Below are 140548 nucleotides of genomic sequence, written 5' to 3' on the forward strand. Positions count from 1 at the left end.
TCTCTCAACTGGGTTGTCATTGTAATCCCTACTGATTTAATCTGGAGATGGTAAAAATGTGATTAAAAAAATGTCTATTGCGAACATGACATCTTTTTATCAACACATCTGCAATTTCTTTTTCAAGGGTAAATTGTATTAATTAACAGTATCTCATCGATTTAGCACCATCACTTGGTCAAATTGTTTGGATTTTTTTCAAATATATTGCAGTCTCACACAGTTTTTTGAAAACAATTTGCGCGACATAATATCTTTGTTTCTGCTCTAGGACAACATTTTCTTGTGCGTGTGTAGATGGTCATGAAGATGATTACGTAAAGTATAACAGTCTCAAGGCATTTTGTGAAACTGTTGAAAAAACGAGTGCTTGCCAGGCTGGACAGAGTGCTGTGGTGGTGAAATCAGACACGACTGAAGTGCCAAGTTGTTTGCCCATCCATACATTATTTTGTACACCTAATTTTATTTGAATTCAATTTCAACTTTTTGTATTCACATGCTATTTAGTTTGCTGTTCTGTTTGCTTTAGACATACGAATCTAGGTGGCCAGCATTAAGAAAACACCACGGCTTGTACTACAGTAGATCCTTGCACAACATGCGTGTGCAGTGCAGCACATTTTACTATGACACCATACTGTTTATTATGATCTAACACCTGTTAAACCAAAGGCACCATCCTCCATCCACCATCCAAAATTGCTACACAGAGCCGTAACCGCTTCTTGGCCTTTGCATGAATTCAAAATACTACATTACATTTTATGTTTAAATGTGTGTGAGTGTGTGTGTGTCATCTAAATGAAAGGTAAACTTTTTTTTTTTTCAAATGCTCAGTAAACTTTACCTTTACTTTACACTTCTGGACTGCTTTTATTATCAGTGTGCCAAAGAAAAATACTTAAAATGGATGAACATATTCCCTCAGCTGCCTTTTTAAATGTAGCACGGTCTATGCAATGGAAATGTCCATTTATCTATCCAGGCTGACTTCAAGGACATCCTATGATCTCCGTGGTTTAAATAAAGTAGCTGGCATGGTCAGTTTCATAACTCATGACCTCTAGTGACAGATACACATGTCAGCACTTCCTCAAACAGATCTGCATTATATATTTTTACTACTGTCTTTTCGACTATCTGTCTTTTCTCTCAACAGCTTCTCCTTTATCCTTCTCTCATACCATTCAAAAACTAAAAAGAGCAGGTGAAACATGTCAAATAGATTTTTTTCCCCCCCATTTGGATACTTTATGTGTCACATTTTTTCACATCATACATCTTCTCCTCTCAAATGCAGAATGATCCGTCTATTCTCCAGCCACAGCTGATTAATTGGGGACATAGAGGTGCAGATACAGTGGGACAGATTGGATCCTTGAAACTCTGTCGCATGTCGTAGTACTGGTGTTGTTGAACTGTGGAGGCGAGATAGCCGTTAGGCATGATTTGGATGGAGACCTTTCAAATCCAATCGCATTCACGGTGGTCCCCGTCCCAGCTTGGCTACGCTCTCAGAGCAGATAACGTGCTCCAGTAAAGGTTACGACTCACCATGACATTTCTGTTGAGATCAAGCAAACCCTGATTCCTGTGGACTAATCTTGAATTCATGTAAGTGTATGTTTGTATCAGTGCTTACCTGATGTGTGAGCATGTGCACGGGCTCCACATTCGGTTGTTTATAATAAAAGTTTATGGATTAAAGAGAAACAGCTGGTGAATCAAAACAGTAAGAACAGACAGTTGATTGAGATAGTAAAACAGAAGTGATGAATCCCATTGAATCACATTTCATATATTTTAATGTCAGAAATCATCGAGGGAGCAGCAGAGCACTTTCTGAAGGCGTGAAAGGATTTTGTTTGTGAGCATCTAGAACAGAAAAGTGAAATTATCAATAAAGCTGATACTGACACTGATGAGGTTTTTCCCCGAGAGGCAGAACTGGATGTTTTTGAATGTACGGTGTTTTGATAAAACTAAACTATAATCAGAAAACACAACAAGAAAGATCATAAACAAGAGATAAAGGAATGTTAAGTTAAGTGCATTATTTTTCTAAAAGAGATTCTGTAAACTTGAGATAAACTTCATCAAAGCTAATTCAACTCTAACTGCAAGCCAAAGGAAATATCAAAGCTAAAGTGTTATTTCCTTTGAAGTGTAACCGCTTTGCTATGTTGCATAGCCAAGTTGGTGCCTTCAATTTGAATTGGGTAGTCATCGTTTCTGAGTTTCTAGGTCTTCTAAATACAAATGGCTGCCCTGTGCATAAAAAGTGGAGAAAGCTGTAGTATTCTACTGTTTATTTGCTCTTCTCCATATTTTGTCTCGTAAAATCATACATAATACTGTACAAACTGCATTTGTCCACAGATCGCTATGCTGCTTATTAGCACCAAATGCTTCAAAATGTGGATCAGCTACTATTGCTGATAAACGGACATGGGGCAACTTGGCTGGGACATCATTCTCAGTTCATCTCCAGCTTTCATATTAAATGTAATCCGTTACTACAAAAGGCGTGTGTAGTTTCAGGGAGATCCATGCCCTCAATCATAAATGCAAATGTGAGGCCTCAAAACAGTAGTTCACAAACCAATGGGTGATCCTACAGAGGCTATGACCATTTTTTATTTGCAGTCAATGTATAGGTTCTCAAATTACTTGTTTCTGTGCCTTCTATTAGCTCCCCTTCATTGCTATCAGTATTCAACACTGGGTAGCATTAGCTTAGAAATGGAATCAGCTTTGTCCATATAGGAAAATTATATATCAACTGTTGTCTGTCTTATTAAATCAATCAATCAATTAATGTGAGGGACAGTGAGGAAAGACCAGGATCAACATCAGTAGGGTATTCGATTCATGCAAAACATTAGTCAAACTGTTGCAACACATATAGTTAGACATTGAAGTTTAGCACTAGAAAGCCAAATATGGTCCATATTCTCTAACATAGTTTGTAGTTAAATAGCAATGTAAATAAGTAACCTAAATGCAACTGGATGCTGACTGCAGTTTGCTGTCCAATCCTCAGTCTCTATGCCAAGACATGTTTCCTATAGATGGTACATTTATTTTTCTATTCTGAGGGCGATGAAAGGTTAACGAGTATCACCTAAGAAAAACATTTTAATTAAGTATAACAAATACACTATACAGCCTCTTTGCAACATAAAAATGAAATAGGCAATAATTACAAATTCGGCCACAAAACAACAGTGAGCTTTATGACCCTACTTCTTCCTGCTTGTAAAACTCTGGCTTATTGCTCTTGACATTCAAACTTTGTCCAAAAAAATTACAAATCATTGTGGGTACTCCACATTAGATTGAATCTGGTATCCAATTAGCAGTTTCCTTGCTGACTTGACCAGGGTGACAATTCTTTGTGCCACGGCAGTCTCCACTCTCATAACAAAAGCATTTTTCTTCTGAGATCCACTTCATTACCCAGACTAATATGGAGCAAAATGTTTATTCAAATGAGCCAGGATCAAATCCTTTAAAATGAATGAGAAAATGCTGAAATGAATTATGCTTGAAGGGGGGGAGGAATTTTGAAATAATTAAACACTGAAATGGTATCAAAGTTGCAAAAAATGTTTATTCATTTCAGTTGTTTTCTCTTCATTTTGCTTTTATTGATCATCAATATTCATCCGTGTCCAAAGTCAGCAACGTGTATCCATGAAAAATAGAATAATTGGAAATTATCGGGATCAACATGACAGCAAAAGTCATTGTGAGCAACTGATTGGCTGTTGTTTTGAGGACAATGCACATTGGTGAGGTTTGATTGGAGAAAGACTTTCTTTTAGAGACTGATTAGACTGTGGCATTTTCCACCTGGATGGCTCTCAGGAATGCATAGTTAATGTGTGACTTTCGTAGGAGTCCCATTTGTAAAGGAAGTGTTTGAATGTGATTTTCCTGTTGCTCTTAAATTATGCTCTTTGAGCTCTGATGGGGGTTTGCAGGACGGGGCTGGGGTTGAGCGCAGTGCTGCCCATTGCACGATAAGCCACATGTGACAGTCTGTCAGGTCACCTCGCATCAGGAGGCATAGAGATGAAGAAGCAAATACTAAACAGTGATAATACACACACATGAATATAGGACACATCCAGCCATTAGATGCTCTATCTCGGGATGGGGACTGGTAGTGCTTCAGACAATTGATAAGCAGTGGAGAAGTTTAAGGGCTCCATCTCCAAAAAACAGGATGCTGAGACCTCTCAACTACTTAGCTTTTTTGCTTTTGCATTTCATGTCTCTGACGGTTGTGACTTGACGTACTTAAAAGGAGATGTGATAAGAAGTGATTCCCAGACCACTTTCCATCAGTTTTACCAACTAATCACTGACAATCAGCTGCTTTTACAAAACCAAGTAATTCCCTCTTACAAAAAAAGCTCTAAAAAAGCATTTGCTCTTTTTCTAGTGCATATACAAGATCTTGAGCTACTTTTTTACTTGTTATTACTAAAAGCTGAAATGTTTAACAGCTTTAGATAAAGCAAAAACTAGGGCTGTCAGCTGATTAGAATATTTGATCGGGATTAATCACATGATTGCCCAGAGCTGATTCATGATTAATCGCAAAACCAATTGCACTTTTAACTAAATGCACCGTAAAGGGATATTTTTCAGTACTCTTATCAACATAGGAGCACACAGTTATGGTTGCTTTATGCACACGCATATATTTATTCGTGCAACAATCCCAAACAAATAGTCTCGACTAGTACTGTCCAGTACATTCTTTAGCACTCTCAAACAAAATATCCAAATGTGCACAAATATGAAAGCTTATCATGGCTCTTTGTATTTTTTTCATTTTTTGCACCCCTCTGACATGAAGGAGAAATGATGGTGTTTTTAGAACCAGTCAACACACTTACATGGACAGTTAAGACAGTTATAGTCCCACTTTAGTTGACCCACTGACCTTGTCCCAATGTAAAAACACAGCAAAAGAACAATTTTATTTCCCAAAGTATGTCCCATGTTTGGATAGCTGTATCACATGAATAGTTGACCGGCCACTTGTCCTGGTGACAAACTCACCTTGTATAATCCAGCTGAAATTCATAAACATGTCTGCAGTGAAGCTGGTGACAGTTTATGCTGTGCTAAAGTCATCATGGCACTAACCCTGGCACAAAATGCTGTGCTCAGTTTCATTATGTAACAATTATGAGTGATACTATGTGCTTGTCTCCACTTTGTTTTGTTTTTTGGGCCAGACTTCTTGGTGATGGGGGAACTCTGCACTAAAAGATCCAGTAATTATTTAAAAGCATGTAGCAGAAAGAGTAACAGCTAGCCAGTTGAAAGTGATTTTCACAGAATAATAAAGCATTAAAACATAATTTGCCATTAAAAAGGAAAAAACAGAGAGAGAGGTACAATGCAGTGAAAGTTATTAATCAAAGTATCTCAATTCAATTAAGTCATATAATTAAATGCAGTGATGAAAAAAAGTCCTATGGTTTGATTTTAAAAGACGCAAGAGTTGACGCAGACGGGCAGTTGTCTGGAAGTTTGTTCCACATATATTCTACCTCTGAGGACAGAAAGCAAACCTGTTCCTGATGACCAAGATGTCTTGAAGAAGATACGAGTAGGTCTGAGATGTACTTTGGCCCCAAACCATAAAAGCTTTGTAAAACAAACTGTTGCATTTTAAAATCAACTCTTTGATCCACTTTCCTGTTCTTACTGAGGACTTGAGCAGCAGCGTTCTGAATCAGCTAGAACTGCCTGATCGATTTCCGAGGGAGACCAGTAAATACACTGTTACAGTAATCAAGTCTCCTGAAGATAAATTACTATTCCCTCTTTGATGTGTGAGGCATTAAAGAATCCCAAAGATCCTCAGTTGGCCTGTGGTACATCACGTCATTGTATGGACAATAACAGCATATTGATATATATGAACTTTCCACTGCAAATAGCACTACACCCCAGGATAGGTGTCACTATGCTAACTAGTTAGTATTGAGCATTTTCCGGTTGGACTATCACATCAGAGACCAAAACAATTAACAAACAATGTATTTGACAGCTATTTAGTACCATTTTGATCGGTGAATTGGACAGCATTCCAGTTCTGAACATTTGCTTTGTGCTTTTTACACAGATAAGATGCATGCTATTCCTTGTGGTTTTACTACGTAGCTTGAAATAACTAATAATTTATTAATTTTAACTTGTCAAAACTGAAATATTGATCCCCAAGTGTTTTGACTTTGCAAAAGGATGTTAAAGATATCTCAAATATAGATTCTTTCTTGTTGGCATAATATTAAGATCAGATTTTATTGTCATGCATACACATGAAATTTATCCTCTGCTTTTAACCTATCCAGGTTGGCACCTGGGAATAGAACCTGCCAACCTTCCGGATATTGGACGACCAACTCTAACCACTGAGCCACGGCCACCCTTAGATTCTTGATGTTTGTAACATTATTTTCAGATTACCAAACTCAGCTAATACACTGTAAAACAGCTGAAAAGGGCCCTCCTCTGTTTGACCCTGTGAATGAAAACAGCAGCACACTTAAAACAATATTATTCTTTCTCAATCTACAAGGTCACCAGGGCTCACTAGAGTTCAAGGTAAGAAATTATGTCCTCAAAGTTGAACACGAAGTGATCTACTCAGCCACTTTGGTACATACATGTGATGGAAAAACATCTAAATTGATGCTCAAATTGAGGAGAGGCTGTGTGTAGAGACCTCTAACTACTGATCTACAATTTGACTCAAAGAGACACTGAAGATGATCAAATGCGCAACAATTCATGGAGGGAAATTGCCCACCCAGTTTTGAAAATAAGTAAAAAGTGTCTGTATGTGTGGAAAACATTTTCCCAAAGATTAACATAATAGTATAACTGGAATTGAGGTCTTGTAATTTTGCTGACAGACACATTTTCAAGTCAAATAATGTTCATTTAACAGCCTGATCAAAGCATAACACTGCGGCTTCAATTACTTATTTGATATAAATCATGAAAACAAGTGCGCACCAGATCTTTAAGAAACCTGATCAGAGAGTCAACTCCTCTGAAGGACACAGAGACAGAGCATGACGAAACAGTTATTAAACCCAGAGCGAGCGAGACGATCTCTAGCCCGAGCAGCGGAGAAAAGGGGAGACGTGACCATGGAGGGGGTGACAGAGCGAGACACCAAATGAAGAAATGCAGAGATGAAGGGGCTTGAGAAGTAAAGGCCCTGCCAGAGCTGGCAGAGGCTGGACGGAAAGGAGATGACCATTCAGAGCAGATATACAGATCAAAACACCCTCTGAGACTGAGCACAGGTCATTTTCAAGTTCATGATAACATTTCAAAACTGTGTAAAAGGTGCAAAGCGTTAGGTTCTGAATTTAACTTTGGCGTCAACGTTGTTTGGTATGTATTTTTCATATTATCAATATAACAAATTTGAATAAAACAAGCTTTTCAAAAACAACATTGCATTATTAGGCTATAAAAATCCTCTGAATTTGGATATAAGGAGTGAGTATTAGGTTGAAAGCATGAAGAAAATTGCAATAATGATAAATTGACTGACAAGCAGTGTTGAATGTCCATGAAAGGGAGAGCAATTTTGTGTATTTTTCCTGTCATTATCAAGTAGCTACAGATAAACATTTGTCCCTGGACTCTGAGAATAAGTTGAGCAATTTGTCTTGTTCAGAAAACTGCTGCACAATAACAAATTTTCTTTTTTTTAAAGCGCCAGCTGCAGATGTGCTGCCACTGCTGTGAAAAAAAACTATCCATCTTGTCCTCATTTCCTCACAATTCAGCTGTTTATGATAAAGGGAGAGGTAAGAAACTGTGGGGCCTTGCGGGAGTCTGTTTTTTCAGTGTGCTTTGCCTCTAGGGACACACGAGGTAAATAACTATCGGTGACACAGGTTTGGAGCAGAGGTGGCCATCAGGTAAGACTGCATTGTACACGCTACTTCTAAATCAGTCAAGGTCACCCAGTGCTCCCTTTGGTTCTGTGAAATAGTGAATTCAGTTCATGATGGACACATGGCTGCTGTAAAGATTGGTATGCAAACTTATAATAGTCAGACATAATTAGTTATATGGCTTTTTCTCCACGTTTATTTGACTCCCTTTGTGATAACGAGCACCCAGTGCTGTGACCTTGATGTCTTTCGGCTAGTTAGCTGTCCCACAGCACCACCTACTGCTCATGCAAATACAAACAAGAAATTCAAAATGAAAGCCTCTGCGATGGAAGAGAAACCACAGCTGAACGTTACACACAAAAAAATTCCCAACAAACAAAGAAAGAGATATTAAGATAGCTTTATTTTTCAAAAACAACAACATAAAACATCTAAAAAAGAGATGATATTGATATTGATTGATATTACCAATGTTCTGTGCTCAAGCAAACCAATGTGCGTTTAGTCAATTATTTATGATATATTTTGGTTTTATGTAAATGTTTCTACGTATTGCTGTGAGCATATTGTTGTGCAATCACTGCTGATCTGAGCTGCTGCCTATCTGTGCAAAGACACCCACATAAAAGAGATTTGAGATCAGTACAAATTATCAATCAGCTCAATTTAAATGCCAAAACCTAATAGTGATAACTGGGAATAAGTGAAAACTGCTACTGTTTTAAAAATAAACTAAATTAAATGGTAATGAGTAAATGAATTAAAGTTGGAACTATAATCCCTCCTCTTCCGATTATTAGAACCAGGATCCATAACTATGCAATTATTGTCCAGCTGATAGACTCGAGATCTTCTTGTTTACTAAAATAAACAGTCGAAGGTTTAAAGTTTCCACATTACACTGTCTGAAGTTGCACATTGAGCCATTACATGGCTAGAAATTGCATCATGTGTTAAGCTTAGATTAAAGGAAAGAACAGAGCTGCTTTTCCCTTCAGCAGATCTGATACAAGTTCAACTCAAAGAAACAAACACAACACATGGCTTTAGATGTTAAAGCTGATTTCGAGTTAAATATACCTCAGATATAACACCAAAAATAATCATTTTCAAGTTCCGCATATTTGCTGCACCGAGTGGGAAACAACATGACTGCCTCCAGGTTTGCCTTGTTTTTCTTCCACAAACTTTTCACATTAAAACTTGTCTAATTCTGTGAGCTTCAATAAGGGCAACCTGGCTTCTTTAGTAATACTTTTGTAGGTAAACAACTCCCAAGTGAGAATGACTAAATAGACCAGCACAATGGTGAGTCCGTGACTCACAGGACCTTAAAAACCTGCCAAGTGGGAATGGTCTTTTTAAATTACTTACTAGCCGAAACTCCCCACCCAGTAAGCACTGAATTAGCCTTTGAGATGAGAAGTGAAACTTCTTCAAGAACGATGAAAAAGAAGAAGCCTAGTTGCTCTGATTCAAGCTGTTAGAGTTGCCATGATCTCAGTGACTGAGAATCTACACCTCAAACTCGTGTTGTTCACTTAAATGAAAAAAAATAACAGATGAACTAAAATGATACATAAGTTACATTTCCAAATATTTAATCAGATGATGAATAACAAAAGAAAAAAAAAAACATTCATAGTGTTGAGTTACTTTCTAGAGAATGGCAGTAAAGAAAATCTGAGCTCTTGTGATGTTTCCTCGTCAGAGATCAGTAAGTCCGAATTCCAATTTGCCTTTAATTTGTGCCTCTTTATATTTTGTCCTTTAACATTTAACATTCTTATTATGACACATTTACTGATAGGGCACAAATGAATCTGCAAGCACAACAAACTGATTTATTGGTGATTGGTGATTTATTTTAAAAAAAAATAAACTGCAACATCATGGCACATACTGTACAAATCACAAGAAAACTATAAAACAAACGCACGAATAAAACACATTTGGAAAAGATTTGGAAATTTCCATTCACAGGAGACCGCATGCAGCCATTTTCCCTACTTGCCAGTAAGCCAGTGACCAATTATGTCACAGATATGCCTCATTCAAAAGAAAATAAAGATACATTTATAAAGGAAGAAATTCTCATTTGTGAGTAGGCTTGGAGCAGTTCTCACCAGTCCACCCAGTGTAACACCTGCACCGAAACTCAGACTTCATTGACTGCTCCTGAGATGCCCCCACCTGTCCTACAACCCTGTAGTTCCTCCCGCCTCCTGGCTTCGTCTCGGGCACCACCCTCCATGCAGCAGGGTCCAGGTGGAGGTAGGCCTCGGACTTTAGGTTCCTCCTCTGGCACCGTCCCTGAGAGGAGCACATGATCTGACTGCAGAGAACAGCAGCCGACGTCACATTGACCAGGTAGGGACCCAGAGTCTCATCGATGTAGGATTTGACAGCCTCGCAAGTAGCCTGAAAGTAGGAAAGGAACAAGGAAAAAAAACTAAACAGGAAGAAGACGTGTCAAAGATCAATCAGTAATTAAGGTCCAATGGCATCAGGTGACACTATAACAAGAAAACTTCCCAGCAGGTGGGAGGTCATATGACTTCAGTGGTTTGATCAAAATAAATCTGTGTGTCACTGTTTCCTTTCTCCAGTAGTTGTTAGGGAATAAAACTGATGACAAATTTGCTATTACTGCTCCACAATTCTCCAAAAAACTGCTGAAAACACTATCGCATGACATGATTGATCATCACCATGAGCCCACGCTTTATTTTCACTCAGCCCAAACACACTGTCCTGCTGCCATAAACTCTTAATCTGCATCTGAAAATACCCCCTGACAACTTCCTCTTGTGAAACGTTTGCTTAAAACCACAGTCTGTACCCTGCTATGCAGAATATTACTGCCATTTTTTCCCACTATCAAAACATGCATTTGTGATTGTGGTATTTTTAATCTGCATCAACTAATGGGCTTAAGAGTGTAGGACACAAACACACATTAAAAGACCAGAACATTATGGAATACTTAAGCTCAAGTCTCTGAAATGCAGTAGTTATTCCAAACAAACCTAAAAAACTCTCAACAGCTAACGGTTAAGATAGCTCTCATTTTTTTCGAAGACCATTTTCTCAAAACAGGCAGCCTCCTGAAAAAGCTGAAAGTTATCCAAACACTCGCTTAAATAAAGCCAAAACCATAACACAATCTGAAAAATACATTTTCTGTGATGGTTCTCTGTATACAGACATAAAGGTCTCAACACTGCACACAATTAGACGCTACAGCAATGTTATTATCATACCTGAGATTTGGAATAGGCGTGGTCGCCCCAAAGCACCACCCCTGCAGATCCTAAGGCAGCACTCTCTCCAATAGTGTAGACCAGGTGCTTCTGCAGGACGAAAAGAGGAAAATATTCGCATCACATCAAGACAATCACAAGATGTTTCAGTTTTAAAAAAAATGCTTCTTGCCTGAGAGAGGAAATCCAGCGTGTAGGTGTAGACAATGCGAGCGTAGGGATACACGGGAAGTGCTGACGGGGTCACCTGAGCCGTGGCCCTCATGGCCTCCAGGATGCGGTGGTGAGCATAGAGGAGCACCTCTCTGCCGAGGCCTCGCAGCTCCAGGCTGAGGTAGATGTCAGGATACAGGGCAGAGGAGGCGTTCCACAGCCAGAACAGCTCGTCGTTCCTCATCAGCTCTAAAGCTGGACACTCCCCTGTGTAGTTTGTGCTTTTGACACTGTAGTAGTTGTAGCAGTTGGGGAAACCATAATACCCCCACAAGCCACTTGGTCTCATCTCCTGCCCAAGTGTCAAAGTTTGCTCCATGAATTTCCTTCCAGCTTTCTCAAACTCCACCTGTGCTGCGGCTTCTACCTGTGCAGGGCTCCAGTCTGGGTGCCTGGACCTCACCAGTGCTCTTGACCCTTCCCAGTACACCTGCTTACTGTCCCAGTTTCTCACCCATAAAGGTCTCCAACTCTCCCAATCAACCACAGCCAGGCCCTGGAAATCCCTGTCGGTGATGTACCTGCGGATGTCCTCACGGGCGGCTCTGAGGTGCTCATCGAGGCTGCTGTTCTGTGGCACTCCCCCATTAATAGCCGACCCCTGGACGGAGTACCTTGGATACAGACCAAGCTTGTCAGCATAGAAAATGGTGATATTTTCACCCATAAAGCTTTGGTTCTGGTTCTGGACTAAGCTGAAAGTCCCCAGGTCAATGTCCACGCCATACTGAGAGAGGCAGCTGGCAGTTGGGGCATTCCAGACAGAGAGGAAAGGCACCTGGGAGAAAGATGATGTTGCAATCTGCAGCCCAGAAACAAGGCTGATCAGACTGAGGAGCAGTAACGCCTCAGGGTGAAAGTACCACATCCCTGCATAGGACAGGAAAACAGTTACATCGAAAAACAACTATGTTGTGAAACTTTGAAATAACACTTTTTCTTTTTTTTTTTCCCTCCAATTGTGCATCAAGATCAAATTACAGGTTGATTTAATGACCTGCATTTAGCACCAAGAGTTTGGATTTCTGACCACACCCGTTGCTCTCTTCAACTCTTTCTGCTCTAGGGTTTTCCAGGCAAACACAACTGTCTATGGAGTAGCTCCACTGGACTGAACAGTCACCTATAATTGATATAGTGTGAAATGAACCTAAACAATTCAGAGAAAACTAAGAGCAAAGTCACACAAACACTGACTTACCTGGTTTATAAGTGGAGAGGGATTTTGGTTTTATATTGTTTTTTTTTTAAGGAACCAGAAGTCTCATGACTGAAACATGCAGGGAAAAGGGAAGTAACAAAAACCGAACCAATCCTACGTGTGCACAGCATTTCTAACAACCAATGAGAAGAGACATGTAAATCGTGTGCAGCAGATTTAAAGTCACAGGCAAGTTTAAACATATGCTATCCTCCTGCCTCTGCTGAGCAGTTTCAGATTGGTTCATTATAAACACTTAAACACAGCTCAAAATAAACCGTTTATTGAAATTTGGAGAGGCTACAGAGTTCCTTTCTAAATGACTATCAAGCAAAGCCATAATCAACTCCTCCTCATCCAGATTTGAACATAAGCACTGCTCAAGTTTTAAATGTAGTGAAAAATAACTCTTGGCTAACAACACCCTACAATTACATGGGGAGGGGGTATGAGGCTGCAGCCAGTGTCCTTCCCTGAGAACAGCAGGCTTCGACTCCCCTGACCAAGGGTGAGCCACTGAGGCGTCTCCCTAAAGCTATAATTTTTTTTGGCCGAGGCCAAGAAAAGTATACCTGCATCATACCTAAACAAGATGATTACCTCAGTGCCTTCAGTGATGCTTACAACACATCAAATGAAACAACACGGGCTCAACAAAAGAAGTTTATTTCGTATGACCAGGACAAAAGGTCAAATTTGAGAAGGTCCATGATTAGCTTTTTACATTAAGCTTCTAAAGTCAAGGAGCAACTAGAACATGAGACTGTTGTCTCTGACAGAAAGAGGGAAATGTAGTGTTTTAACGAAAAACTAGTAGTCACGATTTAGACATAAAAATAAGAGATCACATGAAACACCCGAAAATACATTCAAATAAATAGTACACAGCAATTGCCTCCATAGAAACGTCAGAGAGAGGTCATTTTGGAAGGGGGGAAAAAAGTCCTTCAATTATACTGAGCTATTAGCAGATTCAAGTGCATCTTTTCCACTTTCACCACAAAGCAACAATGTTAATTCATCAATTCATGCATCACATTTACCACAGAAGCATCGTCTCTATAAGAAACATGGAATTTGACACTTTGGGGAACAGAAACTGAGAAGGAAACCGAGAGCAAAATGTAAACAGGGTAATTTCCAGCAAGCCCTCCATTGTTTATAAATGATTAAAAGTTATAAACAAACATCAGTTTTCAGTTTCCACAGTGTTTCTTATAAAAAAATTCACTTTTTATGATCCATATATTTTTTTTTTTAACCAAAAAACGTGTCATGTCCTGTGCTCATGTATTTGCAGCTATGTCTACTGTGTGTGTGGTGTATTAAGAGAGGAGCACAAAGACAATAAGAAAGATCACGCAATGCAGTGCAGATGCACCAGCTTGAGGGGCCATCCCTCTTTGGTGTAGGGGGTCTATCTGTTTGCAGCCCTCCCCCTGAAAGCCGCTGTAGCACTGGCACTGAAAGTCTCTGTTAAAACTGGTCTTATCCTCTTCTCCAAGCTCACCGCTGACCATCAGATTGCCACGTTGCCTGGTGATGTTGTAGGTGAGGGGGTTCAGATGCAAGTAAACATCACTGTCTGACTTTTTGCGCAGACACCGGCCGTGAGAACCACACAAGGTCCGGCTGCACAGCTCTGCTGCCGTGGAGACGTTGAGGAGGTATTGACCCAGCGTGCCCCGAAGATACACATCCAGGTCAGAGCAGGTGGTCTGGAGACAAAAAAGAACCAAATTTACTCACTCTATGGTCATTTATCATCAAACCCGTCACCAGTTCTTTGTCCAGTTGGGTCAAGTCGATACAATAATAGTTTAAATATTTAAACTCAAAGAGAGACAAATTTTTGGAATGTTTTTTCATTGATACCAAAGACTTTTTTTTTTAATACTTCAGCACATCTGCCACTATCTAGCTAAAATGTATTCCAATTTTGTTGATCAATTTAAATGTTCCTATTTTTCATGTTATTATCTGTAAGTGAAGTACACACGCATCTCTTAAACGAGGACCACGGTAATAGGAAAAAAATAGGCCTGATGTTCCACACAATTATTGACTGTACCAGCGGCGATTACTCTCTAAAAACAACTTATTTCAGTTTTGAGGATTCAATGTCCCTCCAGTGTTTCCAGATAAAAAAAAAAAAGCTCATGACTCATACTTACTGAAATCACATCCATCAAAAAAAGGACATGTTTACAGATGTAGAGCAATTGAGTTCCACCAACACCGGAGGGAGAAGCAATTTACTGCTCACCCAGAGCTACAGTTTTTATGGGCTGCTGAACCAATAACGGAGCCTTTAAGAGAACAAAAACTGCTACAGATGTGAGACATGAAGAAAGGGAAAACACCAGGATACTGACTCACAGTAAAACATGTCAAATACCAAAATTATCAGCTTCGTCCAGCTACGTCTTTATGGTAAAGCAATTTGACAGTTTTCACCTTATTTTGTAGTCGAATGTGGATAAATAAGAAGGCAGGGGAGTCATTGTGTCTTAGTTAACCACAGTAGCTCACTGACATGTGGAAAACAACACAGAGTGCTAAGATAACTCTTTAATAGTGTATGATCTAATGTTTTCAGAAGCATTTGTTTGGACGTTGTGCAAACCCTTGAGTAAGTGTGGTTTTCATGCCATGATGAATATATTATGTATAGTTTGCCGATCAGCCATTATGCGATGTCACAATCTGCAGGGAAAATCTACATCTTGGCAGTCACATGGATGTTACTTTGACACTTGCCACCTATGAATGACTTTGCAGACCAATCATAACCCCAACATGCAACAGCACTCCCCTGCAGCAGCAGCCTCCCCTGTGGGAAGCAAGACCAATCAACAAAGCACCCCCCCCCCCTCCGCGCTCAGAATCTACTGCGAACGCTCTGGTACCAGACACTCCAGGACATTCTTCAGATGTTCTCTGTCCACGCCCTGACTGGTCAGAGCTCCCTCAGTAGCATGAGAGGGGCCTACTTCAATGAGTGGGTGGGTTTTGTGTTGTTTTAATGTTGCAAAACACTCACAGAACAGTTAAAAAGAAGGAGGACAAAACTTAAAGTGATAACGTCTGTGGTAGAAAAAAAAAGGAAACTTGTGAGTTGTATCTGAGGGAGTTTGTTTCCATAATTAGTTTGTGGCTGCTTACTCTGTTAGTTGCATATGCTACATCTCCCCACAGGATGATTCCGGCTGCTCCCAAAGCCACGCTCTCCCCGATGGTCGACACAAGATCAATCTGTGAAAGATGAATCAGCTCGTTAATTTCACAGATCAAACAAAAGGAAGCAATGCCACTATTAAACTATAAATCAGGGTCAGCGGATGGTCAGCTACTGTATGTGAAGTGCAGCACCACCATCGGTTCGTTCTCTCTTATAAAAACAGTCTTCAGGAGGATTAGCCAGATTTTCATTCTGACCAACACCCATCCTGCTTACTCCACACAAATGAAAGGTATTAGAGAGTTTGACTGCTACCAGGACAGGAAAGGACTGTGGCTGCCGATAAGGAAAAGTAAGGCGCTATAGCTCCATGCAGCATGCACTGATAGGGAGGGACGAGTTGGGGCCACACAGTGATTTGAGAATTGTTTGCTAAAGAACAATTTTGTCTCACATATTATCAACACAAAAGAGTGTATTTGTCAGTTTACACTTCGTCACAGCAGGAAAATCAAAGCAGGAAAAAGTTGCAGGAAGGGTAACCAATTATGGCACTGGACAAGTTTCTAAAGGCTGAGCGTCACCTCTGTCAGCTGCACCAGGGAGTTGATGTAGGTGGGGCGAGTGTACACAAAGACAGGACGTGCCAACCCCTCGCCTGATGAAGCCAAACGCATCCCCTCCTTCACCCGGTTCCGTACAAACTGCCGTCCAAATTCTGAGGAACGCAGCACAGTGCCCATGTAGATGGAGGGGAAGAGGGCGGTGCTCTCAGTCCACAGCCATTTCAGCTGCTCGTTGCGGGTCACCTCCACATCAGGGCAGCGACCAGTGTAGCCGTCCAGTAAGCGCATGTAGTCGTGGTTGTAGCAGTCGGGGAACAGGTAGAACCCCCACAGCTGGTTGGGCCTCAGGTGTTTGGCGTGCCTCAGCGTCTCCAGCATGAACTTCTTGGCAGACATCTCAAATTCCTTCTGGGCCACTTTTTTCACCTGGTCATCACTCCAAGTTGGGTTCTTTTGGCGCACTAAATCCTTAGAATGTTTGCGGTAAATAAGCTTGGAATCCCAGTTTCGTATCCAAATAGGGCGCCACTCCTCCCAGTCAATAACTGCTAAACCTACTGCCCCTGGTTCACGTATATACTTCTGAACCCCTTCCAGCATTTTATCTAGGTGCTGTGTGAGACTGGCCACCTGTGGCAATCCCCCATTCACCGGCGTTTCATCTGGCTCAAAGTGGGGGTACAAACCCAAGCGGTCCTTGTAGAACATGGTCAAGTTCTGTTTAACAAAGCCCTCATTTGGTGACGCCACAATCTGGAACTGGTCCAGATTAAAAGATACGCCATGCCATGGGCCGCATTCCTGAGTCGGGATATTCCAAGCGAAAAGCAAAGGCTTTTGGGAATACAGTGGCCATCTCGTTGGTTTCACTCCAAATGCGCAGAGGCCGTCCCACAGCAGAACAATCAGCAGCAGTGCTCTCCAGTCAGACAAAGTCCAGTACAACATGTCTTCAGATGTGGATTGACAGAAAATACTGTCACTCTCTGCCCTGCAATTCAGAGAGGAGACCGGCATTGAGTTTTTCTGTACATTCATTCAAAGGGTTATCATTTCAAAAAGAAATTAAACACTCTTAGTGTGATGTAGTTCTCTATACACTATTTAAATAAAAGCTTTTGGAACTGTGATGATAAATCATTTCACAATTCTAAGTTGTATTAACAGTTATGTGAGCATGTAATCTAGATCTTCCTCTCTTCTTTTTCTTGGTTATTAATCTAAAAACAACAACAACAACAACATCAAAAATTGATTAAAAACTGAGCGTATCTATTAAGAATAACCTAAACTCAGGATGCAGAAAATCAATGCTTCAAGCAAAGTTTGGAAAAATTTGAGCAGCCATTGACAAAAAGCATCCTCTCATCGTTTTTTCCTCTGCTCACAGCAGGGCATCAACATCCAACTCATATATTTAACAGTACTGTCGTTTCAATTTAATTTAATTAAACTTTGGGGCTGAGTTTAAGAAACGAATGAGCAAAAGTACATTTAAAGGCAAAGCTGGGTCCCTTTAGTCTCCATGCAGATGGATAAACTTACCTTTACTGGCAAACTGAGGAAGCATTCCCAAAAAAACAGAAGCCAGTAACTTCAGCCGCGTTTGAGCGTTTCCTCACAATAAACAATGCTCCGGAGTGAGAACAGGACGACTGCGTAAACTTTTAAACCCTGTTTAAGTATGTCGTGCCGTAAAAGCTCGTCTCTCGGTCTTCCCACGGTCAGTACAGTGGGGAGAAGTGAACTTACCCCCAGCAGTGTTGTCAGTTGCAACTCCGGGTGCCAAACTTTCAGGATGTTCCATTCAGGATGAAAAAAGGGGGGGAGAGTCCGACGACACTCTCCGGACATCCTAAAAACTCTGTCAGCGAGTCCGGTGTCTCACAGCGACGTGTTTCCTCCGTTTAACGCCCACACTCTGCTTCAAGTGTAGGATAAGAGAGACGTGGGTTTGATTATCTCTTTTTTTCATTATTATTCATTAAAAAGTAGGTTAACCGTTGTATCTCGGTTCAGCACTGAATGGACCAGTCCAACAAACTTCCAGCGGCACCACAGTGAAACAGATACACTGTTGGGAGCAAAGTCAAGATCCACACAAGGTCACAGCGGGCCAGTATGCCTCGTCCCCAAAATAAGTTCAAGCCTACTAATGAATTTTCTGCTACATTACAATCTGTTGAAGTTTATGAATGATGGGGTCCTTAGAAAGTAAATGAAAACTCTTAGTTTGAGAGCTGCATTTTCACCTGAAAGGATCTTTTTTTATACTTTCAGACATGATTAGGTTGTTTATTCCCACACACATACATACATATTTATATTTTACAAATTCAAACTACACTTAATGGTCTGAAGGTATTAGTTTTTATGGCTTTATGAAAAACAGTCAAGCCCCCCACAGCCAGTGTATCTGAGCTCTTAAAACACATCACAAGCAATAAAGTTATTACTCAAATAACACTTGGAGTATTTTTGTTCCTCCATTTATCGAGCCGCTTCTCAAACTGTTTGGAGCCCCCTGGGGAGGCCTACACACACAATGAAAACTCCCCTCTTGAAAGGTTCGAATTTTCATGTTGTGGAAATGAATTTTGTTCTGCACCCTCTTACCCACAGCAGGAAGAAAAGAAAAACATAAATGACATCAATTTGTGTCCCGTATAAAATGAAATAACCAACATTGTTATCACTTTTGCCGCCTATATGCTCCCCATATCTCAAAGTCGATTCTTTAAAGGCTTTCAAAGCCTTTAAGCTTCCCAAGAACAATAAAAAGAAATTTAAAAAACCAAAGAAGGAAAATCTCATCATATTCAGATCCTGTTAGAACATTGCTACATAACATCTCATTGGGAAATAGGATACTTTAGAAATAGTACTCACTGCACTTACATAGCTGTAGTCATTTTGCAATTCAAAACATTTGTCCATTTTGCAAGAAAAACCTCAAGGTAATAAATAATACATGAAAAAGTAAGGATACTTCCAGCATGTGAGTTTTGGAGAAAGCTTTTATCTTTAACCAAAGGCGGTAGAAACACCACTCAAACACTTCATCCCAAGTATACTGTAAGGGATTTTTTTACTCTAAAAAACAACCATAAATGCATTATCATCATACTAAAAGTATCAAAAGCACTCCATGTTCAGTAGAGGTCGTATGCTTGAACGTGTAACCTGCCTGAACATGTTTTAATTCATAGGTTTTATTTGCAAAATCAGAGAAATGAAGTGAAGTAAAATACCACAGCGTTTGGCTTTCAAACACACTGAAGCACAAGTATGAGTAACGTTAGGTAAAACCACTCAAGGAAAAGGACCACTTAACCAGACTTGAAGATATAATTACATCTCTGACAACAGTACTATAAATAATGCTTATGCATGCAGCCGGATTAGTCTGACAGAAGAAAATGAGAATGTTTTCGACGGGATATCCGATATATGTATGATTCTTTATTCTAGTTGCTCAGAATAATAAATGAACGTCTTTTGTTCTCAGACTAGCACTAGATGTTGTTGTGTTGCTACTTAAGTGAAGGATTTTAACGTTTATTTTCCACTAAGCACTCTTCAGACAGTGGGCCCTAAAGGCATCTGGTATGCAGATGTCACTGCTGCCTGCAGCCATGTGATGACAGCCACTGGCAATGACTCATTGAAGTAGCCAAGTACCACATGCTGTCATGTTGCAAAATACTGCGTGGAGTGAAGAGAGGAGGGTAGAAACCATGCACTGACACAGGATTTGCCATACAGAACGGCCAAAGTTTTGTTGTCTGGAAAAAGTAGATCTGAGCATGAAAGTTTGTGAGAAGTGACTCCGTCTTCGCTAATAAAACTGTTGTCTGTATGGAAAAGCCCATAAGTGAGATTAGGAAAAAGGTTTTCCCCTAAAAAGTTTCTTCGCACATACATCGGTGCAGAGAAATGTCTGAGCACATGACTGAGATGAGGTGGGGGCCGGGAAGTATGGCGTTTTCCTGTGTCAGAGTCCGTTCCGCTGTTTATCCTCTGAGCTTTGCTGACTCACCTCACCGTGTCATCAGTTTCCTGCTCTTCTTCCCTTTCTTTGAAAAGTGTTTAAGGAAAATCTAGAGCACGATCGACCCATGTGAATGAAGAGGGAGGGAAAGGAACAAGGGAATGGCTTGGCTTCCCTTTGACCTGTACCTCCTAAGTGTTACATCGACAGGAGTCAGGGAACGTCAGGAAGTGAAAACAATGGGAGGGAAACTAGAAACACCCTGCCACTGCTACTTTGTGTCCTAATCACTTTGGGAATCATGATGCCATAGGGGTTATCCTAAGTGCGATCTTGATACCTTTCACTGGACAGTCAGATTTGACCTTAACACATTTAAAGTCATCAAACTCTGCCCAGCTAAACAAGACCCGAACATTTAGTTTTCTTTTTTTTTTTTAAAGACAAAAATGGCTGAGATGAACCTAAATGTGTTACATGCTTTATTGTATGCCCATAAAAGAGTATGTTAACAAGTATACACATTTTACTCTGTCCAGCCTTGTGACTTTATGTTTAAATGAGATAAACAGCCAGTAAAGTTACAGAGAAACATTTGTTTTCTTTCTGTTAGTCACATGTGCTGTATCACTTTTAGCGCCATAAAATGTAACATGATACACATGTGAACTTAAATAATCTTCCGCATAGCAAACCCTATATTTCTTTTCCTCTTTATTATTCAAATCATGTTTTAGTACTTTATCAGGGTTGCTGATAATTCGCAGATGTCTGTCTCTCTTAACCACATTCACATGGACAAGTTTACCCGCTTAAAAGAATTGCATACATCAGGGAACACATTCCAGAGATCAGAATGGTGCCTCACACTGTCACATTCATGAGGTTCATACATTTTCATGGCTCATCCTTTCAATATGGACCAAACTTTCAGCAAAACTTCAAAGAGCAGTGGGGAGGAAACACTTCAAAGTGACTGACCTCTGGTCCAAAAACGCACCCAACCACATTCCACACAATTACAGACCCCAGAAAAGGCCTGTGAAGAAGCCCTACCCGTTTATTGTGGGAACTCACAGTGAGCACTCTGAAATATGTTTTCATTGCCATTAAAGATTGATACTGTGCCAGAAGGCAACAGCAACCTCAGCTAGCATCTAATTTTAGCATCTAATTTTATCGTCTTTGGGCTTTTGGGAAGTTCGACCACACCGAATTAGATTTAGAATTAGGATAAAGCAAAAAAAACATGATGATGAATGCGGCGATAAAACAAACGTCACACAAGATCACTTTATAAACACATTTAATGTTAGGTGAGGTACAGATATCTGCTGCCATCTAGAGGAGGAAACACCTTTCATGTACAAAGTGAAAATAATTTGACTTTCAGAATACTTGCAGAATATCCTGATCAGCCTACCAGAGAGAACAAACATGGAAAAATATTCTTTCAGCTGCACACAGCTGGCCTAGCCTCACAGCTCAGCAAGACAGAAATTCAAGTAAATTATGAAAAGCTAAAACTAACTAAGAATCTGAAGGTGTACTGTAGAAGTGCAAGCAGTGTTTTGCTCTACCGTGTATTCGATTAAATCTGATCTGCACAAGTCAGCTCACTTCAGATGCACATGTAGACAACTGGTTATCAGTTTAAAAGAAAAATTCTTCCTGGATAGTTGAAAACTGGAGCATCATATTCATTGGTCCACCTGAACTCAAACTTCAGTGGCTAATAAGTGTTTAATCACTCCATCCTCCAACTCGACTGAAGTAAAAGTCTGCACCAGAACATCAAAAACTCCTAATTATTTTCCTTACGTAAATCCTATTGAGTTAACCTTTTTTTCTCCAGGTTGTACCGATGATCTCCCACCAACCATACTTGACGGCCTTGGTCCCCAAGGTTACGAAAACCCTGCTTTAGTGAAAGTTTCTCAAGAGATAGGTTTCACATCTGTGAAAATATTGGTAGGCATCTGCAATTTTCAGAAACACTTAGTGTATACACTTTAATTTCCACTTAAAAAGATTAATACCATTCTCACCTGTGTATAATATGAAGCTACAGCCATCAGAGACTCAGAACAGGGAACAAAAACCAGCCTCACTGTCCAGAGATGAGGAATTATTTCACTACTGAAACCCTCAACACAAGACGTTTCCTTCTTCAAAAATCCATTTTCTGGCTCAAGGGTTTTACATAAAACTAATGTAACATGCATGTGGGACCATTGGCTTTCAGACTATTTGAAGTTCTTTGACCACTTATCTCATGTTCTGATTTGCACATCCTCAATTTTCTGTCCCTTCATTCAATATAAACACAAGAAACTTGTGCTAAAGAAAATAAAAAATAAAATAAAATAAAATAAAGGACCAGACTCAGTGAATAAGAGGAGAAGAGGCTTGGACAGACATGAGGGGAGTGGAGGTGAGGTGAGAGGCACATATCATATTCAGATGTCCTTGCTTTAGAGCCATCTCTTCAAATCAACATTAATTAAATATGATGTGCGACACAACTGCACCATCGGACCATTGTTTCATGACAGCATTCAGCTGCATTTTATCATTGCTGACCAATCAGCGTTAAACATATGTGTGACAAAGTGTGTATTTATTCGATTTAATTTACAACATGCTAATAACATTTAGACCCTGTTGATGTCGAAAAGACTTCTGTAAAGATTATGGGTTGTATACCTGATTAAAAATTATCCAGCGCGAGAGGAGAAGAGGGGGCACAAGTTTGATAAATTACTTTTTAAGCTTATCCAATTTGTGCCTCCTCGACTCGACTCTCCTCCGTCCAACTGTCCATGTCCTGGAAATCTTTTTACAGCCAAATATTTCCTGTTTCAATTCCTAAAATTGCTGGTCAAAGGACCTGTAAACAAGGCAACACCAATGTTTCATACCTATGTGGCCCAATAATCCCACACTGTAAAGTGAATTAAAAACAAATATATACATTGTAAAAAACATAATTAATACACACTACAAAGAAACAAAGAATTGCAGCAGTATGCTGCAGCAAAACAATATTCAACAGATGAAGTTGTACCACGTTCCATATGTAAATTGCAGTGTTTCAAATGAGAGCTGTAAAGCGGGAATGTTTAATTTGGTTAAATGCCTCTCACCTCGCCTCCTATCTCCGAGTCTGTGCTCATCTTCTCTGCTCACGCCTCAGGTGAGCGGGACTACGACGGAGGGAGAGGAGAAGAGGGGAGGAATGGAGTGTGTGCAAATTGGGGAATTTGTAACTGTCTTGCTTCTGCATATTTACATGTTTCCTGTTAAATAAAATCTGGGTGGGCAGGCCCCTCCAGAAAAGCTCAGTCTGCTCCGATTGGTCAGCTCCAGTTGACTGATCCAGCACAAACCTCTGATGAAATATGAATAAAAATGACGCTGTATTTCATTGGATGAAGGCTGAGAAACGCCCCTGAGTGCGGAATGAGTCATGGACATTTTTGATACATTTCCAGGAAATAGCTAAATCCAAAAATACCATTAAGAATACCTAAAAAAAAAAATGTTTGCTTTTTTGTCATTGATACCAAATAAAGACTATTAAACATTGAATTTGATTTCATGAGCACTTTAGTCAGTGCCTGCATCTCCATGTTTTAACCTTTGAGATGAGAAAGAAAAAAACTGAATGGAAAACTGCTTGATCTAGTTAAACTGTATAAACATCATTCTGCACTGTGAGGCAACACATCAAGTCAAGTGACAATATGACTAAAAAAATACATTACCATGTGGAGGACTGGGAAGCAACAACCTGATAGCAGCAGAGAATGGTCAAATAAAGAATGTGACTCAGTTCAGCTCAGTTAACTATTTATTCAAGTATTTCCAACTAAGAACTCTGAAGTTATTTACAATACATTATGTTCACTAGTGCAGGTCTGAGCTCCATCAACTGAAACAGACTCAGACGTGACAACACAGAACACAACCATATGTACAATAGATTTCACAGTCCACCAGTCTTACTACCCTGTTGCTTCTCATCTGTCTTTCACACATTCACCCAAATAAAACACATGAACACGGACAAAGAAACATAGAGTCTAACTCTACATCTTACAGAAGGCATGAACCAATAGAGCCTTTTCATTTCAACAAGTTTTTTTCCTGCAAAAATCCCCACAAGAGAAACACAACATATTCTCCAGGACTGCTTACATATCGGCTGGGAGGCCAGAACATAACCTGTACCGTCACTACTTTTGCGAATGTCAAAAACATGGATTTTGGTGAAAAGTGCAATCTCTGACCACAGTGAAATTGAAATGTGTAACATTTCACTCGATATATAGCGTTTTAATTTGACAGTGTGACTTTTCCTTTTTTCTCTTCGGGAGTGTTTTTCCAGCCTCGTTCATAGTCCCTCTTGACTGGAGCAGGAACTTTGCTCAGATATGTACCTGTGGACGCCCGTCATCTTAGATCGGCCCTGCGCAACTTCTCACACCTCACAGAGGATGACGGGGAAGTCAACATGAATACACGGGTGTTCGAGCTTCACAACTCCCTGAAAATTAAGCAGTTTTCCTGTTCAGAGAGTTCTGGCGTGACATCCCACATCAATACCACAGTGTGTCCCCAGCTCACCTGTGGAATCAGATTTTTCTGGATCCTTTTCAACTTGGACCTTTTTCTGCCATTTTTTGTCACCACCGTCTCCTCGTAGAATTCATGGGCAAGGTCGCCATCCTCGTCATAGTACAAAGAACTGCGAAAAGAGCGAGTGAGTGAACATCAAAATCAAACCTGGGTTCCTCTTTTATCTAAAATGACCAGTTTAAACTTTCTCACTTAGCCCGCGGCACATCGAGCCATATGGTTTCTGTTCAATGTGCCAACTAATGCATAATTTTAATAAAACAGGATTGATAAAAGTTAAATATTTCTGCATTTTGCTCTGCTATGCATATTTTGTCCCACAAGAGGTAAATAAAGTTGATTCATTTCAATGATCTGCCTGTAAAACCCAGGTTAACTTCACCTCTCAGAGGTTTGCTGTTTGCTACATCAGTAACACGCCTTGATTTAATGCAAATACAAAGGATTTCTACAGCAAAAGGCCAGAGTAGGGGCAGTGATGAATTATTGAAACAACTGTAAGTGTCCAAGATCCATTTCCACAGCTGGCTATACGGATAACTCTGTGCAGACCTATGACACCGTTTGTCATAAAGTTGGGTGGTTGGCATAACATTTGTATTAAGGGGTTTTATTGACGTAAGAGGCCGACCAGCCCATTGTGGCAAACCACTGAGAGGCGCCGCCTGCCGGTGAGAAGTGGTATTTGCAGTTTGAGAGCAGCCAGCAGCAGGCCATTGAGGAGACGGTCGCTGCTGTCAGAGAGGCCGATCATTGGTTACTTTTAGATTTCAGCGGCTCTCCAAACTAAAGCTTCTAAGCAGCTGATACCACCAAGGACAGAAGTTGTTATTTGGGTGGCAAAACTATAATTTCCAGTCAAGCATTAATTACCTTCTCCTGGTAAACACAAATGGTGTTGCATTTCTAGAAGCTTTCATACGGGCCAAAGACTGCTCGTTTCCATCATTTCCCGAATCGCCTCCACTGCCTGAAAAAGGCCAGACACCTTTGGCTTTGGATCCACTTCCTCCCATTCTCAGAGATCAGTCATAACTTATGTCCAATTAAAGATTCCAATCTGCTTAGTGGTTGGATGCATTCAACAGTTCACCGAGGCCAGGTCCTGAAAGAAAAAGAACATGTTCCCCATCAGATGTTCACCGCCTGGTTAACAACGCTGCCTGCTGTAGAGCACCAGCTGTTTGGTTACTGTTAACCGGCTGGATAAAGGTGTTCGTATTTAAGTCCATATAATACACTGGATTTAAAGATAAGAAACGAGTCAATGTCAATGCATTGAGGAGATACAACTGAAATAAACGCTAACATGACAACAAAGTCCCAGTACAGTGTGTATTACGCTGTGTTATGCTAGCTTTCCCGGAAGCTAACATTCTGGGCCACGCAAAACGTAAGCGATCTGATTTATAACCTCAGTAGCTTAGAAAACTGCAATTGCTTCGTTATTGATATTCAGTTTACATTGCATTACCTCGCCCATTTGACAAGCAGCAATCTACACACGGTCGATAACTTTCTAACTGTACCTTCACATTTAGGTTAGTCTAGTTAGCCTGTTAGCTTCGACCACTGACGCAGGTTAGTTTTACCAGCTAAATGATCGCTCGTTGGACAGTATGTCCATCGACATACAGGAGACTATCGCTGCACAGCCAGAAACCTGGACTATCCCACCTTACTGTGTTATGTTAAATCGACGTGTCCAGTCATAATTTGCATTGCCAGCTTCTTAGCTAGTGCTAGCTGTTTTGGTCCGCACCAGGATGAGGCGATCAGCTGATCTGACCTAGAGCCGGCTATCAAACACTTAAAGAAAAACCGTCTCAACATGCAAGTGACCCCTCATTCTGTGACCTACTTAGAATATTCATCTACTGCAAGCTCCTTTATGCATCTCTAGTGTTATCTTATCTTCGTATTTAAATATGGTCACAAATTATGTTGTTTTATTACTGCTATCAAAATCTGCTGTTTTAGTGCCATATCCAAACACTAACACAACTTTTAACAGCTATGAGTACATATAATAGAAAAAGAACGACCATTTCTGTGACATAATCTATCATAAAAAAGAGAGAAAGGAATCAAGCTATTCTCAGGACGAAAGTACAAATCAAATTGTGACATACACTGTCTGATCTCAGACATGTTGATCTACATATGTCACAAGTGCAAAAATACCTAAAAGGTAAACATTCAACATACTGCCCTAAAATGAATCTTTAATGTTCCTGATATGAAGTTAATCTGGGAAAAAAAAATACAAAAACAAAAAACCTTGACTGGCTTGTAAAATTCTTTACTAAACACAGTGCACATGTGTAACCACATTCTTAAGATTGCTACAACATTTAAATTTGTGCATAGACTGATACAGGATAGGTGTGTTGGAAGAAAAAAAACAGAGTACAAACATTGTGTTTAAGGACAGAAAAACAAAGATATAAGAAATGGGAAGCAGCTTCCAGTTAAACAAGTATGGCAGTTTTCATTCGAGACTCCAGTCAACCATAGTGACTTTTGGCACTGCTCTCTCCGACATTCATAATTGCAACAAATGTCCATACATCAGTCATACCCACATAATGACAGTGAAGTAAAAGAGTTGCACCCATCAGGGGTGTGGAGTGGACATGGCAGACTTCTGAAAATCCAAATACCTTTCAGCAAAATGTAAGACTTTAACTTTCTTTGGTAGTAATTTAGAAGTTGTGTCAAAAGCAGGACTTTTTCTGTTAGGGTGATAAAAAAATCATATTAAAGGGGCCAAAGTGCTTTGTTTGACATGTCATCAATTTTGTTTTCTGGAGAAATAACTGCTCAATTATACCACAGCGCTTGTTTGAGCTCTGGTTTGACAACGGTATAACTGATCTGTTATTACATACATAAACTGATTTGCCAAAACCTTCTTTGACTAATCTTTAAAGCTAAAGTGACACCGCTGAGGTACAGGATAATCAAATGGAACCCATCAGGTAAAGGCATGACCGCCACGACAGGATACGACCATCTGCCAGTCTACACTCATCTCAACTCATTCTCTCAGGCACATCAGACTCTCCAGGTGTAAGGCACTTCATCTCTCGCATCATTTCACACGCACATTCGCGCTAGCTCTTTCTCTCTCATTGTCTTGCGCCCTATCTCACTCTCTCGCTCATCGAAGAGGTGTGTTCAGTTGTATTCTCTAGGATCTCTGCACGCAGCGATGGCTGGTCGCGATGGTCCAGCCAGGAGGTGCGTGTTAAAGCCCGAGTGCAGAGCAGCGTCTCAGCCAGGGGTCGAACCAGCCAGAGCCCCCTGCATCTTAGTGCGAGCCAAAGCGTACCGCTGCACTATCTGCTTGACGTGTTCCTCCTCTTCACGCTGCAGAATGCGCAGGAAGTTCTTCAACTCGGGCATGGAGAAGGCGTGCCACTGGAAATGAGGAGGGCAGAAGAGCCGCATTAGTTCAAAGTTCAAGGGATACAATGCATAATTTGGATCTGGTATGATCAGGATAATGTGGCACTCACGTTGACTTCACCAGTTTCGTTCTCCTTGATCACAAAACTGAGGACTTTCTCGTTGGGCCCAGAAAGCAGACGCAGACGGAGGGGGCGCTCGTCATCAGATAGCTTGCGGACATAAACTGAAGGAGGGGGAGACAAATAATAACACACTTAGTGGGAGGCAATTAAAATAAGAAAAAAGTGCAAAAAAAGGCCAGAGTTAATCTATACACTTCGTACAAAAAAAAATAAATAAAAAAAATAAATAAATAGCCATACCTTGTTCATGGCGCTCGCTGCGCTCGAACAGAGCGAATTTGCCAGGATTGTCCACCACAGTGAACTTTTTCAACAAAGCCTCAATGACCTCACGAGCAGAAGTGCGTGAGCTTATGTGCAAATGCTTGGATGCATCCTTTGGCAGGTAGAAGGAGGTGCGACGTTTCACCCCGCTGGCCTTCCTTCCTGCCGCTTCATGACCTCCTTTCTTCGGATTTGGAACGGACACGGGTCGCGCCAGCTTGAACTGCACCTTGATGAAGCCAGTGTAGGACCCGTCCTTGTTCTGTAAAGAAAGAGAAAAACATTATGCTGAAAAGAATAAAAACTTGGGAAATGTGTGGACGTATTGACGATGACCACTCCTCACCATGTTCATGAACAGATTACTGTTGATCTGAGCGTTGTACTCCTTCACCTTCTGCTGAATATCTGCAGGTGTCAGCTCCGGCTTTCCCCATTCTGTTTGTTCATCCTGCAATGGACAGCAAAGAGTTAAGTGTTGGAGCACCAGGTGTCACTGTACACCACCAAAATGAATATACGGCACCACCAACACAGAATACATGTACACTGAATCAAGAACGGACTCATGGGACTCTTTTAAGATGTACAATCACGTCATAATGAGTTTGCACTACAATGGCTGCGTTGGGGGAATCATGTACCGACTCAGAAGAAAACAGAAGTGCAGACTTTCGAATAGGAACCGTTGCGTGGAGATTGCATGTCGTTAAATTGTTAAGAAGTCTGAATGTTTGTTTTTTTTTGCGCATGAACCACAATAAGTTAGAGGAAGTTATGGAGCTTGACCTTCTTTAACCAGCTTTAAACAAGCTATTTTTGCCAAACATATTGCTTAAGCATTTCAGTAAAGGGGTTATTAACAAACTTGCTGTTTGGCTCCATAATGTCTAACGATGAGCACCAGTTGCATCAGACTCAACTTCCTGACAACGTAGCAAAGGGGAAACACGATGATGTCAGCTCTGTCCAATCCTTTTCAACTAAAGGGAGGGCTAAAGGGGGGAGGGAGAAAGAGGAAGAGAGAGAGAGAGGGGGGGGTTGTCGAACTTGCAGCTGTTTGTAATGACTGACCAACAGCTCTGCATTGCATTCCTCAGCTTGGTATTCATGTAAAAATAGCCATCCCCAGAGACTCTTGCATGTGGGAGAGACAAAGCTATCCCTTGTTTTACAGACACATCCTGTGAAGTCAGCTGCTTTATCAACTGCAGACCCACAGTCAGGTTTCAAACATGTGTATTTGGCCTCAGGCAAGGGGATGACTATTAGGGTGCTTTTCCTGTCTCTAAAATCTAAATCTGAGGCAACACACGTTTATTTTTCTGACTATACACCAGCTACTTACTCTGTTGACCCACAAAATAAATGAAAAGATGGAACAGAGTCGGGCAAATCAATGTTCAGCTAAGGAAGATCAATAGACTTGGTCCTTAGGCAGATTGAATAGCTAAAGAGTAGATGTGCAGATTTGAATGAGTCAATAAATCAATATGCGAGAGTGGAGGGAAGCTTTCCAATATGGTAGGAGAAACAGATGCACTGTGCCTATACACATAAAGGAGTGTCACACAAACACTGTGCGACATAAAATGAGCCGGCACCTGCAAGGAGATGAAGAGTGAACTAGTGTGTTTACAGTAAACTGCATTTGTTTTTCAGTAAAGAAATCCGATACTCCCGTGGGCGTGTGTGACTAAAAGATTAAAAAAAACAACGCATTAGTCATCTGCTCTAGGGAAATTAAATGTCAAAACCTGTGAGACGAGTCAATGAATGGTGGGTGTTGGACTGGAAACTTGATGAGCAAATGAGTGTCACAAACCATGACATCTATGGATGTTTACTAGTTGCTATGTATGTAGTGTACATATATCAACACTGTGGAAATAAATCTATGTTTTTCCCAGTGCTAATATGCACAAAATAAAGACTGCGCAGCTCAAGTTGTTAGTTTCCTCACTCAAAAACTGGATGAACTAGAACTCCACGCCTGAAACTGGGAACTTGCTTGACAAGCAGGCCACCTTCTGGGATGCCCTTGAGTAAAACAAATGATCCCCAATAACATCTACAAACCTGGATGGAAAGGTGCTCGCCCCATGATCCTAAATGTTTGGACAAAACACTCAATCTAAACCAAAAAATGACAGCAAGACAGAAGAAGTGTGAAACAACGCGAGAGTACAGCTTCCTAACCCCCTACACACCTTTCTGGTCTCGCTTCCTTTTTCTGCTAAAGTTACGAGTTTTATCAAGGCGTTGTATAGATATATACATATGTATTTCATTCATTCATTCATTTCTACCCTTCTCACCTTCTTTATGTTATCACTGACGTTAGCTTTCCTGGTTTTGGGAAAGAAAGACGTACGGGCGGTGAAGTACTGCTCGAACTCGTCGGAGTCCTCCTCACTGCAGTAGCCGCTGCTTGTGGAGCTGCCCCAGGTCATCTCGAAGGAGGGAGACTTATCCGATCTGCTAGTGTCGTTTGCCATGTTTCCTATCATTCAAAGTCTAAAATGCTCCAGTCGAGTATCAAAAACTAAACTTTAGACGATCAAATGTATCACTTTTGGATCAGCGTGCGGGTTTAACAACACGAATATAGCCCAGCAGACGAACGGCTGAATAAGGGCAACAAACGATAACGGTCGGTAGCTTCAGTGGTTAAGATAACCTATCTCTCAGACGATAAAATGTCTCTGCGAAATCAAAGGAACGGTCGACGCAATCGCAACTTTTTTTTTCTTTCCCTCTCTCAGAATACCGGCCACGTTTCCACTGTGTGTGAAACAGGATGTGTTTAGGTCCCCGCCCTGCCCGCGGCACTTCCTTCCCCCCGCCGAGGCCCCACCCAAGTCCGTTGAGTTCAGTTTGGAAATACACAAACGCCGAAAGCCGCTCGCGATTGGACGTCGACAGGAAATACCACAGCTTGTACTCCACCCACCCTCTCTTTTTCTGTTGCTGCTGCCTTCTCCTCCTCCTCCTCTCATGGAGGGATGCTGCCGCTCCTCCTCTCCTGAATATCATGTGATTATGGGCCTTATGGCGGTCACACCACACACAGCCATGTGAGTTTTATTTCCCACCATGTGGAGATGCTAAACTCAAAGTATGCGTGTCGAACATAAATCCTGAGTTTTTCTTAAAGCCTGGATAAAAAAAAAAAACACACACCTATATCTTCAAGTGGCACCACTTAAAGCATGAACAGAGCTTCAGATATATGACAAGGGTCCCTTATAAAGTAATTAACAATAAAGTCGACAAATTGACATGCCGGTCGGCGGAAAATTAAAGTGGTTCCCCAGAGGTGACTCACAGAAGATAAAGTAATAAGAAAATGAAATCAAAGCAGTAGAATCTCCGCCTACAACTCCCATGGTGCATCTTAATAGGGTCTAGTACACGCTGTGCTCATACCATGTCTGGCTTATCACAAAATGAGTTCCTGACTTCTTGGGAAGTTTGCGTCCAAGTTGTTCCAGATTTTTCTTACAGCCCGGCAGCTCATATCTTTCTAGAAGTTTAGCCGACAGTTATAGAGAAGTGCCCCACACTAAAAAAAACAGAAAGTTAGCGGCATGTTTGAAAAGGGAAAGCCAGAATTGCTTGTAAAACTCATTGTAAAACTTTTAACTACTGCCTCTCCCAAAGTAAGATTTCTAACTCAGAAATGGAAGTAAACAAAGAAGAAGAACAGTCCCATACTGCATAAATAAAAGATCTCCTAGCTCCAGATACAGGTCAGGATTTAGATAAGAAGTTTATCGCTTTTTAGTCTGTCCGTGCCACACCTACACTAAAGTTTTCACATAAATCTGTCTCTACATTTTGAGAAATCAGTCACATGACCTCTTCAGCAGTGGCAATTATCTTAAACTTCCTTAGAAATCTCCCTTCAAAAGGCACAGAAGACACCACTTTCTTTGTGTTTAAAATGAAATCACGAGAGTTCATGAAGTTTAAAGCAGATTTCCAAATATATTCTTTCACCTGCTTCTTCATTATGAGTATTTTCCTTAATTTTTTTTTTGCTTTTCATCATTCCAAATTCAATATTTCAGTTGTAATATGTTGTAATATGGATACATCACCCTGGTCTCTACAAGCTTGTGAAGGGAACCTTCAGTATTAGACTGAGAAAATACAGTGTTGTTGTACTGACCGGCTGAAACAGATCAAGTGTTGCAAACCATATTGTTGCAAATCCACAAAAATATCTTATCTTTGTCGGTGTTATGCCTCAGCAGTTCCTGGCCTTGTGTTCGAAATTAATGGGGAAAAAAACAGAGCCTTGGTATCAAATCAGTGCTCAAAAAACAAAGTTTAACTTTTACTACAGTGACTAAAGATGAACAGATGCCTCAAAGTTATTTTTTTCAGCACCAAAAATCTATCTACTGAGACATGATGTTTGACACACTTGTTTTCATTTTTTACTTGAAACTGAGCAGCTTCTTTTTTAAAATGACAAACAATCCCGTTTACATCAGTTCATCTGCACATCCCACTTAGATCATAACAGAGATCAAAAACATAAAACCAAGTGTATTTAAACTGCGGAGCATCTCGAAATATCTGGTATTAGAATGGTATTAGCAGATATGTACTGGTATGAAACATGTTGGTGCCTCCTGGTGTGAGCTGATGAGTTATGTAATGTAGGCTGCAACACCCAAAACTCCTCCAAGCCACTCTTACTTGGGACAGGCTTCAAACTCTGGTTGAACTAAGAGTTAAACATGATGCAAACGTGACAGAAGTCGGTCCTACACCGAGTGAAAATGAAAAGTCTGCTGTTGTGTATTGTTATTTATAGGTATTAAATGTTTCTTGAATAGGCAGTGTTTACAAAAAATATTCTGATAAATTGGAGGAAAAATGCAGCTGTGACTAATAACTCCAGTTGTGGCTGCATACTTGTCAGGTGAAGCAACTTATATACTTACTTGCTTACCTACTTGTATACTCCATTTTACTCCAACAGAGCTATCATTAAAGGGATAGTTCGCCTCTTTTGACATGAAGCTGTATGACATCCCATATTAGCAATATCATTTCTGAACATTTTCTTACCCCCTGCTGCGTCCTGTGAGCCGAGTTCCAGCCTCGTTTTGGCGTTGACGAAGGTAGTCCGGCTAGTTGGCTGGGGCCACAAAAATAAAGCATTTTGCTTCTCAAAACAATATGCGTTCAAAAGAGTAATACATTTGCTTCACAAAATCGTTAGCCATAAAAAATCAGACCTCACAATCGCTTGGCGTTATTTTCTCTCTCCCTTCGTATCAATGCGTGCAGCCACCTGCCGATAGCCGCACCTGTTACAGTGTTTCCTGCTCGGAAGCAGGGGACTGCTGGGTCTGCACTTCGGTCTGCACGGCCTACACAGCCCGCAGTGATACGAAGGGAGAGAGAAAATAGCGCCAAGCGATTGTGAGATCTGACTTTTTCCTGCACAACAATTTTGTGAAGCAAATGTATTACTATTTAGAACGCATATTGTTTTGAGAAGCAAAACGCTTTATTTTTTACACCCCAGCCAACTAGCCGGACTACATTCATCAACGCCAAAACGAGGCTGGAACTCGGCTCACAGGACGCAGCGGGGGGTAAGTCAATGTTCATAAATGATATTGCTAATATGGGATGTCATACAGCTTCATGTCAAAAGAGGCGAACTATCCCTTTAATGTCTTCAGTTTTTAGTTCCATCAAACACAAGTCAGGTTTGTGGGTAAAGACCTATGGGATGATTAGAAAATATATAGGCTGACTTGAACTGAACTTTCAAACTGGATGACAGCAACAAAAAAACAAAAAAACGTGTCCAAAGTTTGGACATGCCATAAATCAGCTTAATTAATAAGGGGTCAGTAACATTGTTGTATAAAAAGAGCATACTTCAGAGGTTGAGTCGTTCAGACGTAAAGGTGTTAACTACGTGCTCAACTACTCAAAATGACCATATAATAATAATAATAATAATGATAATAATAATAATAGACATTCCTCTGATGAATTTGACGTGTACTTTTTGTTCTGTTTTGTTATTAAATATACAAATAAAGCGATTTGTGATAAATATCCCATCTTTTTTGGACAGTTCACGCAAGGTTCTTACAGCTTTTTGCCTTGATTGAATAAACTGAACCAGATCTTGCGCAGAGGTCTTACCTGTAACATCTCAATGATAATAAACTTCCTCTTTGAATCCTTTTGTTACTTCCCTTTACAAAGCTGCCGTTGTTAATAATTGTCCGACGTTAAGCTGCAGCGCACGACTGTAAACTCTGACGGAGCCAAAGCAACTTTTTAGGTCTGTCACTGCAGCTTGACTGTAAACGCTGAGGAAACAGTGACCACTACCTCTTCTGATTGTGAGTAGGGTTCCGCGTGCACTGCGGCCACTTCTGCCCGAACACAAAGGTCCTTACCACATTTGTGTCCGTTTCGATGGTGTGCTCCACAACACCAGTTTGGTCTGCCGCAGGGCCTCGCTCCCAGCTGCAGTCCAGCCGAATCAGGGCACGACAGCGGTAGTGGCATGTGAATCTGCAGTCTGTTGATTTTAGAGGGTGACTGAGGTTAGACAGAAACTGTCACACAGAACGAAAGAAAAAGCAGCACGAGTTAGACCTTAAAAGACTAATGTTCTCCGCCTGCCATTAAATGTCACTGAAGTGACTGCAGTCATTCTGCATCTTTATCTTCAAGGTTAATAACAAAGAAACTCAGATAAAAAAAAAAGAAAATAACAAGCATTCATCTTTTGAGTGAAACTGTATAAAAGTTAGTGAAAAATATGACCAATGAACATTGACTTCTAACTAATACAGAACAACACGAGTGACGGGGATCTTAAAATGGATGTCAGCCACGCTCTTTGCAAAGAATATTCACTGTTATCAAACAATGTAAGGTTCTGTCACTGTTTCTGTCACATTATGATTTGAATGTGTTTTCATACTTGCATCACAGTCAAGAAGTTTTGGGGTTTTTTTCAATCCAAGTGCTGTACACAAACCACAGCTGTTTATTTCAGAGGGTTTCAGTTCAACTCACAGGAAGTTCAAGATCACTGCAGCTCTGAGACGCTCAGAGATTGATAAAGGAAATTAAACTGCAGGCGACCCTGAATCTAGATAAAGATCAAACCAGAAAAACCACTGAAACAATTGAAAGACAAAAATTTTCATATAAAATTTATTTTTTTTTAAATGATCTTAGGCTGCTTAATTAGAGTCAGCATATTTCTCTGTTTCGGTAAATTTCTGCCCCTTTTTCACCGTTTAGCTGTGTGATCTGTGATAAAGCACACACACAGAAGCAGTCACACCTGCAGACGCCCCAGAAACATAAATAGCGTACTGATGCAAACTCACTGGCACACCGCAGGCTCTGCTTGTAAAGGCCCCAGATGAAATCTCCACACAGGTCACACCACGTGGGCTGAGCGTGGCTGCAGGGTTGGAAGTTGTGTCCCTCTCCTCTCTCCTCTGGGAGGTGGGGGTCTTGGGTGCTGCTCAGGACTCTGATGATGCCCGCTCGGCTCAGCAGGTCTGGGACCTTCCCGGGGCTGATCCTCAGGGCGTTCGTTCGCTCCAGGCGTGGAGGTGAGCATGGTGAGCGTTTGCCTGTCAGCTCTATCTGTTCTCTGTTGGAAGTCAAGTCACGGAGCTCGATGAACTCCCCCCAAGACATTGTGTTCCTCAGTGTCAGGCCTCCTTCATCATCACTGAAACACACAGAATAAGTCCAGAATAAAACTTTCTTTGAGAGAAAATACACAAGTCTTTGTGGTCTTTTTGAGACAAACATATTAATAATATTATAAACACTTAACCATCAGTGTTGTCAACAATGTTAACAATTGTTAACTATGCAGTGTAATTTACAGATGTATCTAAAGACTAAGCTCTGACACATATCTCTCGTGAGTTTTTGGACATTTTTCTTTACTCTTTTACATTTGCTGAGATGTTGGATCATTTCAGTAAAATCAAACTATGTGTATAGATAGAAACACATCTCATCTGATGTGATGACTCCAACTACACAGATGTATTTGTACATCAGGATGTAAGACACTGGCCTAATCTTTGGTCATGTATTATAATTGAACACTTGTTAGACTGCTCATTGTATCGTGTCCTCCTATTAGAAATAACAGATGCCCAAAGCTTTCAAATGAACGGAGTGAAGCAGACATGCAATGATGAGCTCTTTGGTATGAAATAGCACAAACTGATGTAAGAGGGTCTAAAAAAATGATACATAAGTACATCTGAGTAAATGCACTTAGGTATATGATACAACTGGTATTCACATTGCTTGCTTGAGGAAAAATGTGTCCAGTTATTATAATCTATGGGCACAAACAGTACAAAACAAAAAAGTATGAAACATGTCGTGTCATTGATAAGTATTATGTACTATCAGCTCAAAATGAAAGAAGCCAGAGTGCTTATCATGCAGCATGATGCTCCAATGAGCTTATCGAGTTCCCTATTAGAGGTGTTTTGATCATAATTATATCATAATTATGATGTATAAAAAGCCTTTTTGGTTAAAGCTTTACATAGTGTTTGACAGTTTTTCTCTTAGCAGTAGCCTAAATTATATCTTACAAATTAGGCCTGAGGTTACCAGATAAAGTTAAAAGACCTGAAAGTCTTGTTTAAAGAAATAGTATTTAGGCCACATGTTGTATATAATGGAAATATTTACTTACGGGTACATTTTAAAACTACTAGAGTACAGTGACGGGGTGTCTGCATTGTTTTGGCATCATGTTTTTTTAAATGTGTTTATCAAATCTTTTGCCACAGATATTTTTCTTACACGGCAGATTTGCATTCAGTTTACATTGGTCCACATGTGTCTTTTATCAGAATTAAAGCAGGATATGACAGATAGTTGCATTTATGCAGGCAACTCGACACTTTCCACCAGTGTGAAGACAATATTTGACACATGTATTTTCGGGGCCACTGAGGAGGAATGCAACGTAAAGTCCAAACCAACAACCCTGCTGTATAAACCAAAAACTTTGAGAAAAGCTTAAGAAAATAGTTGATAGAGTGTAACTTACCGAAACGGGGGAGAAAAGCGCCCCGTGGCAGCCGCTTTGTCTCAGAGCTTCTTCCATCCGAGGAGAAAAACTTTCCGCAGAAATGTCTGAAAGTTTCCAAGTAACGGAGGTGTGCAGCCGCAGCTACATCTCTGGAAATAACCGATCATCACCGGATGGTTGCTCAAGACGAAGCGCAAGGCCCGACTGGCGGTAACATCACTCTGACAACGGTACCCAAGACCAAGGCACCAACCATCAGTTTATCTGGGCTGCGTTGGTGAAGGAGGAAGCGGAATATCGTTGAAAAGAGAGCGTGAAAGATGAGACTGAGCTGCACCGACATCCGGAATGTCTTCACGTAGGGGGTGCTTCTGAGTCTGGAGCCCAGCTGAAAGGGCGTGAGAAGCCCCCCTCCTCTCACAGTACTGTGCGGTGGCTCTGCGGTGAAAAGGCGCATATGTGATCCATCTTTCAACTAACTCTGCTCATTTAAAATGTGCTCGAACTTTTCTCTTGTCTCAGCCCCATCTGAGTGCATGGACTCACAGCTTTGACATTGTTCTGCATGCATTTGTTTGTCACAGCACGAGGCAATGAGGCAACGTGGAGGCAGATTTGTAAGCGTTTTTATTTCCTGCTGTGCATAGTGAAGTCATTCGATAGTGATCTCCACTGCGGTGTAAAATCTCTTGAGTCTCTCAAAGCAAACAAAGGAGGAAAATTAGTGGGTTCCCCGCTGAAAAGTTTTACTCTTTCATTCGGGTCAAAGACAAAACAAAACCCCACAACACACATGAACATGTCCTGCATTAAGATAAAGATATGTCCAACTATTGATATGTGTTTTTTCTACACCAAACAGAGGCAGATCTGTTTTTTCTTCTTTTTAATCTTCCTCCAGCCTCGTGGTTAAACCGTCTCCCTCTCAGCTGATGACGCCGATGTCCCTCTGGACTTTCTCCGTAGCCTCGGCCATGTGCTGGCAGGCTTTCTTGTGTTTAGGCCAGTGCTTCACTTGGCATTCTCTGTAAAAAACAAAAGACGAACAAGGTTTCATATCCTCTTTGCATCAGCAGGAAAATAACACTCATCTGTATTCCACCTCTAGCTCTTGTGAGCTCAGGCAATACCTTCAGCATGTATGTTTCCTGCTGTGTTTTTTCAGAAGCTCGTGTGTAGGTGAGAGCTGGAACGTTAACAAACTGGTAAATTTGAGCTTTGCGCAGCTTGACTTCTGTCTACAAGTCTCACCTGTGACAGTACCACTCTCCCTGACATCGAGAGCATCTCTTTGAAGCCTCTTTACCACAGGATCCACACTTTGGCTTCTCAGAGAGTAAACTCTCCATCACATCCAAGTTGTACGTCTGGGCCAACCTGGTTAAAACAAACCGTCACTGTCAATGTGTCAGGGAATGACTCAGTTGTTCTTCTGCATCCTCGCAACTCTCGTAAGCCTCGTACACACTGTGCGATTCTCAGCCGTCCCAGAAGAAGGATGATCAACGCGAAAGAGTCGAGAAATATCTTTGATTGTGGCTCAAAAACGGTAAACTTACACTGGACAGTGAGAGATGTTAAAAAACAGCCTGAGATCAGTTTAGGATGATCATCCTGTTCACAAGTAGAAGCGTGGCATGCAGCGCCGTTCAAAGCAACGCTGGTGAAAACCAACACAAGCCTGAACAGTGCAGGACGAAGCAAAGCAAGATAAACGTAACTTGTGGAATACAGACTAAGAAGCGAATCATGTCGAGTTGTGTTAGCAGAAGTCTTGTCTGTCCTCCGGCCAAGTCTGTAACCGCACCAAGAAAGACGAGGAGGAATAACAACACTTCTAACAAACCTGTGAACATATTAATGCACACAGTAGTAAGAAGTGCAGCCATTTTTCAGACCTTAAGCTCAAAAACTTCATGTCAGTGGGACTCTTAGAGTCTGTGTTACTCTCCATTGTCGTAGCACGCTAGAACACAGCAGCTTTCTCACAGTCTGCACACATCTAACATGATGTCATAGCCAAGATCATCTTCTTCCAGTGAACCTATACGACGGCTAAAATCTCACAGTGTGGCGCTGGCTTTAGTGTTTTCAGTAATACCTCTGGGCCTGTTGTCTCAAGTCACTTTCGGAGGGGCTGAATGTTTCCTTGACTTGATACTTAGCGATTGCCTTCCACTTTCCGGAGTTCTCTTTGACAATGTGGTTCCATATTTCTGGGATCTTAACAGAGAGAAGAACTTAGGACAAATGCACAGAAGTGAGCAGAGATCAATGCACATTTGTGAAAGTGACTGTACCTGCTCAAGGATTAACTCTTTTTTTGGAGGAGGCGGCTCTGTAAGAGCAAGATGAGCCAGGAAACGCTGAAGTTCCGTGAGGTTTGGTAGCTGATCAATCAGCACGTCTGTCAAGAAAGCCCTGAGCTGATGCACACGAACAATACAGCAGCAGGAAAAGCAATGTTACTGTTATCACAATACCACAACTTAGGCAGACTGCCGAGGGAAAAAAAGGGAATAAAAGAGGATGCTCAAGTCCCTCTGGTTAAACAATCGATGCAACAGGAAGAGGATGAGAAGCTCATAATAGGAGGAAACATCTTGGTCAAAACAACCCTTGAAAACTGAATCTGAGCTTTAACAGGGCAGGAGATCAGATATGATGCTAAAGGACAACAGTCTGGCACTCACACCCTTCCTAAACAACATGGGGAGCCGATTGATACAACTTCAAATCAGCTCGGACATTAATTAAAACAACAAAAGAGAACACAACACAAGATACTGGACATAAAGAAAGATTTAAAATAACTCACAGCTGCAAAGAGTCAGCCCACATTTAATTGACTGTATACCTTTAGAAGCTGATTCTTGTTGAAACTGTTGAAGTCATATTTTCTTTGGCAGTCTTCCTTCAGTAACAGGTTGCACAGAGAAAGCCAGACCTGACCATCTAGTTTAGTCATCTTTAAATGGTCCTCAACAGGAATCTTCTGCCAATTGCCATTTATGTACTTTTGTACCTCACCTACAGGGGGAAGGAGATCACACATTGGATGAAAGATTACTTAAACTTTGGTTTTCTTCCAAGCGTATTACCATAAGCAGATGGTGATTTACATGCCCACAGCTGGGAGAGGCCGGCAGGAGCAGTGGCCCACAGGTTAAACAAAGTAAGCAAAATTCATTTTAGCCACCTACAATGTTTTTTTACTGCTTTACTTTCCAAATGGAGAACTAAATGGGTTAAAACTTTGACAAAAATTGTAATTTAACATCACAGAACATAGGAAATCATTGGAGCTGCACTTCCACTGCTGCCTCAGTTGGTTAGTTTGTATTATTCTATGTCTTTGGTGCTCTAACATGTGGGCCTACTGAGCTCTTTACTTAGCCTGTGTGCCAGTAATCCAATCAGCTGACAGTCTTCTGTTGTAGGTAAGACTTTGTCTATGCAAAAGTTCATCTTAACACATCAGTTAAGATGAACTTGATTAAAGAAAGCCAACTATCTTTTTAACAGGCAAAAGTATAATTTTACTTGAGCAATTAAAGTACAAATTTGTTATATACCTTGTATGCAGCGACTCCAAGGGCAGGAGTCAATCAGCTGAACGAGTACACAAGGCAGGTTGTGCGTGCACAGCATACGATTGATGACACTGATACTGTGAAGAAAAAGAAGACCAACTCATTTTATCTCAAATACCAATGCAGTGCTGAGCATTTCAGCTTTTACTCTGAAAATAGCACATTAATCAGTCAAAATAAAACTGTAAATGAATTCCCATATGTAGTACCTGCCAGTGTGATCCGTGATGTAGCGCAGCACAGACATTGCTTTTAAGGAGATGTCAAACTCCAGCGCGGCACTTTGCATCTGCAACTCCTTCATGAAGAGAAACAAAATGGTGTCACTCATCACTCTACATCAAAGGATTAAAAAAAGGGAAAGTCTTACCTTTATAAAGGGTATCACTTTATGTTGGTCACGAGTCGAGCCACATTCCCTGATCGCTCCACTGGCCACCAGAGTGAGTTTACGGTGGCAGTAATCCACTAAGTCAAGAAGAGAATCAGCAGCAGCCTCACATGAATCCTGCAAAAACATATACATGATGGCTAATTTACAGCAAAGTCTGGAAAGAGTGAAGAGCAGACTGGGTGCTTTAAGACATTAATAATATGCTACAAATCATATTTATCATAATTAGGGATATTTGAGTACTTGCTGACCTTATGAAACATTACTGTCTCAAGCAGGTTTATGATTGTGACTTCATGGTGGATCTAAGAAGGACATGAGCAGACATATGAAATATGAATCCCTCCAGCTGATCATCGTCATCTCACATCGCATCTCACACTCACCACCATATAAAGATGAAACGTGTTCTTGGGATTGAAGTCCTGCAGCTGACATAAAATGGGAAACACTTTCTGCTTCCACACCTCCACGAGGATCATCTCATAGATCAGGACGGGTATCTGCAGAGACGAAGACATCACTCGTCACGTAGGACACATTCAGGCCTCGTCCCAGTGTCACTGACATTTAATCATCAGATAAGTAGGGTAGCGGCAGTCACCTTTCCGAATGAGACCAGAAGCTCCTTGACAAACTCATCATGCATGGCAGATGCATTCAGTATTGCTTGCATATTGAGTTTCTCAATATACTCGTGCTGTTTGGACCACCTGTTGCCACACAAAGAGAAGAGCTGTGACAGAGCATAGCACACTTTATGAAAAGCTACATATGAACATTGCAGACCACTAAAGATGTCCCTGGTAGGTCTGTTTTCCAGCCCCTCAATCAAATGTAAGCATGAGGAAACACTGTTTAGTTTCTACACACCAGAAGTTGTAAACTAGTTCCCAGCGTACCTCAGGTCTGCTTTGAATATCAGCTTAGAGATTCTTCATTTCATTTAAATATAAGCTGCCTTAATTTGAGTACGTCAACAACAAAAGTAAACAACATGTAGCACTGGGAACACATCGACAGGCTGAGATTTCTCATCAGTTTAAGGCAAAGGTGACACAAACCTCAAATGTGATTTAGTGGTAATTGGTTGAAAGCTTTCATTTGATCAGATTAAATAGAGTAGATGTCTCGAAATGTAAGCAGTAAAGAGGTGACCCTTACTTCCATCTATCAGGGGGGCATCAAACTGAGTTCATTCTAAAAACAGGTGCCACAGAAAAACTGGAACGTAGCAAACTAGCTGTTAAACAGAGGAGCAGCCCTGTGACACCCACAAAAGGACAACTTATAGGCAGCCCAGCACGTTAAGAAAGCTCAAAATGATGCAGACAAACACTTCCATATAAGAGAGCAGAAGAAGACCCAAAGGCCTGAACCCTGGTGCTCTGACAAGCTTCAGATATAAAAAGGTTGGCAACAACAAAAGGAGAAACAAAACTCAGTGGACAAAACTCATTCGGAAAGAAGAAGGAATAAAAAACAACCTCTATCACCACAAAGAAAACAGGAAGGGGAGAAAAAAGGAAGAACTCATGAGCAAAAGTGTCCCATCTGTCAAATGTGGCGCTTTTCTTATGGTCTTCACTGAAAAGTCCACTGCAGATTAAAGCAACAAGATAAATGCAAGGATTTCTATTCAGCCAGATGCATCAAAAATAATTCTAAACATGTGAGTTTATCGTGGTAAAGAGGTGAAACATCCTCAACTAGTTGGGTTTATCTCCTAATCTCAGTCTGACTGAACTGCTGAAGACCTGATGGATTAAAAGGTCAGCTAATCATTGGCTGGAAAGCATTTTCCACATAAATATGATTTTGTTTTCCTTTGTGCACAGCTGTTACTTAATATTTCCTAAATTCTGGGCACTATGCGTTAAAGGGCTCCCACACTGCTTTTTCTAGATTGATCTAAAACCATTTTAATCTGCCAATTAAAAGACCTTAAAAGATGGAAACATTTAACAGAGAAAGTAGTTTACTCTCTACATGCCTCACACTTAATTCCGGTTTAAATGAAAGTAAATGTAAAAGGCAGTAATGCTAAATACTCTCTTAACTCATTGTTAATAACGCACCAAGCATTTGTTCTGAATGCCTCCTGACTTTGAGGTATCCAAATTTGACTTGAGGTTTGTTTGGTTTCTTTATCTTCCCCACATATTATCGTATCTGCCACACACGCACATCAAGTGTATATTAGCTCAACTCATGCTAACATAATTTTACCTCGATGAGCCCACCTCCTTTAGGGAGAAAGTTTCCAGACTTTGAATAAACCCCTCTGCCTCGAAGGGCAGAATAACCGAAATATCCATTTCGATACACTAAAATACGCCACTCGATATCAGGCAATAAAAAAAAAAACACTGCAGTAAACTTATTTGTGATAGCATCAAACGGAAGAAATGCACGCAGTGGTGGTTGCTAAGGAGACTGTAAACCAATCACAGAGTGCAATGCGCTATTGCCGCCTCGGAGGGGCGGTCGATCTCAATGTAATTGAGCTGAGGGACGTTCTGTTGTGATTGGCTCCTACGTTGTTAAGCAACGGGAATGCTCAGCGCGCCATCAAATTAACCAATCACAGTGGACATGAGGATTCCTTCCGGCTGATCCAATTTACTCACAACAACAGACTTTGAACCTGAAAATGGGATAGCATTCGAAACGATGATGCGACTGTATATTATCTAACTTCATTTTTAGTAAAAGTACTTCTGAGGAAAATTGCTGGGAATAGACATTATTGTAAACTGAGAATTCAGCTTTGCTTTATAGACAGACGGTCAGTCATGTCTTGTATGTAAACTTTAAACATTTTAAGTACTCAAAAGAAAGAGAATGTCACATAAATGTGGTAGTTTAAAACACATTCCTCTGAGAATCCTTAACATGACATAAAACATTTTTTTTATATAGGACATACTGTCCCTTTATAGTTATATTGCACTGAAAGGCCTGCACCTTACTTGTCGTTGTTCTCGTTACAATGACAATAAAGAAAATCTGAATCTGAAATCTGAATAAAACTGCTCTAATGTAAATTCTAAAGTTTGTAAGACTGCCACTCACCTACCAATGGGTCCTTGGTATTTAATAGGTTTGTGCTTTTCTGTCATAAGACTTGTACTTTTTTGTGGTTATTTCTCGAGTCACACCAATAAAGATGGTAAAACAGAGAATGAAACAATAACATTTTTATTTTGTCGTCCACTCATTAAAATGCAGCATGTAAACACATAGATATGCGGTGATACACAATAAATTAAACCCGACTGTCACAATGCGTTATAATCATATGTTTACTCAGACACAACGTTAATAAAAATTCACCTTCATAACTTGATTTAAACAGATGTTGATCACAGCTCTTGATAATAAGTTTGCATTTATAAAAAAAAAAAAAATCCAGAAAACTCTGTCCTCTTGCTAAAGGCATCTTTGGTTGAGGCATCTCTGTATCTTTCAGGCTGACGGTTTCACTCAACATCACTTCCAGCAGATGACAATGTTGGGATCATTTTCCAAACGTTCGTCCAGCTCCTGGTAACTGATCCCTGTAAAATTAGCACAATGGAGGCAAACTTGTTTTCTATCCGCAGTTATTAGTTATATCAAGCAAACAAAGCATCAACACCTGCCTGTTTTGCAGCAGATCTCATCATAACTATGACAACCAGTATAAAGTCGAGGTGGCCTGCTTCTTTCGTCACGGATCACCTTCACAGGATACTTTTGCAGCCGCCGTATCAGAGACTTCATCAGTCCAAATTGGATCAACCTCCTGAACAGAAAAACACAACATGACATACTATACTTGTAAGTCCGTCTCACTCTGACCTGACTTTTCCAAGAGTATAAAGCTATTTTCAGAAACTGATAAGGTGAGTGTTCAACGACCTCTCATCAACCCTTTGAAGCTGCTGCGAGTAACGGGAGCAAAGGTCTCGCACTGTAGTGCCTGGACTCAGACCACAGTACAGCTGGAACACATCTCTCAGGTTGGCACGTTTCTGACCTGAAAGTGACCAGAAAAGAACTGTGGTGAATGCCAAAAAAACCCCCCCAAAAAACAATTCTCTTTTAATCCTGTCCTTTGCTTACCCTGCTTAGTGACATAGTTGAGGCATTCCTCCTGTATGGACTTGTCATCAATGAGGCTCTGGACTTTCGGGGTTGTGCAGTACACGTTAGAGTACTAGAGAAAAAAAGAAGGCATGAGACAACTATCAAAATAAATCAACCCTCAAGCAGTTAGTATAAACAAAACTATATATATGGGAGACTTGAGCACAAATATATGTAAATAACAGGGTTTTAAAACTTATACTGGTGCGCCGATTCTCATTTCATAAACAATTCCAACACATCATATATCCTCAGCTTTAGCTGGATAAAAGGTTCAAATTGTTGTGTAATGTAAGCTCAGTTTGGTACCTGGAATATGGACACCAAAGTCACAACTCCATAATATCTGTGAGGGAGAAGTAGATTTAAGTTTTAGAACAATGACGAGCAAAAAAAAAGCAGCGACATCGTGAAAAACATTTTATCAAGTCAGCAAATGTGCTGTAAAAAAAAAAAAATGCCGCTTTCTGAAGAGGTGATGCCAATCGTAGAAAATAGATAACAACCAGCGTTGGTAATTCTGACAAACAAATATGGTCGTCACACACCGTGATGTGTGGGCAAGCAGTTCTTTAACAAATGAAATATACTTACAGGAGATTCTGCACTGCAATGCGAACAAGATTGAGTTCTACATCTGCCTCAGCTGAGATTTTTTGGATGTGCCTAAAACCATCAATGTAGGGCAGAATCTGCAGAAAACAACATATAGTGGAAGGTTAAAAGGTACTACTAAGCTCTGTGACCTAAACTACAGCGTGTACACTTTATTACACACAATAAATTGTTTATTATAGCGATAACACTGCACTGGATAAATCAATAGCATCTTGTGAACAGGAGCCCCGTTTCCACACATATCACTTTAAGCGGACTAGTGTCCTTTTATCCGCAGATCTCACGGTTGCTACTTCTTGGAATTGCGGCACATATCTTATCACAATGTCTCTAAATGCAGCTCCATGCGGCTGATTATGAGATCCTACCTGTTGAGTGGTGAGATCCCACTGAGATTTGATAAAGTGTTCTTTGCACTGAACAAAGACCGGCACATCGTACTCCTGAACGACCGGGGGGTCCTTTCGAAGCTGGATCAGCTTTAGGTGGATGGTGTTCGATTCGTCTTGAACAGTTTAAAAACAAAGAAGAGTCAGGGAAAAGGGAAAACGTTATCAGAAGCCAGTAACATTAAAATGTTTTTTTTGGGGAAAAAAAGTTTCGAGAGGGATGGGCTTGGCTTAAAGTCTTTAGTGGAGTCTTAGACAGCAAACTACACAATTAATCTGGAAAAGTCTGAATTAAACCCTAAATTAAAAGAAGTGTGAATATATGTGAATACATAGTCAAAAAAAGCATGAACATCTTCTTTTGGTTCAAAATTTGACTTATTAGGATGTAATGAACTATATATATAAAGATATACTAGGACATAAAATTTGGTAAAAACAATCTTAGATGAGCAACAACAAATGTCATTAGTTTATCTTTCTCTTTGTCCCTCCTCTTTACGGTGTGGCTTCAGTTCATTGAGGTTTGCGAGAAAACAAGAGTCTCACAAGAGCATTTCAATCAAGTTGGGGTCTGGACTTTGACTGCGCCATCACAGCACAGCTTGATTCACGTCTCCACTTTGTTCTTTTGTCTGGTTTGTTCACATTAAGCTTTGCTAATCTAAGCCATGCTGCCATGTTCTTTTTAGAGAGGAGCGGCTTTCTCCCGCAACATTTCAAAACAAAGCCAGACTTGTTCACTCTTTTCCCAATTTTACTGTCATGAACTTTTACATTTAACATGTTAACTGAGGCCTGTGGAGTCTGAGATGTTGCAGTTTCTCTGCGCATTACAAAGTCCGGCCTTGGGGAGGATCAACAACTGTCTTAAACGTTTTTCACTTGTGAGAAACCTTTCTCTCTGTAGAACGATGGACTCCAAATTGTGTGGAAATAGCCTTGCAACCCTTCACACATGGATGGGCAGCAACAATATCTTCTCTAAGATGATTGCAGATGTCTTTCCTCCTTGGCATTGTGTGAAAACACACACGAATGCTGCAAACCAGTAAGCAGTTCAAATTGATATTCTTATCCTATAAATTCAAATGGGAGCAGTTAGGGTGTACTTAGTTTTCACACACTTTGCCTTAGTTTTTGCCAAAGAAATAATGACACAGTATAATATGTGATGATGTTCATCTAAGGTTGTATTTACCTTTTTAAGACCTTTTAATGGTCATACATTTCTTTTAATTAGTAGTAACATGAAAATCTATAAAAATTCAAACAGGGTGTAGTGTCTTTTTCACATTCCTGTATGTAATGAAGCCAAACAGTCACCAAACTTCAGGCTGTGGCCCCTATTGATCGCCACCTTTCAAAGCTGCATAAGTTTCTTTGAAACTGTTTGCAACAAAAATGAAAAAGTGAATGTGTTTTCAAGACTTTTACAGTCTCAGAATCAAACTATCAGTAAGGCACAAGTATAAACCTCTGGTTATAATAACAGATTCAAGTGGAAAAATTCCAAAGAGAATCTAAGTGAATTTGGCTTATTTCAGACACATAAGGAACAATTTAGATACTGAGGCCTTAAAGTTGTACATCGGTGTTTGGGAATTCATCAAAGATGTACGAAAGTCTTATCAGCTAGACACAGACAAACAGGACAGCACATTACAGTCATTATAAAAACTTAATAATGCTGGATAAAAAAATATAAGTAAATAGAATTTATTAAACTGGGAGTGCAAGGTCAATTTGCAGATATTCTACTTGAGTAAAGGACAGTATGCGGTCTTGTTCTCCGCTCCACTGAATTAGTTAATTAAAGAAAACAGTTAATCCACTGCGCGTCTTACTACAGACAGCTAGAAAATATCACAATATATATATATATATATATATATATATATATATATATATATATATATATATATGGTAATGTTGTTGTGCCTAGAGAAGGGGCATACACTTCTAATTTATACCCCCAACTTTATTTTGAGCAGCTCCCCGGCAAAGGAAAAACCCTTTGTGTTAGAAACAGTAACACATAAGGCCCAACAGTATTTGCACATTGTCACAGATACTGTGACATACTTCTTCTTTCACTCCAGGGAGTAAGGATCAGTATGAAATTGGTGCCTCAACCTAAAAACCCATGTAATAGAGGCGACTACAATTTACCAGTTAAAGGAAGAGGAGAGCATTGTCTTTGCCTTCCTATGAAAAGTAAAATCTGACTTACAACACACTATAATACGTGATGCACATCCGAGGGGATTTTGAAGTGGGTTTCCTCTAAGGAATATGAACAAAATAACATGAAACTAAAATCAGGTCTGTTTAGTGAAATACACAATACACAAATTAAAAGAAACCAAGAGTGAGGACAGGGTTGCATGTGACAGATAAAACTGGGATTCACAAAGTGAAATACAAAATAATACCTATAGGTAATGTGCAAGCTCCCGTGGCATTAAGTTCCTCTAGCAAGGTCAACATGATAGGTAGAAGTTTCTGCTTGCTCTCCTCATTGGATATAAAGCCACTCTCCAGCTGCAACCCAACCAGGAAGATAAAACACAGTTCAGATCACCTCTAAGATGTCTTCCTTAACGACATGAAAGCAATCACCCGTAATATGAATGGAAAATGCATTGCTCATTACCTCCAGAGTTGTCAGGTACCCCGACAGCTTCTTTACAATCGGCTCAAGAGCACATGTGTTCGTCTGAGCATCGCATACAAGACCAAGATTAAAAAGGAGGGCATTTCTACTGTACTTTTTGTGCTCGATACACACAGGACAGCCGATTAACTTTTTCCCCATGGCAGTACTACAAAAAAAATAAATGAAGAAATTACGGTTAACAGACAAGAAGGAGCATACTATTACTTAAAAAAACATGAACAAATCAAGAATTTAGAAGAGGGAAAAGCTGTCCAAAAAAAGCTGAGGTAAAGACACAGAAGGGTAGTTCTGGTATACATACACTGTAATTAATTTGTTTTGTAGTTCTGGCTTGGTGATGATATAAACTTGAACTGTGTCGAATAATTCCCTTGAAATGTATTCCTCTGGGACCTGTCAGGAAAAGGTGAGGGGACAATGCGTATCCTATTAAGCAGGTGACATGGTACATGTCAACACTTAAGTAATGTGAGGGTTTAAAGCCTGTTTATATCTAATAGGAATATCAAGGTTAATTGTTCTGCAAATATACACAAAAACAAATGACGAAGACGACAAAAATCAAACCGGAAGTGGCTGTGAATACAAATATTACAGGTGAGGTTGATTTTGTTACTCCTGTTAAAGACAAAGATGAGCCATGATGCTGATCCCAACTTTAAAAAACTCGCTAACTCACCTGATATGTTATTTTTGGGCCCAGGGTTGGATGAAACTCGCTGAAAAATATACACTCAATTCGAGTGGTCATGGCTATTCACTGACTTTTCATCCAGAGATTTGAGACCTTATTAGCTCAACTATGAGCACAAACTATGTCAAAAAAAAAGAAGCAGATAAACGTCTCATGTGTGTCTTCCCTATTTAGCCCACACAAGCTAGCTTCCGGCTTTAACCTTCAAAAACAAGCCAGTGACTTAATTTGAAACCCGTATAAACAGCTCTAAAGTTGGACAGTGTCCTATCAATTATGTTATTATTGTGTTTAGGGAAACTGTTGTCGCTCTACTGTTAAACCATTTAATAACGCGACACATGTAAACTCCAGACGATACACACTGGAAAACAATACTGTTGCCTTTAAGGTTTACCGGAATTTAGCGTTGAGCATAAACATCGCGAACATCACTGATTAGTAATCAGTGATTACGTTTGACAGGGAAACTGGGGCGTGTATAGTATACATAACTTAAGAACCTTTTTTATTAAAAAAAAAAAAGAATGACAAATTATAAGTCAAATGAACTTGACGAAGTGCAAAGCTACAACGGAAAAAGGTGCAGATTAAATACGTAATGTAGTTAATATTAGTGTCGACCATCACACGATTAGCAAAATACTTCAAGAGCTTAGCTAAAATATATCATCAGTCCCACACTACTGTTTGGCGTTTCACTTTGTGCACGATGCTGTAAAATGTTATATTTTCTACAGTCTGTAAAGCTAACACCATTTACCAGAGTCTGTGCCAACTGCGCCGCACGCGTTGACGTTTTACGTCTTACGTCACATGAACGTTTGAAAGGTTTCCTGCGCCATGTGGAACACCAGCAACAGTCAAGGAGAGTGCTTTTTCATTTCTGAAAACATTTACATTTAATTTATAGGCATGTATAAGGGGGCTTGAATGTGTAAATCACAGGATTGTTGTCAGTTATTGTGCTGCTGCCACGAGGAAGCGAGAACAGCTTGATATCCGAAGAGCTGAACACTAAATGAGTAGTGATGTAGAGACCGTGTTTATGTAAACCATGTGGAGAATGTCTTTGAGTACAAGCTGCAGAGCTTGTTTGAGATGCAGGAGCAGTGGATCAAAGGTAATTGTTTTCTTTTTGAAGTGTAAACTGCGCACATGAAGCTTCATATTTTAAACACTTGAGGACAAATGGAAAGTTTTCGCTGTTAACGCGACATTTATGTCACTACTGCTGTCTTTTGTTAATTTTTTGTATAACTGTAGTTGTTAAACAAAGCATACTACAAACTGATGCATGCATGCATAAAATCCCATCATGTCCCACTGATTTATTGAGCCATGTATCTGTTTATAGCGCTTCACTATTTCAGAAATGAAATGAATTACATAAAGCCATAACTATACAGAAGAGGTAGATCCTGGATCAAATCTTTGAAGATGACTCAATCATCAAAATAAATAAAAAATGTCAAGGCCTAATAAATAATCACGAGAGAAAGGAGGAATATGTGTTTATAGGTGTGAAACAGAGTGATGTGATATTAAATAAAAAATATCTGACCTCAACTCAGTCAAAATATCTTGAACACTTGACAGTGGAATTTTTTATTATTTACCCTTATTTATGTTTTTCAAATTACCCCCAACACAAACAAAGAATTACAAATGAATAATGAAGGTTTGGATGAAAATGTTCGAGAACACACTTGTTACTGTGCGTGGCAGATTGACTGCAAGACACAGTACAGAGTCACATTTATCTTATTACTGTCTGCGCTTAAAGTTGTTTGCTGAATGTTTGAGGACATGACTGTTTTTCCAACCTCCAGCTACATCTTTCAGCCAGCCTCAGCCAATGTTAGGCCAAGGTTGAGGATATATCCACAACTGTAGCTCTTATTTAAATGTCAATGTGTTACTGCTGCTCCTTCGTTTCTTGTGATCTCAAGTGAACCGATGTGCACGTAGGTCCACAGATGACATTAACATGCATGGATGTGATTGGATGTCACTTTCTCACTCTAAATGCAAACGCACATGATCAAATCAAATCAAACTTTATTGTCATATATTTGTCATATAGCACCTTTCATACTAAAAAAGCAGCACTAAGTGCTTTACATAATAAAATCAATAATCAAATCAATTCATGCATAAACTCACACACAACATCACACCGACAACCACGCTGCACACATACTATCCCCCCACCACCCCCCAACATGAGCAACATCAATATCAACAACAATCAACATTAAAACATGGTCAGCTGTGATGAGCAACACACGGGCTTTGTCATAAATCAGATGTACAATGAGAGAAGCAAAAGAAGCATGAAGTGATGATACATTTGTGATGCTGCAGAGCTCTGTGTGAGCGCACATCTGCTGACTGAGGACACACAAACTTAAGCTTTTGGACTTTGTGAACTTCTCACATTGAAGCAGTCGCACCAACCGAAACTAGAAAAACTTAACTTCTCGGATCTAAAGCTTTGGTGCAACTGTTTAATTCACTTTCACTGCACATATTAACACAAACAACAAAACTAATGATGATGTGGTGAAACATTTGGATTAACACGAGGTTCTGTATGATGCAGGAAACATCAGACAGTTGTAATGAATGTATAAAAGTGCCAAGACATCTGTATTTTGTTTAAAAAATAAAATTTAATAAGTCTGAGAATTTTAGTTCTGATCTGAGACATTTAGGTGAGGAAAAATTCCATAGCTGATGGGTTCAAAACTCTTCATCTATCCAAAAATGCATCTTCAATGATGTTGTTAAAACCTATTTGGTGGATTTTTTTCACAAAGTTTCTGACTGCTTGACCATTTTCAGTATGACAAGTTTCATATGTGATAATGAGGCTGATTAACTGTCAAAAGCTAACGTGGATTCAGGTTTACCCTCTTGTCGTTTAGTGTGTGGTACATGAGGAACTGATTAGAAACCCCTCTCTTGTACTGCTTTGGATTGGGCTTTGTTGGTGTCAAATCATTTAGCAGAACCTAGAGTCTAGATGGAAAAAAAGTATGCTTACACACTAACTAAGCATACATTTTTTTCCTGCACATAAACTGCTATTTACAAAAGAAGAATGTTCAGTGAGAATGCGCACCTCACTCACTTTGAAAAAAAAAAGGTGAGAGAAATAAACATAAAACAAAGCAGACGAAGGTTCGTCAATGTGTGAAAGAGTGATGAAGTTTACGGTTTTGTTTGAAAATGTTGCATGAGTCTTAAAAGCGTAAGACTTTTTTTAATTTTTCCCAGTGCATCTGTACATTTTAAGAGCAGCTTAATTTGTGTCCGTCTATTACATTAAATACTTTATTTATTATTTTTCTTAGCTATGAGGAGGAATATGTATGTATGCAGATCAACCAAAATAAGTTGGAAAATCATTGTCAGATTCCAACATTGTGAATTCTTTGAAACTCCAGCTATAAGTTACAGGGAGTTTTAATTTAGAGTTTAATTTAGAACTCTTTAAATGGATTCCTTTTAGAGGACTTGGAGCTTTCATGCTGCGAGCGCATGCAGCGCTCCGGCCTTACCCGCTGGCCGGATCACAACGCTTCAGGCGGTGGACTTTTGGAGAAGGCACTTTGAGGAAAGAGGTGTGCCGGAGCCTGAGCACTCTAGCCAGTACATCATTGCTCATTTACTCGGAGCTAAAACGGTTAGTTGCAATTTGCTGAGTTCATTCATCCTAATTCATTTCCTGATGTAGTGATTCCAGAGCTGCAACATGTGTACCTGATCTTTACCCCAGATAGAGAGTCTTGATCAAGAGAGGTTGACGGAGTTTCTCAGCCAAGAAAAAATGAAACAGGTGTGGCAGCTCTGCTCTAAACGTCTCTCCAGGTAAGTTTCTTCATACTGTATGCCTCTGCGTAACTGTGTTTGATGCCTTTTCCTAAGAATACTAAGAATACACACTGCTGTGCAGAATGCCTGTGCAGTATGTCATCGAGGAGTGGGACTTCAGAGACCTGACACTGAAGATGAGACCTCCTGTGTTCATACCAAGACCTGAAACCGAGGTTGGAGATGACGAAAAAAACAGTCCACACATGTCGCGCAGTCCCAGTGATGAATCACACATAACCAGTATTGTCTTCTTCTTCTCTCTCTTTTTTTTTTTTTATTATTTCTCTTTGATGATGCAGGAGTTGGTTGAACTTGTGCTCACAGATCTGCAGGGGATTTCTGGACCTGAAGTTGATGCAGATTCTCAGCAGACATGCTTGGAAGTGGGATGTGGTTCTGGTGCAGTTTCTCTTAGTCTGCTAAAAAGTCTGCCCCAGGTGAGGTTTGTGTATATTGTAAGGAATAGATGTTGGGTCGTGCTTCATAGCTGCCACCTCGATTCAGGTTGAAATACTGCATGTCGACAGGCAGCGGGGGGATTACCTGGAAATACACAGACCTTTGTGATCCCCAGAGGTTGAGGTCTATGACTTATTTACGGTTTCTCGAGCAGCAGTAGGAGGTAGAAGTATTCACATATCCATTGAAATAACTTTACATCCAACAGATGGACTGTCAGAATGGATATTTATTATGCGCAGGCTACAAGACCCTGATGTTCCCCTCAGGAAGAGTTGTTTCATAGAACCATCTGGGAAGCCTAGTTATTTTCAACCCCAGAGCCCCCGGTATCGGGGGCGGGAGTGGAACATCCGGTTTGATCAGGCTCCGAAGAGGTCTCACAAGCATTAGCTTTATTTTGATACCAAGATGGCACACAGTTTGTAATTGCAGAGGAATACTCAAATTATTCTTGGCATGTCATTTTCGAGCAGGAACCCCAGAAAGGCTCCTGGTGCTGAACAGGTTAAAGATAGAATAAAACGTGTTGTTACGACAGTCCATTTGAGTGCAAAATACTTTAAAAATATATGTATATATATATTTGAAAAAAATGTTGACAGTTTCTACTTATCCATCTGCAAATCAAAAGCATGTTTTCAGTGGAAGTTTGATCTTTGCTGCCACAGTGCTGTTGTTAAAGGGTATGCCAGTCAGTCATAACATTATGACCACGAGTGTGATTTTGAGCAGGCTCTCTTCGTGCCACCAAAAGGTCCTGGAAATAGAACATCTGGGGTTGTCCTGGTGGGTCTGGAGCCTGGATGTTAGCAGTAGATCCGCATGGAGTGAGCTTTCTTCACACAAATGCCATCAGATTGGTATCTGGGGAGTTTGCAGGCCAGGCCTCAGACTCCCTGTCGTGTTGTTTTTGAGCCCCTACTGAGCAGTTGTTGTCGTACTTAATGCTGTCCTGCTGGAGGAGCTGCTATTGTAGGGGAGTCCTGTTGCCACATGGGAGGTGTGACTGGTCAGAAGAGAAGTTTTAGGTTTCAAATGTCGTAAAAGCATCCATGTGAATGCCACGATGGAGGTTTTCCCAGAAGAACATTGCAGTCTAAAAAGAAGAGCAGTGATACTCATTTGAGCTGTCAGTGTTTTTGGCTGATCAGCATATATATGTTGTTGTTTTTTTGTTTTTTTTTAATTCTCCTCCTTCCACTTTCTTGTTAAAACGTGCCAGTCGACTTGGGTGTGTTTGGGTTGGTTATGCAAGTAGTGGCTAATGTAACCTTAAGCCTCAGGCAGGGATTAGGAGTCTGAAGATATCTGGTAACTCACGCCTCTGGTCTCAACACCTTAATTGCTGATTTTAGTTTTTCGGTTCCAACTAATGACATGTTTATCACTCAGTTCTTTTTCAACACTTAACATTACTGTCGACATTGTAGTCGTTTCTTTGTTTGGTTTGCTGAAGGGTAGAGAGTGAATTCAGTTGCGTCTGGTCACAGTTTCAAAAATGTGAATAACTTTTTTTAGTTTCATATTATGAAGTACTTTGTTTTATTCTTAAGTGGAGAGATGCAACACAATTTGATTACTTGTGATGGCTGTGTCGGAGTTTTACTTTCAAGACTAAATAAGGAATATGATAGAATGTTGGAAAAAATCAGTAAATGAAAAAATTATTTAAAAAAACTGCATTTCAGTGATACTAATTGTCGTGTTGTGTCTCTTTGATGAACACATATAGGCGTAAGTATCTATATTTTCTACACGCAATTACGTACATGAAAACAGACCAAAAGAAATCCCCCTTGAGAGGAGAAGTTTTTAATCACTGTGCTTGTTTTTTTTTCCACCAGCTGAAAGCTTTTGCCTTGGATCGAAGCCTGGACGCAGTGGATTTGACCAGAGAGAATGCGTTGAGGTAATTGTACCACAGCGCACAAAAAACCAAGCCGTAAATGTCCGTGACTATTGATTTACTCTTTCTATGCTTAATGTTTTTGTAAAACCGTGTTGTGCAACATTACACAAAGGCTACAAATGAATTTTCCTCCTCAGGTTGGGGCTTTTGGACAGATTAAAGATTTATCACGTAGATGTGATGAAAGGTACGTGGAAACGGTGCACACGCTTTCTTTATGAATAACACACCCAAACACACTGCTGAGTAAAAGAGGTTTGCTTTTTTGTTGCTTTGTTTTTGTGTTTTTCAGGCCCAGAAACTGTGTTGAGCCTCTGTAGATCATTTTCAGCTTTGGTCAGTAACCCTCCATACCTGTTTTCAGAGGATATGATGTCACTTCAGCCGGAAATTCTTAGGTGACTGTAATACATTCAGCTGTTCAGAGTTATTTTTTGTTTGTTTGTTTGTTTGTTTGTTTGTTTTTTTGTGAAAAATGGTAAAACATACATACAAATCTCGACATGATCCAGTAAAACCGTTATTTATTTCCCATGGAGTTCACAGGTGGATTCATGAATTTGTAAATATGTAATTACAGTTTATCATGGAGCTTTCAGTTTTGATTCCAGTTATGGGGCTTATATGAAAAACGCATTAAGATGGATTTGTAGCTTTAGACCACAAGACTTTGAACTGAGCTCAGGAAACCTGTCTGGGAATAAATCAAATCAAAATCAAAATCAAATTTATTTGTATAGCACATTTCACGTACAAACAGTTCAAAGTGCTTTACATAAAATAAAAGCATTGCAGCAGGGAGGGAATACAAGAGATAAGCGAGCGGAATGTGGTGTTTAATCCCTCAATTTACCATTTGTCCAAAAATAGCTTAAAATGAACGCAACAAAACCTAATTAAAGTAACAGTTAGTACGTGTGATTTATAAGGAGCTTCATCACCCTGAATTATTAATTTAATCATTGTAAGAGCTGAATTGGCAGTTGGTGCTGCTATTCTAATCTAGGTTTCGTTATTTTGTGGGTACAAATATAACCAATAATAATGTGGTAATTCTGTGCTTTTGTGGAATCTAGACATTACATATGATGGAAAGGAAGTCACAGAGGAGACTCTTATAATCTCTTAAATGTATAAATAGTTGCTAGTTACTATGCATGTCTATGTTTGTGTAATGATGTCATATAAAGCATTTTATTTTCAATGTTGTCATTATGGAAGTTGAGTTTTTTTTTAGGTTCTTGAGATAAAAAATAAACTGTGGCCTACAAACTAAATTAGATGCTTGTTTCGAAGTAACCAAAAGTCGAACCTTTAGACATTAGATTTTTTTCTTTTTTAAATCTGTGACCTTCTGTGGATGCAGACAAGTGATGGTCTGTTTTACTGCTCCCAGATTTGAAGACCACGCTGCTTTAGATGGAGGAGCAGACGGCCTGAATGTGATCAAGCACATTTTAACTCTGGCTCCACACATTCTGTCAAATCACGGGTGAGGAACGCCACTTCCCGACACAAACACACAGATACATACACACACACACACACGCACACACCTGGGTTTAATTCCTATGGTTGGTCGTGAACAGCACATTCTGAAAAACAAACGTATCGTGTTGCCTGAGTTAAGCTTTCCGGTGACTTCCAGTGAGTACAATTCTAAGCATATGCCACTGTCCTGACCGCAGGGCTACTTCTTATAATGCTGCCTGCTGTTAATTGAATTTTAATCGTTTTTGTGTCGTAATTTCCGTGATAAACAGTCGTGTTTACTTGGAAGTGGACCCCAGACACCCCCCGCTTATTCGAGAGTGGGTGGATGTGAATGTGGAAGAGCTGCAGTATGTGGAAACACGGAACGACATCAGTGGCAGGTCTGTTTTTAAACATCTGTCACCTGACCGTCATTAAACAATTTTAATAGAGTTAAATGTGCTGCCACTTCATGTTGAATTTGTGTAGTTTTTTTTTTATTGAAAGTGAAAGGCTGCTTTTATTTTATTTTCAATTTTCCACAAGTTGATATTCAGCATCTCCAACACCTTTTTTGTTTCTTAGACCTCGGTTCTGCATCCTTCAGAAAGAGAAGTCAAACAAGGACTACGAGCTGGAATCGGGATTGAGAAACTGAGATCCTATTATGCTGGCTTTGGCTCAGGTTGCCACAGCCTTGGCTTCCCCACCCCCAAGCCACCAAGCAGGCCCTCAAGCTGATCTGATCCCCTCAAAATTCACAATCTCAAATAATGTTCATGTCACTGTATCAGCTTTAATCGGGTAACGGCTGCAGTCGCACCCTGCCTCGCAATGAAAAATGTGTGCGCCTTGGCACAAAAGCAGGCTCAAAGCTGAAGGTAATTACTGAAGCTTTTCTTAGAACCCTCCCTCTCAGAATCTCCCCCCTCCTCCTCCCAGGAAGCATTCAGGAGTTCTGTGAATCCGCTGATGAACAGTCCTCCCCTTTGCTTGTCCACCCGCTGACTCAGATGCAGGCGGTACGCATTGTTGAGCAAAAGCACACACAATGTGGCCTTTACTTCCTCACACAATCTGCTTTTCACATTCTTAAAGCTCAAAGGCCACAAAGTCTTTGTGTTTCAAAGGTGATTTATGGTGAAAATATTTCGTAACAAGTGTCATGAGAGCAGTCATCATGTGATGGTTAATAATGATGACAGCATGTCTCTCTATCCTGTGAATAATACTTGTATTTCAAGCGATACAGATGAATTAGAAAAAAAAGGCATAAACAAGGAAAAACTTCTATTGCAGTTGGTTATTTTAATAGAAAAAAATTACACATGTAAAAGGTACAAAAGAAAGCTTTGCTGAGAAAAATAAAATGGCATAAAAGACGTCTCAGTGGAATCAGTGTATTTCGTAGGAACAGTATATACATCCATAACCAGTGAGGTAAAAAAAAAGAAAAAAAAGGACAATGTCCACATCCATCTTAAAGTATGTTGGGTTACAGTACTGCATTTTTCTCACAACTCGTTCTTTTTTCTGGGGTGCTTCTAAACCCAGTCCTTTCAGTCAGTCAATCTCAGTCTGAAACCAGACTTGGACTGAATTTTGTCAGCAATATGTGACTGGCCTCCGCAGGCCCAAAGAAACTGTTTGACAGTTATTCTTTCTTTAAATAAGCCGAGTTTCGGCCATTGGGACTGATTTGACAGACCCCTCATACCTTGAAGGGATAATCCTGTACGTAACGCAGCAGAGGCCTCGGGAGTGGTAGCTGGTCAGGGCAGTCGGTGTGTCTGTTAATGATGAGGCGTGTGAGGTGCTGCAAAGTGGGGAGGTTCTGGGGCTTGTACACTGCCCGCTTCAGTTTCAGTACCACCGACGTCTCCTGAACAGTGTGTTGAGATGGTTTCAACGGAGCCTGAGCCTCCTCCTCCTCCACCTTCCCCTTCCCCTTTTCTGCTTTCTTCTCGAGTCCCATGTAGTGCTGCACCAAAATGAGCACGTTGGGGAAGGAGGACAGGCTGGGCCGGGCAGGGGAGCTAGAGTCCAGCAGAAACTGGGCACCGCTGTACTGGATCCTTATACTTGTGGGTCCGCGAGCAGTCCTGACTGACAGGGTCAGCATGTACAGAGGGTGGCTGCTGTCTCGTACCAAAAATGCTCCCTCTGATGCTTCTTGAAGTGCAGCGTGGGCCTGAGCCACTGTTACAGCTCCCCAGTACCATCCTGCACACACACACACACACACACACACACACACACACACATTCCCAAATATTAGTCCTCGTGAACAGACAGCTGTGCTTTTTTTACTTTTTTTTTTTACAACCTGTATCTTACTTGTTTATTTATTCCCAAAACAATTTAACAAAGTCTTAGGGTAGAAAGATGCTTATTTTCTTATCTGTGACTTTTTTTTTTACATTCAAATTTTTAGAAATATAGTTTTTAAATGTATATATATCTATATATATATAGATATATATATATGATTTTGTGTAGTGTTTTTTTTTTTTTCCTTGCAAGGAGTAGTCGTCCTCCTAAATCTGTTGTACTGCAAATACAATGACATCTAAGGCTTTCTTTACCATTCTGCTTCATTTAGAATTAGTGGCTGCAAATGTAAAACACTTGTTATACCATACCTGAATTTTCTAGATGGCAGAAGTTGCTGGCAATTGCCCTTAGGTCCTTCGTGGGGTCCCATATTGGAGGGCTGCTTTGAAGGCAAGGGGTAGGAGGTGCAATTCCTGCCCGCATGCCCCGCCGGGCCTCAGTGGATGGAGCAGCAGGCAGAAGGGCTCTGGGACTGGAAATAAGATGGAAGATCAGGTTTAACTGGCATAAATAAACACAGCGGCAAAGATCTATCCTGCAATTAGGTTTTATTCAAGAACCAGGACATTCTTTGTGGTCCTGTGTGTAAATGTCTATCTTTAGGATTCATTTACGATGACGTTTTTGTTTGATTTCAGTTTTGTGTGGTGCTCTCTCTGACTGTTAAAGCTGTTTCAACCAGACTTTTCTGGTTAAAAAAAAAACAAAAAAACACTGCATCCATAATATCATATCAGCTGGCTATTAATAAACTACCAGAAGTTATTATTTTACTGCGGATTACAAGGTTCTGCTGCTCAAGGCATTTTGTATTTGAGAAGGAGACTTTTTTTTTTCTTGGAAAGGAGGAGAAGTTGGCGTTAAGGATATGTCTTTGTAATCGTTCCTCTTGATATAGTTAAATGCTATCTACCACTAACAAAGAACACCTGACTTCCACAAATAGACTAGATTTCATTTTTTATATGTGCCAACTGTGATATGTAAAGTGAAAAAGGAAACAAAGAAAAGTCCACTCACCTGGGTACACAAAGAATCATGCTATTAGCCTAAATCCTCTGGGATAAAATCCGATTAGATTTCCTCTTCAGAAAATAACAACATAAAGAGAAGCTGTGCCTCAAAAAAAAACAAAAAAACGGCACATTTACTAAACAAACAAACAGCCTTGTACCATTGGTTTGATATGAAAAGGCAGGCTGAAAGCGACACAAAGACACGAAGAGTTCCGCGTATAGGATCCGCTCCTGTCCTTGAAATAAAATAATCTACGGCTTTTATTCAACGAGCAGACGGTAAAAATCAAAAAGTCGATGTAAATAAAATAAAAATAAAAAGCCGTCCTGGTTCTCTTCAGCAGCGGCTTCAGGGAGTGTGTTGTCGCCAGAATGAGAACCAAATGTGTGAAGGGCAGAGAGAAAGGGCTTGGCTTTTAAAATTTACCGTTTCCTAGAAGTCTATTCTGAGAACTCTCCACAGCACCGGCGGCTCTGACGTCACGGCAGCCGCTCCAGCTCCCAGTCCGCATCAACCGCCGCCGGTTGTTTCGCCTCCTGGACGGTCAGAGGCTTCGCTATCGGCTACTTTCGGTGAAGCGGGTCGGTTTGTCTGCACGGTGAGGTCTCCGTGTAACCGCGGCGAGTCTTGACATTATTTCTAGTTACGTTGAGTGGTGCATCCCATCCTGGCTTTCACGCGGCATCTGCTGCCTTCGCTGAAGCGTCGCGCGCTCGCTCCCAGGAACCGCGCGGCAGCTTCTCGCTATTCGCTTTCCAGGAATAATTGCCGGGGTTGACTCCGCCCCACCGGGCGGCCCTGACAGAGCCTTCATTCTGGGAATTCACCGCCTCGACATTAAAGATAATAGGAATGCACACCGGCTGTTTCCAGTAATATAGATTTCCCTCGGTCCTGTTTGGAAAAACACGGCGAGAGGTTTTCTTGGAGGGTTAGAGAGGGATTATGCGAGAGAAAACATGTTGTTTTTGTAACGATAAACTAAGAAAATGGCTCAACTTTAGTCAGGCCTTAGACATTTTTATTTTTCCTATGTCGAAGGACACTTTTCAACCCTCTCTTTTATATTGGATAATGGTTTGTTAAGCCACATGTTGATAGTTTAGTCCAGATCTGGGAATGTGTTAGTGCCACTTGCAGTAGACTAACACTTTGCTCATTTTGATCCCTCCTGACATTTCCTTCCTTGGTATTCTATCACGAAGATCCCTGCTTTGACCTTCCTCTTTAACAATCTTGCATCTACACATCAACTACATTTACTAACTTTAAATAAGCTCAGAATGATCAGTTGAAGCTGGTTTTCCTCTGTGTTGTTGTTGTAAATCTAAGAGACATCCTGTTCAAGGCAAAGAATTTGAAAATATCCTTTTTAAGCCATAGTGTAAGACATCTCTCGCATGTGCAGATGTAGCCCTGTGTTTTGGGAACAATGTCATATCTAAATCATGCTGCACCACAATCGTAGCCATAATTCACAAAAGCCTGTTGATCCCAAACAGCAGAATCTCATCCTTTTCCTTGGAATCCTGGAATGAGCTTTTCTTCTAAGAAGTCTTGGACATTATCTATCCCTGCTGGATGCTGTTGAACAAATATGTTTTCCTGGCTCACAAAGGGAAAAGAACACCGCAGTTTGTGAAATGGCATTGTATTATGCACCCTGTAACCCTGAAAGCTTTGAATGTGGACAGTAAATTTACTGCATTTAAATCGGAGTTGCTACAACAAAGGCCGCTGTGTCTCAGTAATATTTAGTTTTAATCACAGCTGTGCTTGATTTAATATTTTTGAGTGACTAAGTTTATTAAAAAGATGATTGGACTCAACAAAATGCTCGAGAGATGGACACAGGAAGGGTCTTTGCTTTAGGGCCGAGTCATATGTGTGGGGCTCCCTGCATGTGCTGTGCTGTTATTAGGGATCGAGCAGTGAAACTGCAAGGACCCTATTGTATCTGTAAGGTTTATTAGGGACCGAGCAGTGAAACTGCAAGGACCCTATTGTATCTGTAAGGATTATTATTATTTTTCTATATTCTTATTCTTTGCAAAAGGTATGCGAAAACTCAGGAAATTTTGCGAGCGCCACCTGCCAGTCGACGACATGAAAGAATCTAAACTTTATATTTTTGGGAGTGGCTCATTGACTCTGTAGCGCCCCCTACAATGCTTAAAAATGGTGCCCGCAATAGGATTAGTTTCGCGTAGGACGATGAAATTCGGTACACTCATTCATCATGCCAAGACGCACAAAAAAGTCTCATGCCGCCATGGTCCCATGTCCACAGGAAGGCAGCCATTTTGGATGGAAAGTGCGTTTTCGTGCCATTTTTGACCGATTCCACGCCTTGCATAAGATCGAACTTGTCCAACAGATTTAATGATACAGACTTCAAACTTGGCCAGGTTACTCTTAAGACATGGGGGGAAAAATTCATGGAGAAACTTTTTCAAAACTTAAAGGGCGTGGCCGTGGCGACGCCTCAAAGTTTGATGACTCGCCATCACTCGCCACAAAAAATTAAGTCGCTTATAACTCCCACATACATTATCCAATCTGTCCGAAACTCCATACGGTGAATGCTGGAACCAGCCTGAATGCGTACATATTATCATAGTGGCATCCACCTATAGCGCCACCTGCTGGTGGTTGGAAAAGTCTTTTTTTTCCCACACCTCGCATTTGATCAAACTCCTCCTACAGATTTAATGCTACAAGCTTCAAACTTGGCCAGGTTACTCTTAAGACATGGGGGCAAAACTTCATGGAGAAACCTTTCCAAACTCTGAACGGTATGGGCGTGGCCAGGCGGTGAAAGTCGTGTGATGGCGTTTATGATTTGAAAGCCTTATCATCATCGTAAGGTCATGAAACTTGGCACACACGTCCACCCTGACGACCTCGTACGTATGTAAAGGGTATCGTGTGTGGGCGGATCAAAATGGCTCAGTGGCGCCCCCTAGAAATTTTCAAAAACCCCTCCGCATTGGGGTTATTATGTGCTTGTACGTACGCTGAGGGTATCGTGCGTGTGGGCAGAGCTGCGCGTCTACGGCGTCCAGCGCATGCCCAACGTGCGCACATCCAACGTACGCACATCCAACGTGCGCACACTCGGTCCCGCATACAGCTGCTTGCAGCTTTCTAGTTATTCTTCCGTCTTCCGTCTTATTCTTTGCAAAAGGTATGCGAAAACTCAGGAAATTTTGCGAGCGCCACCTGCCAGTCGACGACATGAAAGAATCTAAACTTTATATTTTTGGGAGTCGCTCATTGACTCTGTGGCGCCCCCTATAATGCTTAAAAATGGTCCCCTTAATAGGATTAGTTTTGCGTGGGACAACGAAATTCGGTACACTCATTCATCATGCCCAGACGCACAAAAAAGTCTAGGGTCGCCATGGTCCCACGACCACAGGAAGGCGGCCATTTTGGATGGAAAGTGCATTTTCGTGCCATTTTTGACCGATTCCACGCCTTGCATATGATTGAACTTGTCCTACAGATTTTATGTTACAGACTTCAAACTTGGCCAGGTTACTCTTAAAGGCGGGGTAGGGGATCTTTTTCTGGAACATTTTTTTACATATTGCTTGAAATACTCTTCACACCCCCATTGGAACCAATTAATTAAAAGTTTTGACACAAATATGAAAAGTTTTAGTGGCCTCTAGAACGTACAATCTAGGAAAAACAGTATCCAATCATTGTGAACGGACCGTTCACAATGATTGGATACTGATGTCGTCTATCAAACTGCAATCTGCTCCCCCTCCCCCTCCTTCTCCCTGTGCGCGCACCCTGCTCCGTGAACGTCCAGAAGCTTGGCAGGAAGCTAAACTAGAGCCAGCTTGGCTAGCACCTAGCATTATTAAACGTATAGTTAGCATAAACTAAATACTAAATACTAAATACGGCAACGATCGATGCTTGCTGTCAGAACAGCGCTCGTGCACCTTCGTGCTCGTGCGCGTTCATGTACTCTAGAGGCGTGCCTTCGGGGGAAAAGTGAAGAAAAGGGTTGGGACTTTTTACCGGTGTATTTTCAAAATGCAGCTTCGCTGGACTCAAAATCCAGGATCTCCTACCCTACCTTTAAGACATGGGGGGAAAGATTCATGGGGAAACTTTTTCAAACCTCAAAGGGCGTGGCCGTGGCGACGCTTCAAAGTTTGATGACTCGCCATCACTAGCCTCAAAAAATTAAGTCGCTTATAACTCCCACATACATTATCCAATCTGTCCCAAACTTCATACGGTGAATGCTGGACCCAACTTGAACGCGCACATATTATCATAGTGACATCCACCTATAGCGCCACCTGCTGGTGGTTGGAAATGTCTTTTTTTATCCACACCTCACATTTGATCGAACTCGTCCTACAGATTTAATGCTACAGACTTCAAACTTGGCCAGGTTACTCTTAAGACATGGGGGGAAAGAATCATGGAGAAACTTTTTCAAACCTCAAAGGGCGTGGCCGTGGCAACGCCTCAAATTTATGACTCGCCATGAAAAATTAAGTCGCTTATAACTTCCACATACATTATCCAATCTGTCCCAAACTTCATACGGTGAATGCTGGACCCAGCCTGAACGCGCACATATAAAATAGTGATATCCACCTACAGCGCCACCTGCTGGTGGTCGGAAACATCTTTTTTTTCCACACCTCAAACTCCTGCTACAGATTTAATGCTACAATCTTCAAACTTGGCCAGGTTACTCTTAAGACATGGGGGCAAAAATTCATGGAGAAACTTTTCCAAACTCTGAACGGTGTGGGCGTGGCCAGGTGGTGAAAATCTTGTGATGGCGTTTGTGATTTCAAAGCCTTCTCATCATCTCAAGGTCATGAAACTTGGCACACACGTCCACCCTGAAGACCTCGTACGTATGTAAAGGGTATCGTGTGTGGGCGGATCAAAATGGCTCAGTGGCGCCCCCTAGAAATTTTCAAAAACCCCTCCGCATTGGGGTTATTATGTGCTCGTACGTACGCAGAGGGTATCGTGCGTGTGGGCAGAGCTGCGCGTCTACGGCGTCCAGCGCATGCCCAACGTGCAATTTTGCGAGCGCCACCTGCCAGTCGACGACATGAAAGAATCTAAACTTTATATTTTTGGAAGTCGCTCATTGACTCTGTAGCGCCCCCTATAATGCTTAAAAATGGTCTCCTTAATAGGATTAGTTTCGCGTGGGACAACGAAATTCGGTACACTCATTTATCATGCCAAGACGCACAAAAAAGTCTCTTGCCGCCAATGTGCCACGTCCACAGGAAGGCGGCCATTTTGGATGGAAAGTGCGTTTTCGTGACATTTTTGACCGATTCCACGCCTTGCATAAGATTGAACTTGTCCTACAGATTTAATGCTACAGACTTCAAACTTGGCCAGGTTACTCTTAAGACATGGGGGGAAAGATTCATGGGGAAACTTTTTCAAAACTTAAAGGGCGTGGGCGTGGCGACGCTTCAAAGTTTGATGACTCGCCATCACTCGCCTCAAAAAATTAAGTCGCTTATAACTTCAACATACATTATCCAATCTGTCCCAAACTTCATACAGTGATTGCTGGACCCAGCTTGAACGCGTACATATTATCATAGTGACATCCTCCTATAGCGCCACCTGCTGGTCGTTGGAAACGTCTCTTTTTTTCCACAACTCGCATTTTATCAAACTCCTCCTACATATTGAATGCTACAAGCTTCAAACTTGGCCAGGTTACTCCTAAGACATGGAGGAAACGAATCATGGAGAAACTTTTTCAAACTCTGAACGGTGTGGGCGTGGTCAAGCGTTGAAAATCGTGTGATGGCATTTGTGATTTGAAAGCCTTATCATGATTGCAAAGTCATGAAACTTGCCCCACACGTCCACACTGACCACTTCACACGTATAAAAAGGGTATCGTGTGTGGGCGGATTAAAATAGCTCAGTGGCGACCCCTACAATATTTAAAAATGGTCCCCGCAATAGGGTTATTTTGACGTGGGACGACAAAATTCGGTACACTCATTCATCATGCCCAGACGCACAAAAAAGTCTCTTGCCGACATGGTCCCACATCCACAGGAAGGCGGCCATTTTGGATGGAAAGTGCATTTCGGTGCCATTTTTGACCGATTCCACGCCTTGCATAAGATCGAACTTGTCCTACAGATTTAATGCTACAAGCTTCAGACTTGGCCAGGTTACTCTTAAGACATGGGGGGAAAAATTCAAGGAGAAACCTTTTCAAACTTCAAAGGGCGTGGCCGTGGCAAGGCGGTGAAAATCGTGTGATGGCGTTTGTGATTTGAAAGCCTTATCATCATCGCAAGGTCATGAAACTTGGCACACACGTCCACCCTGATGACCTCGTACGTATGTAAAGGGTATCGTGTGTGGGTGGAGCAAAATGGCTCAGTGGCGCCCCCTAGAAATTTTCCAAAACCCCTCCGCATTGGGGTTATTATGTGCTCGTACGTACGCAGAGGGTATCGTGCGTGTGGGCAGAGCTGCGGCTCCAGCGTCCAGCACATGCCCAACGTACGCACATCCCAACGTACGCACACCTCGGTCCCGCATACAGCTGCTTGCAGCTTTCTAGTTTTCACTGTTTTTGTCAAGACTTCATATTGTGTAAACTTACAACTTAAATGGTTTTCTTCAAGCGACCATCTTCACCTCACATGTGTTCGTTTTTGCTTTCTAGGAAAACTATAAATGTATCTGGTTTCGATTCTTAAATGTCAGTATCTGCGGGCTTATTTTTCTCTTGACCTAATTGATGTCAGAGGAGCATTGGCTAATAGTTAATGACTAATCATTTCCATGCCGGTTTAGACTTGGGAACTACAGTTGTGAACTTTATCTCTTGTGTATGAAAAGGCTTTGCTGTGTTTTCAGTAATGTTAGTCTCTCCTTGTGTCAAACATTTTGTCCTCACAAAGGTCTTGTGATTGTAAATGGAAAAACGCACAGTTAACCCAAGCGTGCAGGGTGTTGAATGTTCTGAGATGACAAAATCGCAATTCTTTCATGTATTTATTTGATTTAATATCCTGTATGTGTCAGATTGCATTGGCGCGGACAGTACTGACTTGAACAAGTTCAGGTCATGATTAGTCCATATCCAAAAAATGAAACGCTAAAGGGCTTTACACCATTTTATCCACTTTGTCTTGTACTTCTCTGAAAAACCCATGTAAATTCAGCTGATAGTTCTCTTCTTTGTAATCGATATAATAAGATTATGTATTTGTTGTTAGCTTTCTCCTCAAGTCACTACACATTCCATACAGACTCGGCACAGATCCCCTCCCAGTATGGTCACTATTTTGCAATTTTGACCATCTACTTTTAAATATACAACACTATATTCTTCATATCCTTCATATTTTTATTCCATACCTACTATTGTAAGATATTATTCTAAGTCTCATAGCAAACATCATTCATACTGCAAATTTGGAGCAATACTGCCTATTAGATGGTATAATCTTGAAAGTATTTGCTCTTTTAGGTTTTTGTTTCATCATTGCAACATTTTCTCACCAGTTCATGTGAGAACTGTAACATGTTTCTGTTACTTCTTAACTGTGATTAACAACTCTAGTTGTTGGCCACTTCCTTAGAAATCAAAGCCACACACTGACCACATTTGCTTGTTGATAACTTGAACATATCTAACTTCTCGTGTGTCTGCACGCTGTATACCCAGAACTTAGTAAAAACTGGTGATATCTGGGACACAGAAAAGCTGATATCCTTCTTCAGCGTTGAGGGGGGAGAAAAAAAAACAGGGAGCATTTGAAGGTTATTCTGAGAAATTCTGTCATTGCCTGGAATCACAACATAAATGAATCCTTTGTGAGTTAGCAGAGAAAACCTAGTTCATCTGCAGGGCTTTGGTCATGGAGGACAGGCCTGGATTGACCTGCTAAGTAGAGCTGAAGAAGGTGTTTGTTGATGATCTCAAATAACTGATTGGTTAATTAAATTCACAAAACATGTTAAATGGTTTCTGTGTGTTTCTGTGTGTTTTTTTTGCTGATAAATGTGGTCGTGTAGAGGAATACAGTGTTGAGGTTCTTGAATACTAAAGCATACGTGTGAAAAGTTTGCTGTAGGGTTCTAAAAAAAATGTTAGTGGCAGCAGTGTGTGGGACAGTGAGTCCCACAGGATTAAATATCAGTTCAGCTGCTGTTTTTTTTTTTTTCCTTCAGTGCCACGACACGTTGATGTTTGTGATTTTGAACATTTATTGTAATTTATGTTCTTGGTTGCCAAACCGCTGTATCTTACTGTGCTTACTTTCCCTTTTGCACGATAAACACGTTATTATTTTACTTTCTGCGGCCTTTAAAATTAATAACTTTCCCCTCTGCTGGTGACAAAAAGAAGCCTTACATAATGATCATGGTAAACATAATGCTTCGTCATGGTGAGTGTGATAGCATATCGATGTACAAAACTGTCTTCAGGAATGTTCCTGAGTGAGGAAGTAAATTGAAAAAAGAAATTAAATGACACTGAGATGTTTGCTTGGTATGCATTTTCAGCTGCTCTACAGTTTGATGCCTCCTTTGACATATATTTCTTTTCTTATAATGCTTCACATGTTCTCATTGGGTGGAAGGTTTGGACTGATTGTAGTGCAGCTGTTCTACATAAAGAATGTGTTTTTTTGTTGTCTTGCTGAAATATGCAACGCTTTGCTGCAAAACCTGAATGTTACTCAGCAGTAATGGTGCCTGCAAAGATATGCAAGTTACGACTCGAACTAGGACATACATTGGTATTGATTTGTGTGCTGTTAGCAGCTCAGAGGAAAGGAATCGATGAATTCCACGAAGACTTTCATTAAATTTTGATTTGATAAACCACGAGGGTGTTTTTCCACAGTGGTTTCCACAAGTGTCCCTGTTCGACTCCTGCAGTAATTTCCCCTACAAATTCACGACTGTTTTTATTGCCATCTGAGGGCCTGAACACCATGACTTTTTAATACTGGGTTTCATCGCTGTCCCAGCTTGCGGATATCTCGAGCTTCTAAGAATCTTTTAATTATGCAATATAGAGTAGATGATGATGAGTTCTTGGCCAACTGTTTGTCTTTCACAGAACGAAACCCCTCCCCAACTTCTGAAAAACTCTCTGGGATGATCTTTTTTTTTCTTTTTACACCCAATCATGTTGCTCATCTGCTGCCAATTAGCTTAATTTGTTGCTTGTAAGCTCTGCAAAAATGTTCCAGTTTTTTCCACTAATAGTTATAAACTAGTTTGTAGTATCAAATGGAAAAAAATACAGAAAAGGAAAAAGTCAAAGACATCGTATTATTTACATTTGAATCATCATTCTAACTTTTTGGGAAATGGTATGTGACATTTAGCTTAAAACTGTGGTTGACTTCACAGAACTTATAGCCTGACTCAAGATCAGTTATTTTGTTTGTTTATAACCAATCATCTTCCACGAGAGGACAATAAATCTGCTTCTCAGTGTGCACTTTTTAGACAGCAAAGACCAAATAACAAATGAATTTAGAGAAAAGTACCAATCTATTTAACACTAACACACCCAAGGAAGTGATCACCCATGATAATTAATGTTAATCTTGAACCCTAATTCAAAAAGTATCGGAAGACTGTCAACAAAAACAAAATCTGATGGTTTGCAAATTATATTGTATTCACAACAAAACACAGAAAATATTTTAAATGCTGAAAGTGAGACATTTTACTATTTCATGAAGAATACCGACTCATCTCGAATTTGATGGCAGGTCCGCAAAAGTGGTGCTAAAAACAGAGATCAGCAACTTCTGAGATTAACTGGCAACAGCTCTGTAACATGACTGGGTATAAATAGAGAAGCATAGAGAGCTGGAGTCTGTCAGAAGTAGAGGTGGGCAGTGGTTCAGCAATCTGAAAACATACCTGTCTACAAACTGTCGAGCAGTTTCAAAATAATGTGTCTCAACATAATATTGTGAAGACTTTGAACATTCCATCTATAGATTCAGGGAATCTGGAGACATCTCTGTGAAAGGGACACAGCTGAAAATCAGTATTGGATCCCTGTGATCTTCAGGCCCTCAGGCAGCACTGCATTAAAAACAGACATGATTCTGTCCTAGAAATCACTACACGGGCTCAGGAATACCTGCAGAAATCATCGTCTGTGAACACATGCCATCCACAAATGCAGGTTAAGGCTCTATCATGCAGAGAGATGATCACATGTGAACATGTCCTACAGACTGGAAAGGGCGGTATCAACAGGTTTTAGAGCAAAAGATGCTCCCATCAAGATGATGTTTTTTTCAGGGAAGGCCTTGCATATTTTCAAGACAATGCTGAACCCCACATCCTGTCTAATACAACAACATGGCCTCATAATAGAAGAGTCCGGGTTCTGAACTGACCTGCCTGTAGTCCAGTTAAAAGAAGAGGGGATGCACAGTGGTAAACATGTCTGTTTTTATTAACATTTTACACAGCGTCCTTACTTTTGGAACTGAGGTTGTAATCCATGTGCTTTGTTGAAGCATGTGGAAGACTCAGGATGATGTTTTTTCAAGCTAATCCTAGAGCCCAGGTAGCTGCAGATTTGCAGACTCCAGTTGTCCTGTATTAAAAAGAGCAGGTAGTTGTTAAGGAAACCAGTGAGAATCTTTATGTCATGCTGTAGTTGCTTATTTCACACTCAGCACCCACGCAATGCAGATCCCAGAGCTTCAGCTGAAATCATTTTTATGTGATCAGTTTAATCCAGCAAATTTTTTTCAAATGCTGGGACTTCACAGTTTTTGATTAATTTCTATCGTTAATTACTGTAGATGTGTGACTGTACAGCAGCTTGTCCTCCTCAATGAGACATGTAATTATCCCATCTCTTTTCAGGCCAGTAAATAAACAAGTTGGATATTTCCAGACACTCAAATACATTAAGTCTGTGCCAAGAAGATCAAACACAACAGTATAAACAAAATTTTATTGGGAATTTCCTGTCATGTTGTTAACGTCATACAAACATTGTTGATACAAAACTTGTATTTAAGGCTGGACTGAAACACTTTGTACTGTGCATTTACAAGTCAGTATATTTTGAATCATTTTGTGTAACTGCAGATCATAAATACAGCAGACAGGATTATCTTATTAGAGCAATAAGGCAATCTGTGTGCACTTCAGTCCGAGCCTTTTCTAAATGTCTCTACATGTATTTCACTAAATTATCAGTGAATCATTATTACAAACTTACCAAGAGAGACTGATTTATATATCAGCACATACCAACCAAAAATGCATTTGTTATATATCACAATTGTTTCAGTGCAGGAACATCAGATGAAAGGCATCGCGGTGCTTGTTCATAACGAACACATAACGAGCTGTGAGTAGAGAAATGGGGAGGAAAGCCATGAAGTGCAGACACTAGTGTTGGAGATTTTTTTGATCTGCCTCTAGCTGTTCTGTATGGCCTCTCCGGTCCCCTTAATAAGACGCTTATGTCCCCTTTTTCCTGCAGGGCCCCGGGGCTTTGCGAAGGCCTGTTTGTGGGCGTACTGCTTGGGATGGACCTCATCGTACAGAAATTCCTCTGTCATTTCATCTCCATTGTCGATCTCCAACTGCACATAGATGGAAAAATAAAAACAGTCAAGGCAAGTGGACACAAAATTTAGCATTCAGAATGCAGGTTTTTCTGTTCAAACCTATAAATAACTCTGACATTTATTAGTCAGCTTGCCGTTGCGCAAGTTTCACAGAGGATTTAAGTGGCATTGAGTTCAAGTCCGCTCCACGCAGTCGCCACATGTTTCAGCTGTTTGGATTTTTCTTTATTTGATATCGGATTAGTTACAGTCTCTGGGAGTCATACTGGCTTAAGCTTCTCCATGCAGCCTGAATTTTTTAAATTCTGGAAAAAATCAAGAATCCTGCACAGATTTATTTTTTTTCCGGCAATTTTAAAAAGCAGCCTGATGTGAATGTACTGCTTTTAGAATCTCTCAAATATTCACCATGTGTGAAAAAACACACACCATCACCCCAATGTATCCAGCTCCTATTTTGAAAGTAATTGTGTTTACTAATATTCTATCCCATCCCCCCTTCTATCCATCTGTTACCTTTTTAGCTATTTCCAAATGGTAATCTTTCTCCACTTCCTCCAGAAGTCGACTCTTGCAGCTGGAGTACAGCATCCGCTCCTTAATGCTGCAGCTGTATCCTGGCATGGAGTATATGAACACTGCAGACAGGAAAGCATTATAAGAATTTTAAATATATATTTTTAGAAGAACCAAGATCGTTTTAAGTTGTTTCAGTGATTTAAAGGGTTTAAGAAAAAAAATATTCTGTTGCATAATGTTTTTCTTCACCTTGTCTCTACATCTTTTGCTTACAAATGAAAATGAAATGAGAAGAGAAGGAAAATCAATAAGTGGTGGACTTGCTCACAGTCCCTGTACACAGGGCAGCCGTTTTCTGTGATGACACACGACAAAAACATTGCGTAATAAGTGGGGTTCCAACAGTTTGCTATGAAAATACAGCAGAGATGCATTTCTGTACAATCCCATTTCAAAAGAAAACTGATATGCTGAGCAGTGATTTGCAAATCATGTAAACGCTACGTGTAACATGTGTTTTCATGATGAATTTAAGTAGCAAACAAAATGTTGGGACGGAGCTAAAAAGAAGAAGGTTGTGTCATAAGTAAAAAAACAAAACAAAAAAACCCCCAGTATATTCGAACAACTTTTTCATCACGGGTCTATAATAAAATGTAAAGATTTACAGAATCCCGAGAAATCTCTTTCCTAAAGGGACAAAACTGAAACCGATACTGAATTCTTTGGCCTCTTGACCCTGCACCACACTGAGAACAGACATGCTTCTGCAGAGGAAAATCACTGCACGAGTTCAGGAACACTTTTGAAAACCGCTGTCACAGTTTGTCACTGGGTCCACAAATGATATGAGGGTGCATTTGTGTACACTTTGTCAGGAAATGGGTAAATCAGTGAAGGCAAAGTTAATGTTGAAAGATATAGACAGGTTTTGGAGCAGCATTAGCTGTCATTCGATTTCTTTTTCAGGGAAAGCCTTGCTTGTTTCAGAAAAAACAATGCAAACCCACATTCATTGCATTTTGCAACAGCATAACTATGTAGTAAGAGTCTGATCAACATGCCTATTCAATAAATGTCACCAAAGAAAATATTTGTCACATTATATTCATCCATTGATCCATTTTTTTATACCGGCTTAAACCAATTCAGGGTCACGGAGGTGCTGAAGCCTGTCCCAGCTGCCATTGGGCAAGAGGCTGAGTACACCCTGGACAGGTCGCCTGTCACATTATATGATATTTAAAAAGGGGCTCCAAACTGCTGAGTAGCTGAAAATCCGACAAACAAGGGGAAATATTTCACTTTCAACATTGCAGCAAGTAGTCTCCTCAGTTCCCAAATACCACGTGAGTGTTGATGCAATGCATGTGGCAAACAAGCTGTTTTACAATGAGGCAAAACCTCTTTTTGAACGTTTCTTTTCAGATGGATTAAGGATTTGCATTGCATTGTAGCTGCTCTGAGATTATCTCTAAGTGCTGTGTTCCAGGAGTGCAGATAGACTCGTAGACCTTGTCCAACTATAAAAACAGGACCATGACCATACAAGGATCCGTATCATACCGACAGATTCCAGGTAGTCTCCTTCATGGGAGTGCTTGTAAAGGAAGAAGTGGTATCTGGGAGTGTCTTTGGGAACCCTGCAAGGTAAATCTCTGGTTTCTGTTGGGTTTGCGTGGACCAGCTCAATTGTCTCCTTTTCTACATCCAGCCTCTGCAACACACACAAAAAAAAGTCGACTACATCAATACTTAAGTTGCTAAACTGCTCCTGATGTTGGTTTTATTGGAGCTGAAAGCCTGAGGCTGGAACATCAGGGCCTCTCTTAGGTTTTTGAGCAACTCTAATTTGTATCAAGCTCACCAGTTGCACATAGTTGACTCGTTTTTGGGAAAGTTGCTGTAAGGCTCTTTTGGCTGTCTCCTGCAGGGGAAATGCAAGGCCCTGAAGTGTCTGGTGCTTACTCTCCACACTGATCTCTGTCTTCACCTGCAGGGGGCAGCAAGCAGACACATTCTATCGTCAGTCACCTTAAACCTCTAAAGGAAAATCCATTGTGAGTTTATTGGGATCATAAAGCTTTATATTCTCCATACATAATAGGTGTTCTCCCTCTGTTTCTACATTGAATACACAAATGAAGCAATCATCAACATACCTGTTTAACTTGGCCCTGCAAAGGCGAGCGCAAAAAAAAAAAAAAAAAAAAAAAGGAACCAGCTCACATACAAAGCTATGTGCAGCGATGACGCCACCGCTGAGGGCATGCTGACCTCTCACCTCTGTGATTTTGATCCGCCGGAGCTCCTGCTCAGCTAATGTGAGCGGGGCCGGACCCGAGCAGGATGACACATGATGCTGGTAGCCCTGCAAGCAGATGTCCTCCTGGGGTTGCAAGCAGAACAAGAGGTTTTTTACAAGCGCCACTAAAACATGTCATCACAGCTGATAAGACAGTTTGTCATTATAGCGAGTGGTGAATTTAAAGGGTTTTGACCTCTGCTGTGCCAAACATCTCATATTTCACGTGGCCACCACCAAACTCTTTCTTCACTGTGGCACGGGTGGCGGCGTACAACATCTTCTGTTTCACCTGCAGACATCACAGAGGACAGTGTCTGAACTGGTCAATTTACATTTTTTTTTAAATAATTTGATTTACAGTTTCATATCATTGGTTGCAGGCTCTCGTCGTGTTTCGTCTGAAACTCTGTATAAGCATCTGTCTCTTTAATGTCCTACAACATTATACATATGTGTTACTACATGTTGATATAACTGATTTAAGGAAGAAAATCTGAACTACAAATGTCTTTTCAGGCCTCAAGGAGCAGTGTCTTCTGTTGGAAATAAGTGCCCTCTTTTGTATGGATTCCCTAACTTTGCAGGCCTTTAACACAAATCTATAAGATTTTCAGTCATCCAGCTCATGGTAATCCCTGGTTTCAAGAACCAACAAAAAGAAGTCCAGCTGTTCTTATTCAAGCTCATAGGACGCGCTATAAGAGCAACTATTTATTTTTTCCCAAATCCTCATATATTCACAGTTGATCAGGAGCCTTTTCCATCCATTTTTAATGCTCAGAGAACTGCTCTACAGCCACATCTTGCTTATCTGTGCTTATGTCCATATCTGACAGGGGACACTGAAACGTAATTCTACAGTGTTCGCTCATTAACAAGTGACACAGTCGTAAGGAGGTTGTCTTGAAGCGGGAGACTTGAGTTGGAGACCACCTGTGGGACTGCTGTTTTCCCACTTTCATCTCAGGTCACCCTACTGTTTTTCCAGCTGATTTTTCAGACTGGGAAATGGGAATGAGAGATTTCTACTCCCCTACAATAGAAATCAACATCATGCTGCTTCCAGTCCATTCACAATAGCTGCGTTTAAGTCTCGTTGGAAATATCACTTTCTCAGTTATAGATAAACAGTTATCATTATCCAGGTTGATTTTTGTTTTTTTAAATTTAGTGTGTCATGATTTTTTTGTTCTCGTAAATTATCAGGTGGAGTGAAAGTCAGGAAAGCAACGCAATGCTCAGGAGTGTTGCATTTTTAATGTCTTGATTAAATGTTTTAATTTGCCACATCCATCTACTGAAACAAATTCGTCTATTTAGTTTGTGGTTTAATCAAAAGTGCTATGTCTTACCGGAGACTGATCAGGAGACCACGAAATGAAGATCCACTCGTAGCCCAGTGCATTCTGGGAGTCGAGGCGGTACAGAACGTAGCAGGGCTCCTGGTCGTCCAGCAGAGGAAGCAGGAAGTGATCATAATCCTGGTCCCAGCTGTGTTTCGGCTCTCTGTAGGCCCCCAGCACCAACTGCTCTGAAAATCAAACCATTTCTCATCACATACCTCAGCACCACACACACACATATATACACATACACATATGTATGTGTGTGTGTGTGTGTGTGTGTGTGTGTGTGTGTGTGTGTGTGTGTGTATATATATATAGCATGCTGTTTATGTATATTATTCAAATACATAATACTTTAGTCTGCACTCTTGATCAGGCAACAATGATAACCACGTAGGAGAAAAACTGTAATCCGATTTGAAAAATCTTGTCAAATTTGCTCTTATTGTTTTTTATTCAATTTCCTTCAGATGAAATGAAATTTTCTTTGGTCTTTATGTAATTACAGAAACAATTTAACATGGCAGAAAAACACAAACATTAAAATGCACAAAACATTGTAGCAGAAAATAGTGAAACACAGCAAATAATATTTTTCTTAATATATACAAAGTAACATTAGACTAAATGTATACTTACTCTAGTTTTCTAAATGACTCATTTCCAGGTTCTTACTACAAATGCCTCATAGATTAACTAATTTAATGGAATAATGGAACAATTATTTCCACTCTCTCTTCTTCACCATAAACATTGTTTCTTAAAATCATTTCCTCTCATATCATCATTGTTGACACTTTAGATTAGTAATTAAATTTGTCATTTGCTTATGAAATGATCCGCTCATCATTTTGATAGTTTATTACACAAACAGTTTCCATTCTTCAAACTTCATTACAACTTGATTTGTTGTATTCTCTCTGGACGCCTCTTCCTATATAGTCACCAAAGTAAAAAAGGCTAACTTCTTACTCGAAAAAATAGTTCTATAATATCTATTATGTATATGAAACTCTCCTCCTTTCAGACGGCATCTCTTGATGCATTGAGAGAAGCATGGCAGGCTGATCTAAACCTACAAATCACAGATACTGAATGGTCAGATATATTCTTAAGGATACGCCCCTCATCAATTTGTGCCAGACAGTAGCACACAGACTGCACTTGTCAAAAGCCAGAATCGCAAAGATGTATCCAACAATTGATGATTCATGTAATAGATGCAATTTTTCACCTGCAACCTTGGCTCATATGTTCTGGTCTTGTCCGAGGCCTATCGGGTTATTGGTCCTCTATATTTGATACCCTATCCAAAGTATTTAAAAGAACAATAAACCCAAATCCTCTCACAGCCATTTTTGGTATTCAATGTGAGGATGACCATCTTCCTAGGGCACAATCTGATGGCACTGCTTTTGTCACCCTCATAGCGAGAAGAATAATTTTACTTAATTGGAAGCAGGCTGCTCCACCCTCCTACAAACATTGGGTTAGAGATACGCTACAACTCTTGAAGCTAGAAAAGATTATAATAATAATAATAATAATAATAATGAATTTTATTTATAACGCACTTTACATTTACAATAAAATCTCAAAGTGCTACAGTGGGATAAAAGACAAATATTAGGGGTGGTGGGGTAGGGGGTGGGGGTGTTCTTATATTTCTGTATTGCTGTATGTCTTATGTATCATTTTAAATTGTAAAAAACCAATAAATAAAGTGGAAAAAAAAAATAGTTCTGAATTATTTTCTGACTCCATCAAATCTCTTAGTGGTGCTGGGAAACTCCCAGAAAACAAATAAACCTAAAGCATGATGCCCTTGTGGGGTGCAGGGGTTTTTCCCCGTCTCTTTGGGCATGTTGCTATTCTGAGCCACAACACATTCCAGCTCTGCACGCGCATACTTTCCATTAGCCATTCTCTCCTGTCTTTATAGGCCTCTACTAGTATGAAACTGCAAGCTAACCATCCGCCTTAAGTGCTGTGTGCTGTCGTTTCTCCTTCAACAAAATTGTGAAATCAGGAGACGTGACCTCCTGGAAACAGTTGGGTGAACGCAATCCGAGTGGCATACCGATGGGCCGGTGATGAAATCGGCTTCAATGATCTTGTTTCTCTCCTGTCTGGGCAGCAGCCTGTAACATGTTGGTTAAAATAGCTGAGTGATGGCTGCAGAGATTAAAGAGCATGGCGGGTAGATTTGGGTAAGGATGTCACAGTGCAGTGCTGGAGAGCCGCTCCAGCCAGGATTCTGTCAAACTAGAACAATCCCATTGTCTGAACCCCATCAGGGGTCAGCGAGTGTCTCTGTGCCCCGTAAAGTTTGATGTTTAACTCATTTTCCAATTCAGAGGTACATGTGTCCTTTTATTTTTTTTGTTTTATTATTTTCAGAAAGTCTTTGGGTTGTGTTGCTTCAGTCAGTCAATCAGTCATTGGGAAGCTATTACCCCTTTTCATTATCTTAGTGTGAGACTATTCAAATTTAATACAGAATGGTGTCTAAAACTCACATAATGTTTAGAAGTTCATGAACATACATACACAAACTCACCCAAGTTAAAACTAATCCTATAACCCTCACACTGTCTATTGTGTCTCAGTCCCAAATACATGAGACCAAACATTTCATGCGATAGCCGCGGATCATGAAGATAGCCCCAAAAGAAGTCCCAGAATGCATCTGTCATTATTCATATTACAGCCTAGGGTTGTTCAGACACCAAAACAAGATGTAAACACCTCATGAACATTTCAGTCCACCTCCACAGTCTGTTACCTAGAGAGCGATTGCCTCACTGAGCATTTTACACAAGCTGCTCAGCTGTCTGTGGGTCAGCTTTCTTTGCCTATACATGAGACAAACACTCCAAAAAGTTTTTTTGTTGATCTTGTCACTGCTGAGAACAACAGTTAGCTCAGATCTCCACAACTCAAACTCTGTAGCTCGAAGGAAGTGATCAACCGAACTCGAGGGTTTTAGGCCTTTTATATGCTGCCATTATATTTAAGGCACCGAAAGAAGTACCTGCTTTTCTGGATTTTTGAAAATTATAAATGGAATGTAAAACAGTTTTTAGACTATCAAACAGACAAGAGGTTTTAAGATTTTAGACCTTTTGGGAACTTCTCACAAGGCACAGATGACTTGGCATTTTGTAATAATAAAAAAAAAAAAACACTCTCAACAAGTCACTGAGTCAACTTTCAGAGCATTTATCCCGCCAATTTAAATCAAGTGCACAGCACAAGCCCCCCCCTGTTGACCGGCTTGTGATTTTTGAGAGCTCTCTTCTCTGCCATTCTGGGTCACTCACCGTCTTTGATGCACACCTTGATGAGGCGCACTGCTCCACCTCTTGCTCTGGCCAGAAACTGCCTCAGCTCTGGCGTCACCACCAGTGCGAGAAACATGGCAGGTCAACAGTGTCTTCCTCCCGCCGGGGTCTTCAGCAGGGGTGTCCGCGGACAAAGATGAAGAAGTGGACAGAACTGGAGCTCCAAAAGGGCCAAAATATCCAGTGTCAAGTCAAGAGATGATTAAAGTACAACCTAAAAGTGTCCTTTACTTGACGGTAATGACCACGGGTGCCGTACTGACTGCTGAGGAGGAGGTTTGCTGAGTGGGTCTGGATTCGGTGAGAGTGTGTGACGGTTTGAGAAGGGACATTGCTCAAGTAACATGGACAGTATCATGTGCACACAGACAGGGAACCTGATCACCACTCGCCCAAATTTAGCTCTCTGTAACTGCTCTCTGTAACCGGGGTGGTGGCCTGTGAAGAGCCCATCAAACAGCAGGAGAGCATGACCTGCAGAACCCTTTATACCAACGCGTGACTTCTTAAGGACTTGTAATTACAAAAGGAATTTAAAACTGTTGCCCCGCTGCAAGCAAACCACTGGTTGGATTTGACATTTCATGTAAAATGCAGCTCTGTATTATTGAAATGAACAGCATTCGCCCTCCACCTGGGACCCTTTTGATAAGTCGACCGATCTGACTTATAAATCACTTTAAGTGGGATGTTGAGGGGGGGGTGTTTTGATAGTTATTGCACTGGAAACTTTCACCCAACGTATTCAACCCTGAACTTCATGTGACAACTATGATGGTCAACAGATCGTGTAAGATGTTTTTGTGCACATAAAAACACCTGGTCATACTGACAGGATTTACCCAATCTCGGCGAAGGAAATTGAAAAAATGGAGAGCTGGGGTTAAAAATAACTCTAGCTTCGAATTAGAGGTATTTGCGAAGTTTATAATGCTGAAGGTCAGTGTCACCAAGCCAAACTGATACAAAAAGTAAACTCGTATATACACACACGATACCTTGTATTACTCTGCAAACCTTGATAATGCTACACATGAAGAAAATTCACTGTCTTCTTTGTGTGTTTGCCCGATTTAAAAATGAGCTCAGCTAAAAAAAATCTGAGTGAATTATAGACTATTTTATCCTGTGGTTAAAAAAAAAACTATCCGACTGGAGTTATAGGCTCAAAATAACAATGATGGGTCCAAACCGGCTTCTTACAAAGAAAAATTTAATGTTAAATAGAAATATAAAAAAACACAATAGACAAGTGATCCATTCCTGTAAACTCCTTATTTACAATTTTATCTCGACTTTCCACTCGGCCTGCGACGTCCACACGCAGCCGACTGAGCTGACCCCTTCTGGTCCGTTGCTCCAACAGACTCCGCTGCTTCACTTTCCCGTCATCAGTCATCGATGGTGGGCAGCCAGAATGCCTGAGAGATGAAAAACATGACAACTTTGGGTCACATTAAAGCCTCATTTAGTTGTTAAACAATTCACAAAACTGAGTCATAAGTCCATGTCACAGTATTCATTGTAATTTTCATTCAAGTTTTTGTTATATTTTTTGTTACATCGAATAATTTAATTTGAAAGTAACACTAGAGAATTTGGAGGGGAAAAAAATAAAATAAAATCTGCTCTTTGGCTCCCCCTACAGGTGTGGGATGTAACATCTGCACATAAAAACAAATCTGAGTGTGAGCTCTGCAAATGTGCGGCCATTCACATGAATTTGTTGTAGTTTCAATGTGTTTAAAAAAGTCAGCGTACTTCAAAATGAGTCAGAAGCGCATAGTTTTACCCTTCTCTAGAGTCGTTTTACCTCTGTTATATTGGAAACACAGCCACTATTGTTAAACTGCTGTTTAAAAAAAGGTCTTATGAATGAATTCCTTACTAAAAATCCACTGAGACAAAGATGGACAGTTACTTAGGAAAGAGCTTCCTCCGCTCACAGTCGCTCTCACTCACCATGTTGGAGCAGGCGCTGGCAAACGTCATGAATTTGGGGTTGAACTGCAGACAGGTAATGGGGCCTGTGTGCTTCCCGTCTAATAAAGCCACCTTCATGCCACTCTCTGCGTTCCATACATGAATCTTTCCATCCTCAGAGCCTGAAATACATCAAACATTTAATGAAAACATCAGCACGACGCATATATTTTCAAATGGCTTATTTCGTCAAAAGAAGGATGTCTCGGACAAGCTGGGCAGCCTTCGGTCAACAGTGAGCACAGAATCCTCGTCTTAATCTGCCAAATGTTTGGCATGAAATATGACAAAAACCAACAGATTTGTGGAATTCCCAACATCTACCTGCGGCTGTCATGACTTCATTTAAAGCGATACTCCGGAGTAGATTCAACCTGGGGTCATTTGAACCGTGACATCCAGCCAAGTAGCCCACCCGCAGTTTTTTCGATATTGGCTGAACATCAGCTGAGTTACTGAGTTATCCCGAATAGCTTCGTACAAGGGTTAATGGATCCTGGCAGTATCTCCAAAATTACCACATTAAAATCACATGCCATGACACCAAACTTCTACAGTAGTACAAATATGGTCTGTACTCACAAAACGATGCATTTGGAAGTTTGAAAATAGTCCAGGAGTTTATTATTATCAACACAAGCCTGATAGCTTTTCTGCTGCTAAAGCTGCGTCAACGTCACTTCTGGGAGCTTCAAAGTAAGATGAGGGTTGCTCTACTACTGCAGACAACAAAGTATATGCTATATTCTACATGGTTTTTTATGAATTTTTATGTTGTAGAGTTGTGAAATTATTTTATCAATGGAGAAATTGAGCAGCCTTGCTTTGTTGTCTACAGTAGTAGATCAACCCTCATCTTACTTTGAAGCTCCCAGATCAAGGAAGTGACGTCGACGCAGCAGAAAAGCTATCAGGCTTGTGTTGATAATAATAAACTCCTGGACTATTTTCAAACTTCCAAATGCATCGTTTTGTGAGTACAGACCATATTTGTACTACTGTAGAAGTTTGGTGTCATGGCATGTGATTTTAGTGTGGTAATTTTGGAGATACGGACCAGGATCCATTAACCCTTGTATGAAGCTATTCGGGATAACTCAGTAACTCAGCTGATGTTCAGCCAATATCGAAAAAATTGCGGGTGGGCTACTTGGCTGGATATCACGGTTCAAATGACCCCAGGTTGAATCTACTCCGGAGTATCGCTTTAAGACTGCTCAAACCTAGCTGCAGCCTCCGACCGGCCAAAAAAACAACAACAACAATTAGCTAAATTTTGCTCCATATCAGTGTGCTTGGTTCTCTTTTCAAAATTAATTCCATCATAAAGCATTTATCAGGCATCAAAGAGGGGTTATCTCAGCACAAACAAAAGCATAAACTTTGTAAAGTTCAAACTCAAAACTAACTACAAAGCAGGAGTTATAAAAACTTACCGATCATTACAAACTGAGAATCAGGAGTGAAAGAAGCCTCGAGTGTCACACCTTTACTGTTGTTGTAGCCCTGTGGGTAAATAAACAGCAGCAGAAGTGAGCTATAAAGCACTGACATCGATAGTTTCTTTGCTTGTAGAAAATCGGTCTACAAAAACCTGAAGGGATTTCATTTTGTTGCAATTAAACTGAAGTTTAAGTTTTTTTTATTCGTATTGTTATTTTTCACAGATTTGTTCTTCCACACAGGAAAAGTTTCCAGACTTTGTGAGGCGATGATTTGTCACTCACCCCAAAGGAATGTAGCACAGCACCCTTAAATGCATCTAAGATGCGAAGGGCTCCTCCATTAGTAGAAAGAAGAATGAGTTTTCCATCGTTACTAAACTTGAGTCCTGTCCACTCACATGTCCGATCATACTGAAGCTTGAAGGTTGCAAAGGGACCCTGTTGACACGTAAGATCATGACTCTTTTAGTTTCATTATAGTAACTTTAATTGTAGAAGTGAAACCTGTTTCATATCGAACATCTACTATACCTTATCAAATGACCGCAGATCATAGAGTTTAACCATCTCTGAATTTATTCCAGCAGCAAAAATCAGACCCTCTGGATCAAAAGAGCACACTGGCTTCCCCTGCAGGTGCATCAAGCCCTACAGTTTACAGACAGGACAGTCGGTATAAATTGTCTTCCAACATCATCATCATAGTATAACTTGTTGTAAGTGCAACACCAAAGAGAGTTCATCAAATTAAAACGGAAAATATTCAATATTCCCCTAAAATCTGGAACAGTCTTCCAGAAGATGTGAGGCAGGCCTCAACTCTGACAATGTTTAAATCCAGGCTGAAAACAGTTCTATTTAGCTGTGCATATGACACCTGAAAGTATTTTATCTGCACTCTTCACTTTTAAATGAATGAATTAATGGGTTTTATGTTTTTTTTTTAAATTATTTTATTGCCTTCTTGTGATTTTATGTAGCTGTAAAGCACTTTGAATTACCTTGTGTACGAATTGTGCTCTATAAATAAAATTGCCTTGCCTTGCCTGGAGTGTTGCTTCTGACAAACCGTATACATTTAAATACTCACCTGACAGTTGGGTGACCGCAGATCCCACAGTCTGATGGTTTTATCTAATGAGCCAGAAATAAATGTGTCATCCACAGGAGACATGGACAGAGATGTCACTCTGGTCACAACACACACAAACAGAAAAAAAACAACAACATGAGAACAGAGAAACTTCAAACATTACACACTAAATAAAATCAGTGTACACAGACATAGCAGCTCATATCAGTCCCTCACCTTTTGTTGTGTCCAGGAAAGTACCGAATGTATTTGTTGTCATGAAGGGACAGGTATCGGATGGTATCTTCAAGGAGAAGAGTGGCACCGTTAAACTGAGGTGAACAACAATTTGTCATAAAGACTATCAGACAGCAGGAAAAAAAACAAAACAAGCCAGCATCAACATGCCGAGTTGTCCACAGGCAGGTCTGAGGAGTGCACTCAGCCGTGGGCAAGGCAGTCACTTGTACAGTTAGCTCCTGTATGGGGCAGAATCACAGACCCTCAAACTGTACAAACAACTACCTCAGACCACAGTGAGTAGTGTGACCTCCTGTGATGCAGCAGTCACTCTCAGGTGTGCAAAGTCAAACCAACAAAACATGACACGATGCTGGAGAAAGATATGGTAATAGAAGATAATATCTGCAAATTCAAATCAAACTCTTATCTGTCTGTATTAGACCAAATTCAACTGAAAATTTGTTGTGTACATACCATCGATTTTGTTGGAACTGTAGACCACTGTGTTTGCAGCATGTGTGTACCTGATCAGATCCACTCCATACTTTTTACTGTAGAGTGTCCTCTTGGGTCTGCAATAAACAGATGATTGGGGGGGGGGGGAATCAGACATTTAAATCAAAGGATATTTGTCTTTTCAGAAAAAGAATAAAACTGTCTTTTGAAAATCATCACTGGCCATTCATCCAAAATCCTATCCACAACCTAAAAGTTGACAGATGCTCTCTGAAATGTTGTTAGTCGAATATTAGATGTTAAGCATTTTCTGATGGCCAGTCGGTGAGATTTCATCAAAGCAGAATAATCACATCTAGCTTGAATAATAGCAATATTTATGACAGACCAAACTAAGAAACAGTCAAGTTGGAATTAATGCAGATTCAGGCGCTTTTCCCTGCGTGAAATGTTCACGTACCAAATACTAAAATACTTTCATTTGGCTGGTAACCAATTCAAAGTAAAATAAGTGCAGACATCATTGGTAGATCGAGGATACATTTACGTATGCTCTGCAAATATTTTCTTAAAACTAAGGAGGGAAAAAAAACAAAACAACAAACCTCCCCCACGCCCCCCATATCTGAACACATTTTAAGGTTTAGTTTTTTTTATATATATATATAAAACTCCCGTCATTTGAGTAAGCATCATTTCCAGTACACAAAATACATATTATTTACTGGTAGATCAGTTTAAACACCATAACGCAACAGAATCAATGTTGCAACAGTTTTCAAACAGCATGCACACATATCTTTAATATGTCATATATTGCTGCTTTGCACTACGCTGCCGCAGGCCTCGTTAGCTAGTATAGCAAGCTGCTAATGTCAAAAATCACAGAAACCGCCCTTACTTTCCCTCTTGGCAGTCATATAAGACTAATGAGTCGTCATCACTGCTGGAAATGATAGTTTCTCCGTTTGAACTGAAATCGAAGCAATTAATTTTGTCTGAGTTCTCCCGAAAGACCTTAGCAACCCTGAAGCTCCGTAGCACATTGTCCGTTAGCTTCATGTTGGCCTGTCTGTATCTGAGGGGAAGCAGGCCCTCGTTTTGTTTAAAATCGGCTTATAGATGTCAAGTGTGGCAGTTCGAGCGGATATACGAGCTACCGCGGTGCTAAAATGTATTACTATACAATATATAGTTCAAAAACTGCGACGAAATCCCGCCTGTGGTACTATTACTACTCGGTAGTAAGGAGGGAGGGAAAAGCACCGCCTTCGCCACGTCGGTGACGCACATAAGATCACCTGATACGCGCAGCACACGCAAACCACGCGATATTCAGCTTAATCTCGCGAGTTATGTAGTGTCAAAAAATATAAACAACGAAAATCTTCATGAACAAAATAACATTACTCTGCCCTTCTTTGATCCAGCATTTCTAAAGAAATAAAAAGTTCGACATATTCGGGTCCAACACGCAACCAGCAGTACCTCTCACACGTAACAGCCTGCGTTATATTGTTAGAGAACACGTTTCTCCCAGGTTCTAGACTTTGCTCCCGCAGCAAAATGAGCACAAGTGGTGTGAGGAGGAAAGTTCCAGCAGGAGTTTTGACCCCACAGAAACGACAGTCTGAGGTATGAGCCGAATTTTACTGTTTTATTTGCAGCTCTGACAAACGTATGTTAAATTCAACCTCACGCAACGCAATAACAAACGGGGGTTGGGAGCTAATTCGATTCAAGTTTATTTGGTGTCATTTTTAACAAGATGTATGATCAAAAACCTTTACGTGAAGACAAGAAACTAAAGGCATAACTGGATGAAAATGACAAGAAAAAAAGTTATTTACATTTTCCGACTGCATGAGAAATAAGATTATCAAACATGATTATTGTAGTCCTGTGGCAGGAGTGATGTTCTAGAATGCGCTGCTGAGGGTGGCAGCACGTTGGAGTAGCTCTGTACCTCACATTGAGATTTTTCTTTTTTCTAAATTTCATTCCTGTTATTTCTTGGAAGAAATTGCATTTTTGGACAACTGTTCCTTCCTGCCTTGGATGCTGTGCAGCTGGATTAATTTTTCCCAATACTTTTGTATATTTTACTCTTTTGTTATGATACATAACCATAGCAACAAGGTGGTTTACAACAGGGAGCAGCTGATTAACATTGGAAAAGCAGAAATAATTCGACAACTGAAGCCAGAAATCCCACTGGAATTGAAAAGGAGGCGTCGTGGATGCAGAGCAGGAGCAAAGAGGAGAGAAAGAAAGAAGAAGTTCAAACCATCTCTGCCATCCGTCATCATGGGCAATGTAAGATCATTAGCTAACAAGTTGGATGAACTTCTAGCCTTGACAAGGACTCAGCAAGAATATCGGAAATGTAGCATTATGTGTTTTACTGAGACATGGCTACAGGATCATATCCCCGACTCCAGCGTCTCTCTGCCGGGTTTCCTGACTGTACGAGCAGATCGAGATTTAAAGAGTAGCAGGAAAAGGAAAGGGGGTGGATCGGCAGTGCTTGTCAACAACAGATGGTGTCACCCAGGACATGTTACTGTGAAGAGTCGTCACTGCCGTCCTGACATTGAACTATTGGCAGTAAGTTTTCGTCCATATTATTTGCCAAGAGAGTTCACCAGTGTTGTTTTGGTGGCTGTTTACACTCCACCCTCAGCTGTTGCCGACACTGCATGTGATGTCATCAGTTCCGTTGTTGCTAAGATACAGACACAACACCCCAATTCTTTTGTGGCAATATCTGGTGATTTTAATCATGCCTCACTCTCTGCTACACTGCCAACTTTTCAACAGTTTGTCAGCTGCTCTACCAGAGAAAACAAGACATTGGATTTGTTTTACACAAATGTCAAGGATTCATACATTTTGAAATCAAGACCTCCCCTGGGTAAATCAGATCACAACCTTGTTTTTCTCTGTTCAGCATATAAACCCCTTGTCCAGAGACTACCTGTCACAAAAAAGACTGTTAGAAAGTGGTCACATGAAGCTGAAGAAGCGTTACAGGGTTGTTTTGATGCAACCGATTGGATTTCTCTTTGTAAGCCACATAGAGAGGACATTAATGCCATGACTGAGTGTGTGACTGACTATATAAACTTCTGTGTGGACAACACCATCCCCACCAGAACAGTGAGATGCTTCCCTAATAACAAACCCTGGATCACCAGTGAGCTAAAGGAACTATTGAACAAGAAAAAAAGAGCCTTTAGGGAGCGAGACAGGGAGTTACTGAGGAGTATACAGAAGCAGCTCAAAGTCAAGATCAGAAAGAGCAAGGAGGTGTATAGAAAGAAGCTTGAGAGTAAACTGCAGAGAAACAATATCAGTGATGTGTGGTCAGGAATGAAGAAGATCACAGGCCTCAAGCAGAGGGAGGATCGGATGGATGGAAGTCTGGACAGAGCAAATGAGCTGAACACATTCTTCAACAGGTTCAGTTCAGGAACAAGCTCAACATCCTTCTCTCCTGTTCCCAGCCAAAGAGACATCCCACCCTCCTCTGACCCACAGCTTTCCTGTAACATCTCCACCTCCACCTCAGTCATGGATTCTTCTGCTTCCACTAGTTTGTCTTCAACCCAATCAGGAGATGCTGCTGTCCCCTTTGCCTCCCCCTCCCACTTTTCTGTTTCTAGAAGTCAGGTGAAGAGGCAGTTGGAGAGACTGAACCGGAACAAGGCTGCAGGTCCAGATGGTGTCAGCCCCCGAGTCCTGAAGGCCTGTGCAGAGCAGCTCTGTGGGATTCTGCAACACCTTTTCAACCTTAGCTTGACCCAAGAGAAGGTACCACTGTTGTGGAAGACATCCTGTCTGGTTCCGGTACCAAAGAAAACTCACCCTTCAGACATCAATGACTACAGACCTGTTGCCCTGACATCCCACATCATGAAGGTCCTGGAGAGACTCCTTTTGACCCACCTGTGTAAGCAAACCAGCACATATCAGGACCCCCTGCAGTTTGCTTATCGCCATGGAGTTGGAGTTGAAGACGCACCATACACCTGCTTCAACAAACCCACTGTCATCTGGACAAAGCAGGCAGCACTGTGAGGATCATGTTCTTTGATTTCTCCAGTGCATTTAACACAATCCAGCCTGATCTGCTTCGTCTGAAACTCCAGAAGACTCAGGTGGAGGCCTCAACAATCACCTGGATTAATGACTACCTGACAAACAGACCACAGTTTGTCAGACTGAAGAATTGTGTGTCTAACCAGGTGATCAGCACAGGAGCACCACAGGGGACTGTACTCTCACCATTCCTTTTCACTCTGTACACTTCAGACTTCCAGTACAAGTCAGACTCCTGTCATCTACAGAAATATTCAGATGACTCTGCAGTTGTCGGGTGTATCAGAGATGGACAAGAAGCTGAGTACAGAGAGCTGGTGGACCGCTTTGTGGCATGGTGTGGGAACAATCATCTTGAATGTTAACAAAACAAAGGAGATGATTGTAGATTTCAGGAGAAACAGGGTCAGATCAAACCCTGTTTCCATCATGGGAGAAGAAGTGGAGGTGGTTGAGGAATATAAATACCTTGGTGTTCATGTGGACAACAGACTGGACTGGAGACACAACAGTGAAGCCATCTACAAGAAAGGACAGAGCAGACTGTACTTCTTGAGGAAGCTAAGGTCCTTCAAGGTTTGCAACAAGATGTTGCAGATATTCTACAAGTCTGTTGTTGAGAGCGTCATTTCCTCTTGCGTCATCTGTTGGGGCAGCAGCATCAGAACCAGGGACCTAAAAAGACTCAACAACCTGATAAGGAAGGCTGGTTCTGTTCTGGGGACGACTGTGGAACCTCTGGAGACAATAATGCAAAGAAGGATTTTGCATAAAATCAAGAGAATTATGGACAACCCTAAACATCCTCTCCATGAGACTGTTATCAGAAAACAGAGTCTCTTCAGTCAAAGGCTTCTTCAGTTTGGATGCAAAACGGACCGCTACTGGAAATCATTCCTACCCACAGCCATCAGCATCTATAATAACTCCTTGATTTAATTGAGCTACATCAACATTTAATTTCCCTCTGGGATAAATAAAGTATTTTTGAATTTTTTTTAATTGAATGGTCAACATGGATACATATAAAACTTTATTATAGAATGTCCATACACTGGAGACTCATCAAAGAAACAAATCATGCCTTAATAATTACCATACTTAATCTTCTTCATGTAAGAATCATTTAAAACAGCTATAAAGGAGACATAATTGATTTGCGGTATTGTTCACAATGACCTCATATACAACCACTTTATCTGTATGACATAACTGGATTCTTAGTTGATCATATAAAATACTTTTTATCTCCTTGATAATCTAAATTTCTTATTATCTATCCTAAATCATAAATTGTAATACAGTTCTCGTTTTGCTGCATAGCGTTGTAGCGGTACACAAGAAAGTCTCCAAAAAGCTGTGACTCGCACATCAATCTACAGATTCAAAGGCCTGTCATTTCTGCTAGCTGAGATAAGGATATTGGCTGCCAAAAACAAACAATACATGGACATGTTTGGCTTTCAAATGGACCATGAATACCTTTCTAACCATGCTACTATATGAATGGCACCAGAGTCTGTCAGATGCTCTGCTCATGAAATTCACCTCTTTGTTCAAATACCACTGAACTAACTTCTGGTATCACAGAGTCCATATTATCATTATGATTGTTGTTTTTAATTCACCAAGAGAGCGTAGGGAAAAGAAAAGAGACAAATGCTCACCTTGGTGAACAGCACCCTATGATCCTTTCAAATTAATAATTAAACACAGTGCAAACAATCCACAGAATGTTTGGTCAGATTTTTTGCTTCACTGCTGAGCTAGAACACACAAAACAGGCTCCCACAGGAATCTGCAGGTTTTAAACCCCATTCACATCCGTTGCAGGTAGGCAGCCTTAAGAGTCTTCAGAAAACACAGTTTTAAAAGTAAATGTGTCAGCTGACTTTGGACGATAAAGGCAAAGATGTAAGTACAGATTCGGTTGATTTAAGTGCAGACGAAGTAACTTGATGTCTTGGACTTTTTCAGCCTTCAAAAGTAAACTTAATTTGAGAAACCATTAGTTCATGGTGGTCACAACACCATACAGATTTCCTCACAAGGATTACCTGAGCTTTTAAGTGATTCTTTTGGTGACTGGACACCATGCATGAGGTGAAATTTGCTTCTACACAATTTCCACACATGTGAAAGTGTTCTTCAGGCAATGTTCTGACAGTGTGGAAGAAACTCTGCTTTAGTTTTTTTTTTAATACTAAATCCACTTAATATTTACTAAAGACACATAAGCAACCTAACTGTAGAACATCTGACCTTTCCTTTCCTTTTTTTCTTTTCTTTTTTTTGCTTTAGTATATAATGGGTGCACTATATTTTTTGTCTTTCTTAATTAACATGTTTTTACTGTCCTTAAAACATGACTTAATTTACTTATCTTTCAGGAGATTTCTGCTCCAGCGCACTGAACTGTCAATGGCCCGTGTCCTTTCCCTGCTCCGGCCTAAACCTTTCCTGGCCCTCGTGGGGAGGCAAAAACCTGCATTGTGCACAATGTCAATGGACTCGCGGGCACGGGAAATCTTCGCGACAGCAGTGGAAGCTGTGCAGCCCAACACCGTGGTCCGGCAGAGCATAGAACGCAAGGACGACGCGATCATTATAGACGGTCGCAAGTTCACACTCAAACACAACCTGCACTTGGTGGGCTTTGGGAAAGCTGTTCTAGGAATGGCTGCTGAGGTAGAGAGGATTATGGGTGATCATTTAGTGAAAGGAATCATAAGTGTGCCACATGGGATTCAGCAGACATTGCAGCAGCATGGAAAAGGGTGAGCATATTAAGAAGTGAACAACCTGAAGTATCATGCAGAAAAGATTATTAAGGTTAAATCATTCTGTTATTTCCATCACAGCAATCTGCTGCTAAAAGAGAACAGTCAAATCAAAGTAATGGAGGGAGCCAAACACAACTTACCTGACGATGATGCCCAGAGGGCAGCTGAGGGGATCAAGCAGTTAGCCAGTGAACTGACAGAAAAAGACTTGCTCCTTGTGCTGATTTCAGGTAACAGCACTTCATTTGTTTTCTATCAATCATACCTTAAGTTGTAAAATCCAACAGCAGGTGGTTCATCTCTGTCTAGGTGGAGGCTCTGCTCTGTTACCTGCACCAATCCCACCAATCTCCTTGCAAGAGAAGCTAGAGATTACTCGCAAACTTGCAGCTGCAGGTTCCACTATTCAAGAGCTGAACACTGTACGTCGTGCCCTCTCTTTCTTAAAGGGAGGAGGACTCGCACATCACGCTCACCCTGCACAGGTAAAAGACCTTGATACTTTTAAACAGCTCTTCATTAGAGGGAGGTCATGTTCCTGAACGTCACTCATCTCATCATTTCTTCACAGGTGGTTGCACTGATACTGTCGGACGTAATTGGGGACCCACTTGATTTGATAGCTAGTGGGCCCACAGTGAAGAGCGAAGTGTGGCCTGAGGAAATTCTGTCCATCCTTGAACGCTACAAGCTCCTGAACTCCCTGCCAACTTCAGTGAAGGGCGTCATCTCGAGACAGAGTCCTCGGTGGAAAGAGAATAAGGATGAATGCGATACATCTGGACACGTTCTTAATGTTGTAATTGGCTCTAACAGCGTTGCTCTTCAGCGTGCTGGCCGCCGTGCTCGAGAGTTAGGTTTCCGACCCGTTATCCTCTCACCAGGAGTATGTGGCGACGTGAAGTCTGTCTCCAGACTTTATGGTCTGCTGGCTCGTTTTGCCTGTTCTCGAGAGGAACCTCCTCCCGAGCTTGCCGCCGAGGTGCTGCGGCTCGGGCCGGAAGTCGGGGTGGAGAGCTGGGACCTGTGCCGTACCATGCAGGTCTTGGGTGAAGGGCGTACAGAGGGATGGGGTGCCACATGTCTGTTGGCTGGAGGGGAGCCCACTGTGGAGCTGACGGGCAAAGGTCGAGGTGGTCGAAACCAGGAGCTGGCTCTGCGAGTGGGACTGGAGCTGAGAGGCCTGAAGCCTCCACCCAATGGTCCTGTGTTCCTGAGTGGTGGCACCGATGGTCAGGATGGACCCACTGAGGCAGCGGGGGCCATCACTGATGGGCGGCTGCATGATGAAGCCCAAGCACAGGGGCTGGACATTGACAACTTCCTCATCAATAATGATTCTTATACATTTTTTTCTCGTCTATCTGCTGGACAACGTTTACTTGTACCTGGCTTAACCTGCACAAATGTCATGGATGTACATATGCTACTTATTCCTGCAATTCCCATTGAAATAAGATGACTTTATAGTTGAAAAAATAAAACAGTTGATCTGGATTTCAACTCTATAAACAAGTGTTTGACTTGTAAAACTACTTGAAAGCACATTTCAGTATTGCTATATTAGATTTTGACAATCATAACGTAGACATTGGAGGTTGAATTTAAAAACCGATGCATATCAGTAATACTGTTTTTTAGTACAGTAACGCGCATATTAAACTGCTGACTTGCTAAAATGTTTCTTTAATTCTTTATTGCCACTTAAACTTTTTTTTAACAGCATTGCTTTAAAAATGAGAAACACCTGATCAGTATTTTGAATTATAATGCGTACAATATCTGTCAAGCCATTTCAACCTAATTGGCACAGCTCTATCACACATATTCAGCCCCTTCAGTGTTTTGTTGTATTCATATCTAAACATTTCCATAACAAATTAATTGAAAATTGGTTTGATATTTGCCACAAAAAAAAAAAAAAAAAAATCAATTTTACAACTTCTGGACCTTCCTCCTGTAGACCTCAGGTTTGTCACAGTAAGTTGGATGAATGTGGTTGTGTACTCTTGTGTTACAAAATTTGCTCTTTGTTTGCATCACTTTGTAACTGGGTGAAAGTTGAGGTCATTTCAGTAATCTGTCCCATCTGTGCACTGACAATGGTCCAGGACCAACTGAACAGACCTATTCAATGGTAACAAATGCTGTTGTATTCATTCCTACTCTACCGCGCACAGGAATTTAGTTCAAATGAACATGGTTTTAGAAAAAATAAATGCCATAGATCCATGTAAAAGTGAAAGTAGGGCAGATACATTGGGGTTACATGGCACTGTAAAGAGTGTCTCCTGTTAAAAGAATGGCAATCAGACTTGAAACATAGTGGTTGTGAATAATAAATAAATAAATGAACAAATCATGGGCAATAAGATTACAAGTGTTTTTTTATGTGTATATTTTACATTGAATAATTTACTTAAAAAAAAATGTTCAAACAAAATATAGATAAAAAATTACCCTGTCATTCTCACCGAATAGTTCACGACAGCATTTTGCATTCACAGCACTCACCATAGTTACTAACTTCTGCTAACGCTATTCAGTCTTACTAAAAAAGAAATCTGTACTTTTGTACATATTTGTACTTATTTTCCATACACTGCGTCAGTTCAGTTTAAGTTTCTCTTGTGCATGTCCTTGGAATTAAAAATGTCCGATCTGCTATTAAAGCCAGTGGAATGACAATCTTAGCTATTTTAAACCAAGACCCATGAATGCGTTTCACATCAGCACAGCATCCCATCGTCTGACCGATAATTTTGGCCTTTTGTGCAGAGTAATGGTTCTGCTTGGTGTCAATAAATATCTCACAATGGCCATCCAAGGTACGTCACTGATATGCACAAAGGCTAATAAATGTTCCTTGGGAAAAGTGATAGAAGATAAAGCCTTCTTCAGACCATCTCGAATGTAATGAGGGCTTTATTATCAGAACATCTGAATGTGAATTCAGCGTCTCTTAAGTAAACTGTCCGGCCCTCACTTGGATAAAGCCCACAGACCAGTGTCCTGTTAATCCCGATGAGTCTTCAGAGTATCCCCTGCTTTACTGTCCCTTAGAAAAATAAAACAGAAAGCTATTACAAACAGAGCAATTAAAACTGCTAAAGTAATGTAATTCAAATATGACAAAAACATTAAGTTGATATCCCTTCCTTCTCAGCAATGAAATCATTTAGCTTTGCAACAAGTAAGACTCACTATGGCACTGATTCAAACAGTAGCTTTAGAGACTGAGACCGTGTGAAGAGGGAAGACTAACTAACTGTGCGAAGCCATATGACCATCAAATGCGACACCTACCAACTACTGAAGTGAGGAGCTGCGTCAGGTGTACCTCCATTCTGTCCAGCACCTACATGTCAACAGACACAGATCAAGCTAACGTGGCTAACATTAGTTCAACAAGCATTGTACCCGACAAAACAAATACAACTCACCTTGTCGGTAATACATATCGTTTACTGTATTCCCGTAGACTTTCCATGCAAAGTGAATTGCAATAAGACTAAAAATTAACCAGCCGAGTAAGATTTTGAATATGGACACTCTCATGTCGTTGGCTAGCCAGTCGTCCACAAACTCGGAAAGGAACGACAGGCAGCTGTCAGCGATGCGGGAAAAAAACTCAAAATCCCATGACTCTTCCATAATGTCCGGCTATCCAGCTAATGCTAAACTAGTATGGGGTCAACCGTTTGTCCAGTGGGTCATTTAAAAGTGAATACGTTTACTTAGCAGCATATAATATCTATTCCACATCCCTACAGTTACCCTGTTTACGTTGAGAAGGCAGGAATAGGAAGTGACCTCATTACCTCATTACGTATTTCCGTTTTTATTTGTTTAAATAATATTATTTATGTGGAATTTTATTCTATATTATTATTATTTTTTGCCGAAGTAAGTGGTGTAGATTTTTATTTACAGTTTTAATTATTTTGAAGTTGATGTGTTTTTACACAATAAAAAATTCCCAATCAACGTTTCTACAGTAAACGAGTACTTAGTACGACAATTTAGAACTAGTACTTTATACAGCGAATCCCTTTATACATGCACATTTAAGTTTCCTGGTTTCTAAGTCTGTTTAATTTCGCGTCACTTCATCATTTAAGCTGTTTACCAACAGATCATTTTTCAGAAACCTGGTGTTTACAGAATTCTGATTTCTATCACACTTTATATATTCGGTTTTCTCAAAATCAGGATACGATGCTTCCATGCACAACATATAACCAGAATGCTCAAAGATTTAAATACAAGCATGATTATCCAGTGCCTCATATTGCTTTGGTCACATGGGAATCCTGTTAAACCCGATGAATAATATTTGTTTTACATTTTTATTGTACACTAAAAAAGGAATAAAAACTATGATCCATAAATTGAAATTAAAAAAATAGGTTAAATCACCATTAACGAATTGGGCACAAAGGGAACAAAAATATAGCCTGGGAAATCCCATGCTGCTTTGCGCTCGATTTCATTCTCACTGCAATTGTGGACGCGTCAGCCAGGCTAACAAAAATATAGCCTGGTTAACAAAAATATGCCACACAATTTCTTCTATGCTGCCTATACAAAAAAGTTTTAAAAAATGTGCACAGTAAAAGTAATCAAATTACCCTTACAAAAACACTGCAGCGTAAATAGTTACAGGTACAGTGTAATATGTCTGTTGTTTAAAGCTTTCTTTCCACATTTTAAATTTCTGATTCAAATTTAATAAAGTAATTGCATCAGAATGCATCTGTAATCAAATTACACATTTTTGCAATTTAATCTGAGTAGATCATAGTCACATGTTCCATTAATGTTTTCATGGTAGGCATTACTTCACAACCTAATTTGCTATCATCTTTATTTGTGTTTTTTTTCCTCTACCGCTCCGTCCCGAGTGGGCGGGACTATCCAACGCCAGCGGGCAACCTGATTGGCCAGCTGAGCTTGTCATCAGCGACTCCGGACGTCTGCTGTTGTAAGAGGAAAATTTGTTTTCTGCTCATTCTTGACAGCCCACTTGAAGCCGGGTTTCCGATGAAAGTTGATGTTGCAGATTAAATATTAAGACCAGCGCGTCGACGTTAGACAGTCGTAAGTTTTATTCGCTGTCTGTCTAATTTTACAAGAGCACGATTGACTGCACGAGCCCTGTTATGTCAAGGCCATGAAATTGATCTGTGTGTTTCGCTTGCTAGCAGGCAGCGTTAGCTACGTAACCACAGTCAACATTTGCCGAGTTGCGTCGTCATTCACGGTCACACATTTATCATTATGGAGAGGTTGACTGTCTTGACAGTTTGCAAGTTAGCAGACATGCGTGTGTTTATCGTTTGAATATCATATTGTATTTTTAAACAAACGTTAGGTCCCTCGGGCTCCGTCTAACCGACCAACGTTTGCCTGTAGTGCAACATTAAACCGGCCGCCTTAATCAGATTTAAATTCCACTGTCTATTGGGTATCTTGGAGCTGTTACTCTTCTCTGTAATCATGTGACCGAACCACTGCTCCAGTTTGAGTGCTGCTATTCATAAGAGACCAAAGATGCCTATGTCTGGGTAAATGCGCATTTATTACAAAGCTGTTTGATTTTGTTTTTCCTTTATTCCCAGTGATTGGGATGGTATCATGGAGGAAGACAATCATCAAGACGGAGAGGCACAAGGAGTGAAGATTTGTGATCCCCCGTCTGGGAGCAATCCACCTGGTAAATAAATACTTTATAGGCTTGAGAGGTATATAGACACTGAAACTATTTTTGTTTTGTTAGCTTAACATATTCAAATTACAGTTTTGAATAATGAATATGCACTCGAAGGGTAGATGGTCAGCTTTAATGTGAGGTTATTCACATTCAACTTTGGAGCAGAGCTTAGTAGAACTCTTCTTATAAGCGGACCAAAGCTAGATTACTTTTGACTTTAAAGCTTTCTATTTGATAGATGGTTGGTGTCCCTTAGTTATTAACGACCAGAGCGACTCTGGGGAGTTTGTCGTCACAGTGCTGGCCAAAGCCAAGCTGGAGGAGCAAGGTATAGGTGTAAAGGGGAGATCGTCTCCCCTGTTGGAGGCAGGCATCCAGGAATCTCCTCCATTTATTTCTCATCGTGATGAGGATGTTACAGCTGACAGCTGGCGGCAGCACAGGAAGCACGTTTTTGTGCTCAGTGAAGTGATAGATGCTTGGTGTCCCTTAGTTATTTCTTCATCAGTTAAATTGACTAAAGGTTTGGAGTTTATTCCCTTGTTTTGGGAATCCACAGATGAGCTAGAGATCAGTATATGTGAGTGAGCTTGCTGGAACATGATGAGTGGTACACACTGGTGTGCTCTGAAACATGGAAAGGAAGAAAAGCCTTCATTCAAATTCAAATTCAAAAATACTTTATTTATCCCAGAGGGAAATTAAATGTTGATGTAACTCAATTAAATCAAGGAGTTATTATAGATGCTGATGGCTGTGGGCAGGAAAGATTTCCTGTAGCGGTCCGTTTTGCATCCAAACTGAAGAAGCCTTTGACTGAAGAGACTGTTTTCCGATAACAGTCTCATGGAGAGGATGTTCAGGGTTGTCCATAATATATATTGTTCATGATATCCAGCCAGATATGTAACTCTTTCCAATAGGTGACACATGCTATCTAAATTTACCATAAAGAGGAGACTTCACAGGAGCAAATACAGAGAGTTCACCACAAGATGTAAACAATTCTTAAACTCTAAGATTACAAAGGCCATATTAGACTATGCTAAAGACATCGTTGAAAGCCTGACTGGTTCTTGAATAGCATTGTTTGGACACCTAAAACCAAGATCAACCTGTAGTGGCAGGAAGGAAGAGGGATGGCCAATGTTTGGGACGGTTGAAGTTGTGGGGCATTCATCTGTTTGGCAGTGTGGGGGTATGGCCTTCACTGACTCTGGGTCATTAGTATTTGTTCATGACTTGACAGAAGACGGAGGCAGGAGGCTGAATTCTGTAGTGTATTCTTATCTATCCTACCATCCATTCTCTAAACCCGTTTAATCCTATTCAGGGTCACAGGAGGGCTTGAGCCTATCCCAGCTGCCACCAGGGCTAAGGGCCGATTGAATTCTGGGTCCATTGCTAACGTAGCTTGTGATGGAAAGTTGATCACAGTTCAACTTTTGCCAACAGCAGCGGAAGCACCTACAAATCAAATCGCCTGACTGATTGAGGGGCTGATCTTTTGACTGATCCTGAAGTGTTACAGCACTGCATCACTGTTTATTCTGCTTAATTCCTAAACCTATAGAGCAGTTTGAATGTGAATACCTTCATATTAATGCTAAGATAATCTTAGATAAGATAATCTGTCATTCATTTTCATTATTACTTCATAATTGATTTTTTTTCCCCTTCATTTTAGCTGACACATTGGCGACTTCTCTGTCCCTCTTGGGGAATCATATGTTTCCCGATCCGGTGGTGGGAACTGATTCGGCCATCGTTCAGAGTGACCAGACTGAAAATTTGCACCTCTCGGATGCGACAGCAGAGGGGCCCAGTCTGGATCCAGAACCTACTTTTAACCCAGAACCAAAGTTAGAGACTGAGGAGACGCAAAATTCAGAGTGTGAGAACAATGAGCCCGTACAGCCAGCTGACAGAGGGACAGAGGGGGCTGCCGTCAACAATGACCAGAGCGACTCTGGGGAGTTTGTCGTCACAGTGCTGGCCAAAGCCAAGCTGGAGGAGCAAGGTATAGGTGTAAAGGGGAGATCGTCTCCCCTGTTGGAGGCAGGCATCCAGGAATCTCCTCCATTTATTTCTCATCGTGATGAGGATGTTACAGCTGACAGCTGGCGGCAGCACAGGAAGCACGTTTTTGTGCTCAGTGAAGCCGGCAAGCCCATTTATTCCCGATATGGCAGCGAAGAGGCACTTTCATCTACAATGGGAGTCATGATGGCGCTGGTGTCTTTTGTCCAAAGTGGAGATAATATCATCCGCTCAGTGTATTCAGGTGAGAGTGTCGTGTGGTAGCTATTTTTGACTGTATGATTGTTAAAGTCACAGAAGATGTAGCATTTCTTATATGCCTGAACAAGAGCGAGTGAAGACGTATTTAACAGGATTTTCAGACAGGCAGCAATTTATTTATTTTTTTGGTGATCTTAGTCGATGTGGTTTGCTGAGAGCGCTGCTTCACAGAGAAGCATTTGTTAGTGAAAACTTCTGTTACTGTGAATAGCTTGATGAGTAAAAGATCAACTGACATTCAAAATGCATAAAACTCAATAAGAAACAGCTGTTAAGTAAGTAAAGATGGCATCTTCAGATTTGAGAATAAATAGCTCATCAATAATTTGAAGGCATAAAGACTTGAAGTATAAGCTTGGACACTCCATTTGGTTTGTACATGCAAGACACTCTTAATAAGACTCACAGTTTATTAACACTTTATTAATATGATATGATGTGATATAATATAACATGATTGATCCATCCGTGTGCACTCCAATGATTTTGGTCACTGTTTGGACTCATTGTCCTGTTGGAACGCCCAACCTGCTGTTGGTGTGATGTTAGCCAATCTTTTTCTTCTTCCTTAGCTCAGGTTTTTAATTGCTTTCCATGTTTTGTCTCCCTCCAATCAGAGCAACACACTGTGGTGTTCTTACAGAAAGGGCCCCTGGTGCTGGTGTGTGTCTCTAGCAGCCGTCAGTCTGAGCAGCAGCTGCGTGGAGAGCTCCTCTACGTGTATTACCAGATCATTAGTATGCTCACCCAGGCCAGCATTTCCCGCATCTTTGAACACAAGAAAAACTATGACCTGAGAAGACTCCTGGCAGGCTCAGAGAAGATCCTGGACGGTCTTCTCAACCTGGTGGACTCCGACCCAAGCTTTCTGCTTGCAGCAGTGCATTGCTTGCCTCTAACTTCCTCTCTCAGGGACTCTCTCAGTCAGATCCTACAGAAAGCTATCACACCCAATCTGGTTTTCTCTATCCTCATTGCCAAGAACCAGCTGCTAACCATCGTCCAAGAGAAGACCGTCATCGAGGACACAAGGCTTGAGCCAGCTGACGTTCACCTGCTGCTCAACCTCATCGGAGCTTCCTCTGCCTTTCAGGCTGGGGAGATCTGGACTCCCATCTGCCTCCCTCTGTTTAATCCTGACTGTTACTTTTATGCATATATTTCTTACCTGGACCCTCCAGAATGCACGGTTTGTTTGCTGCTGCTCTCGACAGACAAGGAGGCTTTCTATGCTGTAGCTGAATGCAAGAGGAAGATAGAGGAGGCCATGATGGCTCAGAACTCCCTGAGCCTCATCGCTAAAGCACAGTCATACAGCGTGAGCCAGGTTGGCGTCTCAGACCTCAGACACTTCATGTACAAGCCCTTTGATGTGCCGGACAACTACCGCCAGCTCACTCAGTTCACCAGGTGTGTGTGTGTATAATAATAATGCATGTGATGGAACAATACAAATACCTTTTTATTGTATGAGTGAAAAAGCTGTGTCTCCTCCTATAGTGATACTTTCCCTGATCATGATCACAGCTTAAATTTTGCTAATGTCCAAATGAATGATTTTAGGCTCATTGCATCTTTGTGTCAGAATTTTTGAGCTTCACAAACCTTCTTTGTGTGTAACCTGTCTGAAGCCCAGAGATGGAGGCTCCATACAGCAGTGAGGAGGAGAAAATGCGACTCCTGGATCTTTATCGTTACATGCACAGCCGCATCCATAGCACCTCACGACCCCTCAAGCTCATCTATCACGTCGCTGAGAGGGAAACTCTGCTAGCCTGGGTATGTAGTTCTGTGTGTGGTTGCATTCTCATTGATATCTCGTATGAGAGTCCAAAACCGTTTCAAGGAGATTGATACCATTCTCATAACTCCTGATGATCTGTTTTAATGTGAAACTGGAGCCAGCATGCAGTTGGCTTTGCTCAGTACAAACACTGGACAACAGATAGCCTGATAGAGTGATTGAATCTACCGCTCTGGTTAGATGTTTACACGCTCTTATCACTGACATAAATGTCATGGCAGTATCGGGTTTTCAATGATTTCTTTGAACCTTAAAATTATTGTGCGTTTTTTTTTCATTCATTGTTGTTTTTTTACTAAATAAAAATAGACTAAATTATAAATCCTGATTTAAAAGCTTCTACACACCCACTTAGATCATGTAGTACAACGTGCTAAAAAGTCCAGATGTATTAACTCTTTACTTCTTGATAGAAAGTAATGAGAATAAAGTACATTTGATTAAAAATCAAGTTTACCGAGATTCTTTTTGCATCTATCAACAAGGCTCTGGCAGTAATCTGGTTGGATAGTTGCAAAAAACGGAAAAAAATAGAATGCTCTTCACTTGTTGAAACCCTCAGTAATATCCACATTCACAAATTTGTTCCTGGTCGGCGCCCTCTTTTAAGCTACATCAATATTCTCTTCAATCATTCGCTTTCATGTAAGCAGGGCAGGACGAGCAACTCGCTCGATTTTAGTTCAGTCAGTGAGGTGGCCTTGTTGTTCATCTACCACCAATACCAAGAAGACATTAATCCCTTGTTTCATGCTGATCCAGCTAACAATAACCCACATTCTTCGTGATACACTCTGAACTGCTTTGTTCAGAGCTTGTAGCTCTCCTTTTTCCTGGAAAAATGAAGACAAATAAAATCTTGGCTCTCATTTGATGGAGTCTGCTTCACTAGTCCTTCAGTGCTGCACATTTAAGAGGAGGTCCTAGTTCGATTCAGTTTTTGTTCCCTGTTCAACCTAACTGGTCCTTGTGGTGCTTGATTGCTTTTATTTTTTTTTTTATTTATTTTTTTTTTTGGCTTTACTGAAGAAGATTTGTGTTTCTGCTTTTAGTCGGGCCTAAAAACAACAGACAGTTAAAAGCTTTTGTCACAGACAGACCTGGATTGTACCTTAATTGAATTAAAATCAAATATCAAGTCAAAACCGTCACAAGTTAGTCAGTCCCCTTGGCAGATTGGTACACATTAATTCGATTTGTTGGTGTCCGGGCACAGCGTTCCCTGTGAGCAGAGTTTTCCACAACAAGTTTTGATGCCTGTTTGGAGTCCTGTTGGAAAAACCCAACCAGCCGTTGGTTTGGCGTTCAGTATGCTCAGGTGGTCCCCCTCCTTCATTATTATTTTGTGAAAGTTGAAGATGTTAAATTTGGAGCAGCTCTTTTTTTTTTCTTGACTGGCAGCCTCAAAGTTCACGTCAGATTAAAACTTACTTCACTGTCGACAGTAAGACAGGCGCTCCAATAGATTGTAGTTAATTGTAGACCTGAATCAGCTAAAGGTGACAGTTTGAGCCTTTCTTTCAGACCTTAGCAAAGTAGTTAAACCCTGCAGTTTGTACTTGCATAGCAAAGTTTAAATGGTCAATCTCGCAGCTGTTAAGAAACTGCTCCAAATGTGTTTATGACGTATGTAGAAGTGTCTGCACTATGCTCCAAACCAAGGTTCATGTTTTTGTTACATTTGATCCAGTTGGGTTTGGTGTCACCAGACAACTTTTCATGACACAGCTTCGTGCTGTTGTCATCACAGACACGATCTGCATCACTCAGTAGTTGACAGTGAATGGTTTCTACAGGTGTTTGACTGCATTGGTGTGCTCAATTTGTTTGAATGAATAGCAAAAATGATTTTTGTTAGCACTGTAATCATTTTTACCAGGTGAATACGTTCTCACGGAGCTTTCATACAGTACCAGACAAGGAGGGTGAGAAAGTCCTGCGGGTCTTGAAAACTCCACACGGGAGAGACTATCAAGGCCAGTGGGAGTCTATTTCAGAAGATAAAAATAAACCCGGTCCCCTTTCCTCTAAATGCTACCGAGGCCCACTTCCTCTCTCCAGTTGGCAAAACCCCAGCGTAAATGCCTTGGTGCAGGTTTCTAAGGGGGGGGGGGGGGGGGGGGGGGGGGTTCACAGCTGTGAAAACGGTCCGGACCAAACCATGGAACTGTGAAAGCACCCCGAGTCACCAGTCCTCTTTCTCAGATCTTAGAGACTTAGAGTGGCTTAATGTGCAGCAGCTGTAGTTCTGATCTCATAACAGGAAATTAGTTAAGAGACATTTTCATCACCACTAACCTACTGTGTTTTTTTTTTTTTTTTAACCTGTATCTATCATTTTGATCCTGTGTTGAATCGAAAATTAATTTAAACCTGTGCACTAGTTCTTCTTATTCTCTCCATATTAGAGATGTTGTCCAGTCAGTCTGTCACAGGTAAAGAATGGTTTAAAATTCTACAGCATGACATTCAGGTCCTTGGTGACTGTCGTTGTGTATATCAGAACACTGAGCTAAAAAAAGGAAAGTGGATTTCATCTATGAGCCGAGCCCGGCTAGAAGGCTAGAAGTTCATCGTCATTATCTTGAGCTTTGCTGTAAAGCTCCTGCTTAATATTTCATGAATATAAAAGACATTAGTATAAATTTTACCATTCAACTTTGTAAGACGGTGAATAAATGTATTTTCCATAATACGGCCCCTTTTCTTTAACTACTGTGACAGATCGTCTCCTCTTCAACTTAAATCTGTTTTCCTCTCCGTGTTAGGTGACGAGTAAGTTTGAGCTGTACACCTGCTTCAGCCCCCTGGTGACAAAGACTTGTGCCATTACCGCCATCACTAAGCTTCTAAGATGGATTAAGAAGGAGGAGGACCGTCTCTTCATTAGATACCCTCCAAAGTATTCAACTACTCCCAACCCCAGCAAAAGCTCTAAAGGTGGCAAATCTGACCAGCAGGACTCCACAGATAATGGTTTCTTATCTCTTCTATAGAACTCTTGTTAGCACTATCATAGCTCTGCCTCATTCAACAGTAGTTTGTACACTGGTTTCAAGGTAATTTTTTTAAACCTTCTTTTGACACTCGTTGGACTTGACAGACACTTGACTACAAGAATCAAAACACTATATTTTACACTACTTAAAGGAGAACCGGTCTTCAGGACTATCCCTCCTCCTGAAAATGAAAGCACGTCGCTGCTTTCGTGCAGAAACAGTTGGCGCGGAGCTGCGTCGGTGTATTTTAATTTGAACTGTGGTAGAAAAATATTGACATGATATTTAAATGTTTTTATATTGTTTTATTACAGCAACGAGAGTTCTTTCTTCTTTTCACGGACAGTGAATGTATCGCACAGATATGCCACAACTTTGTCATCGTCTGTCTGTTGTGTGAGTTAATGTGAGGAGAGAAAAATGAGGTTAAACCACCTTCTTTTCTTACAGACCAGGTCACACAGGTTTCTTCATACAAAGACAGCCTAATGTTGAGCAACAGTGTCTTAGGTGAAATAAAAGTGGGATCAGCATGAACTGGAATGACAACAACTGGAACTGTCAGAAAAGGGGGGTTCCCAAAGAAAAGAGAAAAAAAATCCTGGTCCATGTTTTTCTTCACCATCTTTAAAGCTGAGTAGCAGTGTTTTTCTGCCGATCATCTCACACCTAATGCACTGAGTCCAGGTAACGTTAGCCTTTTGAAAACCAGTTTTTCTAATCATGGTCTATAAATGATAGCCTCATCTTTGTGTCCTCTGAGGGCTTTCCTGTCGATTCAAGTCTTAACAGTATGTCTGTAGTATTATGAAATAAATCCCAGGTTGCACAAATCCATGGTTGTCCTAATTATGTAGAGATATGCTGAGTGTTTCTGTCCGAAATAACGGATTAACTTTAAGTGGCACTTTACTTTGTGGTTGCGTTTTAATGAATTTGTCATGTTTATTTTTTAGGGCTGGGCAACGATTAAAAGTTTTTAATCTATTTAATCACATGATTTCCCTGATTAATCACATTTGTACGCAAAATCCAAAAATTAATTCAAAAGTAGTGTATAGCTTTTAGCATTTAGTTTTATTTTAAATGTACTGCCATATGAATGAAAGTGCCATAACATTTGTTGTGCAAACACACTTTTAACATCAGTATTTTTATGTAGAAGCCTCGCTGCACTGTCTGTTTCGTTGATTGACTTGCTGGTATCAATTGTGTGTTTTGCCCACTGCATTTTATATCCACGTGCGGTAATCATTAATGACAAACTGATGGGTCTCAATCATTCAGCGATTCAGGATTCATCCTGAACAACTTCAGGGATGCACTGTCCTCTAATAAATCTATCACACTGTATAATAATACAGCTTAGAGTTTCTTAATGGAAAGAGAAAGTTTTCCTGATTTAAGTTTTTCCCAGTTTGACCGCACAATGACTCTGTTGTCTCATGTTGATGACATCATCATTGTTGGGCTGTTACTCTGTTCCCTCTCGGCTCCTATCACCCCCCCCCCCCCATCTCCATTTCGTTGTATGAACGTACAATAACAATATAGATTAAGATTAAGATCCAATTTTTTGGTCATGCAAACACACGAAATTTGTCACTCAGAGACAACTGCCAACCTGGAGCGGTGGGCAGCCATGAAGCGCCCGGGGAGCATGGCGCCTTGTTCAAGGGCACCTCAGCCGTGACAAGGAGGTGGACTGACACCCCTCCAGCTATCAGTTCCACCAATCTTTTTTGAGTGGTGAGAGTGGGAATCAAACCGCCAACCTTCTGGTAATTGGATGACTGACTAACCACTGAGCCATGGCTGCCAATATAGTCTTGTTAGATTCGGTTCTTTTAGTAGGAGGCTCAAGAACGGACCGCAGTAATTCAAGTGGAAATGAAGTGTTTATTGATAGTCACACATCAAAGCATATCAGCGCTGGGCTCAGTGGAACAGAGCTCCCGCAGGAAGTCTATCAGACTGGCCATGATTTCCGGTTATCATCTGTACTTATTGCATAGGTTGGATTCACATTCGACCGAGTATGATTGGACATGAGTAGGTTCAACATGCTTCGTCATATTCTCTGGATCAGCCCAAAAACAGTGTGTGTGTGTGTGTGAATCTGCCCTTGCTTTCCCAGGCTTTCCTAATTGTTTTATGTTTCTACTCCTGGATCACTTTAGGTCATATGGAAAAGTACTGAGACTTATTTCATTCATAATGTCTAAGAACAAAGCCAATTTTAACAATCCCCCTTTTGAAGTGATTTTATCATTTCAACTAATTCAGTCAAATAACTGCGGTAGGACTGTCATTTTCTGTATTGTGTCACATATGTATTAGCAGTAGCAAGACTTTAGCAGTCACCCCCCAAACTGCAAGAGCCACTTACCTTTTGAGATGTAGCACAACCAGTAAGGAGACATCTGTCATCCCCCTTTTGATGTGACTTCATGTGTTATTATGTAAGCTCATGTGAAAGCTGTTCAGCATTGCAATTAAAGCAGCAAGCAAATCTTCATTGCACAGGCATGTGGAAATAGTAAACATAATTCTAATGCTTAAGCTACACCTTCAAATCCGGACTATTCCATCATTTTACTCGGTACAGAAACTCTTTCCGAGAGGGTTAAAACCTTCATAAGTCACTGATTATAACTCTGCAAATGAGCACATTTAGAAAATAATTTTGATGCGTTAGCAAAACCTTCTATATCAAGAGTATTAATCAAGATTCTAGAAATAGAGACTCTTTTCTAGTAAGTTTTAAACCTTCCTTACTCAACTGATAATAACTCCGCAAATGAGCACATTTCTAAATAGATTATATGTAAATAATAATTTGCTATATGTATTGTGTGTATGTGGCCCCTAATCTATCCTCTGTGGACTCTTTGTTCATAATGGCCTAAAACCTTATGTGGTTAGCAAGGCCTTGCTTCCCCATAAGTACCATAACAACACAATACTGATTAATCCAAAAAATTCACATCATTTCCATACTACTGACACTCAAACATTGCATACGGCCATTAACATTACCAGCAGGTTCGTCCGCCGTTTGCAGCGAATAGGAGCGAAAACCCGATGTATCCGGGAAAAATTCACCTATGGCCCCTAGTTCCACTTGGCGACCGACCAAGTTATTACCGTTCTAAGTCTAAGGTCCCGCTCCAAACAGCCGAGTCACCCCACTGGCAATTGACATTCTAAAAATGATTCATTATCACCCTTTAAGAGGAATCAGCTAAACACTTTACAAATGAAATACAACACATTTCATTTTAACCAAGGCTCGACTATATGAGTATATTAGCCTCTTGAACAATTATGATTAACTTTTCTTTTAGATTATATATCTTTCTTAGATGACCACATGACGAGTCGTGTGGTCTCTTGTGGTCCAATCCTGTCGGTGCTCGGTTTTCCTCTTGGCTGAACGTCTGTTCAGCATTCTGATCCGGAACTAATCTTGGAAGGAGAGGTCACCAGTACATCACTTCCCTGAGGGATATTCAGCATCCCCTCCCTAACTAATTTTCTTTTGGGATAATTTTGTTGTGTAGTTCTCCACCATCGTCTTGGCATGATGGGAAAGGCCTCCCAGAACTCAAGCTTATGAGTCCTCCGGCCGTACATCCTGTAGTGGTTCTGAATCTGTGGAATAATATTAGCAAATCTCACAGCGCAGTAGTGCAAAATGTCATTTGCACTGTATTTTTATACTTGGGGCATGTCTCTTTGAAAGGTTCAATTTTAATGCCCAATTCTTTCTTTATTTATTTTTCATATGTACCCCAAACCAAAACAAAACCAAAATAAAGAAAATAAATGAAAATCAAATAAAAAAATCATAAAACAAACATAAACGAAAACAAAACAACTGGCAAGTTGGTATAACCCTTGGTTTTAGGAACCAGAATAGTCATCAAACGGCTGTGCAGCCTTAATGAGAAATCCAGTGCCATGTCCTTTCTTTTGCTGTGAAAAAACTTCAAATTATTTAGAGAACACATCATCACGATCAACATCAACATCAACATCAACACAGTTGGTATAATCCTTGTTTTTAGGACAATACTAGAATTCTCAACAAGTTGCTGTTCAGCATTCATGAGAACTTCTGTATTATCCATTTATTCTGCCGTGGAAAAATCGTCAGACAGTTTTGGGATCATGACAACACACAAACAACACTCAACATCAGACAACACAGGTTAGGACAACAGATGACGAACATATATCGCATTTCTGGGTTTGATGAGGCAAACCTCCTGTTTTCATTGCGGTCTAAGTATACAAAAAGTGGTCTTCTTATTCTGAGTTTGATTCCATGTCTTCCTCTTCCAGGTCCAGGAAGTCTTAATGCAAAAGAAGATATAAACACACACACAGAATTTTTGGGAAAATTTGAGAAGTTTTAGTAAACCATGATTAATTGTTAATTAATTGCCGAACTGCTCCACTGCAGTTTCTCCTCCTGTGTTGTTGTTTGCTGTAGGACAGAAATGTTTAGATGTCACTTTGGTATCAGCACAGCATCAAGAAAGCAGACATTTCTTTTCCATGCCTAACTGATTAAGTTGTTTTGGATACATATTGTCTCTCCTCTCTTAATTCAGGTCAGAGCGTTAAAAATTAAAATTTCAGCATAATCTGCATTATTCTTACTTGTTAGTTAGTAATAATGTTGTTTAATTCTTACCAGTGGCTGTGTTTTGTGATGCTGAGCCGTACACAGACAGTTCAGGATCAGCATTAAGTTTTTTCCGGTTCTAACTGAATCAGAAACACCTCATGTGGTACCATTGGTGTGACATCAGAGCTGTTCCTAACCATAACATGATACCATAACATGTTTCCATACAGATATTAAAAGCCTAGTTTAATTTCATTTCTTTATTTATCCTAATTCATCCTTTATTTTTCTTTGAGGATCACATTGTGGTCCCTGCTTCCAGTATGTGTGGTGTGTGTGTGTGTGTGGCTTTATATGTGAGTGTGCATGTGTCTGTATGTGGCCTTGGGTTTCACTGCTTTGTTTGATCTGAAAGGTCTTTGTTCTATATTTTCTTGGGTTGAGAAGTGCTATATAAACTGCTATATAAATAATGTCTGATTGATCGATTTAGTGTAGTAGATTAAAAACTTTCTGGTCATCTCTAATGGAACGTCTTCCGATGACCCAAAACACCTAATTACAGAACATTTCATTCATCCCATTCATATCCTTTTTCTTTCAACCACAGGCAATAACTCAGCACAGTTTGAATTTCCATCACGCCACCTATTGGCATCCTTCTCCTCCCCCCTCAGGTAGCCGTTGTCCCCCAAGCCGTTAGTGCCCCCTTTGGGAACACCCCCTTTGGGATCTCCTCAGCCCCCACTCACCATGGCTGTCGCTTGGCAACCCAAATTTTCCACATTCACACAATATCTCCTAGTGTCCCAAAGATGCTATGGACAGGGTATTTTCTCCCCGTCCAGGCCTCATGTGGGACAACCTGAAAACATTCATATGTTACATATCATATAAAATAGTAGGTTCAATAATGCATAATATAATGCATACTAGGGATAGCTTCATCCAAAGTTAAGTCTGTGTCTATATAGATTTTGTTTTGGCTCACCAAGCTCCACTCTGCTCACTGTTTTTAAATGTGCCATAAAAACAAACCTTGACTTGTCTTGTTATGGCTCAGTCTTTGCTGCAGCTGTCCTTTCTGTAGTCTTCCAATGAATTTAAATCTATTTGCTTTTTTTGTTAAGTTAGCATATTAATTATTTCATAGATCTGCTGCAGTTAACTAGTTAGATGATTTAGTTAAATAGTCAAATGGTTTAGTTTGAATCTAAATATTGGTGATAACTATTGAATTGGTGACCTGAGGCAGAGGAAATTCCGAGCAGCTAAAATTTTAAAGTCAAGTTAATATCTCCTAATAAGAATAAAGGCTAAACCTCAATAACTTTAATATGTTATCAAATTGTTTGACATCTGACTGTGATAGTAAATCCTAAATCCTGGTTGTTTAATCTGTGTCACATGGTCTGACTGCCTGCTCTCAGTCCTGTTTCAGGTGGAGAACATTTTTTCAGATTGTATTTTAATTAAAGGAGCAAATCTCCTAAACATTCTGCTTGTGTATTTGACTTTAGCCCTTAAATCCTATTTCAGCAACAATTTGTATGAATGTCTCAAACACTGTTCTTCCTGGATTTATTGTTTCTTATCTCATCTCTGTGATTTTTGCATTGTAAAGCTGTTTTCAGTTTATCTACATACTTTGGTGTCTTTCCTAATCATATGCATTTTAAAATAGGTGGATGAATCAATACGATTTGCTCTAGTACAAAATTAAACCCCTATTATAAGCAGTATATCATTATAAACTCAGTCCAATGATCACCCAGAGTCTGTTTGGATTGTTGTCACTCTCAGGGCTGAATGACAGAAAGAAAAGACAATCTTAGGGTGTGCGCATTTATGATAAAGAGAACAACTATAAAATTAACTTGGGAATATTATGGCTCAAAAAGCGTTTGAGGCTTTTCATTATTCATTATTCATTATTCCTGTAATGCTGCTGCACAGCTGATCTTTAGTTAGTAACTTCAGGCCTCAGGTCAAGCCTCCAAATCTGTTAAAGCTGCAGTCTGCAACTCTTTTTCAAGCATAATGCCTGGAACTGTCCGGGGATTCTGAAAGTAGTACATTAAATACCCCAATACAAAAAAAAATGAGTTCTCTAGGTCCCCTATATGTCCCGCTAGGTCCCTCCAAAGCCAGCAGGTTTGTTTACAAAATTGCAGACCGGACCGGTAAAAGGTAACCAATCAGGTTTACGAGCTGGGCTCTGCTGCCTGTCAATCACCGATTGTGCACGCGCGATACAAGGTAGGCTCGTCCCCACGCTTATTTATCTGGACTATTGAACTTCATTACGGGCTAGTCTACTTACTGTGTCTTCCATGATCGCAAATGACAGGTGAGTTGATGAATGAGGAGGCGTGTAGGCGCATCTGGCGTGCACGTCTACGTGCACGAGTTCTCATGTGTTTTGATGGGGCGGGACAGGAAGTTGAATAACTTTTTATTTTTCGGTTAAAAAATAAGCATTTATTGCATTTTGCGACTACGGAGGTCACCGTTTTCAACTTCAAGCGTTCTGATAGATCATGTAAACTCTTAAAATGCCAAAAAGTAGGACTTTACGTATGACAACAACAAATCTTGCAGACTGCAGCTTTAATTCTTTCTTACAGGTCTCTTATTAGTACTTTGATGCTGAAAAAAAATTATTAACTTTTGTCACTAAACCTTGGGATCAAATATATCATATATCAACTTTTCCTTCTGTATTATGCATGTGCTTGATTCTTACTCTCTCGTTTGTTTTGAAAACATTTTGAACACACACTCAGCCTCAGTGGAGCAAACTCGCACACTCTTTTTCTGCATTTCTCCAGTCTAATTTATCTGTCCCTCGTTTTACTTCTCTCCTCTGGACCATTTTCTTCCATCTTTCATTCAATTTTTTGTGACATATTTTCGAAAGTTATACACGTGTTATTCAAAGTAGCCTATATGGAAGACGTAATTGCCCAAATGTTGAAAGTAGTGAAGAAACTTCTACGCAGAACGCTGTGTTCTGTGCGCTCCACCTCTCGGTTACCCCACTTATCAAAGCATTTGTTTATTCCAAAACTTTGGGTCACACCATAAAAATACTGATTTCCCCAAACAAAGCGACCCGTATAGCACGTGCAGCCACTCGTTTTTCCCCCTTTTTTTTTATCTATACCAAACCCCAATATTGAACAGAAACCACTCGAGATCTGCTGGCGCAGTCAAATATCTTTGAGCGGCGAATCCCCCCACAGTTGTATGAAAATTAAAAAATCTGACCCTTAGTATCCTTCAAGTATAAATTGACTCTTGTCAACCCGACTATATTTCTATATTTCGGTTTTACAGACTTCGTCGAACCCCGGAAGTCTCAATCCCTCGTTCTAACTCTCGTCAGTGGAGAATCTTCCGTGTCGGAATTCTAATTAGTTTACCCATTCAAGATGGGCTTTTATAAACTACTTCGCATCACTTACCAAAAGTGCACGGAAAAAAATCAATTTTGAAGACAAGCACCACAACTGGGATCTTCATTTATAAAATGAATTTATCTTGTCTTACTTTCCGAATTGACTTGACAGGACACTTATATACTTTCCCTGTGTGTATGTGTTTTTATACTCGACGTGTCACCATTCAATTCAAATAGACAGACAGTACATTAACACTCGAATTATCATGACCAGAGGACAACTTAATTCAGACAACTTCATTTAGGTTCTTCAATATGCAGAAATTTTACATTTAGACATTAAGTGGTGTTCTGCTCACCTTTTTTCTGGCGCCTGATTGTCTGAAAAAAGCTGTCCCTCCTATCACTTCGAGGCGTCCTCCCTCGGACGGGGGTCGGTCGCACGGAACGGTGGTCTTTGAGCCTTCGAACCTCGTGTCACGGCACCATTTTGTTAGATTCGGTTCTTTTAGTAGGAGGCTCAAGAACGGACCGCAGTAATTCAAGTGAAAATGAAGTGTTTATTGGTAGTCACACATCAAAGCATATCAGCGCTGGGCTCAGTGGAACAGAGCTCCCGCAGGAAGTCTATCAGACTGGCCATGATTTCCGGTTATCATCTGTACTTATTGCATAGGTTGGATTCACATTCGACCGAGTATGATTGGACATGAGTAGGTTCAACATGCTTCGTCATATTCTCTGGATCAGCCCAAAACAATGTGTGTGTGTGAATCTGCCCTTGCTTTCCCAGGCTTTCCTAATTGTTTTGTCTTTCTACTCCTGGATCACTTTAGGTCATCATGGAAAAGTACTGAGACTTATTTAATTCATAATGTCTAAGAACAAAGCCAATTTTAACAGTCTGTTATGTTATCCTGTTTATTATCTCACATCTATTATTAACTCGTTCTTTGGTTGACATTGAGGAATACATTTACATGCACACACAGGATGCATGTTGAATTAACACATTAACAGACAATAAATATCTCTCTGCACCCGAGCTTTCTTGTCGTTGAGACAAGACAAAAATTGCACAAAGAATATGTGATTTGGATTTTTTGGATGCGCATAGCATCTTTAAGATGCAGCTCCAAACTCTTTTTGTTGGGCTATTTATTCTTAACTGGTTTGCACTGAATCTAACAGACAGGACTTTTCATGTTTCAATCGGAGGTTTTTTAATCAAAAAAAATTCAAGCGGCGTTTCCACAAGGGTCAGTTCTTGGTCCACTTCTCTAGCCGCATTCGGACAGAGCCGTTCTAAGAACGGTCCTCCTCAAATTTCGTTCTGATAACTGTCCTTCCCCAGCGGAACTGTTTCAGTCTGCATTCGCACATGAGTCGGGACTGATGCGGCGCAGCCGTCTGCGACAGTGACGTGTTACTTTAGCGCCACATTCAACAACAAAACAAAACCCGCGAAAAGTAAGGAGAAAGGAAAAGAACACCACAAAGAAGCTAATATGGAGAGCGGGGAGGCCACCATGTTTATGGTCTGCATGGCGGTGATATTAATCATAGACGATCACATCGGGCGTCTAACATCGAGGCTGGAAGAGCACACAGAGAGAGTTAGGATGGAGCGCTGGCTATACTTCTTGGTTTCATGAAAAAAGGAGAGCAGAGCACCGCAGACAAAGGAGACAACGTGTAAGTTTAACTTATTAAACACGCGCAGGTTGTGTCCGTGTCATATGAGTAAACATTTCCTCCGTGACAACATGACATGGGGCGTAGCTACCAGCCACCAAACACCTCCGTCAGATGTGTTCCTATAGAACCCAGAAAAGACCCAGCTGAGCAGAAGGAGCTAAAATGGTTATAGGAACTGAGGGCCGTGGTCCCGAGTTCCTGTATGTGCGAATGTGGGGAAAAACGGCCCCGTTTCTTAAAAGGTTATAGGAACTGCCAAAGGTTCCTACAGTGCAAATGCGGCTTCTTTAACCGTTACATGCTCCCACTTAGTAAGATCATGAAGAATCAAGTTAAATCTAGTGAGACAAAACTGAAATTCTCGTTGGTCCAAATAGTCAAGAAGCAGAAAATCTGGTCATACCTGTCTTAACTGTATCTAAAACATAGTGAGCATATATCATTATTAGGCATTATGGGCATTATTTTGGACACTGATCTCAGTTCTGATAATCATCATTACCAAAAGCTTTCTACTGCTTAAAAAAAAAAAAGTTTAGTTGGAAAATATTGATCTCAAATTGACTGATTCATGTATTTTTATCAAGCAGTTTGGATCACTGGCTCGCTCACTGCGTATAACCCGATGAGGTCTTTCAGGTTATCAGTCTTGTGGAGTATCTCTATCTTGCCTGCATTCAAAACTCGAGAGCCATGAACAGAGTCACAGCAAAAACTGGAGCCACAACTGAGCAGAGCAAAGCTGAGGCCATCAAAGTATCACCTGAAGAGATCAGAGTCCCCTCAAGCTGAGCCGTGATTAAATGTTTAGAGGGCGTCTCCGAGATGGTTGTGAAGAAACATCCAAGATGTAAGATGCAACGACATCCATCAGCTTTTCAAGCTCCACTTCGGGGGTCTCATGGAGGTAAAACTCATAACCGATAGGTCTGATCGAAGTTATCTGAGCTTTTCTAATTCAGTAATGGTAAGTGTCCTTCCAATGATCAGAAAATCACCAAGTAGCACCTGAGAAGCAGCTAACCGGAAATTAGTATTTATGTCTCTTTTAAATTTTACCATATAGTGCTTAGCAGGGTCAATTTTATGGAGAATTTTAAATGACACTTCCTTCACCTTGTTTACAATTAAATGTTTATGGGGGATCATCCAAACAGTTTTCCAGTGGCTATTCGGGAAATAACAGCTCCAATAAAATGTCATAAATGGACAAGAAACGATAATTTCTTGGAACAACCTGCATATTCTCTTATTGCTCTTCCCATTCTCCTGTGAAAAATAGATTTTTCCCACAAATGATTCGGCTGGATCAGGGACAGTGAGTGGAATAAACAGAGTATAGTTAGTGTTTTTAAACAACGTTAAGGTGCCCGAGGGTATAGCATCAACTACCATGGAGAATTCCTGGAGACTAACTGGGAAATTATATATTGAGCAGAATTCATTATAACTGAGTAATCGTCCTTATTAGCCAGCTGAGCCACCAGTAGGAGACCATTTTGAACCCAAGTCTCAAGGAAGAGTGACCTGTTTTTAAATAAAATATCTCTGTTGTTCCAGATAAGGTATTTGTGAGGTGCCATAGAGATGTTAGTGATGCAGTAACTCAACCTTGATCAAAACACAGGTGTCAGAGCTATGTACAGGAAGTGAAACTTTCCTTCTTCATTGATATTTTACGGCGCTGGTGTCCATGAAGTTGCATGGTTCCCATCTGCTGGATGTATTCATGTCTTCATATTCTTCCGATCAGTCCAGTTTTTGAAAGGAAGTTAAATAAATGACATCAGCCTTGTCCATTTCTCCCCTTTGCAACCTTGTATTGAGATATTTTATTTTCAGCCATTCCCTTTCTTTTTAAAATATTTTTGTTATTGTCATTGTTACAGTCGATACTCACTTAACAGTTTCTGCTTTCTTACTTAGTTTACGTAACCCAGATGGATGCCCCTGTATTATATTTCACCGGCATGTCCATTAAACAGGGCAATTTAAAGAAAAATCTTTCACTTGTATATTCCAGGTGGATGCAAAAAAAAAAAGATTACATTATTATTGATGTGTGATGAATATTGACTGTTAAGAAATAAAAAGGACTACATTTGAAAATCACAGCAACAGGGTTCCTGGTTCAAATCCCAGCTGGGGCCTTTCTGTATGTGTGTGTGTGTGTGTGTGTGCATAACTAAATTACTATATTTATTGATGTAAACTAATTATAGTTATATGTAAACAGCTTTCCACTGCCCCATTACTCATCTGTCTCCTTTACCCACCTCTCTTGATTTGGTTTTATTGCTTATCACATCTTGAAAAACACTGATTTTAAATATTAAGTTTTTTGAGCAAATGGAGGCACGCACTGTGGGACAGTTGTGCATATGGAGCGGTGGCAGGAGGCAGAAACCAGCACAGTGAAAACTTGCAAGGTCAAACACCAGCCATCTTGTGAACAATTTAAACTATACTGTGACTGAAGCCCAGGGAGTCGCAACAAAATCCTTTCTGAAATTTTTAGTGGCTCATTAGCTCTCTAAATTAAAACATTAAGACCAATTTACAGGTGAAGCTCAAAGCTTAAGCCCCCACAATGAGTGGATCCTTCGGGCACACAGGGTAACTGAATGGGTTGAAGAGTATAAAAATGATGGGAATCATATCCTCTGGCCATCACAGTCACGAGATTTCACCCTATTTGAACACCAATGAGAGTTCTTGGAATAAAGTGTCAGGCAGCACCCTCAGCCACCACCACTGAAATGCCAAGTGAGACAATATGTTTTATAGAGTGTTGTTCTATGCTCCTAGTACTGTTCCACAGGCTCACAGAATCTATACCAACACAGACTCGAGCTGTTGTGGCCGCACAAAGTGTCCCAAAACCAAATTTGAAAACTTAAGTATATGTTTGAATGTTCTTTTTTTATTGTGTCTATTATGTGCTTTTGGCAGTTCAGCTGTAATTTCATCGTAGCTCTCTGACAGTGCGGCCATGTTCTCTTAGCAGCATCGTTGTTATTTAACTAGTAGATACATTTTTCCCAAACTTATGGTGACCAAAGACAAAAGCTACAACAACATGTCATGAAATACAATTCAACAGATTTATTTTATATAGCACAATTCAAAACAAAAGTGATCACATAGTTCTTTACAGAGAAATTAAACATGATAAAGTACAAAACCATTAAATACATTTACATTACAATCCAGATCAGTCTGAATATTTATAAAATGCCAATTGATAAAAAGTTAATTAGCTAAGGAAACCAACGGATCAGATCGAATCTTTACTTCGATTCAATCCCCCATCCACAGTATGCACAAGGCGACAGTGGAGAGAAAAAACTCCCTTTTAACAGGAAGAAACCTCCAGCAGAACCAGACTCAGGAAGGGCGGCCATCTGCCTCGACCGGTTGGTAGGAGAGAGGAAAGAGACACAAACAAACACAGAAACAGCAAGACAGGGAATACATTGGTTCTTAAAACAGGATTTGTGAAATGTTTTTGTGGCGTTTGAAATGTGTTTTGTTATTTTTTTAGTTTTTTTCCTTAATGGCATTTGTGCTGATTTGTTTAAATGTTGTGATATGTGAGAATTTTCTTTGGTTGATATTAAATGTTTTGGTATTTGTTGTGATTTTTGATTACTTTTTGTACTTTTATTTTGATTGTTTTATATCATTTATTATTATATATTGTTTTATATTGATTGTTTTATGTTGTTTTTATGAATATTCTATTTGATATTTGTCGTGATTTTTTTGTTTTGTTTTGATGAAATGTCATATTTCTTTAAATATATTTCCTTTTGATGTTATTTGTGATCTACAATGGTGTCACATTTAGATGTGTGTACTTATCGTTTGCTTGGCCATGGACCTGAAATTCATATAAACAGGTATATTGTTGATGTCCCCAGTTCCTCTCAATCACCAACTTCACGTATTTATATACGTCTTTCATTTCGCCCTGATGTGAGACAAAGAGGAGACAAAGAGAAAAAAGTTGGTTTTAGTTGGCAGATCAGTCATACAATGATAATTAACAAGAATTAGAAGATTTGAAACAGTGTTGTGGGTAAAAAGGTTGTTTCTTAAAGAAGCATCCTTTTCACTCAGCAGAAAAAATAATACGTCCATCAGCAGGCACGACCAGTATTTGGTTGGTCATCCAGCCTAATTTTGCTCTGACAGCCAATCACAGCTGTGTCCCTCCTGCTGAATCAAATAAGTAGGAACTCTTTAGCACAGTCTGTGTTTGTCACTTTGATAAATCCTGTTTGCTGACTGGAAGCTAACCGGCTGTGATGGCTTTGCAAATGATATTAGATTAATTTTGACCACGGTATGACATTTAACATTTTCAGCCTTATTTTGAACCCATAGGAGGATACTTCCCTCAGGAACCTGCTGCAGAGTGTGTGAAGCTTGGTCATGGAGGAACCGAGCAAATTATGTGACTTTTAGTTTTCTATATGTGAGTAAGGGACAGAATTAACCGTGCTTGGGCATGTTTGTGAGGGGTGTCATGGTGAATGCTCACAGGCAATTTAAAGGTTTGCAGCGGCTCCTTCTCCGGATCGTACTCAAATCTTCCGAGATGAATTTCTTCACCGTCTGCTGTTCTGAGCCCCTGACAACAGAAAATTCAACACCTTGTTATTTTATCTGCTTTGTTTTGAAGTGAAAAATAACAGCTCCATAGAAGTCGTTGCAAATTTGTAACTTACATGAACAGAAAATGTTCTTGGAGCAGAGGTAGGAAATCCAGTGGGATGTTGTAGACTTGAAATGTGACCCAGTGTCACATGGGTGATGGTGACGTGGTGGGACAGGGAGATGAAAATGTGTCCCTGGCTTCCCGCAAATGGCCAGCATTGACCCGGACTCAGAGGTTTTCCTTGGATCACGCTTCTGGGGGTTGATGGGGGATACGAAAAAACGATGCCAAACAGTGTCAGTAGTGGGCTTTTGGTGGGGTATGTCTTTGTGGAGAGGTGATGCAGGATGGTGGCCCCTGCAATAAACACATCAGACACATTCAGAAAAACTTATAATGAAAATCCTCAAAAAAGATCACAACCGACAACAAAAAAATGAAGATAAGTTACCCTGTGATTCCAGAGCAAAATTTGGCATGGTGTGTGCCATAGGGAGAGAATTGATGTTCAAATATCCTCCTGAGGAGACAGAGACAGATAAATAAAAGGGATACGGATACATAAATTACATAAATTTGTTGCACTGAAAAACTTCTCGAGAAACATTATTTCATTGCACTGTATACTGTGTATATGGCTGGAATGAGAATAAACCCTCTTGAATCTTGAATCTTGAATCTTGAATAAATGAGCCTCACAGAACTCGTGGCTCCATCCCTCATCAAAATGAGTCAAAGTTCCTCTAATGAGAGTGATTCTTAAATAATTACCAAAACAAATCAGGAAGACGAGGAGGAGGCCTGCTGTTGTTTTCACGGTTAACTTTGTCCAGACTGCACAAAAGAGAAATTATGTTAAACCCTGGTGGACACACTGGGAGGATTCAGTGAGTTTTAGGTGAATTTCTTACATTTCCTTGGGGCCTCCTGTATGTCGGTTGGGTCTGCCTCATAAAACATAATTGAAGTGGTCCTGGCACCAGATCGGCAACGTCTTGTCCTCTTTTTAAAAACTCTAAAAGAAAAAATGTAAGATTTATATGGAACAAAATCTAACCTTCGATACTCATACACCTACTTGCAGCTTCTTGGAAGCAGCACTCTGTAAACATACTCAGCGAAAGCTTTTGCTCAAGACTTTTACTGCATGAAGCACGGACACACACTCTTCAGCCTACCTGTAAAGGTTTTCCTTGTATGATATCACAGGTTTTTGCTCATCATTATAATACCCGTTCAAACGTAGACGTTCACTTTGACGGGACATTACTGAGAATTGAGGGAGACAGAGAGAGCTTGTGATTAAAACCTTTGTAATAAAGTGTTACCTTTAACACTTTCTGCTGTATGATAACTTCAAACTTATCTCTTTAGATCAAATCAAATAAGTCATTTAACAGAAATCAATCAACTTTTCATTACAATTTGAAAGTATTGGGTAAACATATATAAATGTCAGTTAAAATGGAAAGCACTGTACTTCAGATTTGCTAATGAACAACATTAGAATAGACATACTTCAAGGATATTACAATGACACATTTTGTACACTTTGATTTCTTTTAAAACTGAAGTAATTTTCTTTGGTAATACATTCATATCTGATTATTTGTTCATCTTGGTTAAATACAAGAATCCAGTTAGTTTATGCTCTGGTACAGATGGTTTGCAACGTCAGTAAATGCCACTTTAATTTGAAATCATGGCATTGAGGACGTAACCACAATTATTTCTTTAACCACCATTATTTTAGTTAGAAAAGTTAGATTTTCTGTAATGAAGTCACACTCTTGGCTACTGCACTTCTACCCCAATTTTTTAAAGCAGCGTAACAAAGGACAATCCCCCTGTGTTAGAAACAGTAATACATAAGAGAACCCAAAAATGGACCTGTAGTATTTACAGTCACATATATTATGCTTCTAGACACCAGGGAGTAAAGATCAGTCTGAAATTAGTGACTCAACCTAACCAACTAATTTAATCAGGCTAAATATTAGTTGCCAGTAAGAGGCAGAGAAAGGCAGGTTATGTTGTTAACTTATTTTAAAAAGTCTAAACTAAGTTGAGGAATATTGTGGATATGTGTATTCTTTCTGTTTACAATGTCCACATGAGTAAAAATGTCTTACTCATGTTCAACTTACTTGGTATTTATATGTGGATCAGAAAATTCAGAAAGTTACACAGAAAATGTTATGCACATTAGTGACCATTATAAAATAACTTTGTTTTCATACTGTACTGATAATATAAACCTTAAAAAAAAAAGAAAACAGAGAAAAACATAGGCTATGTTAATTCCACGACTTTGTGCCTTCTAAAGCTTTGTGTATTTTCTTTGATTTAAAATTACAAAACCACTTTGTACTAAAGTAACCTAACGTCTTCAGCCTTCAACTCCAATTTTTGTCTTTTCAGAGAGTTCAGGTTAGGATACCCACCCATATAAGATGAAACAATAACCAAAAATAATCAAATCATATGGTAAAGAGCTACACTTTCGGAGGATAGATCGGAACAAAAGCTACTGTCTAAAACAGATTTTAAGGTCTGCTGTATGATAACTTCAAACTTACCTCTTTAGTCTTTGTTCACTGTGAGAATATTGGAGAATCACTGAGTTTAGCGGAAAGCGACTTTGTTTGCACAAGCAATAAAATGTGGCTTATTTGAGCTCTTCACAATGTGAAATGACCAAAGTTCCACAACCGTGTCAAAATCAATGCACAGTAGAAGCGGAATGTTGAAATAGAACCATACATCACAGAGCCTGTTCAACTTCAGAGTCAAAAAGAATGATGGAACATTCCAGATTAAAGGGATAGTTCGCCTCTTTTGACATGAAGCTGTATGAAATCCCATTTTAGCAATATCATTTATGAACATTGACTTACCCCCCGCTGTGTCCTGTGAGCCGAGTTCCAGCCTCGTTTTGGCATTGATGAAGGTAGTCCGGCTAGTTGGCTGGGGCCACAAAAATAAAGCGTCTTGCTTCTCAAAACAATATGCGTTCAAAAGAGTAATACATTTGCATCACAAAATCGTTAATCCAGAAAAAGTTTGACCTCAAAATTGCTTGGCGCTATTTCTCTCTACCTTGTATCACTGCGGGCTGTGTAGACCGTGCAGACCGAAGTGCAGACCGAGCAGCCCCCTGCTTCCGAGCAGTAAACACCGTAACAGGCGCGGCTGTCGGCAGGTGGCAGCACGGATTGATATGAAGGGAGGCAAAAATAGCGCCAAGCGATTGTGAGGTCTGACTTTTCTGGATGAACGATTTTGTGATGCAAATGTATTACTCTTTTGAACGCATATTGTTTTGAGAAGCAAGACGCTTTATTTTTGTGGCCCCAGCCAACTAGCCGGACTACCTTCGTCAACGCCAAAACGAGGCTGGAACTCGGCTCACAGGACGCAGCGGGGAGGTAAGAAAATGCTCATAAATGATATTGCTTATGGGATATCATACAGCTTCATGTCAAAAGAGACAAACTATCCCTTTAAAAAGCCATATGAATGGTTCAAGATGTGCTTCAAATCCCCAAACAAATATGGCTTTCATACTTTAGTACTGTCGCACTAACCAGAGGTGGAAAAAAGAAAATATTCATCAAAAAAAGAAAGTATAAATAACACAATGTAAAAATAATTCTGAGTAAAAGTCATGGATTAAAAATGTTCCAATTAATGGTGTATTATCAATAGGATGCACAGGAATTTAATAAATCATTTATAAATCCAATCATCTTCCATGCCACATCAGGTTGCATTTTGCATACAAACCGAAGTCTTCACATGTTGAAAAACTTCATCAGCAAACAGAAATCTGAGGGAATCCTTCATCAAAGAAAACTGCCTTATATTCTAAGATTAAAGCTGTAAAATTTGAATCTATATTAATTATATCAATATTTTACTTACATATTTTTACCCTCAACCCATTTAAAAATAACTTCAGAGAGATAAATCTAATTAGGAGTAACTGTGTGAAGACTCATTTTATTTTGTTTGTTTAATTTCTATACATTAAGAACATCTGTAGTTTATTGTGTAAATGTGTTGATATAGAGAATACTGTGTAACTTTATATTTCATTGTGTAAAAGACACAACAGACGTTAGACTTTTGTAATGTTTACTTACTGTTTATTTTTTCAGTCTTACAGATTTAAATGGAGTAAACTTAAGAAATAAAACAGAGGATGAAAAGAGAACAAAAGATAAATCATCGATCCTCAACAAAATGTCTGGAGTTTCCTTTCTTTATGCTGTTAACCTCCACCTGTGATGTTTCCCCTGAGAGGGGCAATTATAGAAAGTTGGCACTACTTAGAAAACTAGAAAAAGAGCTGGAGCACTTAGAAAAAAATGCCCAAAAATAAAACTGAGCATGGACTTACTAAAATAAATAGAGAAATTAAAAGCCAAACAAATAGAATATATGATGTAGATATTCAGAAGGAACAGATTTATTAAAAACAGATGTTGCTCTGCTGGTTAAATGTCCAGTCAAAGCAGTGGTCGCAGCGAGTTGATGAGAAGATGCAATGGCTGAGGATCAGGGAGAACTATTTTCTGACCTAAAAATGCACAATTTTCCATGAAAATATAAATGTATCCTCAATATTTCAGTCTGAATGTTCTATATCAGAGGTCTTCAACAGGGGGTCCACGGAGTTACTAGGTGATTTTTAATTTTTTTTTTTTCAAACAGTTTTTTCTCACAAATTGCAATGTCTTTAAATGCACATTAACATGGATCCAAAATATTGTAGCGAACAGTAAAAATGGAGGCAGAAGACGTTATCTTTCAGTCAGCAATGCACGCACTCACGGCCACCCTGTACCTTGCACATGTTTAAAATAAAAACATGAATATATTAACCCGTGTATTATTTGAATAGCTTAGTATTGAATGTACAATAACAGAGTAGCTAGGTTTATACACGGCACTAGGCCCCGTTTAATATAAAACACAATTGTATTAGCCTACAAATCTAGACGCCCCTAGCGACCGCAAATTGAATTTTCTCCCGGGTGAGTCTAATCACTTGTGGTCGTTTTGTGAGGCTTTTTAACCTGTATCTATCATTTTTATCCTGTGTTGAATCAAAAATGAATTTAAACCTGTGCACTAGTTCTTCTTATTCTCTACATATTAGAGATGTTGTCCAGTCAGTCTGTCACAGGTAAAGAATGGTTTAAAATTCTACAGCTGGCATGACATTCAGGTCCTTGGTGACTGTCGTTGTGTATATCAGAACACTGAGCTAAAAAAAGGAAAGTGGATTTCATCTATGAGCCGAGCCCGGCTAGAAGGCTAGAAGTTCATCGTCATTATCTTGAGCTTTGCTGTAAAGCTCCTGCTTAATATTTCATGAATATAAAAGACATTAGTATAAATTTGACCATTCAACTTGGCAAGACGGTGAATAAATGTATTTTCCATAATACGGCCCCTTTTCTTAAACTACTGTGACAGATCGTATCCTCTTCAACTTAAATCTGTTTTCCTCTCCGTGTTAGGTGACGAGTAAGTTTGAGCTGTACACCTGCTTCAGCCCCCTGGTGACAAAGACTTGTGCCATTACCGCCATCACTAAAGCGCAGCGGTTAACCAAAACAATCGTTCAGTTTGTGATACAAGCATGAAAATTGGTACACATATAGCCAAAGGCATTCCAAAAAGAACTGGATATGGAGGCATCATGAATTTTCAACATGGTGCCCATGGCAGCCATTTTTCAAAATGGCGACCAGCAACAACAGTTTTCTTATGAGTAATCGATATAATATGATATTTTAGACATTTTTACCCTTCATACTACTTGGTAAATGTCTTATGGATAATTGAAAAGTTGTCATGAATATTCAAGATGGCCGCCATTTTCAAGATGGCAGCCGTCACTTGTATGATTGTCTGATATAGGTGATATCGGTGTCAAATCAGTCATTTTGTATGATGCAGAATTCAAATTTGGAACTTTGGAATTGACCACAAGCTTCCTTTTATCTCACTCTATATTTAATGTACAGTATAGTATCACTGTTTCTTTCAAGATGGCAGCCATATGGCCAAAATTATAATTGCAAGAAAATAGGGTTATTATCTATTTTGTTAACATGTGATCTAATAAACGTAACAATTCCTATATCAGCAACAACTGAACCATTCGATGAATGGACATGTAATAGAGTGGATGTTTAAGCACAGCCAGGGCACACTGGCAACACCACTGCTGTGAAACTTGGCATGGGGTTCAGTGCCAGCTAAATACACTCCGCCTAATAATGCCATAGTTTCTGTTATTAATGTGCTGGTTGTGGTGATGGTGTAATGGTAGTGTAGTTTAGTTTCCTAAATAATATCTAATGTTAGCCCCACATCCATGTAGTTTACATTAGATGTAGTTAGATAGCCGCACCTGAATGGACAGGATGTGCCAGCGCGGGAGAGCCGAGCCAAGGGTAACAGGGCTTTGAATGACTTTCATATAGTTACCCGGATGGTGTACAGATCGCGCAGGAATTAAATGGTGCTGGATGAACGATCGGGCTAGGTGTAGGGCAATTATCCGAACCTAGTTATATCCCATACTTTAATGTGTTTACCTAGTAAAAAGTAGTAAAAGTACAAGTAGTAAAAGGGTTGTATTTGTCTACCTCAAACAAAGTTTTTTGTTGGATGAGAAATGTAATATATGCCAAGAACACACAGCAGAGCCATTGAGGTGTCATTTGCAGTCCAAGCGAGCAGACAAGGGGAGTGGTTACACTTCACTTGCAGAGCATTTAATCCAGTTTAATGAACTTGGCCAGCTCCCTTCAACATTTCAGATTGGACGACTGGAAGAGGGTCATGGTATTGAAGCAGCCATGGTTGCGAACAAAGCTCAATACCATCATACATGCAGGCTGAAGTATAATGAAACCATGTTGAAAAGAGCAAAAAAGCGAGCATGCAGTGAAAGTCCTGATGAAGAATCAGAATGCAAACTCCGAAGGTCCCAGCCAAGTCGGGCTCCTGAAATGAGACAAGACATCTGTTTCTTCTGCAGACAGCCTGCTGGCAATGAAGGCCTTAGTGAGACTGCAACATTTCAATTGGACAAAAGAGTGCGTGCTGCTGCATCCCTACTTCAAGACACAGAGAGATAATGGCCAGGGACATGCAGCATCAACCTCTGGTGTTGTGTTTGCCGAGTTGGTGCTTTACATAGAAGAGACCAGACAACATGATGGCTCAGCACCTGTATTCAAACTAGCAGAACAAAGTCACGAATGGAACAGCTAGGAGTAGAGGTTGATAACAGAGTTAACTCTACAATGCTGAAAGAGAAACTTCTTGCTGAGATCCCTGATATGCAAGCTTACACCAGGGGAAGAGATGTCCTGATGGTCTTTGAGGAAGACATTGGCACTGCTCTTGCCAAAGCCTGTGAGCACATTGCATGTGCTGCACAGATTGTCCGCCGTCACATATTTGGTGAGGCCAAACCATTTAATGGTTTTCCCGAAAAATGCCAAAAGGACTCTGTGCCAAAGCTATTGCTTACCCTTGTGAATATGGTCCTAGAGGGACCCAGCATCAAAGACCAGATGGAAGAAGCAACATCTCCTGGAGCACTTACGATTGCTCAGTTGCTCAAATTCAACAGTGCAAGCACAAGCGATCACCAGACACAGCAGCTTTTGTCAGACACAGTACATTACGATCATTTTGCAGATGCTTTTATCCAAAGCTACTTACAAGGTAGGCAACATGGGGTTCAGTGTCTTGCTCAAGGACACTTAAACATGTAGCCCAGGGAAGCCGAGGATTGAACCACCAACCTTCCGATTAGGTGGGCGACTGCTCTTCCTCCTGAGCTACAGCCGCACTGGAGACACCAGTTCTGTTATAAATAGGACTGATGCTGCATGCCCACATCTACAAGGGAACTTGTAGAAAAAATGGCACATCTGGGTTTGAGCGTATCCTATGATCAGGTTCTTCAGCTCTCAACTCAGATGGGGAACCATGTCTGCCAGTAGTTTCATAGAGAACAAGTGGTATGCCCTCCACATTTACGTGGCCATGTGTTTACCACGGCTGCTGTTGACAATATTGACCATAATTCCAGTTCAACAACAGCTAGGGATACTTTCCATGGTACGGCAATCTCTTTGATCCAGCATCCATCTTTTGTTGGTGGACTGACCGAAGCCTTGATATACTCAGTGGGCCTGAGGGAGGATATTCAAAGACCATTGACGGTTTGCCAGCATACTACACTGAGGTCCCCCCTGTTGCTAGCAAAATCAAGGTCTCACAGGTTCCAGAAAGCAGGTGTGGCGAGGGGAGGTGAAGGACAACGCCACCTGGGGGATTTCACCCCAGGAAATCTCTTACAACAAGCGGACAACAACAAGTTCAGTACCCAAATATACAGGACAGAGACGTGGTTCCAAAATAAGATGTTTATTAATTTCAATCAAAATAATTACTAAATGAAGATCTGAAAAGAAAAGGAATTAATGGCACAAAAATAACTCAACTCATGAAAAGGTAACATTTATTAACAAATATCTTTTACAAACACTAAAATTTATTCTTTAAAAAAAGAAAAGCACTTATGCTGAAATTAACAAAAGGGGTGAACAGAAGCCAGCTATAGGGAGGCAGCCTACCAAAGGGTGTGTTCCAGGAGTGCAACAACTTACTCACCACGCGTGCTCTCAGCAATCATAGCAAAATGGTGCAGCACTGCAAACTGTGTCCCAGTGAACTTTAACACTACAAACTTGTGAAGGGGAACCACACTACCGTGCCTAGCCTCCGCTAAAGCCGACTAATGCCACTAAAAGAAAAGAGAAAAACACAATATTAAACAATTAAAAACGCCAGTTGGTCCGAAATAATCTTAAAAGCAAGCTAAAACCCAGGCAAAACAGCAGCCGACAACCTAGATAAAAAGGTGCACAGGCTAAGCCACTGCAAGGTGTGCTTCCAACTATAAAGAAAAGGAAAATTCAAATTAGTACCACTTTCTTGTAACACACAGTTCATATATGTCTTTCTTCCTACCTAGATGCAGACACCAGTAAGACTAGGCCAAAAAGGGAGAGGAAACCAAGACCAGCAACAGCCAGAGGAGAAAGAGGCAGACAAAGAAAGTCAGGAGGCAACAGGTGCTTTAAATGCCCTCAGCCTAATCAGGGGAAGGGAGTGGCCTGAACACAGGGGTGTGTTCAGGAAATGACCTAGTGCACCCCATCACAATCCACCCCCATTTTTTCAATGGTTGGCCTCAAACATTACTTTATTGCCAAGGTCTAAAAATTGCTGCATCAGCTACAAATATGTGGGAGGCAGTAGCCCTTGTCACCCTGCTGCCCGCTGCCTGTGGGAGACGATGTATGTTTGTGTGTCTCCCAGCTGTGAGGCGGTTGGTCCTCCTTACTGCACCCCCATCGGCAACTAGTTGGTCCTCTGGTTGAAAAGGTGGGTGTGTAACCAGCGATCGTCCCTCTGAAGTTGTAGGGGTTGTGGAAGCAACCTGCTGTGGACTTGAGGGTAAGACGTCTGTCTGGGGACATAAATTCACAGGTGCACGAGTTACAGTGCTCTCAGGCCTCACTACACACAGGTCACCATCGAATGAATCTTCCTCAACAGCGGGTTCCACATCTCCCGGGGGACAGGTCACCAGGACTTCAGCTGCATATCCAGGATGGTCTTTCAACAGGGAGCGATGAACAGTCCTCACCTTACTGGGGTCATCTACTGGAGCAATGGTGTACACAGATCCACCATCTATGGGGGCCCTCATGACCTTGTACACAACTGAGCTCCAGACATCTTGAATTTTGTGGCGGCCCCTCAGCCCCACATCTCTGAGGTACACCAGCTTCCCATCTGGTATGAGAACGTCTTTTACCTTCTGATCGTGGCGTGCCTTTCGTCGGTTGGCAGCAGCCTGCAGATTTTTAGAGGCCCCTTCAAATGCCACTTGGAGCCTGGCCTGATGCTCCAGGATCCAATCGTGAGTACTGCCTGTGGTCGGGACGGGGTTCTTTCCTAAAAGGAAATCAACAGGTAAAAGGGGATCTTGTCCAAACATCAGAAAGAAGGGGGACTCACCCGTTGATTGATGTACTGTGGTGTTGTATGAAAAGACAAGTTGAGGCAGGTAGGATGACCAATCCCTTTTTCTTGTTGTGGGCAAGGTGCGTAGGCGGTCATGCAGGGTGCGGTTAAATCGTTCGCATTGGCCGTTCCCAGCAGGGTGGTAAGGGGTGGTATGGGACTTTTCAATACCATAGAAGCTGCATAACTGTTGGACCAATATACTCTCGAAATTTCTTCCCTGGTCAGAGTGAATACGACTGGGGACTCCAAACCTAGAGAACCACTCATTTACCAGTACTTTAGCCACAGTGGAGGCCCGTTGATCAGTGGTGGAGATGGCCTGAGTGTATTTTGAGAAAACATCGGTCATCACAAGTACATTCTCCATCCCATTGCTGGATGGCTCTAATACAGTAAAGTCTACTGCTAGAATTTGGTTTGGTCGTGCAGCAAGGAGGTGTCCCATGTATGTACGGGTAGATGGCTGGGTGTCTTTGGCTACCTGGCATCTTTCGCACTCTTGGCACCAGCGCTTAACATCTTGGTGCATACCAGGCCAGTAACATCTCTGCCACACTAGGCTCACAGTTCGTTCCACACCCTGGTGGCCATGCTCATGATGCAGCTGGTGCAAAACCTGGCTCTTCATGGATGAAGGCAAGAGCAGTTGGAGAATCTCGTCACCATTAGGGGAGAAGACCTTACGATGGAGCACACCATCTTTCTCTACAATCCGATCCCACTGTCTGACCAGTGTAAGAGCTTCCTTGGACATTTGGCGACGTTCGCCTGCATCGGGTCCCCTCTTTCTGATCCAAAACCCCAGGAAGTGGTGTATGGTGGGGTCTGCTTCCTGTAGGGCACGTAAATTAGCAGGAGAGTGACATGGGAAGGCAGAAATAGCATTTTGCTTTACCTCAGGCACTACTCTACATGCTTGCTGCATGGACTCAGGAAGCGGGGTACCACGAGTCAGATGGTCTGTGGTGGACGTACTGGGGACATACTGCCGTGAGAGGGCATCTGCATTGCCATTTCGCTTTCCAGGCCTGTACTTGATGACATAATCAAAATTAGCAAGTTCTGAGGCCCAGCGCTGCTCCACAGCACCCAACTTTGCTGTTGCAAGGTGACTAAGAGGGTTATTATCTGTGTACACTACACATTTCTGTCCTAACAGGTATTCCCGAAATTTTTCAGTCATGGCCCATTTAAGGGCCAAAAACTCTAGCTTCATGGAACTATAGTTGTTCATATTGCGTTCCGCAGGCTTAAGGCCACGACTAGCATAGGCTATAGGTTTCACTTTACCTTCCTGCTCCTGAGAAAGGACCGCTCCAAGCCCACTGTGGCTGGCATCCACTTCGAGGACGAAGGGCAGGGAGAAATTGGCATACGCCAGCACTGGTGCTTCCACAAGCTTACGTTTAAGGCCTTCAAAGCACTGTTCACATTCCTCAGTCCACGCTGCACTGAGCCTCTGTGCCACCTGCCTCCGGGTCTTGGTGTTCCTCAATTCGGCAGCCAGTCTGTGCAGGGGGGCTGCCAGCTTAGCAAAACCATTGACGAATCGTCGATAATAGCTAGCAAAGCCGAGAAAAGACTGCAATTCTGTTACATTGGTGGGACGTTGCCACTTTGCAACAACATCGATCTTACGAGGGTCAGTAGCCACCCCTTCTTTGGAAATGACATGTCCCAAGTAACCAACCTCCTCTTTGAAAAAGCAGCATTTCTCCAACTTGGCCTTGAGGTTCTCCTGCTTTAGTCTCTCCAGTACGGTGTCCAGGCGTTCCATATGTTGGGCTACAGATGAAGAAAAGACAATCACGTCATCCAAATATAACAACAAAGACTGGCAATGTTGGGCCCCAAATATCCTCTCCATGAGTCTTTGGAAAGTGCTTGGAGCATTACAAAGCCCAAAGGGCATTCTGTTCCATTCAAAGAGACCAAACGGGGTACAGAAAGCAGTTTTCATTTTATCCTTTTCTGTGACTGGCACTTGGTTGTAGCCACTGGCCAAATCCAGAGTAGAGAACCAGCGAGCCCCGGAGAGTGCATCAAGGGACTCTTCGATGCGTGGCAAGGGGAAGGCATCTCTTCTGGTTTTGCTGTTTAGTAGCCTATAGTCCACGCACAGCCGAAGGGTGCCATCTTTTTTCTTGACCAAAACTATAGGTGATGCAAAAGGGCTACTGCTCTCCCTGATAACCTTAGCCTCAAGAAGCTGATGGATGTGGGTTTTAACTGTCTCGTACTCAGAAGGGGGGATACGTCTATATCTCTGTCTTACTGGTGTCTCGTCAAGCAGAGGTATATCATGTGAAATCAGATCTGTACACCCCAAATCTCCCTCATGAGCTGAGAATACATCACTATGCTTCTGTAATAAGGATCTAACCTGACTCTGATCTGTCTCCGACAGGGCGCCCAGATCGACAGCATTGATCTTCTCTTGAATGGAGTTGGTAACCATTTGGGACGACATTGTGGCTGAGACCTGTCCCTTGCCTTCTGTGACCCCTGTGGGCAGGCTTACTACATGGGCATGGCTCACGGTACCTATCACTGTGTGTGGGTAAAGCACAGCATCATTAACCCCAACGTTAACGATAGGAATGTAAACTGTACCTCTGCTTAGTTGGACCAAAGCTGGGGACGCCAGTAAGCCAGCGGGCAACCCGGTACTCAAAGGTTCAAACAGGACATCACTAGAGTAATGTTGGGAGCAGGTGGCTGCCACCAGCTTCGTGGTACCACCAGGAACTCTAAAAACCCTCCCACCCTTAACCTTTACTCGACTCGATCGGTCAGGTGGTGCATCGGCTTGGGCCTGGTGACACTGCTGCAGGGCTGTTTGGAGTTGGCTAGGGGCCTGTGACACAGAGGGCAAATCAAAAAGAGCAGAACCGTGAAGTGCAAACAACTCTGTATAGCATGACTTGATTATATTCATGCCAAGAACACCTGGGGTGGAGGAGGGCCGACCAACGGGGTCCTTAACCACCAGTACGCCACGCTTTGTAATTACCTTATCACAAAGTTCAACATCAAGCTCAAGATAGCCAACATAAGGTATGTCCAACCCATTAGCAGCTTTAAGTTGTAACCACTGACATGAGCGCAACTTCTCATCTCCCCAGGGCTCAAAGTTTTGGATGAAGAAACTCTCTGTTATGGTGGATACCATGGATCCTGTGTCAACCAAACATGGAACTGCAACCCCCCCCCATTGATATGGTTAGGTGGGGGCAAGCTGCCATCAATTCAACAACATCTGGGTTCTCTGTGTCCTGCTCTGAGCCAACTGGGCCCCCACCTGAACTTTGGCTCAGCAGTTCAGGGGGTGAAAGTTTCCCGATTGCTGATTGTGGGAGTATGGTCTGTCACTAGGAGTTGTGCCTGTATGAGAAGGTGGCTGAGCTACGACCTGAACTCTATCACCATCACACTCCCTTGCAAAGTGTCCAGGCTTCTGGCACCTTCTACAAATAATAGACTGTTTAGCAGGGCGAAAAGGTGGCTTCGGAGCGTGTTTGAGTGCAAGGAAACTACTACTGAGCTGATTCAGCTGTTCCTGTTGCTGTTTTAACATCTGCTTTAACTCTGCCAATTCAGACCTCGTGTCTAAATTACTTGACCCTGAATGTGGACCTCCTGCCACTGCAAACTGAAAGCCTGCCGCAGATGAAACAGAGTGGCTCCTACCCCTGACACCTCCTGGCATCCCCTCCCGCTCCCACCTGATGGCCTCGCTACGAACCTCAAGTAGAGTGGCTTCGGGATGGCGTCGGACAAACTGCTTTAATTCCCTACGTAGGGCACAATCACACACATGTTCAACAAATTGGTCACGCATTAACATATGGGAATTGGGAAAGCCATGGGGAGCATTTGTCACAACTTTGTCCATCAGACACATCAGAGCATGGGAGAATCCTGTAAAGTCTCATCGTCCTGCTGCTTTCTGGAGAAGAAATCCTCCTGCAATGAGATATAGGATTTAGAGCACCCATACGACTCCTGAAGGATAACAAGAATTTTCTCTGGATCGCTCCTTTCTTCCCTAGGGCGATATCTTATCTCCTCTCTCGCCTCACTTTCCAGATGATCATAAATAAACAGTGCTTGATCAGCCCTAGACAGGTGGCGGGCACGCATACATGCTTGAATTTCCTCTGCCCACTCATTGATGCTTAAACCAGTCCTTCCTCTAAACATCGGACACTTTCTGTCTCGAGGAACATAAAACAGTCGTTCAACTACTGGGGCACTAGAGGATGGGGGAGGAGCAGCAGAGTCATTTGATGCAGCACTGGTTCCTGGGGCTGCATCCTGCTCTCGCAGCAACCGGTTCTCCGCCTGCAGTTGGGCCACCAAGTCTTTCAGCTGATTTAGCTCCTCCATGATGAAGGAAACAAGAGAGGTTAGCCAAGGCCTGTTGCTTGAAGTTCTAGATGGTTACAGAAGCAGCTGCTGTTTTGCCTGTCACACACTACTACAATATACTATGCAAATACTACACATTCATCTATAAAAGCTACACCAAATGAACCAACTGGTGAACGAAAAAAAACAAAACTAGGAACCCACGTCTCTGTTTTTACAGGGGGTCCTGCTGACAACGCCAGAATGTGGCGAGGGGAGGTGAAGGACAACGCCATCTGGGGGATTTCACCCCAGGAAATCTCTTACAACAAGCGGACAACACAAGTTCAGTACCCAAATATACAGGACAGAGACGTGGTTCCAAAATAAGATGTTTATTAATTTCAATCAAAATAATTACTAAATGAAGATCTGAAAAGAAAAGGAATTAATGGCACAAAAATAACTCAACTCATGAAAAGGTAACATTTATTAACAAATATCTTTTACAAACACTAAAATTTATTCTTTAAAAAAAGAAAAGCACTTATGCTGAAATTAACAAAAGGGGTGAACAGAAGCCAGCTATAGGGAGGCAGCCTACCAAAGGGTGTGTTCCAGGAGTGCAACAACTTACTCACCACGCGTGCTCTCAGCAATCATAGCAAAATGGTGCAGCACTGCAAACTGTGTCCCAGTGAACTTTAACACTACAAACTTGTGAAGGGGAACCACACTACCGTGCCTAGCCTCCGCTAAAGCCGACTAATGCCACTAAAAGAAAAGAGAAAAACACAATATTAAACAATTAAAAACGCCAGTTGGTCCGAAATAATCTTAAAAGCAAGCTAAAACCCAGGCAAAACAGCAGCCGACAACCTAGATAAAAAGGTGCACAGGCTAAGCCACTGCAAGGTGTGCTTCCAACTATAAAGAAAAGGAAAATTCAAATTAGTACCACTTTCTTGTAACACACAGTTCATATATGTCTTTCTTCCTACCTAGATGCAGACACCAGTAAGACTAGGCCAAAAAGGGAGAGGAAACCAAGACCAGCAACAGCCAGAGGAGAAAGAGGCAGACAAAGAAAGTCTCTCTCTCTCTCTCTTTCGGATTTTATATTGGCGGTTGGCAAACAACTTTTAGTAGCATTACCGCCACCTACTGATATGGAGTGTGGATCACATGACATTTATCTATTTCCATATATATATATATATATATATATATATATATATATATATATATATATACCTATACATACCTATACGTCAACACTCATCTATACACCCATATATCTATTTATGCCTACACTTTTACATACTCCCTACTCATATACCCTCATTTATATACTTTATCTGTGCTATATTCTATTATATAACCTACACCGTTTTAAATAATAAAAAATTACCTGATAACATCTGTTTCCTGATTCTTTTTGCAATAAATCTACCATATCTAATTTCATTTTCATCCTACTAAGCTTTCTAATTAAATTATTTCTCTGAACCTGATAATTCCTACAATATATCATAACATGTTCTATTGTCTCATCTTCCCCACACTCACATTTCCCTGATTGATGTTTTCCTATCATATATAAGTTTTTATTTAATCCATTATGTCCAATTCTAAGTCTTGTTATAATGATCTCCTCTCTCCTACTTCTTTCTGTTCTTCTCATTTTCCCTATTTTCCTTTGTATTTTAAACAACCAACGTCCTTTTCTTTCTTCCTCCCATACCTTTTGCCATCTCTCTTCCATTTTTTGTTTTATAATACCCTTTACCTCTTTTACACTCATTCTTACATTAATATCAATCATTACTCTTTTTACACTCTGTTTTGCCATTCTATCTGCCATTTCATTTCCCTCAACTCCATAATGCGCTGGTACCCATATAAAATGAACTATAATCCCCATCATACTAATTCTATATAGTGTTTGTTCTATTTCTATTAATATATCTGGTCTACTTTCTGACTTACTATTTTGAATACTAACTAATGAAGAACTTGAATCTGAACATATAATTGACTTTAATGGTTTAACCTCTTCTATCCATTGAACTGCTAAAAGTACCGCAATCATTTCTCCAGTATATACTGACACTCCATCACTTACCCTTTTCCCCACTTTAATTTTAAATTGCGGTACAATCATACCTATCCCTATCCTATCATCTAAAGTTTTGGATGCATCAGTATATATATGTACATAATTATAATATTGATTTATATGTTCCTGTACAATATATTTATTCAAACTAAAATTATTTCTATTCTTCTTTTCTAATAATGATAAATCTACTTTTGCTTCAGGTATTATCCATGGTGGAACTGTATGTAATGGAATCGTTTGACTTATATCTATTTTATCTAAATATTTTTCCCTACTTTTAGCATTTACTATTGTTCCATAACTTTTAATTTTTCCTTTTTCCCACCCTGTTTCTAACACTTTTACTGTTGGATTATCTTTTTTCTGACCTTGTAATTTTGACCAGTAGTTTAAGGCTAATTGTTCCCTTCTCATTTTTAGAGGCATTTCACCCATTTCCACCTGTATTGCTGCTATAGGAGATGTTTTAAAGGCCCCTGTACATATTCTTAAAGCCTGATATTGTATAGTATTTAACTTTTTTAGATTCGTATCTGCAGCTGAATTATACACTATACTCCCATAATCCAATACTGACCTAATTAAACCTGTATAAATAGCTTTCAATGACCTTCTATCAGCCCCCCACTCAGTACCAACTAAACATCTCATTATATTCAAAACCTTCCTACATTTATCTATTATTTTCTTAATGTGTACACCCCAAGTCAATCTTTCATCCAACCATAACCCAAGAAATTTAAATTGCTTAACTCTTTCCAATTCCTGACCATATATTTTCAACTTAATTTCTCCATCCACTCTTTTCCTTGTAAAAAACATTATTTTAGTTTTTTCCACAGAAAACCTAAATCCCCATTTATATGACCACTTTTCCACCATTGAAATTGCTTCCTGTAGCTTCTTTACAATAAATTTTAAATTCCTTCCTCTTTTCCACATTGCTCCATCATCAGCAAACAGTGAACAACCCATTCCTCCTTCTGATTCCTTAAACATATCATTTACTATCACAGAAAATAATACTGGACTTACTATGCTTCCTTGTGGTGTCCCATTTTCTATATTAAAATTTTCAGAATATTCCTTCCCTATTCTCACTTGTATTTTTCTTTCTTCTAAAAATGTTTTAATCCATTTAAACATGTTACCACTTATACCCATTCTTCTAATTTTAACTAATAACCCTTCCCTCCACATCATATCATACGCTCTTTCAATATCAAAAAATACTGCTACTACACTCTCTTTATTTACTTGAGCCTTCCTAATTTCATGCTCTAAACCTATTATTTGATCCATTGTACTCCTCCCTTTTCTAAATCCACTTTGAACCTCTGTTATAAGTCCTTTACTTTCTATATAATATATCAATCTTTCATTTATCATTCTCTCCATTATTTTACATATATTGGATGTTAACGCTATTGGTCTATAATTTTCTGGTTTTGATTCATCTTTCCCTGGCTTTCTAATTGGTATAACCACCGCTTCTTTCCAGCTTTTTGGTATTTCTCCCTCCTCCCAAATTCGATTATACAATTCCAATAAAATGTTTTTAGAAAATTCACTTAAATTACTTACCATTACATAACAAATCTGATCTTTCCCTGGTGCTGTTAATTTACATTTTTTAAGTGCCCTATTTAATTCCATTATTGTAAATGCCATATTCAATACATCATCCGATTCTACCATTTTTTCCAATAGCTCCTTATTTTCCAGAATTGTTTTTTCTCTCCCTTTTTTCCCGTCTACACTGATATTTTCAGAACTATGAATTTTAACAAACACTTTTGCTAACATCTCTGCCTTATCTTTATCTGTCACTGCTGCTATTTCTCCATTATTTAATACTGGATATCCAGTCACTCTTTTAATTCCTTTCATTCTTTTAATCATTGTCCATACCTTAGATATTTCTGTCTCCCTCCCTATTGAGTTACAAAAACTCCTCCAATAATCTCTTTTTACATTTTTAACAGTTCTTCTTACCATCGCCTGTAATTTTTTGTATTCATTCAAATTCTGAGAGTTATGATTTTTCTTTAATACTTTAAACGCTTTATTTCGTTTCTTGATAGCTGCAGTACATTCCATTGTCCACCATGGTACCAACTTTCTTTCCTTTCCCCCTCCTTTTATCCTTATAGTTTGATGAGCCGCTTCTACTATAGCATTACATATATTAAAATTCAAATCCTCAATACTACTATTTACATCCACTTTTCGTATTTTTAATTCACTATTATTCCTAAAAATTTTCCAATTTGCAGATCTAAAACACCATTTTTTCATCTCATTTATACAATATTTTTCTATATGCATTTTAACTTCTATCATAATAGGGTAATGATCACTTCCTATAGTTGTTTCATTAAGTACTTTCCATAAACTTTTACTTGCTAAAGAATTTGACACTATTGTCAAATCAATGGCTGACTCTGTATTATTTCTAAAATTAATTCTTGTTCCACTCCCATCATTTAATACTACCAAATTTTTAACATCCATTATTTCTTCAATTACTTCCCCATTATAATCATTATAACTACCCCATAATGAGTTATGCCCATTAAAGTCCCCACACCAAATCACTTTACCCTCTAAATACTTCCCAAATTCCTCCATTACCTCTAAAGATAGTTTTTTACATGGATTATAAAAATTTATTATTTTAATGTTCCCATTTATTGTCCAAATTTCAATAATAATATATTCTAATTCTTTTCCTTTAGCTACTACTCTAAATTGAACTCCATTTTTTATAAATATTATACATCCTCCTCCAGACCCTCCCTCTCTATCTCTTCTAACACTTTCATATCCTTTAATACCAAAATCTAAACTTGGTTTAAGCCAAGTTTCCTGAATACATATAATATCCAACTCTTTTTTAAATTCTTTAATAAATCCCTTAAACTCCTGTCCATTAGCAATTAAACTCCTGGCATTCCACTGCAGGATGAACATTATATTCTATCTTCCTGTCCTCCTGTCTTCCCTTCTCCCCCCAACTTTTTATTTATGTGCTCCCAAGATATGTCCTTTATCCCAAAGAATTTCTCTGCTCCTTTCACTATTATTTTGATTTTTTCTGTTTTATATTTTACTTGCTCTGTACAGTTAATTACATATGCAATGAACAACATAATCTTCTCAGCTGTCAACCCTGTATCTGTTCTTATCTGTCTTTGTTCTGCTGTTGTATTCCTCTCAGCTGTCATCACTGTATCTGTTCTCATCTGTCTTTGTTCTGATGTTGACAAAGAAAGTCAGGAGGCAACAGGTGCTTTAAATGCCCTCAGCCTAATCAGGGGAAGGGAGTGGCCTGAACACAGGGGTGTGTTCAGGAAATGACCTAGTGCACCCCATCACACAGGCTACAATCACTCAATAGAGATGGCATTAGCCAGCATACCAAGGAAGAGTACCAGTGGTTGGACAATGCAAGCGAGGTCATTGAAAACGAAAGCGCTGCAGATGATTCATTGGATACCTCTTGGGCTGCCTTCCATGCTAGCGAGCAGACACAAGGAATTCGTGCCACATGTTCCACTGTTTCATGAAAGTGCTCACACTGTGGCCACAGAGATCATCCGTATGTAACCAGTCTGAAGAAATGGCGGCCATTTTGAATCTTCAATCAGTTCAATGAAATGTTAAATAATGAAATGAAAATACTAATACTACTAAATCTTTTTGGAATGCCTTTGGCTATACGTGTACCAAATTTCATGCTTGAATCACAAACTAAACGATTCCTTTATATTTCGGAGCTAAGCTATTGGACTATAAGCTTCTAAGATGGATTAAGAAGGAGGAGGACCGTCTCTTCATTAGATACCCTCCAAAGTATTCAACTACTCCCAACCCCAGCAAAAGCTCTAAAGGTGGCAAATCTGACCAGCAGGACTCCACAGATAATGGTTTCTTATCTCTTCTATAGAACTCTTGTTAGCACTATCATAGCTCTGCCTCATTCAACAGTAGTTTGTACACTGGTTTCAAGGTAATTTTTTTAAACCTTCTTTTGACACT

The 140548-nt window shown here is 40.5% G+C and overlaps 13 protein-coding genes across 18 annotated transcripts; 3 read left to right on the plus strand and 10 right to left on the minus strand.

The window, feature by feature from the left end:
- Positions 1 to 8336: 8336 nt before the first annotated feature.
- Positions 8337 to 12714, minus strand: hyal1 (hyaluronidase 1). 3 transcript variants are annotated; one of them, XM_075461285.1, is made up of 4 exons: positions 12630 to 12714; positions 11388 to 12298; positions 11216 to 11305; positions 8337 to 10373 (listed from the first exon to the last, which is right to left on the minus strand). In XM_075461285.1, exons 2-4 carry the CDS (start codon positions 12294 to 12296, stop codon positions 10047 to 10049), a joined length of 1326 nt encoding a protein of 441 aa, XP_075317400.1. In that variant the 5' UTR covers positions 12297 to 12298; positions 12630 to 12714; the 3' UTR covers positions 8337 to 10046. The 3 variants fall into 3 exon arrangements, with proteins under 3 accessions (XP_075317400.1, XP_075317401.1, XP_075317402.1); XM_075461286.1 differs by lacking the exon at positions 12630 to 12714 and adding an exon at positions 12426 to 12623; XM_075461287.1 differs by having other exon boundaries at positions 10248 to 10404.
- Positions 12715 to 13279: 565 nt separating this feature from the next.
- On the minus strand, positions 13280 to 18164 carry hyal2a (hyaluronidase 2a). Its single transcript, XM_075461288.1, has 4 exons — positions 17922 to 18164; positions 16395 to 17367; positions 15795 to 15884; positions 13280 to 14347 (listed from the first exon to the last, which is right to left on the minus strand). Exons 2-4 carry the CDS (start codon positions 17322 to 17324, stop codon positions 13955 to 13957), a joined length of 1413 nt encoding a protein of 470 aa, XP_075317403.1. The 5' UTR covers positions 17325 to 17367; positions 17922 to 18164; the 3' UTR covers positions 13280 to 13954.
- Positions 18165 to 24207: 6043 nt separating this feature from the next.
- tusc2a (tumor suppressor 2, mitochondrial calcium regulator a) lies at positions 24208 to 26826 on the minus strand. 2 transcript variants are annotated; one of them, XM_075461293.1, is made up of 4 exons: positions 26691 to 26826; positions 25882 to 26113; positions 24997 to 25117; positions 24208 to 24916 (listed from the first exon to the last, which is right to left on the minus strand). In XM_075461293.1, the coding sequence occupies exons 2-4, from the start codon at positions 26022 to 26024 to the stop codon at positions 24851 to 24853; spliced, it is 330 nt and encodes a 109-aa protein (XP_075317408.1). In that variant the 5' UTR covers positions 26025 to 26113; positions 26691 to 26826; the 3' UTR covers positions 24208 to 24850. The 2 variants fall into 2 exon arrangements, with proteins under 2 accessions (XP_075317408.1, XP_075317409.1); XM_075461294.1 differs by lacking the exon at positions 26691 to 26826 and adding an exon at positions 26601 to 26619.
- A 468-nt stretch (positions 26827 to 27294) lies between these two features.
- Positions 27295 to 38283, minus strand: LOC142377313 (ras association domain-containing protein 1-like). 2 transcript variants are annotated; one of them, XM_075461290.1, is made up of 7 exons: positions 37909 to 38283; positions 36200 to 36552; positions 35252 to 35376; positions 29155 to 29259; positions 28785 to 29070; positions 28530 to 28645; positions 27295 to 28431 (listed from the first exon to the last, which is right to left on the minus strand). In XM_075461290.1, the coding sequence occupies exons 2-7, from the start codon at positions 36516 to 36518 to the stop codon at positions 28285 to 28287; spliced, it is 1098 nt and encodes a 365-aa protein (XP_075317405.1). In that variant the 5' UTR covers positions 36519 to 36552; positions 37909 to 38283; the 3' UTR covers positions 27295 to 28284. The 2 variants fall into 2 exon arrangements, with proteins under 2 accessions (XP_075317405.1, XP_075317406.1); XM_075461291.1 differs by lacking the exons at positions 35252 to 35376; positions 36200 to 36552; positions 37909 to 38283 and adding an exon at positions 31127 to 31621.
- A 236-nt stretch (positions 38284 to 38519) lies between these two features.
- Positions 38520 to 44259, minus strand: zmynd10 (zinc finger, MYND-type containing 10). Its single transcript, XM_075461289.1, has 12 exons — positions 44107 to 44259; positions 42482 to 42590; positions 42264 to 42380; positions 42129 to 42182; positions 41854 to 41991; positions 41693 to 41781; positions 41466 to 41560; positions 40748 to 40920; positions 40191 to 40316; positions 39992 to 40113; positions 39142 to 39267; positions 38520 to 38915 (listed from the first exon to the last, which is right to left on the minus strand). The coding sequence occupies exons 1-12, from the start codon at positions 44193 to 44195 to the stop codon at positions 38816 to 38818; spliced, it is 1338 nt and encodes a 445-aa protein (XP_075317404.1). The 5' UTR covers positions 44196 to 44259; the 3' UTR covers positions 38520 to 38815.
- An 801-nt stretch (positions 44260 to 45060) lies between these two features.
- Positions 45061 to 50763, minus strand: nprl2 (NPR2 like, GATOR1 complex subunit). The gene is made up of 11 exons (XM_075461295.1): positions 50375 to 50763; positions 49997 to 50088; positions 49672 to 49840; positions 49451 to 49559; positions 46995 to 47131; positions 46603 to 46700; positions 46318 to 46354; positions 45985 to 46078; positions 45781 to 45898; positions 45522 to 45664; positions 45061 to 45437 (listed from the first exon to the last, which is right to left on the minus strand). The coding sequence occupies exons 1-11, from the start codon at positions 50444 to 50446 to the stop codon at positions 45370 to 45372; spliced, it is 1137 nt and encodes a 378-aa protein (XP_075317410.1). The 5' UTR covers positions 50447 to 50763; the 3' UTR covers positions 45061 to 45369.
- Positions 50764 to 51217: 454 nt separating this feature from the next.
- Positions 51218 to 59497, plus strand: hemk1 (HemK methyltransferase family member 1). 2 transcript variants are annotated; one of them, XM_075461296.1, is made up of 11 exons: positions 51218 to 51512; positions 53907 to 54080; positions 54174 to 54265; positions 54351 to 54444; positions 54571 to 54708; positions 56578 to 56642; positions 56780 to 56829; positions 56935 to 57040; positions 58039 to 58134; positions 58406 to 58516; positions 58701 to 59497. In XM_075461296.1, exons 1-11 carry the CDS (start codon positions 51447 to 51449, stop codon positions 58771 to 58773), a joined length of 1065 nt encoding a protein of 354 aa, XP_075317411.1. In that variant the 5' UTR covers positions 51218 to 51446; the 3' UTR covers positions 58774 to 59497. The 2 variants fall into 2 exon arrangements, with proteins under 2 accessions (XP_075317411.1, XP_075317412.1); XM_075461297.1 differs by lacking the exon at positions 51218 to 51512 and having other exon boundaries at positions 54000 to 54080; positions 54178 to 54265.
- Positions 59404 to 62185, minus strand: cisha (cytokine inducible SH2-containing protein a). The gene is made up of 3 exons (XM_075461298.1): positions 61470 to 62185; positions 60758 to 60921; positions 59404 to 60338 (listed from the first exon to the last, which is right to left on the minus strand). Exons 1-3 carry the CDS (start codon positions 61487 to 61489, stop codon positions 59827 to 59829), a joined length of 696 nt encoding a protein of 231 aa, XP_075317413.1. The 5' UTR covers positions 61490 to 62185; the 3' UTR covers positions 59404 to 59826.
- A 10260-nt stretch (positions 62186 to 72445) lies between these two features.
- On the minus strand, positions 72446 to 81023 carry twf2 (twinfilin actin binding protein 2). The gene is made up of 8 exons (XM_075461301.1): positions 80581 to 81023; positions 77264 to 77442; positions 76105 to 76200; positions 75888 to 75992; positions 75471 to 75596; positions 75170 to 75320; positions 73601 to 73722; positions 72446 to 73099 (listed from the first exon to the last, which is right to left on the minus strand). Exons 1-8 carry the CDS (start codon positions 80675 to 80677, stop codon positions 72932 to 72934), a joined length of 1044 nt encoding a protein of 347 aa, XP_075317416.1. The 5' UTR covers positions 80678 to 81023; the 3' UTR covers positions 72446 to 72931.
- Positions 81024 to 81794: 771 nt separating this feature from the next.
- wdr82 (WD repeat domain 82) lies at positions 81795 to 87080 on the minus strand. Its single transcript, XM_075461302.1, has 9 exons — positions 86702 to 87080; positions 85819 to 85916; positions 85339 to 85405; positions 85120 to 85219; positions 84561 to 84677; positions 84312 to 84467; positions 84021 to 84090; positions 82564 to 82706; positions 81795 to 82022 (listed from the first exon to the last, which is right to left on the minus strand). The coding sequence occupies exons 1-9, from the start codon at positions 86860 to 86862 to the stop codon at positions 81993 to 81995; spliced, it is 942 nt and encodes a 313-aa protein (XP_075317417.1). The 5' UTR covers positions 86863 to 87080; the 3' UTR covers positions 81795 to 81992.
- A 70-nt stretch (positions 87081 to 87150) lies between these two features.
- On the plus strand, positions 87151 to 95044 carry glyctk (glycerate kinase). Its single transcript, XM_075461299.1, has 5 exons — positions 87151 to 87435; positions 92292 to 92678; positions 92763 to 92914; positions 92994 to 93169; positions 93256 to 95044. Exons 2-5 carry the CDS (start codon positions 92323 to 92325, stop codon positions 94144 to 94146), a joined length of 1575 nt encoding a protein of 524 aa, XP_075317414.1. The 5' UTR covers positions 87151 to 87435; positions 92292 to 92322; the 3' UTR covers positions 94147 to 95044.
- A 547-nt stretch (positions 95045 to 95591) lies between these two features.
- Positions 95592 to 96486, minus strand: tcta (T cell leukemia translocation altered). Its single transcript, XM_075461303.1, has 3 exons — positions 96128 to 96486; positions 95991 to 96042; positions 95592 to 95742 (listed from the first exon to the last, which is right to left on the minus strand). The coding sequence occupies exons 1-3, from the start codon at positions 96336 to 96338 to the stop codon at positions 95700 to 95702; spliced, it is 306 nt and encodes a 101-aa protein (XP_075317418.1). The 5' UTR covers positions 96339 to 96486; the 3' UTR covers positions 95592 to 95699.
- Positions 96487 to 97649: 1163 nt separating this feature from the next.
- Positions 97650 to 106860, plus strand: mon1bb (MON1 secretory trafficking family member Bb). The gene is made up of 6 exons (XM_075461304.1): positions 97650 to 97784; positions 98306 to 98400; positions 100085 to 100681; positions 101316 to 102108; positions 102330 to 102477; positions 105271 to 106860. Exons 2-6 carry the CDS (start codon positions 98322 to 98324, stop codon positions 105496 to 105498), a joined length of 1845 nt encoding a protein of 614 aa, XP_075317419.1. The 5' UTR covers positions 97650 to 97784; positions 98306 to 98321; the 3' UTR covers positions 105499 to 106860.
- The last annotated feature ends 33688 nt before the right edge of the window (positions 106861 to 140548 follow it).

Source organism: Odontesthes bonariensis, chromosome 3, assembly GCF_027942865.1.
Source record: "Odontesthes bonariensis isolate fOdoBon6 chromosome 3, fOdoBon6.hap1, whole genome shotgun sequence".
Classification (NCBI taxonomy): Eukaryota; Metazoa; Chordata; class Actinopteri; order Atheriniformes; family Atherinopsidae; genus Odontesthes; species Odontesthes bonariensis.

Coding starts and splice junctions, on each gene's coding strand:
- hyal1 (XM_075461285.1), bottom strand. CDS start 12,296: ATGTGGTACTTTCACCCTGAGGCGTTACTGCTCCTCAGTCTGATCAGC. Junction 11,306..11,387: donor CGCTGGATTTCCTCTCTCAG/GCAAGAAGCATT, acceptor TTCGTCCTGCAG/AAGCACCTGGTCTACACTAT. Junction 10,374..11,215: donor ACGCCTATTCCAAATCTCAG/GTATGATAATAA, acceptor TCCTACTTTCAG/GCTACTTGCGAGGCTGTCAA.
- hyal2a (XM_075461288.1), bottom strand. CDS start 17,324: ATGTTGTACTGGACTTTGTCTGACTGGAGAGCACTGCTGCTGATTGTT. Junction 15,885..16,394: donor CCCTGGTGCAGCTGACAGAG/GTGACGCTCAGC, acceptor CATCTTTCACAG/ATTGATCTTGTGTCGACCAT. Junction 14,348..15,794: donor TAGCATATGCAACTAACAGA/GTAAGCAGCCAC, acceptor TTTTGTCTCCAG/ACCACCTGCTCTGACCTGGA.
- tusc2a (XM_075461293.1), bottom strand. CDS start 26,024: ATGGGAGGAAGTGGATCCAAAGCCAAAGGTGTCTGGCCTTTTTCAGGC. Junction 25,118..25,881: donor TTTGTGTTTACCAGGAGAAG/GTAATTAATGCT, acceptor CTCTTTTCGCAG/TTCTTTGTACTATGACGAGG. Junction 24,917..24,996: donor AGAAAAATCTGATTCCACAG/GTGAGCTGGGGA, acceptor CTTAATTTTCAG/GGAGTTGTGAAGCTCGAACA.
- LOC142377313 (XM_075461290.1), bottom strand. CDS start 36,518: ATGTCTTGGGGGGAGTTCATCGAGCTCCGTGACTTGACTTCCAACAGA. Junction 35,377..36,199: donor GCAGAGCCTGCGGTGTGCCA/GTGAGTTTGCAT, acceptor TAAAATCAACAG/ACTGCAGATTCACATGCCAC. Junction 28,432..28,529: donor ACGAAACTGGTGAAGTCAAC/GTGAGTGCCACA, acceptor CCTCATTTCCAG/TGGCACGCCTTCTCCATGCC.
- zmynd10 (XM_075461289.1), bottom strand. CDS start 44,195: ATGGATATTTCGGTTATTCTGCCCTTCGAGGCAGAGGGGTTTATTCAA. Junction 41,992..42,128: donor AGACAGTAATGTTTCATAAG/GTCAGCAAGTAC, acceptor ATGTTTTTGCAG/GATTCATGTGAGGCTGCTGC. Junction 40,921..41,465: donor TTGGAGTCGCTGCATACAAG/GTATATAACAAA, acceptor TTCCCCCTGTAG/GTGAGGTACAAAAGTACATA.
- nprl2 (XM_075461295.1), bottom strand. CDS start 50,446: ATGACCACTCGAATTGAGTGTATATTTTTCAGCGAGTTTCATCCAACC. Junction 46,701..46,994: donor GGGATCTCACCACTCAACAG/GTAGGATCTCAT, acceptor TGTTTTCTGCAG/ATTCTGCCCTACATTGATGG. Junction 46,355..46,602: donor ATTGCAGTGCAGAATCTCCT/GTAAGTATATTT, acceptor TCTCCCTCACAG/ATATTATGGAGTTGTGACTT.
- hemk1 (XM_075461296.1), top strand. CDS start 51,447: ATGTGGAGAATGTCTTTGAGTACAAGCTGCAGAGCTTGTTTGAGATGC. Junction 51,513..53,906: donor GCAGGAGCAGTGGATCAAAG/GTAATTGTTTTC, acceptor GATTCCTTTTAG/AGGACTTGGAGCTTTCATGC. Junction 54,709..56,577: donor TGCTAAAAAGTCTGCCCCAG/GTGAGGTTTGTG, acceptor TTTTTCCACCAG/CTGAAAGCTTTTGCCTTGGA.
- cisha (XM_075461298.1), bottom strand. CDS start 61,489: ATGATTCTTTGTGTACCCAG. Junction 60,922..61,469: donor ATGATTCTTTGTGTACCCAG/GTGAGTGGACTT, acceptor TCTTATTTCCAG/TCCCAGAGCCCTTCTGCCTG. Junction 60,339..60,757: donor CTGCCATCTAGAAAATTCAG/GTATGGTATAAC, acceptor GTGTGTGTGCAG/GATGGTACTGGGGAGCTGTA.
- twf2 (XM_075461301.1), bottom strand. CDS start 80,677: ATGTTTCTCGCACTGGTGGTGACGCCAGAGCTGAGGCAGTTTCTGGCC. Junction 77,443..80,580: donor CAAGGTGTGCATCAAAGACG/GTGAGTGACCCA, acceptor TTTGATTTTCAG/AGCAGTTGGTGCTGGGGGCC. Junction 75,993..76,104: donor AGATGTTTGGCACAGCAGAG/GTCAAAACCCTT, acceptor TTGCAACCCCAG/GAGGACATCTGCTTGCAGGG.
- wdr82 (XM_075461302.1), bottom strand. CDS start 86,862: ATGAAGCTAACGGACAATGTGCTACGGAGCTTCAGGGTTGCTAAGGTC. Junction 85,917..86,701: donor TATGACTGCCAAGAGGGAAA/GTAAGGGCGGTT, acceptor TGTTTATTGCAG/ACCCAAGAGGACACTCTACA. Junction 84,091..84,311: donor CTGTGCTACATTCCTTTGGG/GTGAGTGACAAA, acceptor ATTTACCCACAG/GGCTACAACAACAGTAAAGG.
- glyctk (XM_075461299.1), top strand. CDS start 92,323: ATGGCCCGTGTCCTTTCCCTGCTCCGGCCTAAACCTTTCCTGGCCCTC. Junction 92,679..92,762: donor TTGCAGCAGCATGGAAAAGG/GTGAGCATATTA, acceptor TTTCCATCACAG/CAATCTGCTGCTAAAAGAGA. Junction 93,170..93,255: donor ATCACGCTCACCCTGCACAG/GTAAAAGACCTT, acceptor ATTTCTTCACAG/GTGGTTGCACTGATACTGTC.
- tcta (XM_075461303.1), bottom strand. CDS start 96,338: ATGGAAGAGTCATGGGATTTTGAGTTTTTTTCCCGCATCGCTGACAGC. Junction 96,043..96,127: donor CGATATGTATTACCGACAAG/GTGAGTTGTATT, acceptor GTTGACATGTAG/GTGCTGGACAGAATGGAGGT. Junction 95,743..95,990: donor GCTCCTCACTTCAGTAGTTG/GTAGGTGTCGCA, acceptor TATTTTTCTAAG/GGACAGTAAAGCAGGGGATA.
- mon1bb (XM_075461304.1), top strand. CDS start 98,322: ATGGAGGAAGACAATCATCAAGACGGAGAGGCACAAGGAGTGAAGATT. Junction 98,401..100,084: donor GTCTGGGAGCAATCCACCTG/GTAAATAAATAC, acceptor CCTTCATTTTAG/CTGACACATTGGCGACTTCT. Junction 100,682..101,315: donor CATCCGCTCAGTGTATTCAG/GTGAGAGTGTCG, acceptor CCCTCCAATCAG/AGCAACACACTGTGGTGTTC.